The sequence below is a fragment of the Archocentrus centrarchus genome, unplaced genomic scaffold, assembly GCF_007364275.1.
Source record: "Archocentrus centrarchus isolate MPI-CPG fArcCen1 unplaced genomic scaffold, fArcCen1 scaffold_90_ctg1, whole genome shotgun sequence".
In the NCBI taxonomy this organism is placed as follows: domain Eukaryota; kingdom Metazoa; phylum Chordata; class Actinopteri; order Cichliformes; family Cichlidae; genus Archocentrus; species Archocentrus centrarchus.
Genome location: NW_022060299.1, coordinates 291138 through 418961, shown reverse-complemented (window position 1 = coordinate 418961; position 127824 = coordinate 291138). Strand labels below are relative to the sequence as shown.

Below are 127824 nucleotides of genomic sequence, written 5' to 3'. Positions count from 1 at the left end.
TACAATATGAGTATCTCCTCCTTAGAGGAATATTGGCTATAGTGTCTTACACGCATGTATAACCTTTTGCTTTAGTTTTGCTCAGCTGTCTGTCTCTCCTGCCTAGTGAGGGGATAGTGCTTTGTGAAAATAGCACCGTGTAAACAATGGGAGGCCGAGGTAATTGTGGTTCCACTTGATTTCACCTCTATAGAAGTAAGCAAGCAGCTCTGGAGAAACAGTGGAAGAATGGAAGGAGAAAGAGGGGAGGCAGAAAGTGTGAGCTTTCTGTACTTCCCCCTCTCAAAGTTTGTATGCAGCCTACAGCAGTCTGGGATATGTTTACCTGCTGCCTACACATTCAAAATAACATCTGGTGTCCCTATTTTAAGGGTTTTTGATGCAGGAGTGATTATGTGTACATGGTTTGTAAAATAATGTTGGCCTTATCATTGGTGTTTGCATCCATCACCTTAGGGATCACTTGTCAGTCAAACCATGGTTAAAAATAGGTGCTGGACCCACCCTCTTGCATGGAATATGTGCAGTTTTTCTTGCTGCAATAAGAACTGATGCTGGATTTGCTGCATTGTACTGACAGTCACCAAGTTTACCTTCAAAAGTGCCTCAATTCTTCATGGCAACAAGGTGCTGGAAACACTCCTCACAGGTTTTGTTCCAGATGATAGCATCACACAGTTGTTGCAGATTTGTTGGCTGCACATACTGTACATGATGTGAATCTCCCGTTCCCAAAGGTGATCCACAGCATTCAGGTCTGGTGACTGTGGAGGTCATGTGAATACAGTGGACTCACTGTCATGTTCAGGAAATCAGTTTGGAATGATCTGAACTTTGCAACATGGTGCATTCTCCTGATGGAAGCAGCCATCAGAAGATGTGTACATTAAGGTCATAAAGGGATGGACCATCACCAGCAGCCTGAACCACCCATGCTTTCATGTTGTTTGCTGGTAAATTCTGACCCCACTATCCAAATGTTGCAGCAGAAATTGAGACTCATCAGACCAGGCAATGTTTTTCCAATCTTCAAATGTCCAATTTTCAACAGTGTTGTTGAATTCAGAGATGTTTTTCTCTTTTACTTTGGTTCTAACAAGTGGTTATTTGTCAGTCTGGCCGTTCTCCTCAACCTCTGACATCAACAAGACATTTTCACCCAGAGAACTACCACTCACTGGATAGTTCTCTTTTCTCTGTGGACCCTAGACAGGATTATGTGGGAAAATCCCATTAGATCAGCAGGTCCTGAAATACTCAACCTTTCCGTCTTCTCCATAATGATGCTCAGTTTGAACTTCGTGTCACTTGCTGATTAGATATTAGATAAGCAAATTTCTGTTGTACCTGTTCAACTGTGGCCAGTGAGTGTATGTAAAGCCCTGACTTGTGTCCGTCATGTAGCGTATTACCACACAAGTTTTCAGTTCGCTAAAAAAACAAAACAAAAAAACATTAATAAAAAAAACAAAACATAACTGTCCGGAGGTGTTTCCTTGGCCACATTCTTTATTTGCCTTGTTGGCAGCTTTTGTTACACCTTTCAGTCACTTACCAAGCTTACAGGTTTTCTATTACTTAAAACACGACAGATCTAGAAAGAGAAAGTGAGGCTTGATGCTGTTTTTCTTAGTGCAGCTTTGATTGTGAGCTCTCTGCAGGTTCATTCTGTGCTTTTTTATGCTGGTTAGTGTGAACACAAACATAGTAACTGCAGTCAAACAAATCTAAAATGCACCAAGTAAACCCTCAGCAAGGCCACTTGGGTTATTAATGTGTTGTTTCTGTAATGGTGAAAATGAATGACCCTAGCTACACTATTCTGTCTCCTGTGGTTGAGCCAGGCTGTATCTAACACAAAAAATCAAACAAAGAAATTAAAAAAAAATGGAATCAAACACAACAACAAAATGGAGCACTATTGGATTCATTTGTTTGAACTTCACAAGTAAGCGAACAGATGCATGTTGCAGTGCAAGCACAGCTAAAATACTTATAAGGTCGATTACTGATTACTGACTTCATGCGCTGTGTTGTGTTCCACATGTTACTGTGGAAAAGGCAAATGCCCAAATCCCACTAGGTTTTTATCTCAGAAGCTCTGGGTGTTCGATGATTTACTTTCTGCATTAAGCGGGTGCTGATAAAGCAGTTACTAGAAAAATTGGGAGTTTTAACTTTTTCCTTCCATCTTTTAATTAACCTCAAAACCCACTTCAGCTCCCGATTAATGCTTCATCTATGACAAGCTTTAGCTTTGCACACTGTATGACAAATCGACTCAAGAAGCTTAATTATTAAAATGAGTTAGTCAGACTGTTAATATTTACTAATTGCGCCACATACGTAAGAGTATTGGTTGATGGTTGATTTTCAAATTCAAGATTTTTGTAGGTCACATGTTTTTTTCTTTGTTTAATTCAAAAACTATTTCATCTTTGATTACTTCAGGCACAGTTTGGCTACCTTCTTGTGTTCTCATCTGATTTTCATCTAATGTTACTTTAGCTTGTAATAACAAATGGTGCTTTTTCACAGTATTGACAGAAATAACAGATTCAGACTGCAGCTATATAGCATGCTGATGAAGAGATGTATATTTCTCTTCTGTCCTCATCTGCACTCTGCTGATCAATACTTGATTTTTTTTTTTCTTTTTGAAAAATCCTGCCGTTCATAATATGCTCAGTCACTGCTTTATGGCTGACCAAAAGAAGCTGCCATTAATTTCATGCATCACTTGCCACATATATTCTTCTAAAGCCAGCAATGTAAAAGGCTGCAGCCCCCCCCCCAAGATGCATTACATGTTTAATGAAAATTTAATCAAATCGAATTCCAATTATACATCTTATGATTGTGGAGCTCAGGTGTGACGAGCCTGGAAACCTTGGCAACTCTCCCTGTATACGTTAAATGTTCAAAAATAGGGGTCATGCTGTTAAACTGGCCGGGCACCGGACGATTTAATAAGCCCATCAAACACAGTTTGGCAAGGGATGGAAGGGGCCAGAAAAAGTTTCCCTTAGTCCTCACTTTCATCCATTTGTAATTGCCTCTGAGAAAGCTAGTGTTTAAATTTAGCTTCCCCATGAAGGCTGAATGTAAGGAGCATTTCTTCTCGCTCATCACCAGACTGTACAACCATCCAAAGTGATGTCTGTAATCATGTTAGGCTCCTTTTCTGTAAGACTGTCTCTTCTTCTTTGATGCATTGTCTTCCTGTTCCCTTGGCTGAGTACAGATAGAGCTGTGTAGAGTAATATTGGTCTGTGACTATGCATGGGAGGGATGTTTACTGACAGAGCACATTAATGGAACATGCTTTCATTAGTGTGAATTGCAACCTGGATATCTTAATTGCCTTTAGCTGTGTGTTTCATTGGGTTTCAAAGGAATTGTATTACAGTTCTGTGCTGCCACTCACACACACAAATGATTTAAACTCTGTGTACATGAACATGTTATATGAAGTTTAATGTGAGGTTTTAAATGAACAGGTCCTTAGTAATTTATGTAATAATTGTATCTGAATGTAACTATCTAGGTGTATAATACATGATAATATGTTATGAAAATAAATTCACATTCTATTGATTATAATGAAGTCCTCATTAAGATCACCCCTTGGTGGTTTGGAAGGAGGGGTTCAATATTGGCAAAGTACACTATAATTCTTCATTCAGTTTTATTTATATGCAACAAATCACAAGAACAGTCACCTCAAGGCACTTTATATTGTGGGTAAAGACCCTACAATAATACAGAGAAAAACACCAACAATCAGACAACCCCCCATATGAGCAAGCACTTGGTGACAGTGGAAAGGAAAATCTTCCCTTTTAACAGTAAGAAACCTCCAGGAGAACCAGGATCAGGAAGAGGCAGCCATATGGTGCGACCGGGTGGGGCTGAGGGGGGAGAGAGACAGGACAAAAGACAGGCTGTGGAAGAGAGCCAGAGATTAATAACTGCTGATTAACTGCAGAGTGGTGTATAAACACACAGAAAGGGAAAAGAGGTAAATGAAGAAGAAACACTCAGTGCATCATGGGAACCCTGAAAGCTGAAGGCTCTGCCTCCCTTTCTACTCTTAAGTGTCTTAGGAACCACAAGTAAGCCAGCAGTCTGAGAGCGAAGTGCTCTATTGGGGTGATACGGCACTATGAGGTCTCTAAGATAAGATGGGGCCTGATTATTCAAGACCTTGTATGTGAGGAGCACACTGTATGGTGTATTAGTATACTATATGGACAAAGGTATTGGGCCACACCTCTTAATCTATGAATTCAGGTGTTTTCAGTCCCATTCCTGCAGGTTTATAAAATCAAGTGCCTAGCCGTGCAGTCTGCCTTTGTAAACATTTGTGAAAGAATGGGTGATTCTAAAAAGCTCACTGAAGTTGAGTGTGGTACTGCAGTATGATGACTCTATTGCAGAAACTCAGTTTATGAAACTTCTTCCCTCCTGGATATTCTATGATCAGCTGCAAGTGGTATTATTGCAAAGTGTTGCACAGTGCACAAAAGTTGCCAACACTCTGCTGATTCAGTGACTTCAGAGTTTCAAACCTCCTCTGGCATTAACATCAGCACAAAAACCGTGTGCCAGGAGGTTCATGGCATTGGCATAGCTTTCCAGTGGCTGAGGTGTAATGTGTAGGTGTCCCAGTATTTTTCCAGTATTTTGCAGTGATTTTTTTCTAGGTATTTAGACCAGGCTGTGCAGTTTTAAATAACTCCAGACGAGACACAGGGAACTGACCCAATGCATGCCTCCTCTAAAGGGAAACAGCTCTCAGACCCTAAGGAGGGAGCCTGTTTATTAGAGGGGGTCAGTGGTCTACTGACTTTGATACTGATTGTATTTGAGAGGATAGAAACAGTGACCTGGCCTCAAGAGAAAATAAGGAAAAAGGAACAAGAGACAGAAGAAAAGAAATACTTGCATCACAGTAATGTGTGTGTAATACATAATAGTGACTAGGACTACTAATGCTTTATCAGTCTTATATTAATATATAATGTGTAATGTAAATGAAAAAACAAACAGTTAAAAAAAAATGATGGAAAAGGGATATTATTTGTGTAGGAGAATAATGCACAAACTAGTTCATTTAATATTAAAGCAACAAAAATAATATTTCAATTAATCATTAAAAATGATGACTTGCATGCAGTAATAAAACAGCTGTAAAAGCTGTGATTAATTGATTGATATTTTTTTTCCAGGTAGAATACTGCAGGCAAAATCAGAAATGTTTCCCACCAAATTTTTAGGGAATCCATGTCCTTCAGGGCTAAATGCTATGACAGGCAGTCAATACTTTGTTCTGCTGTGACACAGAACAGATCTCTGCTGAGTTTGAATCTTGTCAAGGTGAGCAGCAAGGCTAAGGCTGAAAGTGAGCATGACGACTTTGCATAGCCAGGAAAAGAGGGTAAAAAAAAAAACCTTGAAATTTCTGCCATGCTCTGTTCTATTTTATGGGCCTGTCACTGGTCATTAAATTTCACATTACTGAAGTGTTCGGTGTGACATTATTGAATGAGGCGTCGATTGAAGCTTAAGAGATGAGGACATGTTTTAGAAATTTATTATGCAAAGTAAAAGTGAATCATGAGGTGTTAGTTTTACCCAGAGATGTCCTTATACGTATGGATTCAGGAGTGACATACGTGCAGTCAGGAAAAGTAAAAAAAAAAAACAAAAGTCAAGAATAAATAGGCATCCAGCTAAAGCGTAGAAGAAGTCAAGTGGTGGTATGGAAATTACAGCGGTATTTACTTACTCAAGAATAAATGATCAGAGTGAAAAAAGGGAGCTTTTAAAGGCTCTCCATAGATGTCACTCAGTCAGCTGGTGGTGCCATAGAAAAGGAAATGTAATTATTAAACTGTACGTGAGAATGCAAATATGTCTCAAATGCATCTGGATTACATGTATTAACTTATACTGCATTATATACTGCATTACTTATCCACTTTATCCACATCCACTTTATGGGGGGGGTGGTTCAGTTTTTTTGATTAATCTCCTACTGATGGCTTTTTTGCCATTCATTTACAGGTTGCTCTATGAGTCAGTCATAACACTTTCCCCATTTGAAAAACTTCTTTTTTTTTTTTTTAAGCCTGTCATGTTTGGCATTTCTCACAATCGGAATGATGATCCGAACGCAATGATGTACCAAACATATTTGCTTTTACAAGAACAGCTCTATATGTTTTCTATAGGCTTTTCTTGTTAATGTTTGTATTTTTATTTATTTATCTTTTTATTTAGTTATTTATGCCAAGTCTGACAGGCAACAAGGAAGGGGCAAGAACAAGTGGTGGGGGGGAGAAGGGGGGTGGGGCAAAAGGAAGAAAGGGGGAAAAAAAAATCGAAGAAAAGTAGATATACTCACACACACTCACACATCCATACACACATTTGAAAAACCACGGGGACCACTGTTACCTTCACTTTCCACATCCTCTCTAGCGCTTCTCTCAGCCTTCAGTATTTATCGAGATTCTCGTATTCCTTCCTCTTAATGTTGCCATCACTTGGTATTTCGATAGCTATCACTACGGTTTTCTTCCTTTGTTTGTCCACCACTACTATGTCCAGTTGGTTAGCTCTGTCATTCTCGACCACCCTTGGGGCCATAACCCATTTTGACTTTGGGACTTTAGGTCACACTCGGCACAGATGTTCCTGTATACTGTGCCTGCTAGCATCTTGCACCCTGCTGTTATGTGCTGGATTGTCTCAGGGGCATCTCTGTACAGCCTGTACCTGGGGTCTTGCCTGGTGTGGTAGACCCCAGCCTCTATCGATCTTGTGCTCAGGGTTTGTTCCTGTGCTGCCATGATTAGTGCCTCTGTGCTGTCTGTCAGCCCAGCTTTGTCCAGCCATTGGTAGGATTTTTCAGCCACTTCTTCTGTCTGCCAGTGGTACATGGGGTGGCTGTAGCTCAGGAGGTAGAGCAGGTCACCTGCTGATCGGAAGGTTGGTGGTTTGATTCCGGGCTGCATACCAAAGTTGCAAGTTGCTCTCCAACACAAGCATTGGAATGTGAATGTTAGACAATAAAAGCACTTAGCTTAATTACTCATGGAAGTGCTTGTGTGAATGGGTAAATGTAAAGGTTGTATAAGCGCTTTGAGTGCTCAGAGTAGAAAAGCTCTATATAAGAACTAGTCCATTTGCATGCCGTACAGAGGCCTGTCCTTCTATGATGGTTCCTGTTCTTCTTTTTTCGGGTTTCTGCTGCCTGAGGTACTCACAGAGCACATGATCCTCTGTGGCCATCTTCCTGATGCATTCGTGGATCTTTGTTGTTTCCATCCAGGATAGTGGTTCTGGCACTCACTAGTCCTCGGCCCGTGTACATGTCATCCATGTAGAGAAGGTGGCTGATTTTTGCTCCATTCCTGTAGTCAGTATCCGTAGCCAGTCTTGTTGATGAACTGGCTGAGGGTGTTTCAGGCATATGCAGAAACAGCAGTGGAGACGGAGCACTGTGTGTGTGGTATCTATATCTATCTATCTATCTATCTATCTATCTATCTATCTATCTATCTATCTATCTATCTATCTATCTATCTATCTATTCTATCTATCTATCTATCTATCGATATATATATATATAATATATATATATATATATATATATATATATAAGACACACTTACAGTATTCATTCATATGAATGGGTAAGTGTGGCTCATATGGGACTGGTGTGGGTACTCACCTTGGACTGGTACTGTATATATAAAGGAGGCCAGTACTGCAAAGATTTCAGAGAGATGTTCTGCTATTCTTCAGGGACATTTTGTCAGCTGTACTTTGCTGGAGGGGGTCTAAAATAACACAAAGTATTCTGTTGGATTTATTTCATGAGACTTGTCCCGTGTCAAAGTTTCACTTTTTTCTTTTTCAGAAACTGTTGTGTGATTTTGACAGTGTGCTTTGGATCATTATCATGCTGGAATATTCTTCCTCTGCAAGCCTTTCAAATTGTCAGCCAGCATTTTGGTATATCCACAGTTATTCATGATGCCATCTGTAAATGTCATCGCTCCAAGACCTTTTGTACTCATACTGCACTATTTCATCACTACTCCCACCTCCACTGTCAGGACTATGCATTCACTGAAGTCCTGGCCAGAGTGACAGCAAGCAGGATGGATCCTAGCTGAACAAATGTGTCATGGTCGCACTTGAGTAAAGAATCTGCTGCCAATATTCATTCTCAGACTTTTTAAAGTTTTATCTTGCATATTGTGCTAACGAGCAACTGGGGACAGCAACTGTGGTCCTACTTATAGTTTGTTCTACCTGATTACCAATACTGCACTTCCACTGATTTTTAGTTGGTCAAGGATCTCTGCACATTTTTTCAATCTTTTGAAGTCACATCACATTTTTTAAAATTCTTCTGGCATTTCTTTTGCACATGGCACCATGATGCAGCTAAACTGACAAAGTGCTGCAGTTTACAACTCATTTTATATCCATGCTCTTGAAATTCATCTGATTAGAAATCATAGATGCACTCAGTTTTATTGCAACAAGTTTCAACTTTCACTTTTTTTTTTTTTTTTTTTTTGCTTTTCTGTAAAAGGAAATGCTCGACATGGCCATCTAAAAATAATGTATTGAGTGGTGATCCCCGTTTGAATCATTCACTCTTTTTTTTTCGCTTAGTGTAGCTCTAGTGTTGATGAAAAACATGTTATTTTTCATCAAAATGAGAAAATAACCCCTGCCTCTGATCCTCCTATTAGAGGGTATGTTGACAGTGCAGAAGCCACAGTGAGTGTGGCAGCCACTGTCCATGGCTCTGATGATCAGTCATTATGCATCATTAGCCGAGTGCTTTGGGGTGTCACCTCAGCATGTCCAGGCCTGACACCACATCACTCTATAATCATCACTAATTAGACTGCATCTGATATAGATGGGCAGCATGCTCATATTAAGCTGCTGTTATCTCCTGGAGAATCACTGAGGGTAACTACTGGCAGTGTAATAACTTTCCAGTGAAACATTAATGCAAACACGTTGTATTAGACTTAGATATTAAAACTGATCATTTATAACTGCTGCTATTTACTATATACTGATACTGTAACTGACCACTGATGGTTAATAAACTTAATTATCAGTGAATGAGAGTTGTCACAGTTTGTCACCACATTGCCAGTTGCTGCACAAAGAGAACCGCTTAATTTGAGCCTCCTGCAGCCTAATAAATGAGACCATGTTGATTACAATCACTATGAAAAGTACTTTCTTCAATGTCCATCTGAGTACTTTTGTAGTGTTCAAGATTCTGATGTTCATTTACTGTTGATGTTGATTTTTTTAGCTCATGAAACAAGAATTTAACCCAAGTAAGTCAAGTTGATTTTCTGGTTGCTAGACGAATTAGAATTCTTTTCTCCCAAGTTTATTTGATGACTTTAATTCTTTCTAAAGCTGATTTTTGTCGGTGTGGCATCTAAAGATCTCTGTTCTGTAGTAACTTACAAGGTCCAATACAAGACTTATTTATAGTTGTGAGCCAAAAATTCTTGTGTACTACTTTAACCTTTCCCTTCATTTCTGGCAGAAACAACAAAAAAGTAAGAGTACCAAGTCACAATGAGGTTCAAACCTCCACACCAGCTGCCACAGTGAAAGCAACATCAGCAGCAAAAGTTTGTGTCAGTTAAAAGTCATGATGCACCTGACATGGAACATTCAGCCAAAGACTTGCTGTGCACTCAAGCATTTTTTTGGCAGCACTCACAGCTCAATATGCAATTCATGTAGTTACATGCATGAGTCACAAGAAAATAGACTTGACTCCTGAAGAGGCGCTCCAGGGTATACCTGCAAATAAAGAATAAAAAAAAACTATGTTGTTGAAAAAGACTGGTGAAGAAAGATATACATTATACTGCCAAAAGTATTCATTCATCATCAATGAGTTTTGTGGCCACAAGTGTATAAACCAAGCACCTAGGCATGCAGGACCGCTTCTACAGACATTTATGAAAGAATGGGTCGCTCTCAGGAGCTCAGTGAATTTCAGTGTGGTACCATGATAGGTTGTCACCACCGCAACAAGTCCAGTCCTGAGATTTCCTCACTAATAAATATTCCACAGTCAACTGTTAGTGGTATTATAACAAAGTGGAATTGATTGGGAAGAACAGCAACTTAGCCACAAAGTGGTAGGACACATAAAATGAGCGGGTCAGCAGATGCTGAGGTGCATAGTGCACAGAGGTCGCCAACTTTCTGAGGAGTCAATCACTACAGACTGACTGCAGACAGAGAGCTTCATGGAATGGGTTTACATGGCTGAGCAGCTGCTTCCAAACCTTACATCACCAAGCACAATGCAAAGCGTTGGATGCAGTGGTGTAAAGCACATCACCACTGGACTCCAGAACAGTGGAGACGTGTTCTCTGGAGTGAGGAATCACACTCACTTCTCCAACTTGCAATCTGATGGATGATTCTGGGTTTGGCAGTTCTCAAGAGAACAGTACTATTCTGACTGCACTGTGCCAAGTGTAAAGTGTAAAGTTTGGTGCAGGGGGAATTATGGTGTGGGGCTGTGGAGTTGGCCTCGGCCCCTTAGTTCCACTGAAAGGAACTCTTAATGCTTCAGCATACCAAAACATTTTGGACAATTTCATGCTCCCAACTTTGTGGGAACCCTTTGGGGATGTCCTCTTCCTGTTCCAACATGACTGCGCACCAGTGCACAAAGCAGGTCCATAAAGACATGGATGAGAGAGTTTGGTGTGGAAGAACTTGACTGGCCTGCACAGAGCTCTGACCTCAACCTGATAGAACACCTTTGGGATGAATTAAAGCAGAGACTGTGAGCCAGACCTTCTCGTCCAGCATCAGTGTCTGACCTCACAAATGTGATTCTGCAAGAATGGTCAAAAATTCCCATAAACACTCCAAAACCTTGTAGAAAGCCTTCCCAGAAGAGTTGAAGCTGTTGTAGCTGCAAAAGGTGGGCCGACATCATATTAACCCTATGGATTAAGAATGGAATGTCACCCAAGTTCATACTTTAGCATATACTGTATATTTCAAATGTACCATGATGAAAATGATGATTAAAGCATATACAGTATATTAGAGGACATGCCTTGTATTGACACCTCAGCATGTATATGAGCCTTTCTATACAAAAAGTTTTGGCACTCTTGATCAAATCTTCTTACTGTTACTGTAAATAGATTACATTAGCAAAAACTTCATTAATCCCTTTAGGAAGATTCCATCAGGGAAATTAAAGTTTCAGTAGCAGCTTTCCAGGTAACATAGGCAGACAACGCAGCAGAAATCACAATAAACAAACATATTGAATAAATAAATAATAAAACAGAGAGGTATTCTTTATGTTGTGTTGTGGTAGCTGTATGTGTAAACGATGACCCAGTGTCCAAAGAGCATTAAGTTAAGATCACATATTTAACATTTTGAGCAAAAATAATGATCAGTTTACTGTTGCAAAAGCCATCCTCTATTTATCTTCACTTGCAGATTGCTTTCTTTCTTTTACTGGATTCCATTTTTTCCTCTTCCTGTGAAATGTTCCCAATGTGTCTGATCGTAGCACATTTGGATAGGTGCTCTTGCATGACATTCAGCTTTGTTCTCCAAACACACACTGCTTACTGTACATTAAAAGTGTCATGAACTGGCTGTGGCATGCAGGGTAGAGGACCCCAATGGAGGACTCTCAGCAGACTTAACTTTAGCTTCAGCTTTATTTGAGGGAACTCAGGATAGATCTGGACGGGGCCAGCGCGACAAACTACAATAGTCACTGGATCAGAAAGAAACTCACAGCGGGCAGGAGCCAATGACGATAAGGACGCAACAAAGCACAAGGGAAAAATGCAAACAATATATCCACACTGGCGTTATTAGGGTACATGGAAGACACTGGGGAAACACAGATGAACCTAATCAGGAACAAATAAGACAGAGGAAGCAAACGGAAGGCAATGCACAAGAGGCAAAGGACCAGCAAAATAAAACTGGAAATCACAAACCATGCCAGACAGAGACGCAGACTTCACACATGAGACAAAACACAGGGACTCAAGGAATGCAATAACTGGAGCAGAATTGCTAAAACACTGGGACCATGACAGTAAATCCCTTGGCTGTCTAAATTCTTTTTTTTTGTATTTTGTCCTATAAGGTAAAAAGAAAAAGACCCCAAATTGCTAATCTTTTCCCATATCACCCCTGTTCCATCGTACTTCTTGTTCCATCAGCTGTAAAAATCAACATTAGCCCTGTCCTGTATCTATAAAGAATACGTACTATACAGAATCACACAATAATACCGTATGTCCCCTGTGTCTCTAGAGACCCACAAAAAAGACCATTTCCATACTCTTCCTTTTTTCCAGAATTCATGAAATCATGGATCGGAACGAGCTATTCACTCTTGCGACCTCAGAACAGTGCAAGCACAGCAGCCTCCTGCTGACAAACAGATCCAGCAAATAAGCAGCTGCCACCGTCTGCCAGTTTATTGCACGCTAGAGCTGCTCTGTTAACTCTAAAATGTCTCAGGTATGAGCAGCACATGCCAAATGTTCTGCTGTTAGCTGTAAGCGTGAATACACATGGTCACATTGCCAGAAATTTGGAAATGGAAAATCCAAAACATTGCCAACTGTATAATGAATCTGGAATGCAAGAATGTTGTTTTCATGTTCAACAAAATGTAGTTTTGCTTGTTCACACCCAGCTAAAGGCCAGCTGTAGCTGAGCTGCAGCGGTTTGATCCCCGTCGCTCCAGGTCTGCATGTCTCACTTGGGTATGATGCTGATGCTAGGTAAAGCTTAAGTGCATAGAATTAAAGAACTCTACCGGTCCATAGTAGTAAGAGGCAGTCACAGGTCCACAACCACGTTTCCACTGCACTAGAAATATATAGATGGCATTAATCTTGTACAAGCAGTCCCTGAGGTTTCAGGGGAAAAGCACAGAATAAATCTAAAGAGGAACGGCTCTATTTCAGTTCAGCAAGTGCAGTGACAAGTGTAAAGCAGGTGGGTGCGCAGACTTCTGAAGCATACCAGCTGTTTTAGACACAGACTGCAACAGGACAGCTGATTAAGGATCACAGGTTTCTGTAATTAATACAAGTTGTCATAAACAGCATAGATGAGATATTAAATTAGAATAAAACAAATGCTGTGATCGCTTTTCTGATTTATAGATCAGTACAAAACTGATTCAGATTAAATGACTGTTACCTTTGGTTCAGAGTTAATTGTTTGGTGTTGTTGAAAAAATCGTCAAGATTGGCAGCAGATTGAATTTGCACCGCGGACACAGTTCTTTAATCAGCACAATTTCTGCCACATTTTCCACCAACAGCCTCGTTGACTGAACCTCCCATCTGTTGGGCTCCCCGCCTACCTGTTGTGCCCGTACGACTGGCACGAAAAATACCACACTGACAGACAAAATAGTGACTCTTAAGTGTGTTTTAAGATTTATTACAGCTTGGTAGCAGTTTACTCACTCCTTATCTGTCAGTTCAATGAGTCCTTGTGTTGTTTTTTACTTTATAATTTCAAAGTGGCCAGCAGACATTAAACAGCTTTAATAAGCAGCTGTGTCCATCAGCGTTTGGATTGTGTTGCTCCCACCTCCATTAGATCACAGCTATTAGAACCCTGAATATTTAATCGTGCGACTCTTCATACCATTAATGTCGGCTGCTTTTCATATCCCTTCACATAAACTCTTACACATCCCACAAGCACTGTTAACACTCACCTCCACTTTATAGCTCAACCTAAGGAGGAAATCCTTGGGAGAGAAAAGCAAAATAATTTTAGCGAGCTGCTTCGGGGCTTTATGAGCACCACTCATTAATTAAGGGGAATGTATTAGTCATGACTCCCACCAAAGTGTTTGCATATTAATGAGGAGTGTGTTTGAGGGAGTGTGTATCTTTGGAGTGCTGTGAGCCTCAGGCACTGACTGGCACTTAAAGACACAGTTGATATAAAAAGATATTTTAGCAGTGCAGCTGGGCTGTGAATTCCCACCACAGCACCATCAAAGGCTGCTCTTTAATGTATTGTTTATAATCATCTTAAATCATGTTAGATTCTAATTGAAGATGCATTTACTGAAGCTTAATCAGTGTGATAAGCTCAGCCGTGAGACCTGAATCAATAAACATGTTGGCAAAAAATTAATTAATCTCACATTTATAAATGACAGTCATCACTCCCACAAATCATGATATAAACACAGAAGCTGCTCTGAGTTTTTGTTGGCCAACTTTTAACTGTTGATGTTGGTAATTCTGCTGCCCTCGTGCTTTTGAACTGCTGCATCTAATGCTGGTCGATCCTAGCGTTCTTCTGTCATGTCATATTTGCCAGATAGCTGCCGTACATTTAGGACCATATTCATCATTTGTGTCCTCACTTAGTTGTGGTGTAGCTTGAGGTTCTATATTGGATACTATTCTCATCTCCTTATATATGCTTCCCTTGGGGTCCAGCTTTAAGAAACCGCAAGATCTCCCTTCAAAACTTTGCAGATGATCTTCAAATATATCTGCCTATATAAACCAATAGCAAAGCTTCTGTTCAGATCTCTGGTGAATGGTTTTAGACATAAGCAATCATAAATAGAGATAAACTTCCTTAACAAAACAAAACAGCTATCTTTTAGCTTCTTACTGTCACCCAGTTCCCAGGAACCTGGTGTGATTTTTGACTGTGCTTTTAAATTTTGACATAGAGAGACTTTATTGTCATTCAAATTACACCATACAGTGGGCATTAGAACAAAATTACGCTGCTGCAGGCTCGGATTAGATTTGGAGGAACAGCAGCAGTGATACAGTTTGAAAAACAGATTAGCTCTGCTGTTAAGACAAGCTTGTTTCAGTTAAGGTTCCTCAGTACGGTGAAGTCCTACCTCCATTTACAGGACTTTGGGAAGATAATTACACCTTTATTTACCTCTCAGTTATATGATGTTATATGTTATATGATGGCCTTGGTTAGTCGTTACTTTGCTTGCAGGCTGTACAAAATGCAGCAGCCTTCCTTTTGACAGGAAAGAAATGGCGTGATCGTGTCACACCAGTACTGAGCTCCCTACACTGGCTCCCACTCCATTAAGGATCCAGTTTAAAACTTGATTTAAATCTTCTTAATGGTTTGGCACCGCCCTACTTGTGTGAGCTTTTTGCAGCCCTACATTCCTAGCAAAGCACTCGTCTGTGGTCTATAAACCAACTGCACTTGGAGGTTAAAAGATCCACCCTTGTTGGTGGTTTGTACAGAAGAGCTGCCCAATCTCTCAGTCATTTTAAAACAGTTAAAAAACGACTTTTTCTCATTTGCCTTCAATTCTAGTTGAGCAGGGTATCCTAGCTTTTACTGTGCAAACACAGCTTTATTTATTTTCTGTTGTCGTATTATTTGCTGATGTTTTATTGAGCTTTATTTTGGTGTATTTATTGGTGATTTAGTGATTGTCACTTATTTGTGTATATATTGCATGGTCTGTGCAGCACATTGGTTAGCTCAGGTTGTTGTAAATGTGCTATTGAAATAAACTTTGACTTGACTTGGGATCTGTAATTGTAATTTTCTGTTGCAGTAATTCACTTCCTTTCAACAGTATAGCAGCCTCCGGGTTATGATGGGCCCAAGGTCAAGTGAAACAGCCTCGTCAGTGTGGGTAGTGCAACATGTATGTAACATGTTAATTCTGCTGTGTTTAAAATGCGTCAGCAGGCTGTTGCTGGTGTGGGTTTAAAGAAACTGAAGCTAAGCAGTTGCTCATTCACTTTTAAAAATCAGACACGACAATCAGACGTGTATTTCTTGTCGCAGAAATGTATCTGTCACCTCAGAAGCAGAGATAAAAATATATGCCTTTTTCTCTGTAGGTCTTTTTGACATTTCATAATAAGGAGCTTCTGCTTTCTGGTGCATTTTCCTCCATCTATGCTGTCTCAATATTACGCTGCAATGGCTTACTGTGACAAATGAACATTTCTCAGCCTTACAAGTGTCACCTTTGCCTCCCTTAGATCTAAACAAAAAGAATCTTCTGTAGTGTTTGGAAAAAGAAATGTAACTTCTATGCTGTGACCTTAGGTTCAGTTTGTGGATTTTTTTTTTTTTAGCACATCTATGTGCATAAATGTTACATCAACAGTTTAAATAAACCTCAGTAATATTTTCTGTGTGTGCTAGGCAGATATTTTAGTTATTTGTGGGTAATAAGTAGGTCATGTAAACATCAGGCTTAGCTGTGAGATCCAACTAATACCACCTACAACCATGGGCAGATATAAATCAGAGAGGAATCATGTCCATGTTACTACACTGGTCACTTCATCATGTCCAGCGTCTGGACGTTCATGGTAGGAAACGGGGAAAAAGTGGGAACGTTCCTCCTTTTTATTAGTATTTGAAAGAAGCTCCAGACTCCAAGTGTCGTGGAGGTAACCTGTCAGGTGTGTACGCCTCCACAGGTTTCGATGGAGTTTGAAGGAGGAATTCTCCATTTCAAACTGAAAGAAAAATAGAGGAATTAGTCTCCTTAGCATGCAGTTTGAAATATCCTGCACACGGTTCAGTTAGCCTACTTTTGGAGGACTGAGGCTGAGTTGTTTTAAAAATTCATCAAGAAGCACAAGTTATTACCAAAATTATTTAAGAAATATTCTTTGGTAATTGATCTACAGTAAGAAACTGCCAGGGGGGCTGACTTGTCAGTGGAAAATGGCCAAGACGATTGCATTTAGTTCCTCTGATCATAAAATAACAAATGTAACAGCATAATCAAGTTTGCTGCTGTAGGTTGGTGGAGTCCATGTCCTTAGGGCTCAGTGAACTTTAACCTAAGTAAACACTTTTGTGATGCATTTATGGTCTCAACTGCTAGTTTCACATGCTTTTAATATTCCATGCTGTCCTGTTTTTATTGAATTTTGGAGTCATTTGGAGTCAAAAAGTAGAAAGGTCAGCATTGTAACACACAAAGCACTTCAATATGAGTTGAGTCAGATCCACGCTCACAATTGGTTTCAAAACACCAAGACAATGACGGCCAAAATGCTCAGCTCAGAGCTTAAGAAGAGACCAGTGGGTGATGTCACAGCCACATCACGTCTTTTATATGACTCTACTATTCAGACTTTAATGCAGATTCAGTTAGCTTGTTGTACAGTAGCTGAGTAATAATCTGTACAAAGCACACTCCCTGTAAGCTAGCAAACTGGATGCTTTTCATTTCTAGCAGTAGAAAAGAGGACACAACAGAAGTAGTTTCTTCATTTTCTATAAACATTTGCATTTTTCATGATGAAATTTAACGCATTCATAATTTTTTTAAGTCCAAGTTGCTATTTATTCTTTACTGAGCCACCATATAGGCTACCTGTGTTATTTTCTATCATATAAAAATATTTTTCAGATGTTTAGCAGATGCAGCAAACCATCAAAGTCTGTGTGAAGTCCAAAGTTACACTCCTGCTATGCAGTTACATCTGAGCGTTCTTGACCTGCGCTGTCAGCAGTGAAATGGAATTCCTGTTTAGTGGAAGGTCTCTTAGTGGTGGTTAATCATGCACTGCCTGCAGTACTAAATCCCCCTCCTTTTCCCTCAGACCTTTAGATAACAGCAAGCACGTAAAAGTCAAGAGAGCAGTTCATGGTACCCGGCAGAATATAAAACACTGACCCTGAGACTGTACGTTACATTACAGCACTTACTGTTTTATTAGTAAGTCAGAATTTCACAATTCTAACAAAACTGTCCATATTTTCATGTTGCTGACCTTGCACAGTTTTCTATAAAAAAAATAAAATAGTCTCAGTTTTGTTGTCATAGAAATTATTCTATGCCTTAGGAATAAAATATTTTAAGCAAGGATAGGGAGAAAAACAACAGTTTCACTTTCAAGGGTTCGACATGACTGAAGCCAAACTCGCTTTCATCAACTAGAGAACAACTTCTGCTGTAATGCCATTTTCTCCAATGCGATTGGTCCCCTCACTCATTTGGAGCCATACTTTTAAGCAAATCACTGTCAGGTGTTTTGATAAATAGTTTTTATAAGTCAGAGTACACTGAGAAACTTGTTCCGCTTTGACTTGCACATGCCAAAAAATGTACTCATGAATATATTTTCATGTTGTTTTAGAGGCATACAGTATAATGTTAGAAATCAGGCACTACATTTTTCACCCTGGCTGTAAGCACGAGATCACGCATGTCGAACAGGCAGCAGCCTATCCCAGCTGTCATAGGGCTCCAAACTCCACTAATAATAATCAATAAAATAACAATGCAACAGGCAAAGTAACTAAAATGACACTTTTTCCTAAGACGTGGGTTTGATGGTTCATTTTCAGAATGTACTTGTACTTCTTCACACTTTTAAAAACACGCCGTTATGCACCAGCCCACTTAGGCTCAGACTGGGCACTGTGCGAACTACAATGAGTTTGACACTCCTCCTCGAGACAGCTCACATATGTGCCCCTTTAATTATATTCACCGCATTATCTGTGATAATGTTCTGGTAACTGAATTTGTCATATAATCAGTGGTAGGAACATTCACCTTGTCTCATTACGGGCATGCAGAGCGTTGATTGTAGTGAGCCGGGGGGGGTTGGCAGAGCTTTTACTGGTGGATGAGAAACTATTTTTTTTTTCTTACTGCCTTGTCTTCACAATAATAAAAAGAGTCTCTTCTGGCAATGGCAACTAGAAGAAAACAGAAGCAGTCCATGCTGTTAGCCTGCTGACCAATCAGTCTGCTCATATGTTTTCTCTGTTTTTCTATGTTTTGTTGGGGTGCAAATACTGCGACATTTTTAGCAACTGTTTTCAACTTGTAGAGTCTAGAATTAGTTTCCTTCTGGAGAGCTCGAGCTGTTTATATGTTAATGTAAGATGGTATATTTTCACTGTTGTCTCGATGTCCAAGCCAACATCATTAGGCTAATTAATGCTGATGCTTAGTAATTAGTCAGCATACCTCGCCATGTGTCAGCTGTAAAACCGGGCTTGGAAAGGAACGGCACTTGTGTGTGTGTGTGTGTTTGAAGTCACCTTAGAGAATCCGCTTCAAATCCGTGTTGAGCGTGCCAAGCATAAGTGGTGTTTGGAAAACACGATTGTTCAGAGAGGGGGCTGTTGACAGAAGAAAGGCTCAGCGATGGCTTCTTATTCTCAGCCGAGCAGCTGGTTGACTGTCCTCTCGTAGTGGAGAGATTCGGTGGCCTCTCAGCTCAAAAAAGAAATGACCTCTCCATCTCTTCATACACAACAAAGTCACAAATACACACACTATTCTGTCTGTGAAGTTCCTCTCTGTCGGTTTCTCCCACAGAGCATGATGAGTGCGCCAGTGGCCAGAATTTGTGCGATGAGAACGCCATCTGCACCAACACCATCAGGGGACACCTGTGTACCTGCAAGCCGGGCTATGTGGGCAATGGCACCATCTGCAGAGGTAAGTTCCTGAACCTGGAATATCCCAGCTGACACACACAGGCACTGAAACAAAACCTTTCCCCTCATCCTCTGAAGATAGTTCATGTGCTTCATTACAACATGGTTCATGTGGTTCACTCCCCCTTCTTATCATCTAGCCAGGCAGCAGCTGCCACAGAGGCGGTGAAAATTGAATCTGGACCAGTTGTAGCCTGTTTTTTTGCCCACGTGTGCTTCTTTCCCCTCACTGCTCACCCTGCTCCCTGTTGCAACTGTTGCCCTGCCAGGCACATTTCCTGGTTTGCCCTACACTATCATAGAGATGGAGGGTAGAAATGAGAAATGATTTTTATAGTGTGTGTGTGTGTGTGTTGTTCATGCAATACCAATTGAACAGCATGCAGAGGGGGCGGGGGGGACTTTATTTCTTCATATTCAGGAAATTAAAATGTAACACTACGTTAACATCTGAAAAAAAGAATTGCTGCATTGTCAGAACCATTGCATATCTCTGTATCTATGAAAATTACATTTCTTGCTAATAGACTCCATTAAATCTCCTGAATAGGCCTTTAAAGTGTTAATCGCGCACTTCAGCCAAGAAAACAAAGATTAGACCAAAGTGCCTCAAAAGAAAATGTACTAAAGTGGCAGTTCTAGTATTTTAGTGGTCTGCACTAGTCCATTTTTTTTTTTTTAGCTGTTTGATGCAAAGCACAACAGCTTTTACAAAGGTTGTGTGACTTTATTCAGTTTGTGAATTTCTGTTTTGTAGTCCTGAGTTTTGAATTTTGGTCGAAGCCAGTCCAGACCTTCAAGAACGAGGCGCGAATATTAGTTAAAAAAACAAAACAAAGCTACACATTGCACACTTATTCCTGCTGAAACTGGCAGTTAAGACAATAAACTATTTAGAAAATATTTATTGAATCAAATAAGAAGTTGAGTCTGACTTTTATAGAATACAACTTGCTTTTTGAAATCAGAGCGTTGTTATTGTATAAAACATCAATGTTGTTACAAATGAAGTGACTTTAGCCATTTTGTCATACCAAAACAATCTCCAATTCAGGGCTAGACGCACTTTTAATTGTCCAATAAAATGAAAGAAAAATGAATGTAAATACATTTATTTAATACAGTGATATGATAAAAACATTGTCAGGCAGCAGTGACGCGTGTTTCTCTGTTTATGGAGGGCTGTTTACATGTCCTCTGACATTCTTTTGCGATCGTGGGAATCTGCCGATTCACAAGTGTTTATGGGTCCATTCAGGCAGGCACAGTATGGATTATTCTTAAATTCATATTTTCAGGGCTGATGAAACAGGGCAGTCATTTCTAGTCTATGTAGGGCGCTTGTAGAGTCTGAGGAGACTCGTTAGAGGGTTGACAGCTTTTACAGTACAGAGGAGCACTATGGCCTGAGTCCCTAATATACCACAAACATTGCTAGGGTCCACCATCAGAGCTGCAGAACAGGAGAGTGATCCAGAGTTTCCAGGCTACCTAAGCAAGCACTTCATCCAGTCAGTGAGTGAGAAAGACAGCATACAGAACCTGAGCTATCTGGACATTTTTTCCACATATATTTGATAAGAGACACCTGGTAACACATGCAGAAAGACATAGTTGGCATAGCTTGGATGGATATTAAGGGTTGTATTAAAATAGAATTTTTTTCCCTCTTTTATCAGCAAAGAGAAATGAACAGAGCATTCAGACTGAGCATTTTTTTAGTATATCTAGCTAATAATGAGCTCTATATTGTAATGTGTACTGCTCACAAAAATTAAAGGAACACTTTGAAAACACATCAGATCTCAATGGGTTAAAAATCATGCTGGATATCTATACTGATATGGACTGGGTAATGTGTTAGGAATGAAAGGATGCCACATCGTTTGATGGAAATAAAAAATTGTCAACCTACAGAGGGCTGAATTCAAAGACACTCTGAAAATCAAAGTGAAAAAATGATGCAGCAGGCTAGTATATTTTGCTGAAATGTCATTGCAGCAACTCAAAATGGTACTCAGTAGTACTCAGGGCGTGCTCCTAATGAGAGGACAGATGGTGTCCTGGGGGATCTCCTCCCAGATCTGCACCAGGGCATCAAATGGACCGAAGCATAATGTCCCAGAGGTGTTCTATTGGATTTAGATCAGGTGAATGTTGGGGTCAGACAGTGGTATCAATTCCTTCATCATTCTCGCCACATGAGTCCGGGCATTGTCATGCACCAGGAGGAACCCAGGACCCACTGCACCAGTGTAGGTTCTGACAATTTCATCCTGATAGTTAATAGCAGGGTGCTGTTGCCTAGCCTGTAGAGGTCTTTTAGTCCCTCCATGGATATGCCTCCCCAGACCATCATTTACCCACCACCAAACCTGTCATGCTGAACGATGTTGCAGGCAGCATAACATTCTCCACAGCTTCGTGCCAGTGGATCTGCTGGTTCTGTTATTCTATGGCAAATGGCAGTTGGCCTCCACAGTCAGGCAGTGAGCACAGGGCCCACTAGAGGATGTTGGGCCCTCAGCCCACACTCATGAACTCTGTTTCTGATTGTTTGGTCAGAGACATTCACACCAGTGCCCTCCTGGAGGTCATTTTGTAGCTCTAGCAGTGCTCATCATGTTCCTCCTCGCACAAAGGAGCAGATACCAGTCCTGCTGATGGGTTAGGGAGCTCCTACGCCCCTGTCCAGATCTCCTACAGTAACTGCCTGTCTCCTGGAATCTCCTCCATGCTCTTGAGACTGTGCTCTGAGACACAGCAAACCTTCTGGCAATGGTACACACTGATGTGCCATCCTGGAGGAGTCGAACTACCTGTGCAACCTCTGTAGGGCCCAGGTGTCACCTCATGCTACCAGTAGTGACACTGACCCTAGAAAAGTTGAGGAGGGAAAAAATGTCAGTGGCCTCCACCTGTGAAACCATTCCTGTCTCATCGTTGCCCCTCTAGTTCATCTGTTGTTAATTTCATTAACCAAAGCAACTGAAACTGATTAACAATCCTCTCGGCTACTTAAATGATCAGATCAATATCCCAGAAGTTTAACTGACTTGATGCTAAACTCTGATTAAAAAGTGTTCCTTTAATTAAAATAAAATTTTTTGAACAGTATATTTGAGTGTTTGAGTTTTATTCATCAAAATGTCTTTTGTTGCTTAGATTTGGTCAGCAGGTTGATACCACCTCATCATGATGTACTGCTGAACTCAGATTGTCAATACTGCTCAACTACTAGCCCTGCTCATGTTGGATTTGTAATAAAGAGATCCCATGGGCTTGCAAACAGCGCTTTCATGTAGTTTTCATGGCTGTGTGCATGTGCTTGGATGCTGTCCAAGAGATGGGAGTATCTTTAAACCTAATTAGGCTTTGATATTCTAACCTACCTAAACATGATCTCAACAAAATTCCAGCAGATGTAGTGCAGTTGGACATATTTGTTGCTGCAGAAGCTACATTCCCCCAGAGGCAATAATGTGCTTACTTGTGAGAAAGTAAGCTTCTTTTTTTTTTGTCCTCTGTAATTTTCTTGAAAACTTCTCAATTCAGCATTTAATTTCAAGACCATAATCTACTCCATGGAGGTAATTTGATATTTTTATTTTGCAGAGTTGAAAACCATGCTCCATTTTGACCTTCCCACCGTGTTCCATAGTGAAGCCATGTTCTGCGTCTGCCTCGCTGCTCATCACCGTGAAACTTAATAATGTTGTAATTAGGACAGGACAGAGGAAAGCATGTCAGTAATATAAATGATTAGTGAAAGGAAAGTGTATCATATGCAGCTGCAGGTTGATATCTGCCTGTGTGTGTACGTGATGCACTGACGAAGCAAAAAACCAAAACAAAAACAGCACACGCAAAACAGGAGGTAAATGCAATGGCAGAACCAGAAAATAACAGGACACATAAAAAAGTAAAGAAGTCGTTGTCACCCACACCCACTCACCCGGCCATCTGTAAAACAGGTATTAGGCAGCAGGTAGGAGGCAGGTCCAGGGAAAGATCAATGTAATTTGCAAAGTGCCTTCCACATAGTTGCAGTCTCTGGATTGTTTCCAGCCTCGTGACACACACACACACACACACACACACACACACACACACACACACACACACACACACACACACACACACACACACACACACAGAGGCATGGGCGCTTGAGGACAATATACAAATTAAACTACAGCCTACATATAATTGTCACTCCAGAAGTCACAGAGAGGTGGATATCTCAAACAGTGTTTAGAATATAAATTATGGAATATGAAAAGATTAGTTAACATAGTGGAAATAGTCTTCTTTGTTCCATGCTGGAATTTCAAATGCACTTTATTTTAAATGGGTATCTGCCTCCTTTAGACACATGAAATTGTGCATCTAGCCCCTGAACTTGTGCTTTCATCCATGGATTTCATTCTGCACTTGTAATATGCTCTGTTTTTCTTTGGAGGCTTTTCGCAAAAGATTTCCTGCAAGGATAAACCCAATTTAGCTGCAACAGCAACGGTAAGGTGTGACATTAATGTTAAATGACAGTTTTATGAATTTGAAGTTGTTGACAAGATTTAAAATCAGGATTCTGGGCAAGCTTGTCCAGTCCTCCTTCACCAAACGAGAAAAAAAAATCTTAGTTGTTCTATTGAGATTCCTCTTGCATTAAAGTAGGCTAAGCCTGGGAAATTAACCCCAGAACCCCGCATTGTGTAGGTAATATATGATCAGTCATTATAGTGAGAGCACTTATGACACTCTCAGTCCAGCTGACTAATGACATTTGTTAGAGGCATGTAGGGAAATATGTTTTAATAATGTCATTAAAACTTCCTGCATTTTACCTATATTGTGCTGGCCAATTAGTATATTATGTGAGAGGGGAGTTGGAGGAATCTGTCTCTATTCCCACCCCCCCCCCCCCCCCCCCCCCCCCCCCCCCCCCCCCCTGAGATCTCATTACTGTGTGATGGTGACAGTGTTGGCCAATCGACCTGTGCCTCCCATCTCATTCCCCTCATACATCACCACTGCCCTCTTAGGAATAAGGGAATTAGTCTGAGTGTGACTGCAGCTCCTCAGCTTGTCCCTGCTAATGTTAATAAGGCAAAAAGGTGAGTTTAGCTTGTTTTGAGAAATGAGTTCATACCCGACTGTGCAGAAGTGGATTTCAGAGACTAAAAATGTACCGTTAACTGACAGATGGAAAAGCTGTATCAACATTAGTGTCTTGGTACATATAAAAGACAGAATTCCACTATTGCACTTGGATTTGTTTTCGAGGAGATAGCATTTTCTTTTGCAAAAGTATAATTTAAACTTTACTATTTGTTGGGGCTTGGAGGATGATACAATCTGCTGTAGGTATGCTTCAGTGATGCTGGAATTGAAAATCTCTCATGTTTTTGTTAGACATTAAATTGAAATTCCTCTTACATCCTTTTACTTCACTAGTGATGTTTCATTAATTACTAAAGAGGCAAGACTTAAGTGAATACCTTCTTTTTAAGTCAGTTACATCCCTATACAGTTGTGGTCAGATGTTTATATAAACTCATCATGGGCATGAGTGTCATGGTAATTTTAATGATTTCTTTGAACTGTTCTTTTTTCCAGGGTGGAAAGATTAAACAGCATACTGCACAAGTTTGAATTTATTTTGGATTTTCTCTACTCCACACAGAGTCAAAACTATACTGTACACACAGCATCAAATATAGACATACATCTTAATATTTGGTTAAATGTCCCTCTGCAATTTGGATCTCAACGAGACACTTCTGGTAGCCATCAACAGGTTTCTGGCATAGTTCTGGCTGGATATTTGGCCTCCCTTCTACCAGAATTGGTTGAGTTCATTTAAATTGGTGGGTTTTCTGCCAACAACATGGCTTTTAAGCATAGTGGACACATTTTGGATAGGGTTGAAGTTAGAGCTTTGGGATGGTCATTATAGAAGCTTAATGTTAGTCTGCATTATCCATTCCTAAACTAGTTTTGATACATGTTTGAACACCCAATTGCATCCAAGTTTCAGCCATCTAGCTGCTGATTTGAGGAAAGCTGAAATATTTGCTTGACAGCTGATACAGTGTTCTTAGGTTTGAAAGCCTCACTTTTACTCTAACATACCTCTTGTCATTGTGTCCAAATAGCTCAATTATGTCTCATCTCACCATAAAATGTCTTTCCAGAGGGCATTTGGCTTGTCCATGCAGCAAATTACAGTCGAGCTTGAAGGTGTCGATTTTGGAGCAGGGGCTTATTTCTTGGTGAGCACCCTCTCGGTCCATGGCAGTGTAAAACTGGGGTTCCAGGAGTTTCAGTTCATGGCAGGCTTGAGCCGTGGTGATTTTGGGGTTGTTCCTGGACATCCTAAGTGTTTCCTTTCATCTGAGGGTAACAGTTTGGGTCTTCTTCCAGACCTTGGCAAAGTGGTGACACATCTGAATAACTTGTACTTACATATAATTTTTTAGTTTTCTTTCTTAGATCTTTACCGGTTTCCTTGGACTTTCTCATTGTTCTGAGTATATGTCAGTCCACTGAGAGCTGTCAAACAAATCCTTTTTATGCTGCCAAAGACCAGTTACATGCTATCAGTTGTAGTAAATTAGGGTCACTAAAAAGACATTAATAGACCTTGGGCTTATCAAGTTAAAATACATTGTTGAACCTTCAGCACCACTTGTTAAAATATTTACAGTAAGTGAGTGTATGTATATATTTGAGCCTGTATGAATAATTTTGACCCTGTGTAGATTAGAGAAAATCTAAAATAAATTAAAACTTGTGCAAGTCATTTAAGCTGTGTGCTATACAATCATTCCATCCTGGAAAAAGAATGCTTCAAAGAAATCATTATATCAAATTAAAAGAAAATTATTATGACACTCACGCCCACTCATGTTTATTTTGTATATTCAGCCTAATGCTAGCCTTCACTTTCACCAACATCATGTTGAACCTCATATTGAGAGTTCCAGTGAACAGCTACAAAACACTAAGAAAAAATTCATCATTTGGAATCCAGTCCAAACCTTTTATCTGCTTAATCTGGAATGGAATAATCAGGAAAGACGCTCCTCTGGCCATGAAACTGCTTGTCAGTCAATTTCCTAATTTTCTTCCAGGCCTCTGAAAATGGGGGACTATGTAATCAAATGACTCTAATTCCCAAACAGTTAATGCAATACTTTTGTTAAACCCCTTGAATTAAAGCTGAAAGCCTGCCCTTCAATCACACCTTGATTGTTTGGTTTAAAATCCACTGTGATGGTGTACAGAGGCAAAACTACAAAAACTGTGTCACTGTGAAAATCCTTACAGGCCTGACTGCATGGCTTGTATATGTGAGACACTGTTCTTTGATATTTTTAAGGGATAATATTTCAATGGATGTGAAACATTAAAGGATTAAAGGATTAAACTCAGTGGAAAAGGGCTATTTCAGATGCTGCATTAAAATCAATGTGAATGTGATTCAATATGCCGTTTGTCTAATGGGCACTAATTACAAGCTTTCTGCTGTGTTGAAGTGAATGGAGGAAACATATTGAGATGTGAACTAGCTTCAACCTACTTTCTGGTTACAGTATTTAACTGAATGCTTCATAAGGAAGATTAACCTGAAGTGGGCCCCTGAAAGATTCTATAAAATGTATTTAAGTTTATGACCATAGCAGTTTTTACACATATACTTTTGACAACATTGGGAAAAGTCAGGAAGGTCAGCCCATTACCCAAATTTCCCCTTGCTCACTTGTAGCACGCCACAGGAGACAATGCGTGTTTCCCACTCACTGTAAATTCACTGGATAATTACCTGCTATATTCTAACATAGGTGCAACAGACGTTACATGGACTTTGTACTGGGGAGCTAAGAGGTGAAAGCATGTTCAGAGTCTAATCCAACTAAGCAGACATTTGTGCTCTCACATAATAAAGCTGCACTTATCAGAGCAGGGAGGTGGAAAGATTAAGGAGTTTATATTAAGGAGCTGCAGCTACAGCGAAAGTCTTATTTGTAATTGTTCGCATCAGTGTGCTCTATACCACTCTGCATTACTGACAAGATTCTCTGTTAACCAAAGAGTATACTTTTCATAGATTTAATGTAGCGGAGTATCAGTGGCACAAGACTGATTGAAGACAAAAAAACATCACAGAGTTGATAGAATGAGGACAGCATGCAGGATTTTCGCTTGGTGCATTAAATTACATTACAAGAGTGGATGTGATGGAGCTGAACACGAGAGATTTTTTTCCAGCTCTCTCTCTCTCTTTGCTGCACAGCAGCTACATCTAACAGTGGGGCACAGACTAAAAATAATTGCCTCAAATGATAATTGCTACAAAGCTTCAAAAACAAGTAGCGTTTTTTTTTTTTTTTTTCTTCTTCTTGTTACATTTTTTTTCCCCACATTTGCAATTAATCATAGCTTCAGATACTGTGGTTTTCAGCCAATTAAATGTTGTAAAACACTCTGCCCTCTAGCACAAAACTACACAGCAGAAACTGCTAAATGTGTTGTTCCTATCAAAAAAGGATGAAGGGGAGCAATAATTATGTAAACAGAAAATTAAATGCTTCATACTTGTAGAGGAAATGAAGACTGAATCCACCCCCCCCCGCCCCCTTCCAATTTCTCTTTTCCTCTCCCCCCCACCCCGCCCCGTCCTCTGTCTCCCAGAATACATTAGCCTGAGTTTACAGCTCGCTGTTAGCTGGTTGCAACATGGTTCCTCTGTGATTAGGTCCGATAGCGAAATGAGAAAAGCACGAGTCAGTGCCTTTGTCCTCTGCGCCACTGTTTAGACTCACTACTCAAATCCTCTCTATTTAAAGCCCCTTTGTCTATACAAACCAGTCCTAGGGAATGAAACGGACCATTAACAAGATTAGCTCACTCATTCTGCTGCTGACAAAGGCTCTGCAATAGGCTGCTGATCATTAGGCTGGCAGTGGGAACAATGCTGATCTATAATCTTTTGCCGTGCTTCGATTGAACTATTGTGGCCCATTTATTAGACTCTAAGGGAGATGACATAATGGTAGCCTTTTTTCAACCCAAGAGAATGGCAATACCAGAGCAGTGGGTGTTGGAAAGAAAGCAACGGTAAAAGGAGTCTTAACCCTTCATTTCTTCTTATTTTCAGTCAGTTCGAGCAATCAGTTGAAGTGAAATGGGGCTCTTGGGATGGAGGCCTTTCTTTATGTGTCCCAGCAATCATCCCAGTAACAGTAGGCAGGAAGGTGGGTGGCTGCAGGCAGGCTAGAAGTCTTGTGAGGTACAGATTTAAAACTAAATGTTTGTATGTAAACAGCAGGTGTGCTTAACAGGTGTCTCCCAGTGTAGTGGTATGTAGAATTTTGGATTGGAAAATATTTCAAACAACAGTGAACACAGTCATTTTAAAATCATCATCTAAGCTGCATTCGTAAATTGTGTTTTTGAACTATAAATACATCAAGGCTGAGCAGAATCAGCCTCTACAATAGCAGCAGTAGCAGGACTTCTCCATCTATTGTGTATATTTTCATAATATCAGCAGCAGGCACATTGTGTCGTTAACAGTCACCCGAAGGGGCATAACATTGCTGTAGCAACAATATTAGCCTATAATTACTCTCCTGTAATAGAAACAAGATGTGAGGTACAGTGTAATCACTACTCAGTCAGTGAGCGAGCAGAAGTAGGTCAGCTGTGCTAGACTGAGTGATTGTGGTGGATGTGGCTGGCCTAGCTGAGCTCCCCTGAGATCACTGAGGCAAAGATCCAGTCAGAGAGGGGAAGAATCACCCCGCTGAGAGTCACACTGAGGCCACATTACACATCTGTTACGGGAAACTATAAGGGGAAACCTATGAGGTTCATCGTGGTATTAATCTGCTGGTCTCGAACAAGTCAAATCCATGCAAGTGATTATTGGGAATGCTTTGGAACATGCGGAAGTGCAGTTTCTATAATGGCTACTTGCAGGGGATGTCTCCAAAGCCCATTAACGCCCACGTTAAAGCAATGGAATGAATCGTGTTTACGGCAAGGTATAAAAATAGTTTGGGTCTCTGTAGCTACTCCTCCTCCTTCATAATAACTGTGCAGGGGTGACTCTTCCATAGCTCATCTTTTTGATTTCATTATGATTGACAGGTGCCAACACAGGCAGGTGTAGCTGGCAGTTACTATTACTGCTACTACTAGGCTTTACTGAACAGGACCTCCTTCACAGCACAAAACAAGTTTTTGCTTGTTGGTTTCTGCCAAATGATTAATATGACTTGAGGATCAGTGTTATCTCACTGACTCAGACACCGCTGGTCAAGTAAACAAAACACACAACCATCAATGCCTTCATCGACAACTTGAGAGCATCTTTACCCTGCTGCTCGAGTGACACAGTGACACACTGACAGCAACAGAGCAGCAGATGAAGCAGAACTACAGACGACAGACAGAATTTACCTTCAATAAAGATCAGAATCAGAATCAGAATCAGAATCAGAAGGTTTTATTGCCATATGGGTGAACAGGTTCACAGCATTAGGAAATTGCTGCGGTACTTCGTGCTTACAGAAAAAAACAAATAAGTATAAAAACTATAAGACAATATACAAGTATACAAATTGCAAATATACAGAGATATTAGAGCTATAACTATAGCACAATATTACAAAATTACAAAATATACAGTGCAGAGACTAATTAAAAGATAAAAGAATGTAGACTATATTCCACTAATATGTACATCAGTGCAATCAGACAGGTGCATAGACATAGGGTCATCAGCGTTTGTGGAGGGTGGTGGTAACAGTCTTAGGGTAATTGTTCATGAGTCCAACAGCAGAGGGGAAGAAACTGTTCTTATGGCGGGAGGTTCTGGTCCGTATGGACCGTAGCCTCCTGCCTGAGGGGAGAGGGTCAAAAAGTCTGTGCCCAGGGTGAGAGTGGTCGGCTGTGATCCGACCTGCACGCCCCAGTGTCCTGGAGGTGTACAGGTCCTGGAGAGATGGGAGGTTACAGCCAATCACCTTCTCAGCAGAGTGCACAACGCGCTGTAGTCTCTGTTTGTCCCTAGTGGTGGCTCCAGCGTACCACACAGTGATGGAGGAGGTGAGGATGGACTCAATGATGGCAGTATAGAACTGCACCATGGTCCTTGCTGGCAAGTTGAATTTCTTCAACTGCCGCAGGAAGTACATCCTCTGCTGGGCCTTTTTGACGACAGAGGTGATGGTGGGCTCCCACTTGAGGTCCTGGGTGATGGTAGTTCCCAGGAAGCGAAAAGAGTCCACTGTGGTGATGGGGGTGTCAGTCAGGATGATGGAGGGTAGAGGGGCTGTGTGCTTCCTAAAGTCCACTATAATCTCCACTGTCTTCTGGGCGTTCAGTACCAGGTTATTGTGGCTGCACCAGGACGCCAGACGTTTGACCTCCATCCTGTAGGCCGACTCGTCCCCGTCTGAGATGAGTCCGATGAGAGTCATGTCGTCTGCAAACTTAATAAGCTTGACAGACTGGTGGTCAGAGGTGCAGCAGTTGGTATACAGGGAGAAGAGCAGAGGAGAGAGGACACAGCCCTGAGGAGTGCCAGTGCTGATGGTCCGGGAGTCCGAGACATTCTTCCCCAGCCTCACGTGCTGCTTCCTGTTCATCTGCTTGTAGCAGTTAACGTCACTCTGGACATCCCCCCAAGACTATTTATTAGACGTCCCCTGGAGGTACATTATCCAAGTGCTCTTCCTGAAACTCGTGAAAAGACTTTGATTTGTAAAAGTAAGGTTCTCTTTAACAACTTAAGATCCACCATGCATGTACATTTTATGACCACTAACCCGTGCTTCAAAACAGCGTGATCAAGTTGTTGTCAGTCGGTCTGTATTAGGGAAGTGCCAATCCGATATTTGGATCTGATCGGGGTCTGATACTGATATCCGTGACAACGAGCCGATCCATGGTCCAGTCCATTCAGTATGTTGCTGTGAGTTTATGCCGCCACACGACAGCAGCAGCAGCTATTGTAACATGGAGGAAGTTAATGAATGGAAACCGGTTACACTCAAGGACAAGAAGGCCAGATTAGAACGCAGGAAGACCTACAAAAAAAAGCAGCAACTGAACGTGCCTGCGGTAAAGGCCTGGCAGAGAATCTCAAGGCGGGAAACGCAGCATCTGGTGATGCCATGGGTCAGACTGGATCAGGACTTTAAGCCAGATAACAATCCTTACATTTCAACCCTCTGAATGAAAGGTTAAAGTCTACACTTCAGTCACAGCTTGACTGTTTCATTTAAAGCCCACTGTGGTGCTGTGTCATTGTCCACACATTTATGGACCTGAGTGCAAACACATAAATGTTTTATGGATATTTGGCTGATTTGGTTTCTGATGGTAAGATGAAATAAACACGTTTAACTCCAGTTTGGTGGCAGGTCGCCTTTGTAACATTACACCTGCTGCGTTGTTACTGTCAGCCAGATCCTATCACACATTATTTTTAAGTTACTACTGTATCCAAGATTCACTCCAAAAAAAAAAGTAAATATAAAAAGAGAGAAGTATGTTATTAACCCCCAGTTATGAAGATATCAACACTCCAAAAACATAAAAAAAAAAAAAAAAGAAAAAATCAGACTGCTATATCAGATACAGTACGTGTTTGTTGCCTTTTACAACCTACACTAATAACCTTAAGAAATTTACGGGGTAAGTGGCTTTGACGTTTAAAATAAATAAATAAAATAGACCCTGTTTTAAAACACAGACAGCATTTCATCTGAGACTGAAAAGCACAAAGCTCGGAGGCTCTAGGCTCCAAAACACTTTAGTTCAAATCTGCAGGCCCTGGCTGATTTATGGCAGGCTGCAGGCTTCACTTGCACACACACACACACACACACACACACGCACACACACACACACACACACACACACACACACACACACACACACACACACACACACACACACACACACAAATAACAAATAGACAAGTAGAGGAAGTATTTGACTGTAAAAATGTTGTTTGACTGTAGCTGTGTTGTTGCTTACTCATATCTGTTGCTGTGGATTTTACATTAAACGGGTACTCCAGTTCTAATTACGCGTTGAGAACTGTTGGTTCTCCCCACTTTTAATTGTGCACGGGTGCATTCTGAGAACAAAAGTCAATAAGCCAAACACTTCTTCAATCCCTACAATAAGTTAAATTTATTTACTGAAAAAGTGGTAGTGAATTAAATTCCTGTTACAAGCTGTTGACGTATGTTCTAATTATTCCTACTTTCAGAAAAGAAGTACACTTGAAAACGACACAGTCAGACAAAAGCACATCAGTGCAGATGACAGGATTCACTGTGTACAGATCTATGATGACATGTGGTGAGGTGTTTGTGCGCATGCCTTTGTGTGTCTGTATTTTTCATAATGTGATATCCATGTTTCTTCAGCTAATTAGTCCACTGTTTCTGCCAAACAGGAAATTTGGCAGGCTAAACACACACACACACACACACACACACACACACACACACACACACACACACACACACACACACACACACACACACACACACACACACACACACTAATTCACCTAAAGGAGAATAAAGCAGTCTTTCTGTTATTCATATGATATTGGATGTGATAAATAGCTTACCCTGTGTTGCTTCAAAGAAAAATTGCCTTGGATTCAAACACTGATTATCGGGTGTTTTCTACAGACAGAATCCCCAGGACAAAAGAGGAAAAAAAAAGTTTATAAGCCCAAAGTATAAAAGTTTGTTTCTGAGTTACTGGATTTCCCTGGATTTCAATTAGAAATTTATGGTCTCCTTTCATTATTAGAAGCGATGTGTCCGTCTAGAACAACGTGGGGGCACGCCTAACAATGCTGCATTGATAGCATGTTTAAAAAAGTGTAAACCAGGAGTCACAGTTATGTAGCTGAGACCTCTGTTAACAAACTGACGGAAATAAAGCAGCAGCCATCTCCTGAGAGGACGATACGATCGTTTCTGTTCTCCTCACCCGCTTTTAATAGCAGCTGCTGCTCTACCTGATGTGTCTTTCACTATTGTGGGGTGCACGCACACACACACACACACACACACACACACATACACACAAAATCCAAATCAGTGTCTCAACCACAGTCTGTTTCAGTGCAGATTTCGAAGCTGTCGCTTCAATCATCTTACTTCTCTTTCTTGTCTTATCTTTTTCTCATTGCTAATCCATCATCTGTCTATTCCATGTGCTGTCAGGATGATAGGCCTACGACTCAGTATGACTTTATGCTTGTTATCATTTTCAGTGTATTCATGGAGAGTCGGCATGGAGACACAGATACACTTTAAATTCTGTCTACAGAGCTGCAGTTTATTCATATTTTCCAAACCAGTTTTTAGAGGGTGAAGATAAAAATACAGGAAGTACCAGAAAGTCCCATACATATCAATACTGCATTTACTTTATGAGCGAGTACAGTGGGATGGAGCATTGCTACAAGGTTACAATCGACAGTTTAATAACTGTTTCCCTCATGTTTACTTCCAGATGGGTTATTCAGTGAAAAATCATCAAGTGAGTGCCGCCTGACCCCGTCAGAATTAGCTGACTTTTATTTTTATTTCTTTTTGTAATGATGCCATTCAAAGTTTTACCTTTATACTATGAACATTTTCTGAGTGAAAGGGCCCTTGAAGTACAAAAGCGTGGGTTGAAATTTGATGCTTTTTATGAGATCTTATTTTTTTTTTCCACCATTTTTTAGTCCTCATAACGATTTTCAGTTCTATGCAAAAATCTACAACAGCCAATGAGCCTGTAAGAAATAGGAAAGAAACACCTGAGTGATGCATCTGTCCCTTCAGTTGATACTGTTCAGTGAAACCTCATGAGAAACATGTCATTTTGTATCTTTTTAATGATAGAAAATGGAGAGAAGAGGCTGAAGTCTGCCAAATTACAGTACACAAGAACTGGACTGAAAATTGAAATCAAATTTGAACATTTTGGTTCAGATCGTCGTCAGTAGCTCAGGAGAGAGGCGCGACAGCATCTACAGCCATCTGTAAAACACGGAGGAGGTTTGGGGCTACATTTCAGCCAGTAGTGTTGGGCAAAACATTCCTGGATAGAAAAAGACACAATGAAACACTATCAATCATGAACTGGCCTTAATGAAGCAGTGTGGGATTAGAAGAAGAGAAGAAGAGCTTTGAATATCCTTCAGGAAGCCTGGAGGACTATTCCTGAAGACTGCTTAAAGAAATGACAATGCTGGCTAAGAGAGTTCAGGCTGTGCTGAAGAACTGTTTTTGCCTCTTATGCTGCAGTTCCATTTATATTTGCATATTTCAATAAATCACTGCACCTATTTCCCATTTTCCTAGCAAAATGTGACGGTGGCTCAAGACTTTTGCACAGCACTGTAATTACAGGAGACAGAATTGCATCTTGCAGCTCTCTCTTGCTCTTAAAATCAATAACTGTAATCTATTGTGGATTCTAGAAATACCCCTTTTCTTCTAAGTCTTTCAGTGAGGTGGAGGAAATCTCAAACCTCACACTGAGCAGTTTGTATTAGAGTTTTGATTTGTTGCAATTTTTAATTATTTAAAAAAATATTTAAAAAATTAATGAATTAATAACAAAGGTGAAAAATTCCATCTCTTAAATAAGTGAATTCTTCTAAGCACAGTCCTCTGCGTGAAATCGAATTTGACACTATATGATACGCATCACTCCTCCAGCCTCCAGCACCGTGGGTCATGGGTAATTCCGCCACTACATCTCGCCTCTCAGCAGCAGACGTCATGTTATCAGTGAGCAGAGGCAGCAGCAGAGGTTGGAGAAAACAGTGGTGTCAGCTGCCTACCTGTGTGTGTCAGTAATGGATTCAGATGCAGGGAGTTGCACATCCTGCGCCGCCCTCTGTTATGAAAGCTCCTCACATCCAGCTACCAAGGGCGTCCCTGCTCCCCCCCCACCCCCCACTGTGCTGATAGGTTCATGCCCCCACGACTCTTCAGCAGATGAAAATAGATAAAATCTTCCAGACATGGCGTGAACAGACAGTTAATGTTTGCCACACACTGATTCAGCCGAAACACAGACAGTGAGTTGAATATATTTCTATTTTTATTTACTTCTTATTCACTTTTTATTCAGCATTTGATATTTATTTTATACTTAGAGAACTGTATAACAGACAAAACTCATACACCAAAGAGAAGTACATTAGTACACTAGATTGCCAAAAGTATTCACTCACCCATCCAAATCATTTAATTCAGGTGTTCCAATCACTTCCATGGTCACAGGTGTATAAATCAAGCACCTAGGCATGCAGACTGCTTCTACAACAATTGTTAAAGAGTGGGTCGCTCTCAGGAGCTCAGTGAATTCCTGCGTGGTACCGTGATAGGATGCCACCTGTGCAAAAATTCCAGTTGTGAAATTTCCTCGATACTAAATATTCGATAGTCAACTTGTGGTATTATAACAAAGTGTCATGGCTCAGCCAGTTAAAGACTCCAAAACACAGACTTGAAGAGCAAGAATAACAGGTTTATTTACAACACAAGACTGAGGATAACTCGGGCAGGATCTCCACATAAAGACGGGTCCGCAGTGTTTATGGATTTCTGCAGACTAACGGGGTCCGAAAGCTCCCAAATAAATGGACTCCAGCTTAGTCTCTCACCACTGCTTCTCACTCGGGGATGCCGGGGAGGTCTGTGTGGAGAGAAACACACAAGTAAAAAGACGTACCGCAAAGGTAAGTTTGGAGACAAGGAATGAAGTGAGCCAATATCACTAACGTGCATACTAGACAATCCAACATCGACTGATGGCCATAGCTCTGCATAAATATCAGCTAGATGAGCAGATCATCAACAGGTGTGCTGCAGCAGCCAAGTGGAGACTCAGAAGGACCCACCCACCAAAACACAAAGGGTTAAGCCCACACACACACACACACACACACACTCTGAGGAAAGAGAGAGTCACAGGCCTCTGGAAGGCAAAGTGGAAGTGACTGGGAATGACAGCAACTCAGCCATGAAGTGGTAGGACACATAAAATGACACAGTCGGGTCAGTGGATGCTGAGGTGCACAGAGGTCACCAAATTTCTGCAGAGTCAATCACTACAGACCTCCAAACTTCATGTGGCCTTCAGATTAGCACAAGAACAGCTCATAGAGAGCTTCATGGAATGGGTTTCCATGGCCAAGCCTGCTTCCAAGCCTTACATCAGGGGTCCTCACATCCAGGCCTCGAGGGCCGGTGTCCTGCAGGTTTTAGATGTGTCCCTGATCCAACACACCTGAATCAAATGGCTGAATTACCTCCTCAGTATGCAGTCAAGTTCTCCAGAGTCCTGCTAATGACTTCTATATTTGACTCAGGAGTGTTGAAGCAGAGACACATCTAAAAGTTGCAGGACACCGGCCCTCGAGGCCTGGACTTGAGGATCCCTGCCTTACATCAACAAGCACAATGCAAAGTGTCAGATGCAGTGGTTTAATGCACACTGCCGCTGGACTCTAGAGCAGTGGAGACATGTTCTCTGGAGTGACAAATCACACTTCTGATGGACGAGTCTGGTTTTGGAGGTTGCCAGGAGAACAGTACTGGTCTGACTGCATTGCGCCAAGTGTAAAGTTTGGTGGAGGGGGGATTATGGTGTGGGGGTGTTTTTCAGGAGTTGGGCTCAGCCTCTTAGTTCCAGTGAAAGGAACTTTTAAAGCTTCAGCATACCAAGATATTTTGGACAATTTCATGCTCCCAACTTTGTGGGAACAGTTTGGGGATGGCCCCTTCCTGTTCCAACATGACTGCACACCAGTGCACAAAGCAGGTCCATAAAGACCTGGATGAGTGAGTTTGGTGTGGAAGAACTTGACTGTCCTGCACAGAGTAAATGGTAAATGGACTAGTTCTTATATAGCGCTTTTCTACTCAGATATGAACACTCATCAAGCGCTTACACAACACGTTCACATTTACCCCATGCACACGCATTCATACAAGCACTTCCATGATTAATTAATTAACCCCTTAACTGGCAGCAAAAAAATCACCTGACAAAAACTACATAACACCCTCTGGTTATTATTGGCTCTGAACAACCCATTTCATAGCCTATTAACTGGCTGCGTCTGGTCCGCGGGCCGAATGAAGTGCATTTATATGGCAGGCTAGACCCGCCCATTTTGACTGACACCTCATTCGGCCAATCATGTTAAGAAATGGGTTTCCCAGAGCCAATAATACTCAGAGGGCGTCACGTAGCTTTGTCAGGTGATTTGGTGCAGCCAGTTACATGATTGGCCGAATGACGTGTCAATAAAAATGGGAGGGTCTAGCCTGCCATATAAAAGGGACTACAAACGGCCCGTCACCGGGCCCTTGCCAGTTAAGGGGTTAAGCTAAGTGCTTTAATCATCTAACATTCACTCACATTCATACTCCGACGAAACGGTCGGAGAGCAACTTGGGGTTAAGTATCTTGCCCAAGGATACATTGGCACGCAGCCTGCAGTAGCCAGGAATTGAACCACTGACCTTCCAGTAGGTGACCTGCTCTACCTACTGAGCTACAGTCCTGACCTCAACCTGATAGAACACCTTTGGGATGAATTAGAGTGGAGACTGTGAGCCAGACCTTCTCGTCCAGCATCAGTGTCTGACCTCACAAATGTGCTTCTGGAAGAATGGTCAAAAATTCCCATAAAAACACTCCAAATTTTTGTGGAAGGCCTTCCCAGAAGAGTTGAAAGTGTTATAGCTACAAAGGGCGGGCCGACATCTTATTAAACCCTATGGATTAAGAATGGGATGTCACTCAAGTTCATATGAGTGTGAAGGCAGACGAGCAAATTCTTTTGGCAATATAGTGTATGTTTATTATTTGTATTCCCCAAACTATGTTCGTATTGAACTAAAATTCCTAATAAAAATGAAATTCTAATAATTCAATTCCTAATGCCTGAGCTAAAAATAAAGTGGCTCTACAGTCATTATTACATCCACACTAACATCTTTGCAGAAATACTGCATATTAAGTGTTGACTTTGTTGTCACCTTAAAAAATCTCACACAAGTTTCATAAATTTATGCCAGTACCTAATAAATTTATACACCCACGTAAAATAATGTTAAATTTCCAGCTTTAAACCTGGATCAGTTGTATTTTTGAGCCACTCAAAAGAAGCAGTTCGTCAGTAAATGCTGACTTGTTTAAAAATCCAGCAGAGACAAAAAAAAAAAAAACCACTAACATCCATCTGGAGCTGCGTTTGTGTCCACCTGACAAACTAGGTGCACTATATCCGACTGTCTCACTCTGCTCTATTCACAAATGATCTTCTCTGTGGGATTAACATTCAGATCACATGTCCTGTAACTTTTTTCCTTCAGTTTAATTGACTCTTCCCTGTTAGACATACTATAATCTGTCACCTCCACACTTAAACCAATTACAAGAGCATCACATTTTTATGTTTACTCAATCTGAGTACACGACCCAGCAGATCATCACACATATAAAGCCAATGTAAATATTTTAAGGTGCTCTCTTATTTTTGGACATTATAAAAATGTGACTTTGGATTAGGGTTACTGGACATGCGTCTAAGAGATGATTCAAACTCTTGAGTAAAGGATCCTCTTATTTTAAAGTGGCACCGTGTGGATTTGTGTGATAATGGATATCTGTGTACTTAAAAAAAAATGGAGTTGTATTTCTGTGCCTGAAGTGTAACACCAGGAGAAAAAAACACACAGTGCTCTGAATGCTTTTAAAGTGAAACCAAGACTCCCAGGGGAGCATTTAAATGCTGGCAGAAGTTTTACATCTAGAAAATGTGGCAAAAAAAAAAGAAAAAAAGAAAAGAACTTTGTGAGTTTGCATGTTTTTTGTTTTTTTTAGCCTACCTGTCTGATGAATAAACAAATGGCACCTCTGTGTTGTTGGCTCAGTCCTCTGCTGCCATCTGCTTATGCAGGCAACCTTTCAAACTGTCTTTGCTCAAACACTTTAGCCATGTGTTCACAAGTACGCTTAGTTTAATTAAAGATATGATAGGTAACAAGTCAATCAGGCCCTGCATATAATGTTTTCACCATCCCAACATCTATGATGAAATAACAGTCAGTCCCCCATTATTCCTGAAATTGCTTTTTAATTTCTAAAATATCCAAATGGGTCTCGCTTCTGGCCACTCACCCGTGTCATTCGCACCGTCCTGCCCTGAGCAGTTTGAAATGTGAGGAGGCTCATTCAGGAGCGCAAAATCTCCCAAACCACCTGGCAGAATTAAGTGTCACGTCAGCAGTATTGATCAACCACACCTTCAACCCTCTCCAGATACATTATGGCAGTAAAAATCTCCCTTAATGCGTCTTTAATCCATGCCGACTGCCTGGCCCGAGTCCTTATTGTCTTGTAAGTGCAGTCATTATCTGTGATGTTCAGTAAATGCCCAACAGAGAGTACAGCCAAGGGTGAACTACTGTTTCTCTGATGCATAGTAAAGTGAGGCATTTGTATGAGTAAATGGATTGGCATTAATTCTGTCTTAGCTGCGGTTTTGGCCTGTTCAGCTATTCCTTGCAGGCTGGCAGTGGACTTCTACCTCGGCATTTAAGCCTGCTGCTGTGCATTCATTTAAATGGGGGCTAGATAGATAGTACAGTATACACACACACACACACACACACACACACACACACACACACACACACACTGCAGCAGGAGAAAGAGGGAGGAGGCATCTTTCGTGTTCTGAGATAAGGATGTTGAAGAGAGAGAATATAGCAGAAGATGTTGAGCATCTATTATCTAGACACCCCTGCTTTTCTTCTGTCAGATCTAATAGATGTTGTTTTCAGAAGGGTTCCTTTGTATTGTGCATAATCTCTTTCCCTCCTTGATATCAGCACCTGATGGAAGATTTAAAAAGGATCTCAGACTGCGGCCGAGGTTTATATTTAAAGCCTTCAGGGTCTTGATTGATTGCTGGAGACCAGTGGTGTTCAAAATTTTTGTGTACCAAACACCAGTCTGACATTACAAGGCACACCTGTACTCATATCAGGTTGTTTGCCAGTTCATCGTATCTGAACGCAGCATGACACCTGCATTTTTTCTCCTTTTTTTTTTTCTTTTGTAGAACAGTGTTGCCAGTATTGTAATAAGCACCACCAACATGTAACTGGCCTCTACTGGCTTTCACACAATGCTGCCTCTAATTCAGATGAAACGCTCTTTTGATGTTTCTCCTGGAAGTGTTTGGCTTTCGAGTACCTCTTTAGCTTATCTAGTACCATCTTATCACTTTTCCTACATCTGGAACTGTGCAGATGGACTGGCATTTCCTTCGATAGAAGATATTTAAGCCATTTTTTTGGTGTGTAGATTTTGCCTCTGTATAAGAAATGAGTGCATAATTACAGTAAATTAACAATTTGTTCATACCAGTTTGCACAGTTGTGTATTCCAATAATTATAAATGGCTGTCACAAAATTCTGTGACACACCATTTGGTATTCAGTGCTTCAGATATACCAAATTATGACAGGAGGAAAGAGGAAGACAGAGAAGATTCATGGATGTAGTGAAGGAGGACATGCAGAGGGTTGGTGTGCCAGAGGAGGATGCGAGGGATAGGCTGAGATGGAAGCGGATGATCCGCTGTGGTGAATGTATGTGATGTCAATATTCTGTGCAACTGAAAGTTTTAACTTTTTGAATGATTTGTTGTATTATGGATTGTGTCACAGCTTTTAAAAAAACAATAACAATTCAATTCTGGCAGCATGAGCGCATGGTTGAAATGGACGGGCATTTATGTAGTGCTAATCCGAGTGACTCACGTTCACGCAACATTTTGTGGAGTGAATGCCGTGGTTGTTGGCGCCACACGCGCTGATATGAGGATTTCAGAAACTGCTGATCTACTGGGATTTCCTGCATAAGCATCTCCAGGGTTTACAGAGAATAGTCTAAAAATGATAAAATATCCAGTGAGCAGCAGCTCTCTGGGTGAAAATAGTTTGTTGATGTCAGAAATTAGAGGAGAGTACTCTGCTTGGCCTGTTGGTATCTGTCGGTACCTGTCAGCTTCCTCTAGAGTCCCAAACGCTAATCAAGCCCAATAGGACTCCTTCCTCAGCCTTACGGCTCCCTTCACCTCCAGTGTCCACCATCTGATTTGGGGCTCACCACCATGACAGGCACCAACCACCTTGTGTTTGCAATGTAAATGTAGGATGTCCCTAGCCTCCCTTTGAATGTTGAGCCTCTGTCAGATGCTCCCAGCACACCCTCACTGTACATTTGGGTGCCCCAGGCCTGTCCACCACACTCCCAAAAAAAACCCAAAACCAGGCCCAAAACCCTGCCCGCCACCTCTCACTGAGAGCAACTCCAGATTGGAACAGAGTCCAGCCTCTCTACAGAAGACTGGACCCAGAGCCAAAGCCATGGCTATGGGTCCAGTGACTATAACTAGGTAGTATATTTCTACCTCAGGCACACTAGCTCAGGCTCCTTCCCCATTAGAGAGGTGACGATCCATGTCCTAAGTTTGAACAGCTCTTGGATCCTTAGGGCTTCCAACCCCAACAACTGCCACCTGACACACACTGTAACCTGCCCCTACGGCTCCTCCTGCAGGTGGTGAGCCCACAAGAGGGCAGGCCCTGCAGGCCGTTTTCTACAAATGTTCCAGAAATATATGTATTTTAAATACTGGGTGATTTTCTGTTAGACTGAACCCTGCAGTAAATGTCAAGTAAAAGTAAAAGGAGATTAAAGATTAAAGGCATGGATGGGTTCATTACTAGAAGCTCATCCTTTCTCTTACATGTAGCATTGTGATTAATTGATCAGGCTAAAATTAAAATGACTGAAAATTAGTCAAATTTGGTTTTCAAATTTGGGGGATTTAATTTTGACTTTAGCAACAAGTTCATCATCAAAAGCCTAACAATGCTTGAGTGCAAGAGTTGTGCTCTTTTGTCCTTTCACGCCTTGTTGAATTTGTGGAATATTCAGTATCTTTCTCGATGATATTCCTGCTCTTAATTCAGAGATAGAACCTTAGACACCCAACGACCGTGAATATGGCTGTTAGCCACGGCACAGAGTGGAATGATTTCATTCCTGCCACCCACTGGAAAGCAATCTAGGCCTGTAATGGGAAACTCAAATAGCAAATCTGTGGGTATAAGCATGTCTTGAGAAGTCACGAGTCAGCAACAGGCTCAGTTAAGCAATGAGACAGTTTAGCTGGAGGTCAAGAGACTTACAATTAAAGGAGGGCAGTTTCCTTTTTGCGGCTCTAGGTCAGGCTATTTGTCGCTGTAGTGGGTCCTGATAATGCAATGCAGAGAGGCGTTTAAGGGAAGAACTGGAGAGGTGAAATGGAAAAAAAAAAAGGAGAATTTATACAAGGTTAAAAAAAAATAGGAGAGAAAGATGTGTTGGTGAGATACTTTGTGTGAGCCAGCGGTGAGATTGGAGTTTTAGAGGTTTGAGATCTGAACTTTCAGACAGTAAATATCAGGTTTTGGTGTCAGAAGGGAGGAAACGGGAATCACTTTCCGCAACTGCAAGCTAAGGAGATGGCACAGGGTACAATACAATTCTACTGCTCTTCTTTGTCTTCTACAGTATGTGATACGTGAAGTACTACCCCTCTTCCGTTGGAATGGGATGTCCCCTGCTGTTTGTTGAACAAGACCGACACGTTGTTATTCTTTTCCAATCTTATTCGGAAATGGAAAACCATCAGTGCCATGCTTTATATGTATAGTCTCTGTAGAAAAAAACAAGAGCTGTAAACAACCTGTTTCTCATCTCAAAGAGCGCCTCCAGAGTACCACCACCACAAGATCTGTCAGTACCTCCAGAGAAAACCAAAGAGCCAACTCCTTCGAGTGTCTTTTAGATTGTGTTTTAGACTAAATCGCACCCACCTGTGACTCAAAGCTGCTGTGCCCTTAATTATACATAACTTCAAGCCTCGGTACACTTTAAAAGGGTGAATTGTGTAAAACTTCACTTCCCATGCAGTTGTCATGACCAGGGAAATAATTACAGATAGACTGTAACAGTTTTTTGATACTAGGCTATAAACATGTATGGTTCTGCTGTAAAAATGGCCATTCTAACATGTACTTTATGGTAATTGGCTCACTTTGAGTGCCTCAAGTAGTCATTTGATGAAGTACAGTTTTTAGCAGTTGCATGGTGGCTTAATTTTTTCAGCCTCGAAGGTTTCTCATTTTATTATACTGCTTTTTTCAGATAAGAATTATTGACAGGTGTTGCTTTAATTTTTGCCTTGTAGTGTTTTTCAGTCAAAACAGCAAAGTACCACACTAATCTTACTCTTATTATAATATCAATATATTACAGTGTACTCAGTCTTATCGATTCTGCTTAAAGGCTTTTTTTTTTTAAATAACCCAGCAGCTTTATTCATGCTTTAATTCAACTGTTTTACTACATCCCGTGCATTTGCTCATTAACACACTTTGAAGTAGGCAGCAGCGTTACTATCACTGGTAAGTGTGAGACACCAGTTCTAGTTGGAAGTTTTAGCATTGTCTTAATTTATGCTGCAACTTCTTGACAGGAACAAAATACTAGAGGCAACTGGAAACAGAGGCTCGTGTTCTGGAAAGAAAACGAGTGCCTTCAGTCATACAAGCACGCCCACCCCCAGTGAAGCCCCCTCATCTTTGGAAGTCATTAGTTCGACGTGCAGGCGGCGTTATGCTGATGATGGTGAAATGATAATTAGAGCTGGAGATAGATTGAGTCAATATAAGTGTAATTAATTTTTAAGTGTGAGGTTTATTAGTACAGAGGCGATTAGGCTACTAATGAGGGCCTGATAAAACTTCTTAAATAGTGGAACCAGATTAATAGCTCTAATAGCTCCTGGCATTGGAATCTGCTTTTATTTATATCTGCTGCATTTGTTTGTATATTTAGCCCAAACACTGGGTTGATCATTTGTGCTGACAAATGATCCTTCTTTGGATTCATAAACCAAACGGAGACAAGCTGCTGCACAGATTACACACAGATACTACACTCACACACCCGATGTATATGACTTTAAATAGATTTTTTTTTCTTACCATTAAGGCTCATCTTTTAAATCATGTCATTAATTAAGCTTAGAAATACTTAATGAACTTGCTCAATTAAGTCTGCCCTCTTTTTGGTTTAATCCTCACTTTAAGCATTGACTGACGATTCTCTCTCTCCCCGCACTCGCTCTTCAGTTTTGTGGAGGATATTTCCCCGCCAGCGCTACTCAGCCTCCCTCTTCTCCTTTGTGCTGGTGCATCACAGCCTGCACCCTCACTGAATAAAACACAACCATTTGCACTGCTAGCCCGCTTCTAGGAAAGGGTCCTGAGAGTGCTCCGCACACGTGCTCATAAGATTTTCAAATAACTGCTAAATGAGGAGCAATTATTTTAATATTTTTAAGAGTTCCCTGCTGACATGGTTTGCAGACCAGTGACCTTGGGTGGTGGGAAAAAAAAAAACAGCTCTTCTTTTAACAGTGAAGTTATAAACATCCATTCTCTTCCGCTTATCCTCTTCAGGGTCGAGCCTATCCCAGCTGTCATAGGGCGAGAGGCAGGATACACCCTGTACAGGTCGCCAGCCTGTCGCAGGGCTAACACGGAGAGACAGACAACCATTCACATTTACAGTCACACCTATGGGCAATTTGGAATCACCCAATTAACCTAACCCCACTAACTGCATGTCTTTGGACTTATTTAAGCCACAAACCAAGGGTTAACCCTAACCCTAACCCTTGGCAAGTTTTTCAAGGGTGTAACCCACATACTCAACTCTGCTGCTCAACCCACAAATGCATTTTTCTTAATGTGGCTCCATTTAAGCGGAAATAAACAGGCTTTTCAACAATATTAGATTTATTGGCAAGAAGCATTGTTACAACAAAGCTTGGTGCTGTGGAACATTTACTGTACCAGAATAACCAGGCACAGAAAAAATGTGAGGCAGCAATTCAGTCCACGCCAGGATTTCATCACATTTCTTTCAAGTACAGAACAACAGCAGCTCAGGTGGTGCTGCAGGTTGTCCTTGACACAGATCTCATCCTGATGTGCAGGTTGCACAGTTGCTGTGTGTGTGTGAGTGGTTGAATGAGAGACTCTGCGAAGTGTCTGCTGTTACATGGATAGGTATGCCTCGTGAAATTGGCCCCGTTTGCTAGTTCCACATAACAAGAAGAAATATTTGCCCTGCCGCATTTTGCCCCTTTGCCATTCTATAGTCGGTAATCGTGCACACACACACACACACACACACACACACACTGAACAGTAACGAGGAATTTTCAGTGTTTCAGATTCTTTAAACTTTCTTCATTCATTAACTCGGTCTGGTTTTCTGAACTACACAGTAAACGTGCTGTAAAACTACAAAAATGACAATAATTTTATACATTGTTCATAAAAAAAATTGCAACTTTTTTTTTTTGTCTTTTTAGAAGCAGCACTATATGCAGTGATCCTCCCATGACGTAACGCTGATAATTTTGCGCCTATATAAATTAGCTGTCTTTTAGATGACCACTTGAAAGAAGCCTTTTATATCAGATATAAATTTGAGGACTGGTTACAGTTTTGATCTGTTTTTCTTTAAAATGAACACACACCACAAATAAAACCACCATTTAGAAGCCCATGTGAATGACGAGCGTGAGCGTTCCCTCCCAGAACTGTTAACACGTCTTTTAAAGATAGTCAGGGGGCCACTTTGTACCGTGCAATACCTTTACAACATCACAAACCACAGGAATTCAAAGGCTTTTCTGTGGCTATGCTATCTGGGGCACAGAGAATAATTTCCTTTTTCTCTTTCCTAGCCTTCTGTGAGGAGGGATGCCGGAGCGGAGGGACCTGTGTGTCTCCCAACACGTGTGTCTGTCCCTCGGGATTCACAGGGCGCCGCTGTGAGACAGGTAAGACCCGAGGACGCCGCCTCACCTCTCACCTCTCATCTGTCCGGTTTGTTCAGCTGTCTCTGCCAATTAAAAGCCGTCTCAAGCATCGCATTGTTTTTATTGACTTTCAGGAGTGACATCAGCAGGATGGTCATTAGGTTTTTTTTTCTTCCTTTTCCCCTCTCGCTCTCTCTCACTCACACACACACACACACACACACACACACACACACACACACACACACACACAGACACACTCCAGCTCTAAAGTGTTGTGTTTAAATTGGACACTACAGAGATTGAGGATCCCAAGAGGGCCATAGAAAGGGACAGCTAATTCCTCTCTACCCTCCTCTCCTCCCTTCCTCCCTATTCCTTTCTTCCTCTCCTTTTTCTCTCTCCCCATCATTTACTCCAATTGTCCTTCCCCTTTTCTGCTCTGCACCTTCCTACCTCCTTCCTCCTTTCTAGGGATGCGCCGATCCGATATTCAGTAGCGCTATCGGTCCGATTCTGGCCTAAATTACTGGATCTAATATCAGAAAGAAACAAAAAATGCAATCCAATCCAATCCAAATCACATTAGCTGCATTACAGTTCTCTGCCGTCGTCTTCTTCTTGTGGGTCTGCGGTTGACCAAACCAGTTTAGAGCTGCATTACCACTTAGAAAAAAACCCTCCTCAGATTCTACAAAGTTCTCCGTCGCTGCGACGGATTCCTTTTGACACTGAGCGATCATCACTGACATGTTTTTCCACACCTCCACCGCTCTCTGCTGTCTTTGTGTGTTGTGCTCGCTGTGCTGAGAATTTCAGCTGTTCTCTACTTCAGCTCCCAGACATGCTACTAGCGAGTGCCGCTATTAACACTGGTGACTATCCGGTACCAGAAGGACCCCTTTCCCCTCAAAATATTTTTGATACTTTAATCCCTGATTAGTGACTAAATATAGACCTGCAGTAGAAATGTATTTAGGAGAATGCTTGTGAATATAAAGCATTACAAGATTACGCTCACGCAGCCCCCAGTTTTTCAACATAAACACTGATAACACAACAACAGCAATCAGCTGTTTTTAGTGCAGTCTGTCTGCACAAGCGCAAAGAGGCGGTGAGCTCAGACGGAGTGGACTAAATGTTTTTCTAGCGTCCAGATGAAGCTTTTCCCTCTGTAACCCCCATTAAACCTTTACTGGGAAACAGCTGGAGGTCCTTCATCAACCAACTGATCAGTAAGTGAAGAAAAGAGAACTTTGTAGCTGCTCCATCCACCCTGTTTGTTTCACACAGGGAAAAACCTGCAGTACGGAAGGTAAAATATGCAGATGAACTGTTAATATGAAAAAAAGTATTTCTTATCCAGTTACTCGGGAAATCGATGGAATAATCAATAGAATACTTGATTGTTAAAATAATCAATAGTTGCAGCCCTAATGAAATTTGCAACATACCATAAGCCAATGCATCACCTTCTCACCAATAGGATTCAGGTGATAGAGCGATTGTTATACGTAAGTAAAGTTTATTTATATAGCGCATTACACAGACAAAAAGTCACAAAGTGCTGTACAATAATTAAAACACAATATCAAAAAAATAAATAAAAAAACAGATAAAACACCATGTTAAAACATAACATTACCATATTAAAAGAAAAAGAATAAAAATAAAGTCAAGAGAAAGCCTGGTTAAACAGAAAAGTTTTCATCTGTTTTTTAAAAGATGCCACAGAGGCAGCTAAACAGAGACGGAGTGGTAAACAGTTCCAGAGCTTTGGCGCTACTGCCTGAAAAGCTCTGCCCCCCTAGTCCTTAGTCTTGTATGTGGGACAACTAAAAGATTTCAATTTTGTTGTGTGAGAGACTGTTGACTTATGTAAAATTGATCCAGGCATTTAAAAACAATTTTTAAAAATAATAATACAAAAAAGATCGGATTTGTATCGGTATCGGCAGATATCCAAATGTAAAATATCGGTATCGTATCGGACATAAAATAGTGGTATCGTGCCATCCCTACTCCTTTCCTTTCTCTTGTCTTGTTTTCTCCTCCTTTGTCTTCTACTCTTAACTTCTCTCTTTGTTTCTCCTTTCCTGTGTCCTTCTTGTTTCTTCTTTTGCTCCCTTCATCTTTTGCCCACCTCCCTTGACCTCTTACTTAGTCCTCTGCTCACCCATTTCCCCCTCTCCCCCTCCATGCTTGTCCTTTTCTTCCCTTTATTCCCCTCACCCACTTCCATTTTTCTTCAGATTCTGATCTTATGTTCCCTTCTTTATTTCCTGTTGTCCCTTTATTCTTGTTAGCTTCCTCCCACAGTTTACTCTTCTCCTCCCTTTTCCATTTATCGCTGTCTTCCTCCCTCTCCTGTCCTGTCCTCCCCTTCTGTCTCTGTGGTCTAATTTTACAGAAGTGATCAACCTGCTGTCATAGAGCACAACAGTCACAGGTCAGATACTTGTAGCATGTTGCTGTGGTTTCTCTTTAGAAAGAAAATCAGACAAAACCTTCAAACCTTCGAGACCTCACGTGTTGCTGTCAGTCATAAAAGCCTCCTAATATGTGCCTGTAATGCAGGGGAAGATTGAAGAGCCTGTTTGCTGTTTTATGGATTATATTTCTTATCTTCATGACGCATTTTGGACCAGCACCAGACACCGGTGTAATAAAATTGCCCTTATTTTGTGAAAGTCTTGAGATTAAATCCACACTGTGCATATTAAATTGATCAGACTGAAATAGGTTATATAGCACATCTTAATTAGGAAGGGAAAATGTATGGGCATGAGAATTTATCTAATTTTAAATCTAATTTAAGAAAGCAGCCTGAAGCTCTAAAGGGTAGTTAGCTACTCACAAGGATAAACAATCAAGGTTTCAAGACCAGACGAGTAAGAAATGTATTGAGAGAAACACTATCGGTTTGAGTTCAGATGTTCATTTTATCTATTGAAAAATGATTTAATTTGTTTCTGGGGCTCCCCTGGTGATGACTGGTCTGTTGTTTCCACCTTAGAAATCGATTCCATGTTCTTTTAGGAGACTCTCTCCCAGTGCTGCTCTTACCCGGAGTATAGCCTCACTATGTGGTCACAACATCATTCTCAGAAACTCCCTGAAGATTTTGAATCAAATGAAAAAAATGCTTTATGGGCCAAATGTCTCAATACACGCCTCTCTAGCATCCAGTCACTTGTTCGACACAGCTCTGAAGGAAGAGGAAAGGGGACCGTGCTGCATTATAAATCTTTACATGTATATTAAAGTTATTATATTACTACAGGTTATGGCTTGGACCACCTGAACTCCATTAAACACATGAAGCAGGCTTAAATTTCTACACAGCAGACAAAAGCTATAAATGTAAGAAGAACTTCATCTTCTCAAGTTCAACGCAAACTGTGCAAAACTCCTGAAATCCAAATAACATTTTTTATCAGAGATGGCCTGACCCTTATTTCTGCAGCAAATAAAATATAAATTTCTGCATTTGATCCATCATCTACCGTGTGACTACATAATGGCTTTAAGAGCATGTGGACGTCAGATGAAGAAGTTCCTCACACACTGCATTATGTGCTCTACTGTAAAGGACATTTCTCTTTTAAGGAGACATTTTTGGTATAGAAATGGACGACTGAAAGTGTTACCAGGACTTCTACTCTCTCTGTCCTCTTTGCAGGTCCTAAATGCAGAAAGACCCTAAAGCATTCGCACTGGAAGGCTCTCTGTGCTGGTGCACGGCTAACCTGCACCTGAATGGCTGTGCTAGTGCATGTTAATTACATTTCCCAACATTCAACAACGTTTTAGAACCCAGCTAATGTTTTAAGAGTAATAGCTTGTCAGAGTTTAATGATTTCTTTTCACTACATTGCTGTGAATTGACCATGAATAATTAGGTCTCTGTAATACTGGACTTTGCTCAGTTTCTATATATAGAGTGTGTTGTATTCTACGCTTAATCAAATCATTATTTTTAGCTTTAGTTCATTTATCAGTGGTATGGAATATCAGTTTGATGGTTAAGGTGTATCATGATGAATTAATAGTGTCTGAAATAATGCGTAATAGTCATTTTCAGTCTGTGGTCCTGAACTTTTCTAGAAAACACCCAAAGGAGATGAATGTGTGTTAAGTCCTCCCCCATAAAGATGGTGTTTGACAGCAACTCTAATAGACGTCTGAGGGAGAAAGAGTTAAACAGTCTTTAATCTGCCAGCTGCCCAGTACAAAGTCTGTGTGATGTCTAATTGTGCTGATTTGCACCTATGTGAGAATAGTGCAGGTAATTTGCAGCTCACGTGTGGTCATTCTGTGTCCTGCTTCCTGCATGCTATACCCAAGTGGGTACCAAAGCCGAGCAAAGTGTTTGTAGAAGTGAGAACGTGCTCAAAGTGGCCGTTCTTCTGTTGTGTGCTGTGTGTGAGAAAGGGAACAGCTTTGAGATCATGTGTGAAAACAGCTTCTTTTATATGTTGAGGATACACTGTAAAATGTAGAAAGTTAGATTTGGAAACCTCTTGCTTTTATTGACTTAGGTGGCAGCTGGAGTGATTACCTTTGTATTATTATATTAACTCTTGCTACACTGTAAACCAGGATAAGTTGAATCTACTTAAAAAAACCAAGGTAACTCATTGCCTTAAATTTTTTAAGTAATGAAACAGTTCATTTAACTCAGCCTGTTAAGTAAGCACTACTCCATTTCCAATTGAATTAAATTGTATGTTCTAATTGACCAAACTTAACTTTTATAGTTCATGAAAAAATAAAATGTCTTTTGATCAATCAATTCCCCCATCCTTTTCATGGTGTGTGTGTGTGTGTGTGTGGGTGCGGGGGGGGGAGGGGGGGGGGGGCTGGAGCCTATCCCAGCTGCCAAGGCAGTAAGATGCAGGGCACACCCTGTACAGGTCACCAGCCTGTTGCAGGGCTGACACAGACAACCATTCACACCTGTGAGCAATTTAGAGAGACCAATTAACCTAACCCCAGTAACTGCATGTCTTCAGATTGTGGGAGGAAACCCACACAGACACAGGGAGAACATACAAACTCCACACAGCAAGAGTCCCAGGCTAAGGTGGAATTGAACCCAGACTACCAGATAACTATTCTAGCTGTGAGGCAGCAGTGCTAACCACCATGCCACCATGCTGCCCAGTAACACAAATATTTTTTACAGTGTTGAACTGTGTCTGTTTAAATTTGGTAAACAAACATGATAAAACTCAGCCCTGCTGAATGCTGGTACATTAACATTTACAAATAACATTTGTCCATGGAACAAAAAAACCTATACGAGAGAGCGTTGTGAACAAAAATACCAAATGTCTTCTATTCCAAACAGCGAGAGGCCTGGGCCAAGCCGGAATTGAACCCAGACCTTCTAGATGGTATTCTACCTGTGAGGCAGCACCGCTAACCAGCATGCCACCATGCAGCTGCGCATCAATCCAGTCTGTTAAAACTGGTATAAACTAGATTTTTAGCAGGTGCAAAACTTAATGATATTAAGTTGTTTGAACTCAAACACATGATTACAATAAGATAGATCATCACAAAGTACAGTCTACTCAGCATTAACAAGTAATGTTCACATTCTAGGCAATTTTAAGTAATATGAACTCAATATTTTTAAGTGGAATCAAAATCTGGGTTTACAGTGTACCTTTACGTCAGGAGGAATATCCCAGATTTTACAATCAGATCAAAGAGTCACATTTTATTTTTATAATTTACTCCTTTCACAGCTGAATTCTGAAAATTGGATCTTCAGCTTCAGTGAGTTAACAGCAAATAAAGGCACTGCTCATCTCATTTAAATTATTAGCTTGTTTTCCAACCCCTTGAATTTGGAGCAGAGGAAAAAAAACTGCAAAATGTGTCTAATTCTTGGCTCTGAAGATTTGAATCATTGGTTTGGTAATCAGCAGGCTTTAGCATGCAGCACGTTTTAAAAAGGCAATCAACCAAGAACTAACTCCCCTAATAACAGCATCAAATATCTATCAGATAATTAACGTGGCAGTGAAGTTTCTCAGTGGTGTTCTCCAAGAATACAATATTTAAAATTTTATGCCCAAACATAACATTTAGCCGTTGCAACTTGGCATACAACGTGCACATTATGGAAGCAGGCATCATCCCAGTAATGAGGCCCCTTCCTGTAGCCCTGTAGCTGCTGCCTCAGGCTGCCGCAAATGTAATTGTCTGCAAATCATTCTTCTCTCAGTGTCACAGTATGTGTCAATCACAGAAGGCAAAGAGGCACAGGGTTTGAAAAGCAAAGCTACCTATAATGCTACAGCTTGCTCTCCAAATATGGTGAGATCATAAAGTTTGCTGCAAATGTAATCCAGTTTCCAAAACAAATTGGAGGGGAAAAGCTGAATTTAGAGAAAATGTATTATCCTGTAATATATGTTCCAGTTAAATCACAGTAAGATACTGCAACAGTTTTACTGCGAACCTACTGTAATACACAGCAAAAATACTACAGCACTGTATTTTTGCAGTATAATACGATCAGATGTCAGTTTTTCCTACTTTAATATATCAAAAAACAGTTTATTACAGTAAAATGTGTTAAAATATTAGAAATTTTTATTTACTTACTCATATCAAACTGAGTCTCGACATGTATGTCCTGACCTACCTCAATGAAACATTGTATTACACCTCAAACAACCGATTACTGTTAATGGTTTCTTATGGGGAAGGCATCTGCCTGCACAGTATTCAGCTTTCAAGAACAGCATATTACTTTACAAAATCTCCTGTTCTGACGCAGCGTTTGCAGTGTCAGAAGCTCATTATTGGCTCTGAGTGTATTTTGTGTGAGAGAAATAAAATGAATGCTCGGGCTGAAGTTGAATCAGTCAAAGGTTGAAGATGCTCTTAAAGTCTAAGTGCTGGAAGGAGGTGGAGGGAATCTTCCCTCTGAAAACAGCTTAAATGTGAATGTCAACAGGAGCCAGAAGTGTTGGAATCTCACAGTTAAGATTAAGAGTCAAGAATTTTCTGATCTGTAGCATTTCATTGTCCTTTCAGATTTATTTGTTCATTTAATTGTTATCCCCATTACCCTCTGCCCCAACAGTTATAATCCTCCTGGAGTTCACAGCCTCAAAATACTGTACCTCACAAAAGCATACATGTGTTATTATAAATGATTTTTTTTTTTTTGGCGAGAGGGGAATCAATGCATGAAGGAAAGCTGGAGATAAAATGCTTCCATGTCCTTAAAGTGCTGTCTGGGTTGCTGGAGTTTCCCTAGAAGACTTGCCGTAGGCAACGCCAATGAGGAGTGCAGAGGGTTCTTGTTTTAACTCTGTGCATGACATATTCTCTGTCGCTGCATTTCATTCTCAATCTGTCTACCCATCTGTTGAACTCTCTTAGTATCTGTCTCTGTTTCTCATGTACATCTGTCTCTATCTTCTGACTCCACTTCCATCTCTCTGTAACACTGCTCCACGGACCCTCCTCTGTACAGTATACTGTAACTCAATGAGAGGTTGAAATGATCGAAAGCCGGTGGGAGGAAAAAAAGCTGATCTTACTGCTGATCTTTTCATCTTCTCCTACGTTGATCTGTTCTTCAGGGCTGCCTGTCTTCTTTTTTTTTGGGGGGGGGGGGGGGGGGGGGGGGGGGGGCTTACATAGCTGTCACTGATCCACATTTGGACTGCTATGATTTTATTTTCTGAATGTTTTTACACCAAAGGAATCAAAAACTCTACAGCTGACCCAGCAATGAACTCCCACTGCAAATAGATTCCACTTCTTTGTGAAATCCGCCAATTCTGAGTGCATAATATATTTACAGATTGTTTCGTTGGGACGGCGCTGACAACTTCTGTTGTCTATTGTGTGACTTTTCAAGAGAAACAGTCGTGTTTGGCAAGGTATCACCCAAGTGAGTGTGACTTAATCTATTCTAGGTTTAAGTTCCAACAAAACTGTAACTTTAACTCTTCAGTGGTGAGTCCAAAGTGTAAAACTGACAAGATTAAAAAAAATGTTGAATCCACCTCTAAGCAACTGTTACGGTTAGCTCAATTTTTTTTCTAAGCTATTGCGGTATGTATGCTGGAAGTGTTTCTGTTTGCTGCTGAACTGTGTTGTAGTAAAGCATGTATAAATGTGTTTGAGTAACTCCGACAGCTTTATCCCACAAAATCAGCATCAACTAAAACTGAGCCCAGTCATCCAGGCTGGAGCCTCATTTTGAATAAATCACTTTAATGATTACATGATGTGGATGAGTGTGGCCACATCAGATATTTTATGTTTTCACAAAACTATTGATTCAGACTTAAATGTTAATTTAGAAACAACTCTGCTGTATTGTATTTCCCTTCCCTGCATGATGGCTTCATGATTGCCAGACATCGCTGAGCAATCAAACTTGGCCTTTAGCAGCTTTAAGGTCAGAAGATGCTGACATCTAAGTTAGGCACAAAGAACAAAGTTTGTAGACACCCACATGATTTATAACTGCAGTGATTTTTATTTAAATGTGGCTTCTGGATCTGCTTCAAATTAAGCACTTTAAATGCTGGTTGCACAAGTGTTACATCTTAAATGAAACTCTTCCCAAAATGCCAACCTTTTGACAGTTACAAGAGGTATTAGTATAAGTTGTAGTGTAGAACATTTTAAAGTTACTATACTATTTTAGAGCTGCACACATGGACAGCTGAGAGCACCAAAGTCGAACAGTTGTTTTTATTACAGTATTTCCTACCTCACCTGGAGTTCCCCTGAAGGGTGGATGTGTAGTTGGTGCCATTGTAGCGCAGTGTCTGCACGGACACTCCCATGCAGAGCCTCATAGTCACACTGCATTCACATAATTTATATTACTTGACCCTGCATACTTGCAGAAGTGTAGACTATAACGCAGGAGTTCTGCAGATGATAGGCTGAGCTCCTCCGTGGTCAGTTCACCGCTTCCTTAATCCAATATGCCGTTAGGTTTAAACTCCATTACGGTTCACAGACCATCAGGTAGCAATGAACACACTCTGGTTGTCGTCTCTGTCTAAGGACACATTAATGTTAATGCGTCATGTCACATTTTCCATGATGCTGTGTTAGTAGGTTAGTGGGGCTGGAATAGCTGTAGTTGTGTAAAGCTCAGGAGGCCAGAGGATTCTCTCAAGTGCTTTGGGATTATTTTAACCACAGTGTGTGTGGATTAACTCCCAAGTTTTCTATCTGAGCTAAAACTCACAGCTCTTCACAATCTGTGTTGTCATAAAGTCCTCATTACTCATGGGGGGAAAAAAAAACAGACTGGGCACTGAAGTGAAGCCTTGTGAAAAGTATCAAGTGGTCTTGTTTGCTTTGTAATAGAAGAAAACAGGAGGAAATGTGAAATGCAGCCTGACTTCCTTTCCTTTCTGTGGCTGTAACAAAGATTGATGGAGTATATTTATGCGTGTACTCCAGCATATTGCAACTCATACAAGGTCATCTGTCCACTTCACTTCCACAGACAAAGAGAATGGCAGATTTTCCCACATTAAAGCATACTTGCAAACACATTTCAGCTTCAAAATAGCTTTGCAAACTATTGAGCATCAGGAAATATTGACTATGTGCAAATTCAATCAGTTTTTTATTATAGTTAAATAAAAAGATCTTGCTAGGCAGATGATGGATGGCGTGTTAAATAATATGTGCTTTCGATAAAAGCAAAAACAGAATCTTTCTACTTCTTTGTCTGCAATTGCTGCTGTGAATGAGGTCAACATAAAAAGGAGAAGAGAGTCAAAACTGCATGCAAAGTATAAGTGAAGCTGGTAGGGTGGAGGCTGTCCAGGAGTGTGGGAGTCAAAAAGCATCTCTTGTTCTGGTGCAAGAAAGGCATCCGCTGGCCCAGGAGCAGATGTGGCCGGCAGGGCCTAGGAGCAGGAATGTCATCAGAGGACCCAAGAGCGTGCTTGGAAACAGGAGAGTTACCCTTGCTTAGGGAAATTAAGGGAAATGGTTGACTGTGCAGCAGCAGTGTCGGTGCGAATGAGGTGCGATGGGGCGAGGCTGGGGTGAATCCTGAGATCTGAGGCTGGGTAAAGCAAGAAGCAGTCTGGACGTAGTCTGACCTCATTGGAAATTGGCAGGAGGGTAGCTAACACTGGAAGTGAAACTTTCATGAAGTTAGCTGGCTGACGACGGGATGTCTAGCAGACTGGAGGCTAGCCATCATAAGAGCTAGGGCTAGTGTAAAGTAGTTAAAAGGGTTCAGGTTAAGTCCCGCTAAATAGGACAATTCCACCACCTACTGTCTCAAATGTCACCTTGCACTGACTAGTAATAGCAAAGGATTTGGGCAAGTCCTCTGGGTAACAGAGGATATGTTCAATAAACTGTAATCCAGGATGAGCTGGCTATATTTGGTTAAATATGATCTGTTGTGGATTATTTTCGCTATGCTTTTGTGAAGTGAAATGTTCATTTTCTATGTGATTGCTGGTAAAGGGCCTCTCGAGTATAGCTAGCTAACTTTGAGGTGTTGCTGTCTTTTCAGAGAGCATTCACACCTTTACCTGCTCCAGAACATTCGTTTAAAATGACAGAAGACATCACACCGAGGTTACACTAGCTGGGACTTCGAGCTGTCAGAAAGTCCTTCAGCCACTTTGGCGGAGTTCATTAGCCAGACCGCTCAAAGCTGCCTCTGTGTGCTGCCTATTAGGGCTTCTTTTCTATTCACCATATAAGCGAACTAGGGCGTGAAACATGATAAAGAATGATCCAAAGACTGGCAAAATCAAAACAAGAGCAAACCAAAGGCAGGGCAGCCAGGGGGATGAAAAAACACAGATTACATATACACACTGGGGAGAGGGATAATGAGACATGGGTGAACTGAGTAAAAACAATAACACAGATGGGAAAATGAACAAAGGGAAATAACGAAACAGAAAGCTACAGGATGAAATGAACTTTAAATTAAAGAAGGAAAAAAGGACATGTAAATACTAAGAATTTAGAAAAGGATCATTACAAAAACTAACATCATCATAAACTTAAGCCTTGATATTAGACAGGGAATGTCAGTTGGAATTTCATCAACACTAAAGTGAATGGTCAATATATCCAGTAGATGAATATTTATGTCTGGTTAGTTTGGCCTGTCCTCTAGTGTTGTCATCAGGCCAAACTTTTACACTCATCAAGGACAATAAAAAACTGGTCTGCCAGCTCATTTATGCATCCCAGAGAATGAAGCTTTTCCAATGAGACATAAACGATGATTCCTCGAGGGGGGATAAAAGTAAGGGTTAAGATTCTCCCATGCTCCAAAACGGGAAAGTCATTTCTTCAGCATCTGAAAAAACTGAAGATGTAGAAAACAGTTAATTATAAATCTGATAACAAGATAAGAAATAAAGGAAATTTCAATCAATTTCAATTATCTGGGTCTTTTGATCATTTTGTTTATCATAAATTTGTCATTTGGAATAATTTAATAAACCATGATCATCAGGGAGAATTCACAAGAACCAGAAAACAGGGATGACCTAAAAACCAATATGCATTAACTGCACTCTAGATGGGTAGTGGTAGTGGGTGAACAATTTGTTCATGTCTCCTGTTTCCTGATATTAAAAAAGAAAAAAAAAAATCAAATTAGTAGCACTAAAAAATAAGGCCAGCAGAGCTGACAACACGTAAACAGAATAATGTCTGAACACACAGATGCTTTTGAATAGGTGATCATGGCAGTGAAGCTTTTGTTCTGTTGTTGCTGTTCTTCTTGTGTCCTCCTCATTCTTCACACCTTGATGTAGACAGCAATGCTGAATGTGGAAATAATGAGCTGATCGTGAAAATCAAAGCTGTACAAAACTGAGGAGTGCACGTGTGTTGGGTGGCGTGGGGGAGCCAGAAATGGACCAATGAGGAATTTAATAGCTGGATCTTGAAAGACTGAGAATTAAAATGAATTATTCACTTTTGACAAGTCTAGTAATTTTATGCCAGTGTGTGTGTGTATATATATATATATATATATATATATATATATATATATATATATATATATATATATATATATATATATATATATATATATATATATATATGCATAGTATACAGTAAAGAAGTAGACAGAGTCGAAATACACCTGAAAAGTATAAAAATTTTAGATTTTTAGATAACATTAAAAAAAGTGGGGAGACAAAACTTATTCCATCATGTAATTGAAAATAAGCTTGTTCCTTTGTCACATCAGTGATTTTGAGTTGGTCTGTTGACAGAGAGAGAGCTGAACTAATCATTACAGAGAGAAGGAGAAACAATGCATAAAATATTCAAGAGAAAGATTCAGTCTCAAACATTTGTTATTTCACAGAATAAGTGATGTGAGTGGCAGGCAGAGGGTGGTACAGTATGTGCAGTGTAACTGTTATTGTAGCAAGGTAACTGTAGGAACAAGCCACACCAAGAAATGTGTTCAGGAGGCGATGTTTTAATGCTCAGCCAAAAACATGAATTTAAAACGTATCAAGCACTCGATCATTCCTGATGGTCTGCAAAGAAATAGTGATGAAACCAACATCCTTTCTCTCAGGCACGGTGATAAACTGGGAAACCTCAGCTGTAACCTGCTTCCTTTTTTTAGTAAAACCAATCGTATTTTGACCTCGTTTGATGCAGTTTGCCTGACTCTGACTTTGTCATGTGACTGAAGCCTTTTGTGGTCAGTACCCTTGTTCTTGCACATTACTTCAATCAGGAGTTGAGAGCGTGTGATATGACATAGTTTAATACTTTTATTATGCAGTACACCATGAAGGCCTGATGAAAGCCAATCAATTCAGCGCTGCCATGTGTGCACTGCAAATCCTGACTCTAGACTTCTCAGAGAGAAGGGCCACTGCAGGTTGCCTCTAATAGAATCTTTTAAAAGAGTAGAAATGTTTGCTCCCATTGTGTGCTGGCAGTGATAATGCCTGTGTCAGGTTTTCATGAAACTCATTTTAACCAAAGTGAATTGGTCATCTTGTTAAATTGCAGTATTCTCAGGGAAAACCTTGAGGTTTGGCATTGATATGGTAAATTTGCTTCACACTGACCAAACAGCAGGACAGTGCACTCTGCCACATCGCAATAACAAGGCAACTCACAGGACCCAAGAGATTCTCTGTCAGTGCATCAGTACTAGACACCACAAGGCAATCCAATAGGTCTTGGCTGTTTTGGTGACAGTGGGCCGGCTCCACTATGTGATGCAGGTGGTTTATTGTTATGGCCGATCAGTGAATATGGCATACAGATGAGGAGTATTGCTTTAGCGTCTAAATTACACTGCATACTGTACCAAAGGAAACACTCAGCCTTTTGCATGTCATCAGTTCTCTCAGTAATATTGCTATCAGTGAAGAATATTTTTAAAACTTTTCTTACTTCTATTTTTTTCTGCCTTGCAGCAGATGTCAGTTTTTTATCAAATAACACATTTGCCCTGTAACCTGCAAAGACCACTACCATATCGTGGTCTGCCCATTGAAAATCACTGACCTATTCAGTGCATAGCTCACTGATGCAGCACAGCCAGAAATGACACTTTTTCTGTGTCACTTCTGACTGTGTTCCCTTTGTGCTGCAGCACTTTGAATTCCAAATGAAACACTGAGGTAACTCTCAGCTTTATAGCCAGAGCTGATGAACATCACAGGGAACAAAGCAGATACAGCAGATGAGGTTGTAGAGGCACAAAATCCATGTCGGGAGGATGTGAGGGTGAACAGATTCACTCTCTGATTCAAGATGGCCTCTAAGGCAGTGGTCCCCAACCTTTTTTGAGCCGCGGACCGGTTTAGTGTTAGATAATATTTCCACGGACCGGCTTTTAAGGTGTGGCGAATAAATACGTCAAAATAAATGATACGACCATAACCAAGTGTGATATTTTCTACGTATAATAATAAAAAACGGGAATCCACTTTGTATTCGTATGCAACTCTATCGGCAGCGTTCTCGTAACATCCCGCCTCAACATGAATAACAGGCTCTCTGCCCACAGCGCTCCCTGGTCAGCTGTTAGAGCCATGGTAAAACATGCCTTCAAAATAAGATACACCGCAAAAACAAATACAGTAGAAATCACCTCAGTCGGATTCAAATGGCCCAGTTTGGGGTCTATTATCGAATTTCGCTGCAATGGCTTCTGCTTCATCTATGAATTTGCTTCTGCAAATTTTATAATCTGAAATTTTACTCGTAAGTGCAAGTTTGTAGCTTACACTTGCCACGATTGTCCCCGGTGAAATGAACTGATATAAACACTAAAATAATTTCCAGGCGTTGTTAGTGTGTGTGTAGTTGTGCATGAACGAGCCGATGCATGGAAGTGGGCGGACAGGAGCTGAGGAGGGTTTTAGCGCTAAACTCATCCAGTTTATGCGATCACATTTACCTGGAAATTTATTACAATGGGACCAGATTTTTCATCCGAGGTAGGTGAATATCCGACGGATTTATGTGATGATTTTATTGGAATTAATGTTAGGAAAAATCAGGACCTGCAGATGCCATCCAACTAGAGCGAAAACCCGATTTGTGCGACTTCGACTTAGGTGATTTTTACTGTATAAAGCGCATGAAAAATACAACTCACCATAACACTGAATCAGTGTAAGCCCCCTGAGCTTGTTTCTCTGATACTCATTTTTGCTGGCTTCTGGTTTGACTGGGTTCGGCCGATTTCACATGGAGCGTGGCTGCAGAGCCGCGGTGTCAAGCGCTGGAGTCAGTTTGATGGCTGGGTCTACCTCACTGCTATCCCCGGTGTTGATAAATAAAAATGGTAAATGGACTAGTTCTTACATAGCGCTTTTCTACTCTTGTTGAGCACTCAAAATTTAAAGAAGCGTTATGTAGGTCAACCAACCGATTTCGTTAGACAGGCCTGAAGCTTCTGGGTTTAATTTTAGCGGTGACGTATCATGTGAGCAGAAACGTCTTGACACGTCAAGAGGAAGTCATGGAGGGAAGTAACGGAGCGAATCCGCCCATTTTTCAAAATAAAATATAGTTTAGGCGCAGATAATAAGTAAAACGGAAATAATTTAAGTTATTTATTCTTTATGTGCAGCCCGGTACCAAATGTCCCACGGCCCGGTACCGGTCCACGGCCCGGGGGTTGGGGACCTCTGCTCTAAGGGACCGAAGTGAGCCATGGCATCCATGAGATAGAAACACCACTATAGCAATTTACTGCATTACCAAATTTAAAGCACAAACTACACTGATCAAGAATAACATTAGGACCACTGATAGATGAGGTGGATACTACTTATCTCTTCATCGTGGCACCTGTTAGTGGGTGGGTTATATTAGGGAGTAAGTGAACAGTTGTTTCTCAAAGTTGATGTCTTAGTAGCAGGAAAAATGTGCAAACGTACAGATTTGAATGAGTTTGATGAGGGCCAAGCTGTGATGGTTAGACAACTGGGTCAGAGCATCTCCAAAGCTCCCGCTCTCGTGGGGGTGTTCCCGGTCTGCAGTATCAATCAAAAGTGCTCCAAGGAAGGAATTGTGGTGAACCAGCGACAGGGTCATGTATGGCCAGGGCTCACTGATGCACATGGGGGAACAAAGGCTGGCCCATGGGGTCTCAACCAACAGACAAGCTACTGCAGCTCACACTGCCATTACTGGTTCTGATAGAAAGGCGTCAAAATGCACAGTTGTGGCGGCGGGGTGTGGTTTGGGGCATGGCTGCAGGGGAGAGGTGGGGCAATGGATTCTGAGTGGGGTGTCAGGAGACAGGCAACGCGCAGCTGCCTGTCAGGGGATTGATTGTGTGTTTTGGGGGGTTTTTTTGCAGTAGCTGGCAGGAGGAGAGAGGACGTGCTGAGCCAAGCTGAGGTGGATCCCTACCACGCGTGTAAAAATAACAGAAAGAGAACACAATAAGAGTATTGTAGTGTGTGTGTGTGTGTGTGTGTGTGTGTTTCGGGACTGACCGTAGACTTTAGTGCGCATCACAGTCTGTTGTGTATGGGGCTGCACAGCTGCAGACCAGTCAGGGTGCTCATGCTGACCCTTGTTCAACACTGAAAGTGTAAACAATGGGCACCAATGGACAGAGCATCAGAACTGGACCACAGAGCAATGGAAGAAGGTCGCCTGGTCTGATGAATCATATTTTCTTCTACTTCACGTGGGAGGCCGGGTGTGTGTGTGTGCATCGCTTATCTTGGGAACACCTGGCACCAGGATGCACTATGGGAAGAAGGCAAGCAGGCAGACACAGTGTGATGCTTTGAGCAATGTTCTGCTGGGAGACTTTGGGTCCTGCCATCCATGTGGATGTTATTTTGACACGTACCACCTACCTAAGCGTTGTTGCAGAGCATGAACACCCTTTCATGGAAACAGTATTCCCTCTTTCAGCAGGATAAAGCGCCCTGCCTCAAAGTGAAAATGGTTCAGGAACGGTTTGAGGACCACAGCACTGAGTTTGATGTGTTGACTTGGACTCCAAATTCCCCAGATCTCAATCCAATCGCACATCTGTGGGATGTGCTGGACAAACAAGTTTGACCCATGGAGCCCCCACCGTGCAGCTTACAGGACTTAAAGGATCTGTTGCTGACATCTTGGTGCAGATACCACAGCACACCTTCAGGGGTTTAGTGGAGTCCACGCCTCAGTGGGACAGGGCTGTTTTGACAGCAAAAGCAGGACCAACACAATATTAGGCAGGTAGTCATAATGTTATGCTTGATAGATGTAAATTATAATGATGTACAGACTACTTGTCTTGCCTGTGTTGGGGTAAGTTGACTTATTGCATTAATCAAGAACATTTTGACTGATTGGCCCCTTGTAAATGTTTCTTAGTTACCATGTTTGTATTGTTGCTGTATTGTCATCAGTGTTAAACTCATCATTCAATGTACATATAAATACTTACACGTTAGAGAAACTGAAACTAGATGGTGTAATACTGTTTCAGCCTCAGACATGTTGCCATCCTCTGCTTCCAAAACAAGAAGAAAAAAAATACAGAGTTAGATAAACAGTTTAGCTTTTCAAATTTAAAAACATTTTTAAATGTAAGTAGACAATAAAGAAGGAATTAGGAACATTACAAGTGAAAGATGTGATGTGAAAAAGACCCCACAAAACTCAAAATTTAACTGGACGTATTTTTTTTTTTTCCACATAAAAACATTTTGGGATGTGTCCCTTGTCATCAATTATGGATAAATATGTTGGCAAGCAATGCTGGATTATTCTTATTAAGAAGGCAGGCAACACTCTTGCCTCTTATTTGTATACTGTGGATTTTTCGTGGAGGATATTATCCCCTCCCATCTTTTCAAATCCTTTTCCACAAGGAAGATAACTAACACTAACACAAAGGCTGTTGCATGAGATTCAGTACTAAAGATATAGAATATGGAGTATTAAATTATATATGCAGGTATTTAGAATAAATTGACTTTATGATTTTAATTCACACTTTTTCTTTCCAGAGCTAGAATAATAGCATCTTAAATTATATCTCTTAAATAATCATATAATAACCAAAGCCAGATTTTAAACTACTATTTGTATAACGTAAATATGACATTTGAAAATATCAATTTCAAGACTGACTAATTAAATGACTTTATTTCTTTGAAGAATTTCTCTCCTGATGCAAAATGTGTGTATAATCCTGTTGCAGTTACGTAAGATTTGACAACACATAGTTGTTGAGCATATGCCCTCTCATGCGCCGGCACAGTGCTGCTCTCTTGTTGAAGGAGTCTGCTTCTCTCAGCCACCAGTCACTTCTAATCTTGGGTTGTTTAAGTGAAATGTCAGAGAGGGAATCCTTTGGTGTAACTTTGCCCAGATCTCTGACCTGAGAGTCAGACAGAGGGCAGCTCTCCCAGCAACTGTCACGTCTTATTACCTACAGCGCACCAGGCCATCCAAACAGTGTGGAGACACCCTTGTATTTGTATACCAATAAATGTGTGTAGTAGACATGGACTTTCACAACAGGGCTGGATCAGTACAAACATGCTCATTGCTCAAGTACCAAAGCCCATTTTTTATCTCCTTTTTTTAATTACAGTATATTAACTATTGTGTTGACCTTAAATAGGGATTGTTGGGATTTCGGTGCACGCATCGTGCCATCATCATAGGCAAGATGTCACTTCACAATATAAGTGCGTTTTCTGTGGTATCCTTTAAAAATGCCTGGACCCTACAGAGGTCGCACGGGTAGTCCGACGCCTCAAGAATGGCACATCAGTGCGTTCGATTGCCAGAAGATTTACTGTGTCTCCCAGCAGTCTCCAGAGCATGGAGGAGATTCCAGGAGAGCTGGACAGGGCCGTAGAAAGTCTTTAACCCATGAGGAGGACCAGAATCTGCTCATTTGTGGAAGGAGGAAGAGGATGAGCACTTTTTTCCCAGTGAGAGCTGATGTGTTTTCAAAGTGTTTAATTTTTTGAGCAGTATATAATGAAATGATCTGTAGGCCTCAAACATGGAAGACATTCTTTTTTTTTTTTTTTACTTTCTTGATCAAAGATACTTTATCCTGTTACAAAGGTTCATACACTGTTAATATAATTTCTGTATGTCACCTGAAACTCACCTGCTGTCTCGGTGTTGAAGTTCATATATGAACAACTAATTGCGTTGTCATTTTTGCTCCTATATGGAGCAAAAATGTTTGCACCTTAAATCGTGTCATTAAGGAGAGCAGCAGTCTGCGACACTATCAGGCTGAGAGGGACAAAACCCAGCAAAGTTCAGAAAAGTATCAATATTATTTTATCTTAACTTACACCAACAAACCATGCATGGAGCAGCACTGATACATCAACATGCAAGAAATAAAACCCTGGTGAATTTAAATTACAGTTAAAGAGAGTGTCTTGCTGCTTTACTTTTTGTTTTTAGGTTTTTAGTTGAATGAATAAAAAATTAGATGAATTACATCAGGAGTTTCTGTAATTTAGTTATTGATGAGCACAGAGGAAATCTGTGGGAGCCAGAATTCTGGCTGGGTTGTAGGGGATCAAATATGTATATCACTCAATGATATGCAAATCAATTTATAACTTTTATGTAATATGTATTTTTTTTCTGGATTTTTGGTTGTATTCTGTCTCTCTCCATTAAAACGAAACTACCATATAAATTAGAGACTGTTAATTTCTTTGTAAGTGAGCAAACTTACAAATTCAGCAGGGGACCAAAAAAAATTATTTCCCCCACTGTATAGATGGTGCAGCAGTGGCTAAGGTACTAGAGTGGTAGCTTGATCCCTTTCTCCTCCTCATGCAGGGCCTCCGGGTCATTTCTAAAGACACACTATACTGCCAAAAGTATTCACTCACTCATCCAAATCATTGAATTCAGGTGTTCCAATTACTTCCATGGTCACAGGTGTGTAAACCAAGCACCGAGGCATGCAGACTGTTCCTACAAAGATTTGTGAAAGAATGGGTCGCTCTGAGGAACTCAGAATCATATCTGTGCAATAAGTATAGTTATGAAATTTCCTCAATACTAAGTATGCCACAGTCAACTGTTTGCGGCATTATAACAAAGTGGAAGTGACTGGGAATGACAGCAACTCACCCGCGATGTGGTAGACAGACAAAGTCACAGAGTGGGTCAGCAGATGTTGAGGTGGACAGAGGTTGCCAACTTCCTGCAGAGTCAGTCACTACAGACTTCCAAACTTCATGTGTCCTTCAGATCAGCTCAAGAACAGCTCATAGAGAGCATCATAGACTGGGTTTCCATGGCCGAGCAGCTGCATCCAAGCCTTAATCACCAAGAGCAATGTAAAGGATGCAGTGGTGTAAAACACTCCGCCACTGGACTCCTGGTTGCCAGGAGAACAGTAATTGTCTGACTGCACTGTGCCAAGTGTAAAGTTTGGTGGAGGGGGGATTATGGTGTGGTGTTGTTTTTCTGGAGTTGGCCTCGGCCCCTTAGTTCCAGTGAAAGAAACTCTTAATTCATCAGCATACCAAGACATTTTGGATAATTTCATGCTTCCAACTTTGTGGGAACAGTTTGGGGATGGCCCCTTCCTGTTCCAACATGACTGCACACCAGTGCATGAAGCAGTGGTTCTCAAATCCAGGCCTCGTGGCCCAGTGTCCTGCAACTTTTAGATGTGTCTCTGCTTCAACACTCCTGAGTCAAATATAGAAGTCATTAGCAGGACTCTGGAGAACTTGACTGCATACTGAGGAGGTAATTCAGCCATTTGATTCAGGTGTGTTGGATCAGGGACACATCTAAAACCTGCAGGACACTGGGCCACGAGGCCTGGATTTGAGAACCACTGGCATAAAGTAAGGTCCACAAAGACATGGATGAGTGAGTCTGGTGTGGACGGACTTGACTGGCCTGCGCAGTCCTGACCTCAACCCGACAGAGCACCTTTGGGATGAATTAGAGTGGAGACTGTGAGGCAGGCCTTCTCGTCCAACATCAGTGTCTGACCTCACAAATGTTCTTCTGGAAGAATGGTCAAAAATTCCCATAAACACTCCTAATCTTTGTGGAAAGCCTTCCCAGAAGAGTTGAAGCTGTAATACCTGCAAATGGAGGGCCCACATCATATTAAACCCCATGGATTAAGAATGCAACGTTACCCAAGTTCATATGCGTATGAAGGCAGGCGAGCAAATACTTTCAGTGTATATTACTGCTGGACTTGGGAAGATATTTAGATTGTTAATTTTTGCAGTGCAGCGCTCACACCATACATAATGGATCAGAGAGCTGTACTCTCCCAGGAAGGTGCAAAGACCTAACACCTCTGGGCTAAGCCTGTGTATGCATGCTGCACACCAGAGACAAAGTGTGAATGAGCAAGGAGAAGACATTAAAAAAAAAAAAAAAAAAGTGCACAACTGAAAACAACTCTGCAGCCAAATGTTGTGATTTCTAAGAGACTTTGATCCCTGCTGTGGGAGACAGGCTGCAGATATGTTGGCTGTCTAATGTGGGCATCCGCTGACCCAGCTCCGCTGTTGCGGCAGCGGTTTTGTTCTGATTGGATGAACCGCCGCTGTTGCACAGCACAGATCAAAGAACAGGCAGAGCATCAAATGACAGAAATGAGCTGAAGTTTCAGGTTCGTGTTTGTTGCCAGGAAAATATTTTGACTGACAGCAATGTTCCTGTGTGTGTTTGTGTCCTCAGATATTGACGAATGTGCAGAGGGCCTGATTGAGTGCCACAACCACTCCCGCTGTGTCAACCTGCCTGGCTGGTACCACTGTGAATGCAGAAGTGGTTTCCATGACAATGGCTCCTACCTACTCGACGGGAGCTCCTGCATTGGTGAGCATACATTCAATTGAAACTTATCACTGCTGGAAATACCACCTCCTCAGCTTCTGTGTGCCGACCACCTAGTAGTTATAGACTCGTCTCCCTCGCTCTCTTTTTCTATGTCCAATTATTCAGGGACTCGGCATACTGTTAGTGCCTGTCTTCCGTCTCTAAACCTAAGCACAGACTGCGATGTTACGAATGGGGAAGGTACGTGTGCGTTTGCTTCAGCATCCCCTCTAACAGACAAGGGGACTAATTAAAGGTCTCTTCACCTTTAAAGCGCAGTATCCAACCACATGGTGTGAGATATTTATGGGAGCACATGTCAGCCTTGTGCCACTATTAGATGTTTGCATCTTGTGCTGTTTCCCATGTGCTAGCCCACAAACACAGAGAGAGAGGCTGACTTGCAGATATATGGAGAAACACCAGGCTCACTAGGAGCAAATTTACAGTGCTAGTAATACAGTGCTAGTTAGAGATTGCATGTTTACAGTCTTATGCAGCAAGTTTTAAACCATCCATCAGTTTTTTCCTTCTGTATCGTGCTATGGTTTTGATGATTTACCATCAAGGAGCTCACACGGACGCACACATTTATTTTACAGCACCCTGCTACTTTCACTCCTACACGTTCTGCTGTTTACATCAAGATCATGTTCTTTTCAAATTCTTTTCTTTTTTTTAAAGTGCTAAAATTGTAGAAAACAAGAAGAATGATCTTTGGGGTGGATTAAGGTGATTTTGGGGTCAAACATCTAATTGTCACGCTGAGCGTGAGCAGTTTTGAGGCAGTAAGCCTACCTGCTGATACATCCCACCCGTAAGTCATATTAGGCATCCAGTGTAGCGTTAGCATTGGCTGAATTTACACCCAGCAGGGTGTGTACCTTCTGCAGTCAAAATTTGCACCTCAGCTGGCCAAGCTGACAAGCAAAGCATGAAATTAGACAGTGCAGCGCAAATATGCTGTTGCTTTTTGTTAGCAGAAAAGCGGGCAGCATTACGTTATCTTCACAAGTTATTCGCTATTCTGATTTCTTTAAGGTAAAACCTGTGGCCACACATCCAGGGAGTCAGAGTAGGTAGACATGCAAATGTCATGTAACTAGTTTCTATAAAACTCTAGAGGACAGAGAGGAATGTGAGCTGTAAGGAAATCTAAAAATCTTTGGTGTCACAAATATGATGAAAGTATTATTTATCATAAACTTTCACTGTCACACGCACTGATTTGTTGATATTTATGCTCGTGGTATGAAGACTTGATCTTCTATCCCAGAACTTTAACTGACTTGATGCTATACTCTGATTAAAAAGTGTTCATTTAATTTTTGAGTATTTACTGGATTTGGATGGGCCGTTTCTATATTACTCTGCACAACCTTTCTCGTAGTTACGGTAAAGTCATTTTATTTGCACCTTTGTTTGAGGACATTTTTTTTTAACCGGACCTGCTTAAATTTTAATTGAATACCTCTGCAGTAAGTCATAACAAAGAAATGTCTTCAAACATGTTGTGCTTTACTGTGGAGAATAAAAACACTGTGAACTATGAGTTAGAGCGGGCCCATGTGTGTGCATTACCTATTGCCTTGCCCTGATTTCACAAATGAACACCTCTGCACACTCCAAGAGACAAGGAAGTCTGCTTACCACCTGTGGGTTTGTACCACGCATTATGTAAGGCGATCAGTGGTGTGCTGTGGGCCAATTTGACCAGCCAATAACAAGTTAGAAACAGTACTGGTGTTTTTTTGTTTTTTTTTTCTATTTTTTTTCCCATGGCTGAACAAAAGCAAACTTTTCTGTTTCTTAAGTTTTGATTGGGTGGGGTGAGACTCGACCCAATGGACGCCTGTTCATTGCTGCCGCTGGTCTAGATTAGGACAGGGATCAAAAGTAGTGTATGCCCACACCAGCAGGCAGGAAACCCTATGTAACAAAAAAATGTTAGTTCACCAGCTTTTAAATGGCTGTTCTTGGAAGTGTAACCTGCTTCACAGCAAGATGGAATCATTTAACTTAGATGTAACCAAGGTACAGGTCGCATAATACACGGCTGAGTCTGTATCTATATTAGATTCTCTGTGAGGCCGTATTCATGTAAAGTGGGGCTTTGAGTTTAGTGTTTAGCAGACGTAGCTGATGTTTCATATGACCATGATCACATTTGCTAATAGCAACAAAACATTAGTATACAGTAGCTGCTCACTGATTCCCTGACAGAAGCTGAAAATCAGTGCTGCTGTTTATTTCACAGAACAGGAGCTCAAATATTCCCTAAAAAAAAAAAAAAAAAAACAAGGTACTGCCTTCATTTTTGCCTATGCACCATTACAGAGTTTAATAGATGTGGCGAACAGGATCTCTTGGCTGAGTGAAACGCTTTTTGCCTTGACTTAACCTTTAAATCATATTGCAACATCAGCAGTCTGGTTTGATTTATTTGCTTGGAGAAGAGAGGCACGATTTCAGAAGATTCCCCCAGAGAGTGGTTTCACTTAAACTCAATTCTGAAGGAAAGCGATAAGACAGATGTACCAGAAATGTCAGACTTCAACCGACAGCAGCCTCGCATCCCGTTACCACACAGATTGAACACCACCTCACGTTGTCACACCACAAATGTTTTGCCGTTGTGATTTCCTATTCTCTCTCAAACTGAGCCGAGCTTTTTGTTCCACATCCAATTAGTGATTTAAATCTTTTCATTCAGACTGACCTCTACTTGCAAATGTAATTCATGTTTTTATGAACAAACCTCTTCCACGCTTAGTTTAGATGAACCGATCTGGGTTCAGAGTAAAATCTTTTAAACATATCTGAGAGGTTGTGTCATTTGGTAAATCTACTGCCTGCTACCTTAGACTGTATCTAAGTCACATTGCTGCTAATAAAAACTAGAAATAGGTCTTCAAGTTTTTAGAGTTCTGTATGTTTTTGCCAGATATTTAGAAGATGGAGAGGAAGTGTTATTTCCCTCAGTGGTAATATTAAAGAAAAACTTGTACTGCAGCTATCTGCTTGGTATCAGAAATGCAGCCCATATAATCTTGCAAATGCAGCTCTGAAATGATTGTGGCTTCCTCCTACATGGATGATGCAGCTGTAGAGAGCTTGGATTCACATCAGCTCCTACAGCATGGATTCCAGTGGTTTCAGAGTTGTGGTGAATAAAGCATCAGAACTTCTGTGGAAAATCCTTCTTGCGGTATGATCCAATTCTCCACGGTGGTCCTTATTTTCAGCACATTCCACAAAGCTCCTTCTCTAATTATACCACTTTTTTTGTGCTACACCATTTTGTCCCATGCCCCCACCAGAAGCAGGAGTAGTCGTACTTATCTGAGGAAGTGCCTGGTGGTTCAATAAGAAAACACCATGTAAGAAGATATCTTTAGCTCAAAAGTTGACCTCAAACAAGTGAAAATATGATATATAAATATATATTTCATTAGCTTAATTTAACGGTTTGTTCCCTCTGTTCACCACTTTAGCCAGAATTCAGGGTTTGTTTTTTTTTTTAACTAATTCACACCATGTCCCTGTGCAAAATAAAATTCTGTGTAACACAGTGACGGAAAAAATGACTGACCGTCTGAATTTAAACGATAGCGCAGTCTTATAAACAACACTGGCCACAGCAAATGACTCTGATGTGTACATTCAGCCATGAGTCTTCAAGCGAGTCTAATTGGACATTAGCTCGCTTGTGTTCTGCGATCAGAGGGTTTACGACTTGAAATATGGCTTATGCAGTGTGATTAGTGAAAGCGCTTGCGCTGCTTTCTAGACTTCACAAATGTGGATGGTATGTGTGCCATGCGTATGTGTGCATGCTGGTGAGACAGTATATCCGCCACCTTTTCTCCACCCACTTTACAGTATTAGGCTGGAAGCCAGCAGGGGAAATAAGTACAAATGACATTTTAACAGGATTTTCCCCCTCCACAATATCCTTCCAACAGCCCTTCATGAGTCAACCAAACATAAAGTAGCATTTTGTAATAAGAAAGCCAGCTCAAAGCAGGGAGCAGCAGCACTAGTCAGTTAACCGCGCCGTCGGCCGCGTGTTTGCCAAGCGCGTGTGCAGGGACCAAAGTTCAGTCAGACGCTAAATACAGTTAACACCTTCTAACTGGTGAGATTCAGCTAGGTGGGTTGGAGAGGAAGGAGTAAGCAGATCCGTTTAATGAACCGGCACCGTCCCTAAATGAATAATTATGAGACATGATTTGTCAAATATTTTCATGCACAGAACTGATGTGGATGGCGTCTCCCTCACTTAGCTTCACTTAATCATCTGGTTGACTGTGTGTGTGTGTGTGTGTGTGTGTGTGTGTGTGTGTGTAACCATGAAATGGTGAAGCCGGTCCTTTTAGCGATGTTGGTTTGGGAAGTGGGAGTCCAGATAGATATATAAAACTGTTAAATGATGGAGGAGACAGGTCAGGGTTAGGACTGAGAACATTTTTGCTTTAATTCTTTGAGCACAAAGCACCCCCACCCTACAGCCTTGCAGCCATGCAGGAGACTGGTAAGGACAAGACTTAGTGGCACAGAAGTGTTTAAAGCAGAGTCTTTTTGTGCATGTGTAGCAGTAATTCTGACATGATTGCATCTCGCAAAGAGGTTAGGACACACAAATCTAAAAGTCAAATAGCTTCACTCTGACATTATTTCAGAAAAAGCAGCTTGATTTGAAAATAGGGTCTGGTTATGCACTGAAAAAATAATGTAGCTTAGAAAAAAATCCAGTGGTAAACAATTGGTAATAGTCTGTGTTTTGGCACAATGGGAAATTGGGGAATTATACAGTGGTGGTGGTTGCGTGGTGTGAAAAGCGCTTGTATGAAAAGGATGTGTTGCTTTTTCAAATGAACAAATGAGTGTTTTGTTGTAATGTTGGCGCTCATTTGTGTTTGGCACGTAGCGCAAATGCCTGAGCGGCTCTGAGGGCATCCTGCTGTGTGACACATGGATCTATAAGAGTGTTTTATCTGTGAAGATGGATGCAGTCTCCCAGTTTGGGCGTGAGAGAGCTATTCATCAGTTGTCACTCAGACACTTCGCACACGTCCGCGCAGTGCGCTCCACTCTGTGTTGCATTTTCTCACGATGGATTTCAGTGTATTCTTAGTCCTGTGTGCTGGGTTGGCTGCACTATGGTGCGATACGCCATGCAAAACACTATATTGTGTTGCATTGTGCCACACTGCATATTGTTGTGGTGAGGAGCAGAGCATCTGCAAACAGCGGCCCTTTTTTATAGCTGTGACTGAAAGCTGCATGGGCTGCGTCTCAACAGCCGTTTATTATGCCAAATGCTTTAGGGGGAGACAGGTGGCTTTAATAAACAGATTGTGAATAAAGATGAGGATAATACAGCATAAACCCGCACTGTCTCCCTACAAGACAGGGTTTCTGCATCATTTTCTCTCTCTCTGTGGCGTGCATGACCTTTCCATATGGGCTGCCTGGAGACATACCAAAGAAAAATAGTGTAAATACTCAAATACCAAGCTTTCTGATGCTTTCTAATTACCAGCATCTGTCAGAGGGATTTAGTAATTTTGTGCGCCTGTGTAAATGTGTGTTATCATGTACGTACACAGGATTAGCGCTTCCATGTGTAACAGCACACTTAGGTGTGAGTGCAAGTTCTGCATATGATTGGCTGTGCTCAGATGGTTACTCCAAAAGGCTTTTTTTGTATTTTGGTCGTAACACTCGTCTTTCACGGGCCCACGTGTAAGAGTAGGCTTCATCTGTGAGCAGCAGCTTGTGGCTGAATGTGGTGAATGTAGCATGAAGAGCATTAATCCTTCACCAGCAGAGGTACAGTGAGCCTGGCTGGCTGATGGGGATTTCATTTAGCGTATGCAAATAGTCTGTTGCTGGTACAAGAAATTCCCGACTGAGCTGCTTTCTGCTCTCTGCGCTCTCTTTACCGAGCAAACCTGATACTGCAACCAATTAGAGCGCTATACATTAAGCAGTGTCACGGCATATTGTTGTGGACGATGTGGCGACAGTGTTGGCCAAGATTCAATTTTTCACACAAAGAAGGTCTGCCCGCGGGGTACCACTCATCCTTCTCCGCGAACAGAAACATAAATATATGTTGCATGGTGTTAACAGTCTGAGCAGCTTGGGCCAGAGGTGCTAAAAATGTCAGTGTAACCCTCCAAAGGTACAAGTCATGTGTTTTTGTTGCCTTAGTGTGCCCTTTGATAACATTACACTGTTATAGCAAGTTAATATTAGCTTGTAAGCACTGATTGAGGTAGCAGTAAATCGCCTTGCTTTGGTTTGCCTGTGTTTTTCAGTCACAAGTGACAAAAGAGTATAAACTTTAGCACTGCTCCTGAGCAGCTGTGTGATTTAGGAGCCATTCTGGTGCCCACTACAAACACATTTTAACATTTAAACAAACACTTTTGTGAGCATGCATGAAGCTGTTGTTCTATAAAGGGAATTTGTGTTTACTGCAGTCAACTTCTTAAATTTTTCTTAATTTCTAAAAACTCAGTCATGTGTGTCTTGTTATTAAAAACATCTAAGACTGAGCGCATGCCTCCTTGGTTGAGCCATGATGCTCAGCCCTTGTTGTCCAGGGCTTTTGGAAAAAGAGAATTGTTAAAGGGCTTATTAAGTCATGCATAGTCAGCCATGTGGAATATTAAAAAAGGTGTTTTTTTTTTCTTAAATAGATATATTATGCTTTTCCTTATGTACAAGCAATTCCTGTGGCGCAAATGTTTGGTTTCACACAGTTTTTTTCTCTGTGCTTGCGATGTTGGTGAGAGCAAATATTCCTAATGTGGTCATCTCAGGCATACAGTTCTGGCTATGGGACAGAGGCCCCTGTTATTCAAGCCTTCTGTTTGACACACAGAAAGAGTTGCAGTGCAGTTGATAAGATGCAACATTCTGGGGAATCCAATTTGCATATTTCCAAACTATTTAAAATGGACTGGTACTCATAAAAGTGTGATTGTTACTCTAGTTGAGCAGTCAAAATACTTTTTACTACAAGCCACATTTATCTGATGCATTCATGCAGAACTTTGTTCTGTGTTTTTCTAATGATCACACTTTTGTAGATGCATCTGGGGAAATTTGGGGCTCAGCATGTCACCTAAGGACACTTCAGATCAAACCACTGACCTTCTGATTGGTAAACAGCCTGCTCTGTGGCATGTTGGATGTTGTACATGAGGGCAAGATTTCCTACCACTGATGAGTCACTTTAAGTAGAAAGTAATAGTTTTGCCTTTAAGCATGTTAACTTCCTACACATACACCTGAAAGTGAATAAGTTCAGCTTAGACACGTGATGATGGCAGCATGGGGCAAGCACTGTTACCCCACAGCAAGAGGGTCCTTCTGTATGAACTTTGCCTGCTCTCCCCATGCTTGGGCAGAGTTTCTCAGGGACATCCATTAGCTACCTAATTTTTGTATATTTGTCACACTTAAATGTTTCAGATCATCAAACAAATTTTAATATTAAACAAAGATAACAAGAGTAAATACAAAATGCAGTTTTTAAATTATGATTTCATTTATTAAGGGAAAAAGGCTATTCAAACCTACCATCCCACTGGTTGGCAGCAAGAACTGCAATCAAGTTGCAGTAACTGGCAATGAGTCACTGTGAGGGAATTTTTTACCCACTCTTTGCAGAATTGTTTTAATTCATCTACATAGGAGGGTTTTTGATTATGAACAGCCTGTTTAAGGTCATACCAAAGCATCTCAATTGGATTAAAGTCCAGACTTTGACTTGGCCACTCCAAAACCTCTCTGTTTTTTTGAGCCATTCAGAGGTGGACTTGCTGGTGTGCTTTGGATCGTTGTCCTGCTGCATAACCCAACTGCGCTTGAGCTTCAGGGCACAAACTGATGGCCGGACATTGTCCTTTATGATTTTCTGGTACAGAGCAGAATTCATAGATCCATCAATTACAGCAAGTCATCCAAGTCCTGAAGCAACAAAGCAGCCCCAGACCATCACACTACCAGATGTAACGGGACTCAAACCTTCCAAAATGTTCGCCTTCTGTCTCGTCAGTCCACAGAATATTTTCTCAAAAGTCTGAGGGATCATCAAGATGTTTTTTGGCAAATGTGAGACGAGCCTCTGTGTTGTTTTTGGTCAGCAGTGGTTTTTCTCCTTGGAGCTCTCCCACGGAGGCCATTTTTGCCCAGTCTCTTTCTTATTGTTGAATCATGAACTCTGACCTTAACTTAGATGAGTGAGGCCTTCAGTTCTTTAGATGATGTTCTGGGTTCTGTTGTGATCTCCTGGATGAGTGCTTGATGCTCTCTTAAAAGCTTGATGCTGACTTTATTTCTCATCTGTTCTTGAGATTTGTTAGATTGCGGCATGATGTGGTGCTTTTTGAGATTTTTTAGCCTGCTAGTTTGATTCAGCAGGTCTGGCAGTAATCAGGCCAGAGTGTGGAAGTGAAATTGAACTCAGCTTTGTAAAAAAAGGTGGTTAATCACAGTTAATTCATGATTTAACAAGGGGGCAATTTTTTTTTGACAAAGGTCCGGGTAGGTTTGGATAGCTTTTTTTCCTTAATAAATGAAATAATTAGTTAAAAGCTGCATTTTGTATTTAGTCAAGTTTTCTTTGTGTAATATTAAAATTTGTTTGATGATCTGAAACATGTGTGACAAACATGCAAAAAAAAAAGAAAAAAAAGAAAGAAAACAGTTGGGGGACATTGTATGTCAACTTTGACTTCCTTTTTATGGGCAAGTTTAAAAAAAAAAAAAACACTGAAGCAGTGTTGTCATGTGGAGCTCAGTCTGACATGTCCAAAAAGAAAGCAAGGAAACTCTGAGATGTGGAAATCAGACTTCTTAAACAAGCTGACAATCATCAGTCATCACATGTAGAAAGTAAATGGACCTGTTGACTATTGTCCTCCCAGTGGGAGAACACAGTTCCAGTATGCAGCAACAAAACACAGATTTAACTGTTTATAATGTAGTTTCAGGTTTTCTACTTTGGCAATTTGCTCATGCAACACTGCTAGCATGCAGTCAGTGTCCAATGAGTGTGATCGATGGCTTCTAGTAGGGGAGAGAGAGAGAGAGACAATTTTCTCTGAACAGTTCACATTTATTTAGGAATAAAGGCACTTAAATCCCAGGGCTTGATGAAAGTTAGAGACAGACATTTGGCACCAGGTTTCCTATGTTGATAAAGAAAAGCAGACAAAAATGCCACTCACTCTCTCTGCTAACATTAGTTTATTTTATATCTGGGGGGTAAAAGTGAGCAAAAAGCTGGCCGAGCAGGTCCTTTGATAATTCTGTGGAATCTACTAAGTGAATATAAATAAGGTGGCTGAAGTTATGATTCCAGTATGTATGCAAAGTATAATCTGCCTGATGCCAGCACTCTGGCTGCTCCTCCCTGGCTGACCACAACAAATTGTGAGTTCAGTTTCTGCTGCTAAAATAACTAAATGCTGTAATTTGAGGGAGTTATTGAAGAACTTTGATTATTTTTCAGGATCCACAGTAATGTGAGAAAAAAAATCTAACATGAATGTACCCCATATCCAACACACTGTTATTAAAGTCTAGGTGTGAGAAAAGGTACATCTTGTGCCGTAATACATGTTCTTTATTCAGTATTGTGGACTGAGAAAGGAGCGTCACTGTTCTGGGGAGAAAAAAAAAGGTTAATAGTGAGCATAATCCATTAATTGTAATTAATCAAAAATAGATGTGAATTTCTGATGAACATGCCCTTCATTTACATTCATACAACTATACAGCACCCAATCACAACAAGTCACCTCAAGACTCTTTATATTATAAGGTAAGAATAACAGAGCGAAAACCCCCTATGAGCAAGCACTTGGCAGCCGTGGGAAGGAAAAACTCCCTTTTAACAGGAAGAAACCTCTGGCAGGACCAGGCTCAGGGAGGGGCAGCCATCTGCCGCGACCGGTTGGGGGTGAGGGGAGGGAGCCAGGAACAGAAGACAAGTATTTATTTACTTTGGCTTGCTCTTTGTTTTCCAGACATCGATGAGTGCAGTTTGCAGACACACACCTGCTGGAATGACAGTGTGTGTGTGAACCTCCCAGGAGGCTACGACTGTGTATGCACATCTGGTCCAGGCTGCAGTGGTGACTGCCCACAGGAAGAAGGAATCAGGCGCAATGGAGAAGACTGGAAAGCCAGCTTTGATCGCTGTGCTATATGCTCCTGCAAGGTAGAGATGCAGTCCAAGATGATTGCACGCATAAAAATTTACCACAGTACTGCTGTTCAATTCAGTTTTGTTTATATAGCACCAAATCTTAACAACAGTCACCTCAAGGCACTTTATATTGTAAGGTAAAGACCCGACAATAATTACAGAGAAAACCCAAACAATCAGATGAGCAAGCACTTGGTGACAGTGGAAAGGAAAAAATTCCCTTTTAACAGGAAGAAACCTCTGGCAGAACCAGGCTGCCAGAGGGGAGGAAGTCAGGACAAAAGACATGCTGTGGAAGAGAGCCATAGATGAATAATTAACTAATGGTTAAGTGCAGAGTGGTGTATTAACACATAGACACTGAAAAAAGGTGAGTGAGGAAGAAACACTCAGTCCATGATGGGAACCAAGGCCTATTGCAGCATAATTAAGGAAGGGTTCAGGGTCACCTGATCTGACCCCAACTATAAGCTTTTAACAACAAGTGGAGAATTTAAACTGGATGTTTTTGGGTTTGTTGTTTGTTTTTGTTTTTTTTACTTTATCCAAGACCTGAAACTGATCCATAATCTTGTCTGTGACTACATGTAAGTATGGCAGTAATACTAAAAACAGAGCACAGGTTTCAGATGCTTCCATTTTCTGGGTGTATTGTTATGTAACATACTTCTCAAATCAGTGATGGTCCATTCAGTTTTACTCAAATTGCTTCAATTCAGTTAAGTTTAACTCTATGGAATACATTTGATATTCCAGAAAAGATATCCAGCTGGCTTTATGGTAATGGTAACAACACATTAACAACACAACGCATGCAGTGGCATCAAAGGAGAAAAATGGCAGACAGACACAGTAAACTGGATATATAAACACTGAAGGAGGAGTCGGGCTGGTCGAAGATGTAGAGCACACAAGAATATTTCTCCCTTTAACCTCTTTCTTAATTTTAGCAACTTTATTTTGCAGTTTTTGTTGCCTCTATCCCATCATACAGTTGCCTCCTCTGCTTCCATTGTTTTCACTCTGAGCGCTCCTACCACAACTGTGCCCCTCAGGTCAAAGTTAGCGAGGAGAGAGAGAGGAGGGCAGAAGCCAGTCTCATTAATGCATGCTGGCTTTGTCTCTGCTTTCAGAGTTCATGACAGCTCACCTTTTTCAGCTCCTCTCTGTCGCTCTCTACAGCAAGGCAACTGACTGGAGAAATTTTACTGTATCTGAGTTCATTGAGTAATAAACCCCTTCATCAGCAGAGACTAAACAGATCAATAAACAGAGGCTTAAAACATCAGCATCAAGTCTGTTACTGTAACCCGTCAGGATCTATACTAAGCAAGGTACATGTTAATTATATCTCTATGCTCAGTTCCTCTATTCAAAGCTATAACCTGCTCTATTTAACAGCATGAGAAGTAGTAGTTTGACAGCAGCAGCCTGTGTTTTATAGGCTGGTAGAACAGGAAGTAGCCAGGAGTTCCCATGCCAGAGTTGCATCCTGCTGATTCCAACAGTAATCGCTCAGTGTCTGAAAGAACCTTTATTTGTAACAAAACCCTGCACTTAAGGTAAAAGCTGGGACTGGGGAACAAAGCTACATTGTTACCAACAGTTTATCGACATCCTCTAAACAACTCTATTTGGAATGAAAACCAAAGATGGGCAAAGCTGTAAAAGTTAGATCACAGCTATAAACTTAGTGGCTACAATGCTATAACAACTGATAATAAGGATGGACAGAATTATAAAAATAAGATTTTAAAAATTCCCTTTAACATCCCCACACACACTGTGCCTTCTACACACCTCAGCTTAGCTGAATATTTAGCACACAAAGTAATTAAGGCTGTAGCATTCATTTAGCTAATATGCGTATGGGAAGTTATGAAAAACACACAGAAGTGTGAAACATTTCTGACCATTCAGGGGAAAAAACAACACTCTTCGCTCCCATCTGTTTGCGATTAGCGTGCAAATATGTGGCAAATATTTTTGGCATCTTAATGACTTTTTTCTGTGCTCAGGAGCCAGAGTGAGATGGTGCACCGTGGAAGGAAGGAAGTGGAATATTGATCAGAGTTGTCTTTTTGAAGAAAAGGCTCAGATTGTGGGATTGCTATGAAGCAGCAGAGTTGAGTATGTGGGTTGCACCCATGAAAAACTTGCCAGTTCTTCTCTACCAATGCCAAACAGCTTATTCTGCTATTGGCTCTTGTTTTGAGCTTGTGGTACCCCAGGTGCTGAAAATCAGGGTTGTCATCATTGGTCCAGTCTCAATGCAGATATCAAGATGAGATTCTGCAACCAGTGGCAATCCCATATCTCCACAGTCTGGGACTGAACTCTATCCTCCAAGATGACCATGCTCGCTCCCACAGAGTGGGGCTTATCATAGAGGACAGGTACCAGGACTGCAGCCACTTACACTCTGTTACCATCTTCAAAGCCACTTTGATGCATTAAGGCACTGATGAAGCAGTAAGACAGAGTTGGTCTGCTATCAGTTTGTGATTGAATGAGGTCAAGTTGGCAATTACACGCAGTCTGTGATAATCCAGATTACCTGTGATAAACTGGTGAAATTTTCAAATCTTTAATTATCTGGAAACAGGTTGCCTCCCACCAGACAGCCTGTGGAAATACCTTACAAATGAAAGTAGTCGCGCAGAGGTTGAAGCTTGCTCAGCCTCTGGGTGATCGGATGGTTACAGCAGCTTCTTGCAATCAGTCACCATATGTGAAAAAATCCAGTGCAGTCACAGGACAATCACTGATTTTACCAAGTTGTAAGGAGGTTGCTGTCTTAGTTTTACTCTAGTGTGACTGAGCCATAAGTGACATAAACAAACAAACAATAAAAGCTTTACTACAAGTTTCAAACATAGCAAATGAATATTCATTTTTAAGTCACAAAGAGACTTAACATACTAAAGAGACTTCAGATTATTTATGGATCCACAGGCCTACTGGTTTGTATTCCAACTGTTGAAGGGGCAGTCAAGTCAGATGTGCGAGGCACACTGAATGTAAACAGGCAGTGATCTGGTGTTTGGGGGCCAGCAATGAAAATCACTTGTGACTGTGAGGGAGCCACAAAGTTACTGTAGTTTGTAAAAAGTGAAGAAATTAGAGGTGAACGCATCAGAAATGACAGACTGAAAATGACAGATGTAAGGAAGATGGCAGTGAGAAAGAATACATTTGTACAAACGCACTGCCACATGAAATAAAAGCCAGACACTCCAGAGAAAAGAGCTCCCTTGTACAGAGTTATCCAAAGTCAAAAGAAAAAAGAAAATCTAGTTAAGCAGAAAACCAGATTATCGAGTTCGACAAATGTTTCCCCACAAACACCAAAAGGCTCCTTAAGTAAACGACTTAAGTAAATTAGGTAAATTCTAACTAATTTCTCTACGACTGCACTGAAAACAAATCAGACCTGCATGAAAGAAATGTTGTGTGCAGTCATCAAATTCATCATAACAGCGTCGTCAGCAGACTTGTTATTAAAAAAACAGTAATGTTGTTTTTGTTGGCACAAATGCATACCATTGACATGCAGACCTGGTCTTATTCCTTGCACTAAAAAAAGAACAGCATGCCTTCATATATCCTGCCAGCGCGATACAATTGGCAGTTATTTCCACAGCAAGTCCAGGGTTGTAACTGTAAAGACCAAGGCCATCAGTGCCGGCACCCCGGGACTCACAAGTTACTGTAGCAGGACAATATGCATCGATAAAACATTGGCTCTGTATTGCCCTTTTAATGGTATGCAGAATGATTTTATGGCCCTCATACATTTTCTAACAGCCTTTTTATGTAACATTTTTACATCTCCATTACACTGTCGTCCTGGGGCCAGACAGTGCTGGCTGTGCCGAGTAAAATGGACCATAAAGTTTTCTCCAGGTACAGACAGGGAGCCAATGACACAGCGGCTGCAAAGGAAGATCAGCCGGATTTCACTTTGCCACCCAACACATTTTTATCTCATTTACAGCACTATTACATTGCTTTTTCAGAATGGAAATGTTTAAATTTGTTACAAGTTAATGAAATCACCCATCAGTATGCTGTACGCTTTTTCCAACATCTTTAGTGTCTTTTAGGCATTTCTTGTTCTCTTGATGCGTTTGTTGGATTAAAAATACTTAGGTTGGGCAAAGGAGAGAGAGCGAGAGAGAGAATAGACTAACATTACCAGAGCATTTTATTATACATGTTTTCAATTATTAATCAGGGTGTTAAAAGGCCCTTTGTTGTGCTCTTTGTTCTTCAGCCTCTTTGTTATGACACACACTATTGAGCTCTGATACATCACACTTCTATCAGTGGGACTTGAGATGCTTTTACAGCTTGACTGGAATCCATCTGTGTCCAACTGCAATAACTGGATATAATTAGCAAAGCTGCACCCCTGTCTATAATTACACAGTGCGGTGCATGCCAGTATGAACCCCAAGCCATGATGTCCAGTGAATTATCGGTGGAGATGGAAAGACGGTTTTGTGTGAAGGCACAGATCTGGGGAAGGATTGAAAACATTTAATAATAGTGCCCAAGATCACATTAGCATCTAACTTTCACGAATGGAAGGAGCCACCACCATCCAGCCAACGTTATAACAGACAGGCAATCAAGAACCATCTGGTGACTTTGACTGAAATCCAGAGTTCCTTTGTGGATCTAGGAGAACCTTAGAGAAGGACAGTTTGGCCACATTTCCAAATACGGTGTACGGAGTAATCCAGGCACTGATCAGCACCTCATCAGTAAAATCCCTGCAGCCAAACATGATGGTGGAAGCATTATGCTGTGGGAGGATTTTCTGAGACAGGCACTGAGATAAGTCAAACAGATGCAGATAAAGACCATACACAGTAAAAAAGATGAAAGAAGCTACTGTGACACCGCCCACTGAAGTCAAGTCAGATGTGCGATGCACACTGAATGTAAACGGGCAGTGTTCTGGTGTTTGGGGGCCATTAATGAAAATCTCCTGTAACTGTGAGGGAGCCACAAAGTTACTGTAGTTTGTGGAAAGTGTTTACACTTCTGTGTCATGGTGCTGTGTGGCTGGAACGGGTAGACCCCAAAATTGCAGGACTCAGGAGCCAAAACTGAACTGAAAGGGTGTTTATTGAATACTGACAAAAATAAGAAAGCTACACTGGGGTGGACAGCTTCCAAACTAAATACAAAAGTACAGAGAAACACACAGCGAGGGAGCACTGAAGACAACGCGACAAAGAACAGATAAAAACTGAGGGCTTAAATACACAATAGGTAATCAGGGCAAGAGGAAACAGCAGGGCACAGCAGGTGAAGCAAATGAGACTAATAACATAGGGGAAGCAAAACTAAACACAAAGCACAGGGAACACAAGACTGGCAAAATAGAACAGGAAGTGACTAACCAAGGTACACGCAGACTAAATACGGGGGACTGGCACACAGACACGGGACAGAGACGCAGACTAGTCACAACAATAGGAATAAGACTCAATATGAAAACACAGGAGGTCAGGGTCAAGACAAAATGACAAACAGACAAGACCGTGGAAGCAGGGGAGACAGGGACAAAGGGAACAAGAGCATCAAAACAAACTGGGAAATAACAAAACTCAGGGAAAATAAAACTAAACACAAAACGCTGGGCAGACGGCCCAGGACCATGACCAAAAGTCTTTTTGCCATCTGGTGGCTTTCAGATAGAATGCAGGTTTCCACATTGGATTCGCTTTTCAGACCCGTTTTGTACCGTCTGTGGTCCCAACCTGATCTCATTAGAGAACGCTCCCCATCCAGCTTGGTTGGCTTTGAACAAGCTTGGCTTGGTGAGCCATTTTCAAGAAGACTTGAAGTTGTCACTGTTGTCAGAAGTGCTTAACAAGTTACTAAATGCAGACCAGGAATATTTATATGAATTGGGAGATTAAAGTCTAATTAAAAAAAAAATTTAACAAAGCACTTTAAAAACCTGCTCTGTTATCATATTATTGTTTTGTAAATTGATGAGAAAACAATGAAGTGTATTCACAAAGTTTGAAAAAAAAAATCATTGTAAGGCTGTGCTTTGGCACTGCCACCTGAATTTGTTCCTATTTGACAAAGACAATGATGGATAGTTTACACAAAAGTCAAATTTGCCTCAGGAAAGTGCTCAAGCTATGTTTGTTCATAGCAATATTTCATGTTTATAGGTGCATTATTTTATTTTTATATAAATCAAAGCGAGTTGGAAGCCCTTTGTTTTACTGAGGGACCCCTTTGGATACTGGGATGTATTTTATAGCCCAGAAAATACAGTGATGATAGGCTGTGTACGTTGTTTAAGCCAGTTTGCACCCTGATGTGTGTGACCTTTGTTGTGTAGGATGGGCAGACGTATTGCAGAAGGAGACCTTGTGACTGTGGAGACCCAGATGAAGATCTGTTTTGCTGTCCTGGCTGTGACAACAGGCCCAGCAGCCAGTGTTTGGACCAGAGCGGACGCACACTTTACCGCAGCGGAGCATCATGGCTGTATGGCTGCCAGCAGTGCCGCTGCATGGTGTGTACATATAGAGACACACACATTCACACAGCAGCTATTGTACATTTTTAATGAAAACAGGCTCTCATGCTGAGTGTGGTAAAAGAGCATTGTTGGAAGAGGAAGATAACTTCAGAAAGACAGAATCTCCTCTTCAACATGAATCTCAAAGCAGGGCTTTATTTAACAGCACTTTCTGATCTGCTCTGTGTGTGTGTGTGTGTGTGTGTGTGTGTGTGTGTGTGTGTGTGTGTGTGTGTGTGTGTGCGTGTGTGTGTGTGTGCGTGTGTGTGTGTGTGAGGGCTGAGAAAAGTACCACCACTCCAATTTTAAATGTGGCAACAGATCAGCATGAGAGTTGTAACTGCATTCGCACACATGCACCCACACACACACACACACACACACACACACACACACTAAATAAAATGCACACAGTAGCAATTTTGGTTCCTTTTTTCATCTTTGTGTCTCTGCAGGAGGGGGAGGTAGACTGCTGGCCTCTAGTTTGCCCCACGTTGATGTGCGAGTACACGGCAGTGGCGGAGGGCGAATGTTGCCCGCGCTGCGTCACAGACCCCTGCCTGGCTGACAACCTGTCGTATGACATTCGGCAGACATGCAAGGACCCCGCAGGCATCGCCCGCCTCAGCGGAGACACATGGCATATGCCCAAATCACCCTGCACCACCTGCAAGTGTAAGGTAGGTCAAAGAAACACCAACGTCCTTTTTTACTGTAAATAATTTGTGGAATTGAGTGTTGAAAATGCCGGTTTCTTAAATGACTTATTTCAGCCTGTCATCTTTTCCATTATCAAGGCTATTGAGGGGTGATGGGTATTGCTAACTTTGTAAGGACCATCTCTGTTGTAGAGATACGGGTCAAAAGGAGGAGTTATACAAACAGCTTATGTCAGGCACCCTGCTGCTCTTCAGAAAAAAAAGATTTCACATAAATCATTGTTTTCATGTCTGACTAAGAGTGTACCCAGAAATTAGCCAATTCCTCAAATGACCTAAAAAAAATGAAATGCTATTACAACATGTAGAAAGTAATTTTATGTGCTGCACATGCTGTTTGCAACACGTGCCAGCTGGACGCAACATAAACCAGCACGATCATAGCAGGCAATAGCCGCCATGATGGGAAATGCGCTAGGCTGAAGTATACCAGAGATAGTTAACTTGAATGCACTTTGCCTAAACCTTTGTTTGATATTCTTCTGAGGTCTGCAAATGGAATAAGTCTTGCGGGTTTTGGATGTAAAAATGTCAGACAGTTCCAAAAGATCACAATTTTACCAGTAATGACAGCCATTACAGGCAAATGTGGTATAATCAGTTTAGCTAATGTGTGCTAGAGGGTATGCAGTGTCTATTTATATGTGTTCTAAGATGAATATATAAAAGAAAAATGACTGTCACAGATGATGTAAGGAACATTTTACCTTAAAGAAGTAAATATGCAGATCGCTGTGTCAGGAACATGTCACACGTTTAGTGAAAATAAGCTGCTGCCCCCTCAGTTCTGCTTCTTTTCTTTTTTTCCCCACAGTCGTAATACATAAAAGAACAAAATGAGCACATCAAATATATGGACCTAAAACATCATCTACATTGTATTTGATTATTTTTGTATAGTTCTTACATAAACTGAATCACCTTTGAGCTTTCCGCTCAGCAGAACGGCACGAGCTGCAACCAGCTAACAGCAGCTGATGTGCTCCTTTGTACGTGGCTGTGGTTTCTTCAAGCACTAACCTGGTTTCGCTTTGCAGCTCTGTGGCACGATTTGAGGCCATGTGCCATTGTTGCAGACATACTTCACCTCTGACCAGTTGGGACCTTGCTTTCTTCATGGTCATAAAAACACAGGGTCTGGGACCCTCGGCGATCATACATAACATCTATTTGAGATATTAGCCTCAGGAAACCTCTTCGTAGGGACGGTTCACTCCGAAACACAGTCCGTATGACAGCGAGAGCTGTTGACTGTCGGGTGTAACGTGAAACTTTTGCCAGGAAAGATATATCGCTCTTCGGTTTCTCAGGCGTGCCATTGCTTGCCACCACAAATTCAAAATTCATTCCAACTCCTGTGTCCTAGAGTGACAGCGTAAATCTCATGATATCAGCCAGAGATCTAAAAGTATAGCAGATAATGCTGAAACTGAAATACTAGGTACCACTTTTATGACACTAAAGGCATCAGGTTAACATCCCCAGATCCCGCTGGAAGTCACATAGATAAAAGTGGTCTTTGCCTGTGAACTGAGTTATTAAATTCACCATGCACAGTATAGAACTGTATATTACATTTCGCTTTATTTAATGCTCTCTCTCCTTCCCTGTCTTGTCTCGCTTCTTTCTTCAGAATGGAAATGTTTGCTGCTCGGTGGATCTCGACTGCCTTCAGAACAACTAAAACCCTCCTCCCCTCCTCCTCCCCCTCCTCCTCCCGCCCTCTCCTTTCACTATAAGACTGCCACATCCCCTCCAACCATCTGACGACTCTCCCCTCAGATTCACAAGACAGATTCTCGCATGCACACGTGCATGCCAGTGTGTGCACAAAAAATTGCAAACACACACTGGGCGGACTGGGGCGTCGAGGCTGCGCTTTCAGTGCTGAACCTCTGTCGACAAAGAGTGACTGAGCGCAGGTTTGTGGCTCAGGAGGAGACAGAGGCCATAGTTGCTCTCACCACGGTCGCTGTGTTGTGTACGTGTCTTTGTGTTGGATTCCATTTCACTAAACGTCTTGAAACCTTTTTAATATCTCAAACCTTAAAGCAGAGACAAACAGCTGGACAGATGCTGAGGGGCTCCGTCTGTCCGCGTTGCCTGAACACAGGCTCTTTATTGCTCCGTCACAAACAGTAAACCATCACTAAACATGCAAAAGGAACGCATTCACCTACAGTGTTTTGTGTTACTGAATCAGGAGGTAGTTTAATGTCATGTTATGATGTTATGATGAAGTGGGGTCAGTTTTCAGTTCAGTACCAAGTTTTTTGTGGGTAGCTTTTTTCTTTTTCTATCACCGATATTGTTCATATTGTACTATAAAAAAAAAAAAACCTTTCCAGTAGCTTTCCAAATTCATTTATAATATGTTGACCTTGCGTCCTGGTGTCGGCATGATTTCCATCACTGATATTTTTCAAATAGTTGTGGACTACATTCTTCTTTGACATTACAAAAGTAAAGTCAAGGGGAAAGATTGAACCTTAATCTTGACATTTTTTTGAATGCATCTACAGGTTTATGGTTCTTTGGTGAAACATGAAGAGGTATAAACCATGGCAGTGGTGTGCTTTACATCCATTGCAAATGTTGAATCAAAACACGTCCCAATCAGAACCCATATCAGAAAGTGAAGCCTGCAGTATCCATGTTTCAGGAGTAGACTGATATTTCACAGTTTGAAAACCCATCAGAGAATCTGCTGACTTACCCTCGGGGAGTAACACCCAACGGATGGGACTTTGCCAGACATTGTTTATTCATATCTACATTCATGTAGATACATAAAAAAAGAAAATGGTCAGATGATAGTCACTAGTTTTGATTCTTAACCTGGGTGCAAGTAAAACCTGCCAAAACACACCTGGTCAATAAAAATCTGTGAGCTACAAACTGAAGACAGAAAAACTGCCCCGTGCCTACAGACTGATGCTGATTGATATGCAGATGTTTGTTTACAGAGATTATGTATTTATTTATACCTTTCTGACATCATCAGTCTCATTTTAAAGGATTTTCCAGAAATAGACATTAAATGCAGCCTTTTCTCTCTTAAAAAAAATAAAAAGAAGTGCATCACTAATAATGTTGACTCGCTTTTGAATGTGGCTGCTCAGAACAGGTGTATATTAGTGCTGGTAGACGCCAACACTCCTGCCTTCAGTCATCAAGTCCTTAAAATGCCAGATCTATATTAAACCGCATCCCTCAGGCTCTGAACTGGGACATAGGTGTTTTTCTGTCCTTCTGAGCCACTTTGGTTTGTAACACTCCCTCAGCCTCGGCGTCTTGTCGTTTAATGAGGATGACTGCCAGATGCCTACACTTAACAACAACAGTCAGGGAATGAAAAGCGTCTGAAAGGGGTGTGATGATGATGCACAGCAGATTCCTGCAGGCCAGAGTGAGCACCAGCCATAGCTGTTGATTAAATCAGATCTCGCGGAGGGTCAGATTTCTCCGGCGTCTCCCCGGGCTCCTCATCTCTGCACCATATGGCACACCCAGGGTGGCAGAGACACAAAAAGAGAGCACTGAAGAGGGTGCAGATAATTAAAGCATTGTCACGCAGGCCTGGATTTGATTATGCCAGAAGGTCACCAAGTGTTGAATCTGTTTACAGACAGCCAGGCTCATTAAGGCAGGAGAGTCCGGTGCTTTTCCTGCTGCAGTTCACACGTTCGTAGCTGTGAGGCCGCTCTATTCTCCTGTTCTCCTACCCTGTCCCTCACCCCTCATCCACACTTGTCTGCACTGTCCTCTAGCTTGTCTCAAGAGTGTTAATGTTTTCCCTCAAGTGTCACTGTTATCAGCCTCTGTCAGTTTCCCCTCCCACACGAGGAAATATCTGATGGTGTTTTGCAGTTTTAAAAATAAAAAAACGAGCACTGACAGCAAACTAGGTGTCAAGGCCATGACTTATGCTTTGATCACAACATGATTGTAAAGTAACCGCAGAAATCTGACATGCCGTGTTCACCCTCTGGTCAAATCTTTTAAAAAATTATTATGTAAACGTCTGTTACACAACAACTTACCACAACTGTTCATTTTTGGCAGCTATGATAATAACTGGTGTTTGTTTTTGAAGCTGGTTCTAGCAGTAAATATCAGGACTCGATCCAGATAATCCTTCACAGTGAAAATTAAACTTTCATTTGTTTTTGTTTGTTTGTTTTTAATGTGAAGACATGGAAATTAGTTGGTGACCTGAAAAAAATATATTGTATTGCCTAAGAGCCAAGCTGCAGCTGAGAAGCCCAGGCCAGACTGCATAACATTTCCTGCAGTTGTCCTATCAAGACAATAACCCTTTAAGTCTTTATCATGAGTAATACGCTCGCCGCAACGTTTTTCTGCCACAGCAGCAAACGAGATGCTATCAAGGAGCAAACACGTCTGAGACTGAGATGAACAAAATCCAGTGAGGCTAAAGGGCACCAAGGCAAGAAATTGGAGAGGTACATAGCCCACAGAATTGCTGAATTGGCTCTGTTCCCCCGACGGAATAACCTGGCCATTTTTTAATTTGCGAATCTAAAAATAAGAGCAAACGACTGCCCATCTAGCCAAATAAATAAATCAGTCAAATGTAAATCTGCACATTATTTGGCTTCGGTGTAATAATTTCGTTTTTAACAGATTCTTGCAAAGGCTTCATTTCACTCCATAAGATCTTCTTTAGGCAAGTGAATAAAGAGGCTGATATGATATAGTCTTAGACAATATGATATAAAAGATGGATGCTCATATGGCAACTTTTCAATGACAAAGCACACCCACTGTTATCATATGGTATTGTACTGGAACCCAGCTGTTTAACTCATCAAGTGTTTAATGTAATTTATCTGGTGGTCAAACAGGTTTTAGTGTGACCTTGCTTTTTGGAGTTGAGAGTAATTATTACAGCATGCCCTTCTCAGCCACGCTGTCCTTGTGTCACCTTCGGTCAGTTTCTCCTTGCACTCTTGACACATTATCACATTGACTCTGAAATTGTCAACTGTGGACAAAGTACACACGCAAAGAGAAAAAAAAGAAGGTGATGTAAATGGGATCTGTACCCATCAAAAAATAATCGCAATCAAAAGCAGATAATTGTACAAAGTTTGATTGATATGAAATATGACTACTATAAAAACACTGTTTGCAAGTCTGTGTGTAAATGCTTTTACATACTGACAAGATGATAAAATTCTACAGTTTTTTTAAATTATCATTGTGTTCATGGATAACGTGTTAATTTTAGTGGACTTCTTTTTCTCTTTTTTGTGGGATAGACTCTGTTTCGCTGTAAATACTGTGTAAAGGGAAGGTTACTGTAAAGAGAGTAAGACTAAGACTAATTTTCACTACCACAGTTTCTCTGGAACTGAGCGTTGCAAGCTGAATATGAGAGAAGCAACATTTCTATTGTTTTTACTATTTATTTTTCTATTCTTGCCCTAAGCTGGTTAGTATCTGTCATAGATTAATGTCTGTTCACTGTTTTAGGATAACATGGTTTTGATTAGCCTGTGTGTATATATTCTGATCTGTAATCAGTGTCCTTTACTAAGAGTCAGCAGAAGTGGACTTTTGGAAATCTGAACCCGCAGGGACGAGGAACCCGGACAGGCTATTCACTGCATCGACAAGCCCCGCTTTTTTTTCTCCAACATGTTTGTATGATCTGAACTGAAACATGTCATCATGGGAACCAGAAAACATAGAACTATGTACACATGTAAAGAAAATCTAATCTTAAAAATGAAAATGTTCTTGTTTCAGTTTCTGCTAAAAAAAAAAAAAAAAAAAAAAACAGAAACAAGAAAGAAAGAGAAAGAAAGGCTTTGTGTTTCTCCTTTAATGTCTGACTTTTTAAATAAAATAAAATTAAAAAACACAGGTTTAGGACCTTCGAGCTTCTGATGTGCCACTTCATGTTTTATAGTGGACTCTGGCAGAGGAACCCCCTGGTCTGTTCACCGTTTACTCTTCAGATCAGAGTGGCTGACCTAATTGTACTCAAAGGGTTAAGTGTCATTTGAAGACTGTGTTGTGATAAGAGTTTGCTGTAAAAAAAAAAAAAATCAGTTCAGTTAATAAACATTTTAGTTGTTTACATTATTACTTGTGTGTGTTTGGCTTTAAAGTGCAATGATGACTGGCAGTTAAACTCTCAGGTTGATGAGCCAAGCTTCCAGAGTAACAGCAAAAAATAAATGCGCCTTTCGTATTTGGGGCAATCGCGACAGATGGCCGAGCGGCTCACCCACCACGTCATTCACCGGCACCTTAAATGAAAGCGACATTTCTGAGCCTCAAAAATGAAAGCCAACCCAGCATCGGGATACAGTCCTGGAAAAGTCTTTCATGTTCCTACTTTTATCAGCACTGCTGTTTTCTATTTCCTTCAGGAAAGGTATGAAAGGCTGCGTGGCAGTAAAGATAAGTACATCCTTTTGATGCTTTAATGGAGCACTGCTGCGCCACTAGGAGCGGGTACACCGATGCTTTTGAAGCAATGCTGGTGGGGGGGGGGGGCAATCTGAAAGTTGAACAACATACCTAATGTTTTATATTTTGCTACAACACCACAATCAATACAAAACATAGACAGGTGACTTGAAAGTGTACAAAATTCAAAAAGTCCCTAAAAGGCAGCTATTCCCCCAAACAGCTGGAAATTTATTTCAGCATAAAATATGATTTTCTGCCACTATTTGATAACTCAGCCAGTGTTAGGAACCTGATTTTTACAAACACTCAAATCCTCCCTTTAAAAGCCACCTTTGCTCGGTTCTAAACATTGAAAGCTTTGCCAGCATAAACTGTTTTCACGCAGTCCTAAACTTCACCCAACAGAGGTGCGTCTGACGAAGGTCTGTAACCCGCCAGCTCCCAAGTGCAAAGCTCAGGTGATGCTGGCGTGTGTACAGAGCAGCAAAGTGTCCTGTGCATCCACTGCTAATAAGAGGGTGTTATGTGGGCTACCTGTACACTATCCAGACAGCCCTCTCACAACACCATTTATATAAGTGGAAGCACCACTGAAAATAGACCATTTCTTGCTGTGTAAACTATACAACAGACTGTTAATTTTATTTTTTCTAATACTATGGTTGAAAACTCACCTTCCATCCTCCTAATGGATGGAAGGTGTAGATAAACATTCATTAAGGCAAAGTTCCTGCCGTTTAGCCAATTCAGTGTCACATGGGGGGCTGGAGTGTAGCCAGACGCATCTCTCCGGTCCGTCTCAGGTCTTTGATGAATTTTTTCACTATTTCTTAAGGACATGACTTTCAGATAGTGTTCACCTGCTGCAGGTGGTTTTATTTTTTTAGGCCTGCCACTTCTTCTTTTGTCCTCCATTTGTCCAGTTTTTTCCTGGTTTTTTATAAGGACACACTGCACACCATACTGAGATAAGCCAGGTTTTCAGTTAAATAGGGAATCACCTTGTTGGCGCAATAATACAATTTTATGCCTGTCAAAATGTGTTATTGTGGGCATTTTTCGACATTTCACCCAAAACCCGGCAAGAACTCGTGCAGACGTGCGGAGAAGATGTAAACTCTGCATAGAAAAACCGGGCTGGCTGATGGATTCAAACCCAGGACGTTCTTACGGTGAGGTGACAGTGCTAACCACGGCACCACTGCGCCATAATTATTAGTTGAGTAATTGCACAAAATGATGTGTGTTGGGCCATCTGAGCATTACATTACAGACGTTATTGAAAGTTTTGTTGTCTTTTTCAGTGTAAAATAATATCGCAAAGATAGAAGAGAGTCTCATTTCTGCTACAGGTTGGTTGTCACTGAGATGTTGGAAGCAATCTTAGCACAAAGACACTCAGTATTATAGAAATAATATCTTGTCATTCGTCTGTGTGATTTTCCATTTGCATCTGTTCAGTCTGAACATCTTCGTCTTAGATGATGAATTCACTCGGCTCTTGGTGAGGAAGGTTCTATCTGAACTAGAGAGGATTCAGTCAATTAAGCCACTGTCAGTCAGCTGTAAAGCAAGTGCTTTGTTTTCTATCATCTGTCTGCCATGGCTGGGGTGAGTGGTGACAACGATGGGCCTATCCATCCCGGCCCTGGGTTGCATCGGCAGAGGACAGTCCACCTAAAGGGGCTTACCGTTCATAGACTGTAACCCTGGAAGTAACCACATAGATGACGGAGGGCCTCCTTCAGCTACAGCTATTCCTTCAGACAGACCAAGCATTTAGGCATGAGTGCACTGACTCTAACAGTGCACAAGTGAAAATTGCTTTTTCAATAGTCTCTAATCTAATTGTAAGTCTTTAATGTGTTACTCTTTCTGATAGATTTGCCGGTTTCAAGCGAGAGAGAATGAGATCGGAGTTTGGCTTCAGTTTAGCAACTTCAGCAGCCACGACACCACCACCACCGCTGCCTCCTCCCACTCCTTCCACTGGCAGTCAAATCAATGCGTTTTCTCCTCTTTCCATTGACATTTCATGAAAACCTGGGGCAGCTGAATTGAAATGCAAGAGGCAAAAAATACAAGTAGACCACCTCGGGCAGAGAATTAATACATAAACTATGTGCATGTTGCTCATGTTAATACAACAACAAGGATTAAGCTGCTTAAATGCCTTATCGACATCCTGACCAATCAATGTGTGTATAATTAAAGAGTGCAGCTGAGCTAGTGACAAGTCGAGCCACGCTGTCACTACTGACCCACGGAAAGATGTGGAGTTAAGTGTTTATTTAAACCACATATATGTGTGTGCATATTTAATGTTTTATGTATAGGACCTGCTGACCCTTCCTGCGTGTCTACTTTGCAATTTTATAAAATCCATGCATACATTTTATGAAGCACCACATTTAAGGCAAAAACTCTACACCGGATCAATAATAATTGTTACAAATACAAATGATCTTTTCTGCGCTCAGGCAAGCGTGATTTTAGAAATCAAGTGCAGCGAATTAAAGGTAAGAAAACATGTTTTCTACTTCTAGTAAAAGACTAGTTAGCATGGTGAAGGGCTTCAAATGTATTAGCGTTCACGGTCTGCTGTGGGAGAAGCCTGCACCGGCATACAAATGAAATGCCTACTTGAGCTGTTCATTTCCTCACCGAGAGAACTTTTTCCTCCTCTTTATGCTGTGCAGATTTTGATCTAAAGAGGTAGTCTGAGTATACCAACAGATGTGAAAATGAATCGTTTCTTTTAAATAAGAGCGGGCAGTCCACCATCCCCAAGTATGAATTTTTCATCGTGCTCCTGAAAAGATGAATAAGTTGGGGAAAAATGAAACGGAGCTCCGAAAGATCTAATAAAGATACAGCGAACTGTAAAGCAAGAGGCTGTGAGGATGTTTGAGCGCGTCACGCATCACTTCTTTGTTCCTCCGTCTTGTAGATGTATTTTCAATGGTGCTTGTTTGTCTGTCTTTCAGCAACATTATGTGAAAAACTACAAGGCTGAAAATTGTGAGATGGTGTGTTGGCCTTGATGGATGATGAACTTTCCAAGTGTCTTAATTCCACCAAGGATTTAAGGCACTTGAGTGACATTTTCACTGTGTTATGGCAGGTCCAAATACTTCCTGAATAATACCCAGTTACAAACACTTTACTGCATTAAAGTGTGTCAAAGACAAACCTTGAGTATTAAAACTACACAAAGTAAAAGTAAAATATAAAGGAGGCAGTACTATAAAATCTAAGGTGCATTTCAGGGTTCAGATGCATAAAAAAATTGTTAATTCACAACTCAAACTGTGGTATATATACAGAAATGTTTATTTGTTGCCGTTTATAAACACAAAAAGAAAACATAAAATGATAATAAGAGGCCCAAAAGAATTAATTATTTGCAGTCCAGTTTGTGATAAAGTTATACATACCAGTCTAAATGTGTGTGGACAGAAAAAAAAATGCATTTGCATAACAAGAATGAAAGTGGTTTAAGACTTCAAGCAATCATTGACTGCAAGGGATTTTCATCCAAGTATTAAAAATCAGTCCTGATATTTAAAATAATGCAGAGGCCGCCAACTTCGGCAGTCAGTTAATATAGAACTCCAAACTTCATGTGGCCTTCAGATTGGCTCAACAACAGTTCATAGAGAGCTTCATGGAGCACACTGCCACTGGAAACATGTTCTCTGGAGTGGCGAATCACACTTCTCCTCCTGGCAATCCAATGGGTGAGTCTGGGTTTGGGGTTGCCAGGAGAATGGTACCTGTCTGACTGCATTGTGCCAAGTGTAAAGTTTGGTGGAGGGGGGGGTTATGGTGTGGGGTTGTTTTTCAGGAGTTACTTAGTTCTAATGAAAGGAACTCTTAGCACACTAAGACATTTTGAAGGGGATGGCCCCTTCCTGTTCCAGCATGACTGCGCACCAGTGCACAAAGCAGGTCCATAAAGATACGGATGAGTGAATTTGGTGTAGAAGAACTTGACTGACCTGCACAGACTTTAACCCTATTTCACCTTTGGGATGAATTAAAGTGGAGACTGTGAGCCAGGCCTTCTTGTCCAGCATCAGTGTCTGACCTCACAAATGTGCTTCTGGAAGAATGGTCAAAAATTCTCATAAACACACTCCTAAACCTTGTGTTAAGCCCTCAAAGAAGAGTTGAAGCTGTTATAGCTGCAAAGGGTGGGCCGACATCATATTAAACCCTATGGATTAAGAATGGGATGTTACTCAAATTCATATGCGTGTGAAGGCAGATGAGCAAATATTTTTGGCAACATAGTGTAAATGGGTGTGTGAATGGGTGATGCACTGAAATAACTGTTAGTAAGTGGATAGTGCTAGTGGCAATTTGGACAATGCAGCTACCAGCAGTACTGCTGAAAGTAGCAAACACGTAAATCTGAGGAATTTTTTAAAGGCACAGAAAAAAAGTGTTTTAATGCAAATTGTTGAGTCAAACACAGTCTCAGAAATATCTGCAAGGGACAAAAAAAAAATCATTAGCAAAGTATATAAATCAACAGCTTTGTTTAAAACACTATAAGAAGCCAAGCTGAACTGGCTCCTTTTTGGGACTGCAAGCTAGTTTATTTTTATTTGCATGAATGGAACTTTGAGCAAGCTCACTGGTTAACATGGTACAGCAAATACAATAGTTATTGTTAGAATGCAGATATTATTAGTAATGTGGGAAACCAATAAATTTGACAGAATTCACGACAACATCTTTTAACATCAGATTACTGATCTTGTATCCTGTATATCACACTACACGAGTATCCAGGGAAGGCTTTTCTGTTTAACAAAGTAAATCTGAAGGCTGCATATTAGTCCTTTGAATAATTTGGTGGATTTAAAATATAATAAAGTGTGCCAGAATTGACCACAGGGGTGGTTTTAGGATGTGATGTGTGATAGAAACAACTTGAGAGCTGAGTAAAAACCAATTAAGCCATCAACCATCAGCCTTTACCACGACCTTCATACACCTGCCCGGACCAGCCACATTAATTTTTCTGTCACAATTTATTAAGTGATAACATTCATCAATTAAGCAAACAGATTTAAATCGGAGAGGGCACACAGCCCAGAAGTACGGCCCTCCAAGTGTGCCTGGTCTGTTTAGAAAAAAAACCTCAGCATAAATGATTTCTTGAAAAGGCCGTGTATATCAGAAGGTGTCAGCAGATGTGCTTGTCTCTAATGTGCTTGTTTATCACTGTGTTTAGAGAATGCAGATAATATGTTGAGCAGGCAGCTGGTCTTTATTTTAAAAAAAGAACATGAATTCAAAATCAGCCATTCAACCGCTCCATTAACCAGTGGCAGGTTTTGAGAAAAAACAGATTACAAGCGAGAAATGCCCCCCTTAATCAGTTTTGTTGTACTTTATCACATGCAAACAGAAAGAGTTGCTTCATTGCTCCAATCCATAAACACTCATAGGTTATTACCTACTTGAGTACTCACCAATTTCTATATTGCCAAAAGTATTCACTCACCCATCCAAATCACTCAGTTTAGGTGTTCCAATCACTTCCGTGGCCACAGGTGTATAAAACCAAGCACCTAGGTATGCAGACTGCGTCCACAAACGTAGCTCAGTGAATTCCAGCATGGTACTGTGATAGGATGCCACCTGTGCAACAAGTCCAGTCGTGAAATTTCCTCGCTACTAAATCCACAGTCAGTTGTTAGTGGTATCATAGCAAAGTGGAAGCCAATGGGAATGACAGCAACTCAGCCACAAAGTGGTAGACCACGTAAAAGGACAGAGTGGGGTCAGCAGATGCTGAGGTGCATATGCACAGATGTCAATCACTACAGACCTCCAAACTTCATGTGGCCTTCAGACTGGCTCAAGAACAGTTCATAGAGAGCTTCATGGAATGGGTTTTCATGGCCAAGCAGCTGCATTCAAGCCTTACATCACTAAGCTCAATGTAAAGCGTCGGAGGCAGTGGTGTAAAGCACACTGCCACTGGACTCTAGAGAAGTGGAGACGTGTTCTCTGGAGTGGCAAATCACACTTCTCCATCTGGTAATCCAATGGATGATACTGGGTTTGGTGGTAGTCAGGAGAACGGTGCTTGTCTGACTGCACTGTTTTCAAGTGTAAAGTTTGGTGGGCGGGGGGATTATGGTGTGGGGTTGTGGAGTTGGGCTCAGCCCCTTTGTTCCAGTGAAAGGAACTCTTAATGCTTCAGCATACCAAGACATTTTGGACAATTTTATGTTCCCAACCTTGTGGGAACATTTTGGGGATGATCCCTTCCTGTTCAAACATGTCTGCCAGGCTTTCTCATCCAACATGAGTGTGTGACCTCACAAATGTGCTTCTGGAAGAATGGTCAAAAATTCCCATAAACACTCCTAAACCTTGTGGAAAGCCTTCCCAGAAGAGTTGAAGCTGTTATAGCTGCAAAGGGTGGGCCGACATCAAATTAAACCCTATGGATTAAGAATGGGATGTTACTCAAGTTCACATACGTGTGAAGGCAGACAAGTGAATACTTTTGGCAATATAGTGTGCATGTATGCTCCAGCTTGACTTTAATTTTGAAAACAACTACACATCCATAGAGGTGACAGTTTATTGCATGGTTGTAATGATACTGTGTTGGCTAATCTTTCCAGAAATATAAACACCCACCAATGGACATAAAAACTCTGATGTGATGCTTTCTAATACAATAAGTTTCTTGAGGACCACAGAAACTCACAAGGTGAAAACAGACACACAACCCATCTTTGAACTTAGTCTTCATTTTAATGTCAACAAGACATTTTGTGGCTGCATCTTGCAAGGCTTGAATACTGCTGTGTGATCAAATCTGCCCACAGATAAACAAAATATAGATAAGTCCATAATTAGAAACATCAGTGGAAGAGCCCAGATTCTTTAAGTATTTGTTCATCTACATGACATGTGCTGCTGGTTAAATGATGAGAAGTAGCAAGGAATATGGCCTGTGCATGAAGTGGGTCCACTGTAGGAACAATTCCAGTGTGTGCAAGGTTACAGTTACAGTGATACATCCTGACCATGGGAGTTGCACGGTTGACAGGGAGTGACTATCAGCCATAAAGTGTCTAGATAGGAGTACTTTTTGTGTAACAGCTATCCAAAGTTGTTCTTTCTAACAAGGAACTCTCTTGAGAATAAAGTCTCTGCTTTGAGGGAGAAATGTTACTTATGCCTATGCTAGTTAGTAAAGCTAACACACACACACACACACACACACACACACACACACACACACACACACACACACACACACACACACACACACACACACACACACACACACAGGCAGATTAAGAGGGTGGAAATAATACCAGCTACTGTGGATAACAACACATCCACCATATTTACTGTGTATAAAATCTATGATCTTTAAATTTCTAGTTGCTGACCTGAAGAGTGAAAATCTGGTTAAAATATTCAGCATTATGTAACTACATAATGATGCTAAACTGATGCTGTTTCTCATTTAAACATTAAGCATGTTTTACACCAGCATGACACACAGCTCCTTGAAATGACCCAATAAAACCGTAATTACATAACGCTGAATATTTACATCTAATTATACATTCCCCCAACTCCCTGTGTCCCATGATTCTCTGTGTTTTTATTCATCTTCCATCGTGTGCAGTGAATTCCTTAATGTGGGTTGAAGCGAGAAACTGGGCCAGATATGGATGATCAATACACCTTCTATGATAACCTGACTGAGTCTTATTAGACATGATGGGATGTAGCCTCCAGGCCTGCCTTCATATTCATCTGCGCTCGCTCTGACTTACTTTGAATATTTGTGCTTGAAGAAAGCAGACTGTGACAGAATCCAGGCTAAACCACCTTACCGCTGAAGTCTTCATTTCCTGAATGTGTCAGTAGTAGTAAGAGAAACTTCTATTAAATGCAGTGCATGATATTTGAGACCAGATGCATATGTATTTGCATACACTGTAGAAGGATGTAGGATTGGTTACATCACCACAGCACTCCAACCTCCGCCTTGACATAAAGGGTAGGTAACGTCATTTGAGGAGCTTACAGCTCTGTAAAATATTATTTGGAAAAACTCAAGTAGCATGATCAACTAGAGACAATGGCCAGGTTTTCTTCAGATTTTCATTTTGAGAAATAAAATTCCTTTTATTCCCACTGCATAAGGGTGGGGAAATTTTTTTTTAATTTGTTAAAACTGTCGTGTAAATATATTAAATACCAAAAATAGCTTCTTTTTTTTTTCTAATTTCCTTTGCATGTGTAAACATTTCTATAGTAACTATATTTTAACAGTGGGTGAATTTGAAAAAAAGAGACAAAAGAATTATTCACACCAATGGCTAATTTAGAATCACCAGTTTACCTAACCCCACTAACTACATGTCTTTGGACTGTGGGAGGAAGCCAAAGTACCCGGTGAGAACCCACACAGACACAGGGAGAACATGCAGACTCCACACAGAAAGGGCCGGGCCAGATGGTGGATTCAAACCCAGGACTTTCTTGCTGTGAGGCAACAGTGCTAACCACCGTGCCACAGTGCTGCCCGACTAGTTGATATTTATGCAAAAATAAATAAAAAAATAAGTCCACTACTCTGGACTTTTTTTTTTTTTAAATACAACACAGTATCCATAAATTATAAATAAAAAACATCAAGACAGTATTGTGCTTTAAGGTACTGCACATTTAGGTCGACAGTTGTTATGAGGCGTTTCTGTTGATGTGCTGTGTTTGGTTTCCCCAGATGTGGCACTATGCATTATGGCCACATCCCCACTTTGGTCTCATCTGTCCGAAATAGTTTTAGTTTTAGTCGATTTTTAGTCAACTAATTAGCGTAAGAATACAGTAGATTAAATCTACAGTCGATTCAGTCGACTAAAATATAAAGAGTGTAAAATGTAAATGCCTATACACACTTACAAGAAATTAAACATTTATTAAAAGTTATGGAACATTATTAATGCTTGAAAGACTAATACACACACAAACGTATTGAACAAACAACATCTTTACTTACCTGACCTTGTTTATTAAGCATAACAATAAAATATTGATGAGTAGGCCTGCTCTGCCTGAAAAATTCACAGGCTAGTTTGTCCTTCCCGGGTTTAGATCAAATTTGTGCAACTGTGCGTTTGATTGGATGTTTTCCCAACTTGTCCCACCCTGTCACAAAATTAAATCAGTTCTAACTGGATGTTTTCCTAAGTTGTCCCTGCATTTCACAAAATTAAGTAAGTTCTGATTGGATGTCGTCCCCGGAAAGCATTTTTGTCTCATTTTCATTCGTTGACAAAAGTGTCAGTTAATTTCGTCATCATTTTTATTCTTTTAGGTAGTTTTTATTTCGTTATTGTCTCGTTTTCGTCATGAAAAAAAGGGTCGTTGATGAAAACTATGACGAAAATAGTTCGTCAATGAAAATAACACTGCCTGGCAACCCTTCCAAAAGAGCCATACTTGTACAGTATTTTTGTAATTATACTATCATGAACTTTAACATTTAACATGCTAGCCTGTAGAGTCTGAGATGTAGCTCTTGGGGGTTTTTTGCAATTCCTCTGAGCACTGCACAGTCTGACATTTTGGTAAAGCTGCTGGGACATCCACTCCTGGGAAGATCCTGAATGCTCCAGACCAATAAACTGCCAAATCTTCTGCTTTAACTGAAGCAGTTACACTTGCAGATGATCAGTAAAGAATGGCAGAACTTGATTAGCAGGACTTGGCTACTAACCCTGTTAATTAGCACATACTTACTTCTGTACAGGACTGCATATTTTAAAGTAGTTTACTTTAGTAGTAGTTTAAAAACTCATTCTAAAGAATGCACTGAATTTGAGCACGTACTGTAGCAGGATGTCAGATGGTGAAATTTCTTCCCTACTAGATTTTCTAGTGACAGACCACATTAAGTTACAGAGCAGGGCTGCTGAGTGTGTAAAAGTAGCCAATGCTCTGCTGACTGCTATCAGCACTGTGTGTTGGGAGCTTCATGGCATGGGTTACTATGGCTGAGCACGTACTGTAGATTTAATGTGTGGGGGGTCCAGTACCTTTGTCCATAGGTACTGGGCCACCCAGTACCTATGGACAGTATCTTCAGTTTAAATTTAGTGACAAACCTTTTCTCAGTACCGTATTTCTGTATTGTCTCATGTGCACATACATACCAACTAAACAAGTATTTCACAATTATACTGCTAACAAACATGACAGCTTTCTGTGCATACACTTTCTTAGAAGGCAAAGGTCTGCTCTGTAAATATGACTGGAACAGATAACGCGGCTCACGCTGGGTAATGAGACAAGAAGAAATGTTCAGGGAGCCCTGGGAGAGACATGTAATGAAGCATTGTTTGCAGGATGAAAATGCACACACGCACACACAGGTAATGAAGCATTGTAGGAGCGTGAGCCTGGCTGAGGCTGATAACATCCCGTTGTGCCTGATGGAGGACAATGGGCCGTAGAAATGGAACCACCCCATCTGCACCCAACCTACCATCATCTTCCCAACAACCACACTAACACACACACACAAACCCACACACACATGCGTGCGAGCGATGGATGGATGTACCTGAGAGTAGGGATGATAGATAACAGGGAGCCAGGAAGTGGAAAAGAGGTCTGAAAACAACACTCTGTCTCGTTGTGCCTTAGCTCTGCTTCTCGGCCAACATTGATCATTGCCAGCATCGACCCCTGATTCCAATTTGTTCCACTAGCTACTTTAATTAAAAGACACATTTTCATAAGAGTAGACCTGGCAGGCCACGGTGGGAACTCCAGCATATGGACAGCTTCTGGAAAGGAAGGTTATGGAAGCTTAGAAAGGCTCCCATGGCAGAAATGCTGAGAGGCCGGAGTGATTTGTCTTCCTCTACATTATCCTCTGATCTGAATTTTGTTTGCCAAAAGATTAACAAATCCCCTCCCGAATATTTGCCAGAGCGCATTCACTTTATTTTCGTGCAGAGATGAAGTAGATGCAAGTGGTTTAGCGAAGGCTGAGTGCTGAAACACTCTTTGAACTTTTGTTTCCAACAACCTAGTCTTGTCTTTCTTAGTGGATCACCAACATTGCAAGATGTGAGCGTGACTCTAATTGCAAAACAAATGAAACTGAATGCTTTATCTGAATGAGCAGATGCAGAACCCACCCCAGAAACTGATGACACCTCAACGTGACATGGACAGAGCTCTTATAAGCAGCGAGAGTTCAAAAATGATTATACGGTTTGTTATGTTTGGAAAGGCTGGTTTGTTTGCTGGAATAATGAAATGATATTTATACGGCTCAGGCAACAGAGAAATCCGAGTACTGGAAATGGATTCTAAGAGTCAATTAACCTTGTATAGATGAGGGTTGCAATGCACTTGCTTCCAGACATCAACTGGTCTTGAATTTTGGATCTCACGCAAGGGAAGCCTGAGGAATAATGTCTGCTTTCCATTATAAAAAGGTTGGCATCAATTTCCCTGAGATAATTTCACTTATATGAAATAAGCATGAATTTTTTTTGAATTAAAAATGTGTCCTGGATGTGGGGGAGTTAATACAATTTGCAGCAGGAGGAAAAGAATAGAACATACATCGCACATTTCAGCCTGTTTACTTTACAGCAGACAGCTTTACCCCAACAAATAACCTCTCCCATTTGAAAGAGATTCTCCAGCTTTAACTCATACCTGTGCTGTTTCTCATCAACTACGAAGCCTCACCTTTATGTCGTGTTATTCTTCCTGTTCCCAGCTCTCTTCTGCTCCTAATGAGATGTGTAACTCGAAGCTCGAATTTTTTCAGTCAGCCCCGCGCTGTTCAGCAACCCATCTGCATCGATATTTCTGGCATCAATCGTGCAAACCCATCACAGCCTGGGAGTGTGCTCCCCCACCCCACCCCATCCCCGCCTTTGCCAAATGGTGTGGTCTGATTCACAGACAATCTACCGCCCAGCAGGAGACGGTGTAAAGAGTGCGGTAGAATCCCTCAGAGGCTCGCATACGGACAGCAAACTTTCTTCACTCTTCAGATTGAACTCTAGTCCACTCTCGTTTCTACATGGCTGTCATAGTTAGGTGGGGTAATATTTCATATTTTACAAACCAGTTATAGCAGAACATGGATCTGCCATTTCCCAACAGCTGTTATTTTGATCTGCTGTTGGTGCCAGATAACCAAATTTGATGGTATTCTATCCTATATTTGTTCAAATACTTCCAGGAAAAAACAAACAAGCAATGCAACAGCAAACTGCTCACTACAAAAGGCCACGTCATGGCCAAATCCATGAAGTAGCCTTTTTGGCATCACGGGGAGGTTTACAAGGAAGCAGAAACATGAGACAGACTGTTGTGAAGCCTGATAAACCTGAGCAGATGTAAAACACAAATCTCCATCCACAGAAGTGAGAAGGGCTAAGACACTGTTGCTGCTTGGTATTTTGTCCCACTTTGTGTTACGTGAGTTTACCCTCTCACTGTGCAACACAGGTTGGATGTGGCAGGATGAGTGCACGACTTCAGTCGGCATGAAGCCTTCAGAGCCCACTGCAGCAAAGGAGGATATGTGAAGAAAGAGGAGAGGGAGTTAGACCACAGTATTTGACATTTACTGGCCTTTGGCTGCATTATCAGGCACTCTGCAGGAGAGACCACTGAAGAAAGAACCTGCCAGAAATCCCACACACACATTTAAAAGAGCATTTTCTTACCCTTGAGTTGAAGCTCAACATGTGGTAGGCCTGGAACATTCTGCATTCTACTTCTCCCTTAAAAAGAGCTGACCAAAAAGAAAGTAGCAGAAAAATGAATGAAATGATCTGCTTGTAGAGTCAAAATAAAACAAATAAAATGCTGCTGCATGTTCCCACTGATTTTGTCATTTTCCCATGTTACATTTAAAATTTCGAGATGGTAGTACAGATTTCTGAAAGCAGCTAGCAAAGCAGGGCATGCTCGTGTGGTCTCGTGCTACCCTCTACCCAATGGTAGCACAGCCTAAAGGCTAAAGTTGTTTTCACACATTAATTCGAGGGCATCAAGTGGGCATATTTTCCACAGTTGTTCTTTTTGACATGCACACACCAGGAAATAGTCCTCATCCAATATGTTTCCACTACTTAATGTGGTTTAGCTGAAGTCGCTGCCTGAAGGCAGCTAACAACCCCACATTCTCACACCATATAGACAATGGCCAATGTTTTGGACATTTGTGTTCTGATATGCTTCAGGGATACAAGTTTGGAAATAGCCCATCACACCATGGAGCCACTTCCAAATGAAAATGCTGTCCACACATTTATGATTTCTGCCATATTTTTTGCTTTGTTCTCCCATTTGTTCACTTTCATTTTGTGCATTCAGTACACAGTATTAATGCTGCAGGGGGGCGTTACAGTAATTCATTAATGGCCATGCATTTGTCAGTTGTATAATTGTGAACACAAAGCAAAATTTAGCCTTGTGTTTTTATGCAAATTTAAAGTGGTTGGTATTGTTTTCATCCTGAGAATCTGTGTGGGTGCATGGAGAAAAGAGAGAAGACAAAATGGGGACATCAGCAGGACCTACCACAAAGGCAGTTTTGAATACTGTTGCATGTGTTTCTGTGCCTCTCTGTGGACAGTTTGTCCACTGTGAATGTATTTTCTCTTTAGCTATTTCCATTTTTAGATTTTGTTTCTATTTATGACCATTGTTATGATCATATTATTGTATTTTATTTTTTTTAATCATTATTGTAACTTTTGTTTGGGCTTCACTTTTATCATGTTTGTCCATGTGAAACAATCTTTAGGGGTCAGGGGGCTGCAAAGCCCTCCAACACTCAGTGATGCAGGCTTAGTAACCACTCGAGTGCTGTCGAGTGGCTGAAAGTGAAGTGAAATTAAAGATTTTAGTAGTGGTATGTGTTTCAGGGTAGTGTAAATGGAGGAACACCTTGTTATAATCAATGCAACTAACTATAAATGCATGTTTTATTTCTTCAGTTATTATTGTAACAATATTCATTAATACAGGACGTACTGTTTTACCTGTAGGTCTTCATGAGTCAAACACAGCAGAAACAGAGAAAAAATTAAGAAGGAAAATTTCAGAAAACACTTCATTGTTTTATGGATGTGGTGGATGTGAATGACTGATTGGATTTTGGGCCAATGTTTCATTCACTAGACATGTGGGTCACAATTTGGTCTACATGTGCACAAAGACACACAGTATACCCTGCTTTAAGGCACTGGCTGTTGTGTCCTGTTGGTGTGTGGTTCAGATTTTCAGCTGGTCCATCTCTGCCCTCTGTGCTCACTTAGTAAATACCATGGCCCCTTCTGTGGGCTGAATCCCTCTTAATACCCTGCAATCCTTAACAGCACTGGACAGTGAAGCACAGACAGAAGCTTGACCTTCTATTTGGAAGGAAATGAGGCTTCATAGGGTGCCAGAGCAGCTTCAGATTATGCTGCCATCTTAGAAATTCAGAGATGCAGTGATGTGACTGTCACATCCTCATGCTGTAAGTACAGTGAGAAAAAAGGGGAGTCAGTCTTTGCCTTTCTGTTTTGTTTTTCATTGTAAAGCATATATGACACAAATGGAATGAAACATCAAACAGTGGAGGCTGTGTTTAATAGATTTTATACTATTAGTATTTAACTAGCCTGATACATTACCTGCAGTAATGATGGTAAGAAATTCTGCAGTACTCAATTTATTGGAAGACAATCTTCTAACTTCCATTCACTTTATCCTCATTTATTTGATAAGCAATATCATGAGGAGACACAGGGTAGTGACAGTTGGTCAGTTTGGTGAGGGAATGTTTCAAAAGCAGGTATGCATTTATGTTTAAATTTTAAAAAATGAAAAATAAAAAAATCAATATTTTGTGCCAGCAGGGAAGAATCAGACTCTGAATACTTTTTTAATCCCAGGAGAGAAATTGCTTTGTTACAGACAACAAGAGAAAAACGTGAACTCTGTATATAAAAATAAGTAAAAAATAAATGTACAACATATTAAAATGAATACCCCAATATTAAACAATCTTATGTACAATATAAAGAAGATATGGTAAGCGAAAAAGATCCCGCTGTCAGGGAGGTGTTATAAAGTTTGATGGCCAGAGGCGTTGTGTGGTGCATTGTGGTGGAATGAGTCTGGAGCTGGACATGCTCCTGTGACTGCCCAGCATGTCATGGAAAGGGTGTTTAACTCAGACAGCATGCTCCTTTCTGACACCACCTTCAGAGGGTTGAGGGTGGCACTGGCTGCCTCAAACTCATAAAAACTCATCAGTCACATATTAAAGGACCTCAGTCATCTCAGAAAATAGAGATGTGCTTGCAGAGAGTCTTTTGTGAAGCACAGTTTATTTTTACACCGAGGTCTGTGTGACTCTCCACCGTCTCCGCACAGACCCCACGGATGCAATCAGTTCTGGTCCTCCTCATGTTCACGACCAGTTTCTTAATCTTTGCCACATTAAGCTGCAGGTGGTTTTTCTCACACCACGTAGTCATCCTATAGTCATCCTTATCACCCTCTCTCATACATCTCACTACTGCAGCTTATCATTAGAGCCAGCCTGATGCTGTTGAAGGCACTGGGAATTCAAAAAACAGGACTATAACTAAATTACAACAGAAAGCAGTACAGCATATTGTGATCTGGCCCACCTTTAATATAAAAATGTGCCACTCTGCTATGTTAATCAGGCTCAGTGTTCACTTATCTAAGTAACATAATGAAAAGAATAAGAATGTGGTGACAGCAGGTATTCAAAAATATGTATTATCTGACAAAATGAAATGGAAGAAAAATACTTTTATATTAAAATGAAAAAAAAATTATGCTTCACTGTAGAGTGAAGAATTTATGCAACGTGTTAGCGACTAATGAGAGAAATTTGTGCAGGGATGTAATGTTAAAAGTGAATTTGTCATTTAAAATCCACAGGCAAACAGAACAGATACAATAACAATTTATTTCTCTGAAATTACCAAAACTTCTCACATTGTTCATGTGCAGTTCAGCTTCTACTTTTAATATTCCAACAGCACTTTTAGTGTAAAGTCTTTATCTCAGACAGCCAGGCCTTTCTGGTTGGGGTCAACACTTTATACAGAGTCAGTGCAAACATCAATCAACAAGCCGTGCGACGTGGTCTTCATTTTCATTTCCATTTCTGTGATTCAGTCTGCCCATCATATCTGCCAACTAAATAAATTACAGACAATCCGAGTCATGATTACAGAGAAAGGAGACAGAATAATGCAGGTGGGAAGTGTTAAGACGGAAGGCATCAACAATCAATACCTGACACTTTCACACCAAATCGAGATAAAAGCCACACAGAGGCCACTGTGTGCCCAGAAATTCTTTGTAAATTAATCTAAATCTCTTCACCTGCAGAACTTTCGGTGCTACCTTTTGTTTTAACCCTATGACAAAAAGGAACGTGTTGCAGCAACACTGAAAGAACAATAAAATGTACACCTAGCAGTTTCTCACAGAGGGGAGCCAGTTAGTGATGTCTGACACTATAATTATAGGTTACTTTACTGCCTATTTAATGGGTATTTTAAATCAGCCCAGTTACTGTGGATAAGTGAAAACAAGCACCAATGATTCTTGATTAAACTGTACTCTTTATTTAACACTAGCATGATTTTAAGTAGCAAAATGACATTTTACTGCCAGTTACCAAAATAACTCCAAGGTTTTTGAATTGTTTTGAGGTTGGCACTTTTATTCTACAGCTCTCATTTAATTAACAACCTCAGTAAAACTTGAATAATTTTGTCTGCCACCACCTTTGAGCTCACATCTTCAATAAATGTTCACTTTAGCTGTTTTTAGAAATAAACAGTAACTGGAACTCATTTGAAACAACTTCTGCAGCAAAAGGAAAATAGCAGACTAACATTAACTCGTTTAGAGCAATTCTATTAATCAAGCTTTGTCAGTCCTTTTAATGAGGTGGATGTCAAACATATGGCCCCTGGGCCAAAACTGGGCCGTCAAAAAAATCCAAACTGTTTCACTGAGCGGGTTTGTGAAGTGTGAAAATTGCACAGAACAAAGGTATAGTTGTCATTGTGTTTTAGCACTGTGTAACAAGACTGAATGTAGAAAAAGTGGCGTGTTGTTGCACGTTTCCTTTTCTTACGACATCTCAAGTCTGTTTTTGTAAATGGAGAGGTCACTCAAGGTGAATGTTTTCAGAAAGTTTGGCTCACTTGAGATCAAACTGGACTGAATGCGCCTCATTAATTAAAATACATTTCACAGCCCCGGGGTCAAAAGCAAGATCAATTTTAAATTTAATAAAAGACTGCTTCCTCCAACCCCATCACTTCAGAATTATGTTTTCAACAATATTTTCATGTTGTCACCGTATAACGTATCGCAGGACAGCACATGCTTCGTCATCGCTCAGACGTCGTAAGACAAAAGCAATGACGACGCGGATCACTTCTGATTTGCAATGGGAAGAACAGAAAGGGAGCAAGAAATAACTCATAGAGAGATGTTTCAGCTCTGTGATTGGTGAGTGCATATGGTGAAAAATAAGAAGTAAGAGGGAGCAGGAAATGAGGCAGGGGAAAGGCAATCTCATGAAAAACTGAAAATGGCCTGCACACCGACAAGTCATTGCTAAATCTGCCTGGGGGTGAGGGCATGAAACAAATCCACCCCATTTGAGTGAAATCTGGAAAATATCCATATTCATAATGGGAGAGAAAAAAAAAAGGTTGTCTGACTGTGTGCAACAATGTGTGTAAGACATGCGATACGACTCTCCTCCTGATGCAAGGGTGACATTTGAGCCATCACCAGGAGGGAGGATTCATGCAAGCAGAGGGCAGCGCAGCCTTGGATACTACACACAGCTTTCTGCTTGAGTGCAGAGCTTTGCATAATTACAGAACAACAGGCGTGTATTTTTGTGTCTGATAGCGCCGCACAGAGTCGTGTGGTTTCCTTTAACGAAGGTAAAAATCACATTTCCTAATGTCTGCAGGCTCAGCTCACCACCAGGCAGGTCCATTTATGCATTTAAATGCCAAGTGACTGGCCTAGTGTGCAACTTAAGCAGTACAAACACACTCCTTCCTGTGTTTAAAATGACACAGTCTTTGAACAGAACCATTTAACATTTTAGGTAATATGACTTTTATGTTTTATTGCTGAAAGTTAACTGAGAAGTCAGAACTCTGTAAATAACCCTTGAAGCAAACACGATGAAGCCTTTAAATGTTAAATGCCCCATTACTTTTTATTTCATAAACTTAAAATTTAAAAGGTATCATTTAAAAAAGAGAAAGAGCTTTTACTGTGGCGTTGTTCACTGGGCCTTCAGCGGGCCTTCAATGATCTATTAGGACAAGATCTAGATCATTAATTCGTGCGAGTGTGAGCTGGTGGTAATTCCAGAGCTTTATAACTCTTTAAAACTTGTAGTGACACTTAACAATTGGCTCCTCTAAACAACGGACTGACTTTTAAAGCAAGAAAAAAGACTTGTCAACCATCTCAAACTATGAAGCATCACAAGCTCTGTAAAACTCTGTCATCGAAAGCTTGACTAAGATGCTGGCTTACAACTGGGGTTAGTGACCACACGATGACTGCCAGTTCTCCTTGTACATTATAAAATGCAGATCATTCATACAAAAAAAAGTAGTGTGAATGACATGCAGCTGTGAAATACACCTAGAGCCAGCTTGCACCCAGCTGGACCTTTATCTCCCACACTGAAACTGCACCCAGCGTGCGTTTCTTTGCTGGAGGCATCGGTCATAGCTGGTCCGAGCAAACTGTGTTTTCTGAGCATGAGTGCAATGTGACTTGCCCTTTTAAAGACTAGAGTACTTGCCTGAGATAAATAACAAACTGCCCTGTTGTGCTGCTAAGAGACGGAAGAAAGAAGCAGAAGCAGTCTGACACAAAGACAGATCTGATGGTTGACACAAAAAAGAACACAAAAAAAAGAAAAAACTAGAGAAAGAGCGATCAATCTGTGAGGTGTCTAACAGGACGTTATTGGTAAAATATCCAAAGCCCTTTCACACCAAGACAAGAGTAATAGAGGCAGCCAAAGCCAACATCTTCTTTTCAGATCAATGATTCCTAATCCGAGACGCATGCACGCATTAATGATCTCTTCATCTCTCACACCCTTTCTTCTTCCCCCCTCCTCTCAAGCCTCTGACCTATCCATTACCTCAATGCTGTTTACTCAACACCTCAGGTCAAATGGCTCCATTGAAGTGAACAAAGACAAGTTGGCAACCAGTGTTTTAAAAACAGCCGCCCCCTGAAAAGTTGGCCGCCCTCTCCACAGGGACACTCTCCACTTGATAAATACCTCACAGTTTAATGATGCAATTTCGCTGAGAAGTTCAAGATCATTACCAGCTCAAAAGTGAGAGGTGCATATGTTACCGGCAACTAAAAACAATGGGACTGCCAATTCGGCAATGACAAATACGGCCAAGCCCGGTGCACAGGCTGTTGTATATTTACGGAAATGCATTTGCTGCAGCTGATATTTGTAACTAGGAACGGGCTGGCATGCTGTTTTGTATCTAAAATGAAATATGAAACCAGTAAAGCAGAAACAGTGAGTATTTCAAGGAAGCTGGCCAGAAATATCTCAGGCAGGAAATCAGCAAGAAAGCCGAAGTCTCCTCATCCGGTGCAGTGGGCAGAGTAAAAAGTCTGTTACAAAAAGACTTATCAGCTTCTCTGTTAGCTCAACGCAAACATGTATTTAAGATAAAAAGAAATATTTTATTTGTCTCAAAGGTTGGCAAATTACTGTGAAATGGCAAGAACTTAGCCCAATAAAATAAATACAATATCACAACAAAAAAGCTCAGAAAGATTAGAGGAAAGAAAGACTAAAGAAGGAGCTCAGTTAAATAGAAAATACAGAAAAGTTAAGAGCTCAATAAATCAGAATCAAATTTTTTTTTTTTTTTTTAAAAGAGCTTGAATCTAAAATGAATGCAGGTATTGTGGTATGAGGTGGGAATGATTTTCTGTATCTGTCCTTGAGGCAGCAGAGCTGAAACAGAGGAGCTTTTACTGGACGTGCAGTTCAGCTACACGTCCACAGCCACCACATGGAATAACTATGGATGACCTCTGCATCAGCTGATGGAGGAATCCAAGAGTGTTGATTCAAGCTGGATTCAAACAATGACAGCAATGACAAATTCCCTCTGCAAGAAAGATGAACACATCCCAGCAGCTTTCAGTTCAATTTTCTGGATACAGGAAGGTTGCTTTGCAGTAACATCTCGGGGATTACACCACTTTTCAGTGCATTAAGTGCAATTCTGCCATATTTCTTGTTACCAGTAAGCGTAAAATCAGAATAATGCAAAGAAAAAGCACTAGTAAACTTGCTAGACTTGCCTTCACAAGACATGCAAAACAAAACGTAGGCACTTCCCCTTTGCATAAATGTATTATTGTCAACATGAATATCATCAGCTGGTGAAGCTGAAAATAACGGTGAGCTTCTGTTACTAGAGAACTGTCAGTAGGGCTTCATGTTTTTTTTTTATTCCTTTATTTTACATATATCAACATATTTTCAAAACAAATCTAGAAATATTACAATTATAGTACATTGTTTACAACAATATAGTTTGATGTTGCACTACACACTGTGTTTCAATAAAGCTTCAGTAATGCTGTAGCAGTGTTTACGGCTCTCCTGTCAAGGGACTCTGACTCATGCAACCCTGCACTGATTCCTGCAACAAGGAAAGAGACAAATACACTACATTGCCCAAGTTTTCACTCATCTGCCTTCACAAGCATATGAACTTGCATAACATCCCCTTCTTAATCCATGGGGTTTAATTTGGTCCACCCTTTGCAGCTATAACAGCTTCAAATATTCTGCGAAGGCCTTCCACAAGGTTTAGGAGTGTTTATGGGAATTTTTGATCGTTCTTCCAGAAGCACGTTTGTGAGGTCAGACACTGGTGTTGGATGAGAAAGCCTGGCTCACAGTCTCCACTCTAATTCATCCCAAAGATGTTCTATTGGGTTGAGGTCAGTTCCACACAAATTGGCTCATCAATGTCTTTATGGACCCTGCTTTGTGCGTGTTGGAACAGGAAGCTGCTGTCATTCCTGATCACTTACACTTTGTTATAATACCACTGTGGAATATTTAGCAGCGAGGGAATTGAGAGCGACCCATTCTTTCACAAATGTTTGCAGAAAGCAGTCCGCATGCCTAGAAGTGATGGAAACACCTGAATGAATACTTTTGGCAATATAGTGCAGTTATTTGAAGTGTAAAGGTATAAAATTAGTGTTAAAAAAATGCACGTGGCTTTATTTGAAAGTGAATCTCTGGTCATTTTGTGTGACATTTTTGCTTTAAGTAATAATTTGAATCCAAACAAACCTGTTAAAATACCATGTCACACAATAATGCAAACTGACTAAGCAATCAGTGCAACAGTACACAAACAACTGTGTTTTGCAAGGTAAAATTACTTGTGGTGTGTAAAAGCTACACTTGCTTGTTGCCAAGAGTTGTCTGAGGGCAGGAAAAGTGGTCAAAATTTAGCTGTACGTGGCCAGAATTTGTTTGCTTTCTGTTCAGTGGGTCAATAGCTTTTGCAACCTCACTTTAAAAACTATTTCCAGTCTACTAGTCTATTAATACAGAGGCATGTCAACAACGGGAAAGTAAACCTTCAGTAAGATTTCATTTTCTCTCACTTAGATTAAATTCATTTTTTCTTATATTCCACGACCAACAACCGCATTCTCAAGTCAATACTTGTAAGGTAACGACCCTACAGTATCTGAGACAAAACCTCAGTGACCAAGGAATTGAACTCCAGCAGAACCATGTTCAAATCTAGGCAGCTATCGTCCATGTATGGTTTGGGGTTGAGGGAAAAGAAAACAGGAAAAAGGAGAGCATAGAGACAAGGATCAATTACAAACAACAGGCGAGAGAAGACAAAGGTTAATGGCATGCAGCAGTGGCATGTAAACAACATGTCATGGTCCTCCTGGCTGACTCACTCAGTTTTCCTCTCTAGCTCCCCCCCCTCTTTCTCTCTCTTTGTGGGTGTGAGTGTGTCAACCACACCTTGTGTTTCAGGGGTGGGCCTTTGTCTTTCCAGCTTCATGCAACCAGGATCCGAGGTGGGAAATGACGAAGTACAAATACTTTGTCACTGTACTTAAGTAGAATTTTCAGGTATCAGTCCTTTACTTGAGTATTTATTTTTCGGTCCACAGTTAGCTTTGCACAGAAATAGCTGGTAAAAAACATCCTCCAAAAAGCTACTTTTCGTACTTTCATACTTTCAGAGTCTGTAATTTTTCATTTTTACTTGAGTAAAGAAGTTGAATCACCCAGAGTTGAGACCAGGAAGCAGAGTTGCAGTCTTACACGCCTCTCTGCAGCTTCTCTCCTCCTGTCATCCCCCCAAAACACCATCCCCACAGAGACAGTGCCTGCTCCCAGACCACCAAAAAACAAAGCTAAAATCAGCAAAAACTATTTAAGCATAAAAATTCAAAAAGAAAAAAATAATATAGCATCCTCAACTGTAAAATAAATAAATGTGGATAAAATAGACAGTTTGACAAACACTAGTATACACTAGTGGACCCCCTCGGCCCCAAGCTCCCCTGCCTCTGCTTCGACATCCAGCAAGGTGCCATCACTGGTAAGAAACAACAAACAACTGTCATACTGCATTGTTTTTTTGCAGTGGTGGAGGAGATACTCAATTTATACTGTATGTACGCAAAGTATCACAATTTCCACTTAAGAAAAAGTATTAAAGTACTCATTTTTGAATGTACTAAAAGTATAATGGTAGAAGTACTTTACACAGATTCAGCTCAGCTGAATGTATTAACTCATTCTGAGTTAAATATAAAAACAAAGCAGTCTCAGTGAGGCAAGGGAGTAAGAAGCTGCCTTGCTCAGGGTGCTGCCTTTAAGCAAGCATTCCACGGTGTGCTGGGCGAGCTTGTGAGTGATCTGCCAACCTCTGTAATTTTCTCATATTTTGTCACCTCACAAAACAAACTTGGTATCTACAATATATTAACACTCACAGCTGCATGTTCTGTAATTAAATATACAGTGATACAGTTGAGACAGTGGGATATTTGTTTGTGGTGCCACATCAAAAAGAAGGGTTCAGATAGTCGCATCCTTTTGATCAACAGATAACAGATTCACTTTTGCTTCTATTGATTAATATTCAAGTGTGTTACTATAAAAATCTAATTTTGAAGTGTGATGCTGTAAACGTAGGCCATACCACAACCTTTTGATGGCTATTGTTTCTAATATTTACACAATCATATTTCTGGGAAGATCAATGGGATGCTGCTACAAAATTGCTTTCCTCAATTCCATTTTAATTACAAATATAATACAAAATGATACATCTGTCCAGTTTCCTCCAATTATCCATTCAGGTGTATGTGTGTGTGTGTGTGTGTGTGTGTGTGTGTGTGTGTGTGTGTGTGTGTGTGTGTGTGTGTGTGTGTGTGTGTGTGTGTGTGAGTGAGTGTGTGTGTGTGAGAAGCATGGGGACACCCTGGACAGATAGCCCAGAAATAGAAGTGGTCTACTGTGTTCAATATTACTATAATACAATATGCCTTATCTCAAATAGGTTCGGTATTTATTTAATGCAATAAACAGATGCAATATAACAATTTATTTTGTAACATGATCTTCATATTGTCCCAACACATAACCCTATCCCAGGGAGGGTAAACAGTTCCCTTGGTGATGCTTCTTTAGGGGTCTTCTGAATCACTCTTGGGTGCAATGTGTGTCTGGCGGTGGCCAAGGGTGGAGGCCCTGGCAGACTGATCCCCAGCTATCGAGCTGCAGGGGTTGCTTCCCTTTGCCTTTGGACCAGGGAACAGGTCCTGGCTGTTGTTTGTGCTTATGAATGACAATTCAGAGTACCCACCCTTCTTGGAGTTGCTGGGCAGGGTGCTCGAGGGTGCTCCATCCGGTGACTCCATCATCCTGCTGGGAGACTTCAACGCTCACGTGGGCAATGACAGTGAGACCTGGAGGGCTGTGACTGGGAGAAACGGCCTGCCCAATCCAAACCCGAATGGTGTTTTGTTATTGGACTGCTGTGCAAACCACAGTTTGTCCATAACGAACACCATGAAGCAAAAACTCAGATGTGGGAGGAGTTCAGTGAGGCCATGGAAAAAGACTTTCGGATGGCCTTGAAGCAATTCTGGCACACCGTCAGGCAACTCAGGAGGGGAAAGCAGTGCTCTACTCACACTATAGTCTATAGTATGGGTGGGGCACTGCTGACTTCAACTGAGGCTATAGTCAGGCAGTGGTGGTACTTCGAGGAAGTCGAGTGGCAGCGCCAGTGAAAAACGGCAGCGGCTGCGGACACCCATCTCCCCTTCTGGATGGCTGTTCCGAACGGAATTTCGTTATACTGTGATGGAATGTCGTTATATAACTTGTTGTATAATGATTAATTTCATTGTATGTATAATGACAATAAAGTTCTATTCTATTTAATCCCACTGACATGCTGTGGTGTCTGATCGATCTGTGTGTTAAAATTGTGTGTTAAACTGCATTTATGTTTAGGTTTTCTTCTTTAGGATTAAGGCCTTGAGTCAGGGCTGCTTTGATCAGTGAATGGTATGAGAGAGTGTAATCTCTTGTTGCTTTCTCTCTCTAAAAAAGGAATGACCTCACATACATGCAGGAAATAAGCTATACCTGGTTATTCAGAAAATACTTTATGTAGTGTCTGTATTGTTCTGTTAAACTTTCTATGTGTATGCATATATGGTCTCTTTCTTTTAGGCCTTATTGTTTGTGCAGAAGGGTAACCTGAGCTTTAAGGTCTGGCCTCAAGACAGAAGGAATGTATAGAATGTCCTTGTAGGATCTCTGGCTTTCCATATAAGGGATTGTCCAGATGTTTAGCTATAGGTTAGGAGGCTGGAGCTGTTTTTATAACCATGTATGGAAGGCAGGATGTGGGGGTTGCCAACACTACACTATATAACCTTTGTCTCTTCTTATGTTCTGGGAGCTAGGGCGATTAGAGACATACCCTCTCCCAGGTCGTAAAGGAAAGCGCCTGTTTTGACATTGTCTTTTTTGTAAATAAACTTTATGTTATACATTAAGACTGTCGGCGAAGGATTTCTTCAACCACATCATGAAACTACAATTTTGGCATCGTGAACTACAATGCCTTCTGTAGTGGAAGCAGAGTCTGGGGATGAGGGGGATGACTCACCAATCACTATGGGTGAGGCCACTGAGGTTGTGGCCTCACCCACTGAGGCCATGGCACAATGTATTTCAAAAGTGCTGCCGTTCACGGACTTCTGGCAACAAATACCATAATACCCCTATATGGCTGTGAAGTGCAATTTCTGAGCTTTCAGGAACCATTTGAATTTTTCCGATAGGAGAAACGATCACAGAGTTATGGTAAAAAGACAGCGGATGAAAGTTCCTTTGATCAGCTGACTCAATGGTGATACGGTACATCTTAACCAGCTGTTCGTTGCTAGTAAGGGCAGGAAACCGGTGCTTCAGCGATGATCGCCCAGCATTAAAGGGTCAAACAACTCCTTGGTGACAGGGCCCCTGGGGTGGACAAGGTTCATCCTGAGTTCCTGAAGGCTCTGGATGTTGTAGAGCTGTCTTGGTTGACATGCCTCTGCAACATCACGTGGAGATCTAGGGTGGTGCCACTGGATTGGCAGACCAGGGTGGCAGTCCCTATCTTTATGAACAAAGGATGTGCTCCAGCTATTGGAGGATCACACTCCTCAGCCTCCCTGGTAAGGTCTATGCCAGGGTGCTGGAAAGGAGGGTCCTTTCATTAGTCAAACCTCGAATTCAATAGGAACAATGCAGTTTTCGTCTTGGTAGTGGAACGCTGGACCAACTCTTTATCCTCTCAAGGGTGTTCGACCAGTGTTTTGCCCAAGCAGTCTATGTGTGCTTCGTGGACTTAGAGAAGGCATTTGACCACGTCCCTTGGGGTATCCTGTGTGAGGTTCTGTGGGAGTATGGGGTGTCTGGCCCGTTGTTGTGGGTCATTCAGTCCCTGTACAACCGCAGTGAGAGCTTGGTCCGTATTGCTGGCAGTAAGTGTTTCCTGTGGGGGTTGGACTTCACCAGGGCTGCCCTTTGTTACTGATTTTGTTCATAATTTTTATGGACAGAATTTCTAGGTATAGCTAAGTGGTGGAAGGCTTCCACCTTGGTGGCCTCAGAATCTCATCGCTGAGATCTTGCATCGGATGATGCGGTCCTGTTGGCATTGGGGCCTCCAGCTCACAGTGGAATGGTTCACAGCTGAGTGTGAAGCAGCTGGCATGAGAATCAGTACCTCTAATTCTGAGGCCAATGTCCTCGGCTGAAAAAGGGTGCAGTGCCTACTCCAGCTCAGGGAGGAGTTACTGCCCCAGGTGGAGGAGTTCAAGTATCTTTGGGGCTTGTTCAAGAGTGACAGGAGAAGGGAACGGGAGATTGACAGACGGATCGGATCAGCGTCTGCATCACTGCAGACGCTGCACCAGTCTGTTGTGGTGAAGAGGGAGCTGAGCGTGAAAGCGAAGCTGTCGATTTACTGGTCAATCTACGGCCCTACCCTCACCTATGGTTATGTGCTTTGGGTAGTGACCGAAAGAATGAGATGGTGAATACAAGCTGCAGAAATGAGCTTCCTTCAAAGGGTGGCTGGCCTCTCCCTTACAGGGTGAGGAGCGCTGCCATTCAGTAGGGGCTCGAAGTAGAGCCGCTGCTCCTCCACATCGAAAGGAGGCAGTTTATATTTTCATTTATTTTTTATTTTACCTCTCATACTTTTTTATTTTATTGCATTCAAGTGACTGTTTGTCCTCTCTACAATACCGTTGCAGCTGCTACAATGAATTTCCCCATCGTGGGACTAATAAAGGGATTTCTTATCTATCTTCTTATCTTATCTAACACAAAAACACAGACAGCCATGCATGCTACATTACATACACCTACAGCTAATTAGCCTTGAATGTGAGAAAATGTTTTGTTTTCAATCAGTCAATAGATGTTTTAATTTTCCTTTTTCCTTTATTTTTTACATTCTCTTCCAGGAACCATCTGTGTCAGTCAGTTCTTCAGATATTTTAGACATAACCAAAGTAGTGATTGGACTGATCTTGCCTCAGACTTTAATTGCACTGAACAAACAATTAATCTGGAAGCTCAGTCTCACCAAACAATGAAAAGTCAATATATTTAATTTGTCACAAATCCAGGGCATTTCTAGTTCTCTTGATAAGAGTGCACTCATTTTCATTGCTGATGAAATGTGCTTCAGCACAACTGGAACCAGTTTCTGGAGCCAGTTTCATTGCCCATGGGTGTGAGTGTGACCATAGTAAATGTCCACCTCTACTGTTAACTCTTCTGGACTTGCCAGGGGAGTATCCCCACCTCTCATCCAATACTTGACAGTAAAGTATTGGATGAGAGTAAAGAGAGTAAAGTTCAGTTACTTCCAGCTCTGAGCGACACGAGCAGTGTGGAAAATGGATGGATAGGTGGATCTCTCCAATATATCTTCTCACTGTGCAATCTGCCTTCCAATGTGATGTCACACCTCACCAGTGTTCAAAGGAATGCTTTTCCAATTCAGAGCCAATCAGGGAGAAAATGGAAATCTCACTGGGCTGTATTATTTATACACAGAACCCTGCTTTCTTCATGCTGTGATCAGCATTTTGCCCTGATTATGCACACACAGGCTAAGACAAAGAAATATATTTTGTATGGATATGACGTTGGATATATAGCAGATGGGATACCCTTTTATTTTTGTATTTTTGTATTTCTCAATAATATTATTGCTTACCTGTGAGCTGTGCATTACCTACTGAACACTCAGGTGAGCCACTGCCATGTTTTAAAGCTCTGTGACAGTGTTTTTAGAAATATTTTAAACAGGCATTTGAACTGATTAATTGAGCAGAAAATACCAACAGAAACACCAATGAAATGTGTGTTGCAGTCAGTGATGAGAATAAGATCTGACAAAATTTCTTTAAGATGCCTGCTGTGATGTAGTAACCGTACCCTTTAGACAAACCACTCAATCAATGACAGTTTGTCTAAAGACATATATTATTATTATTATTATTAATAAACACTTAGTAAACTGTCAGATTGTAAAATTTATGCTAAAGCGTTCTCATAGTGACCATTTCAAGAAAACAAACTGTATAAACTGTTGGTTGTGAGGTCTGACAGTTTTCTACAAAAAAGGAATCATGGTTTCAGACAAGACATGTTGCTCCTGATTTTTTTTATTAACAGTTTCTTTTTTATCTTATGAGAACTTTAAATGACATTATATTTAGAAAACTGATAAGCATTCTAAAGCTAAAGCTATCTGCACGAATCTATTCACTCTGGAGGCTCCACGATATGGGAATTGTTATTCTGGAGTTCTGAGGAGCAACCAAAATATTTGATGGCTCTATCCAGTTGGGGAATAAAAACCTTACTTGATTTAAATTTGGCCACTGTCGCCTTCAGTATCTTCTCCTTATGCATTTCTGTGCCACTTATGCTCCTGCTACATTTGGATAGCTATTTGAAGTCATCTTATGACCGCTTGCTCATCCCAATCTCCTCCACAGTGTCAAAACCGCAACTCTTCCAACTTGAATTTCTATTTGGAGGAAAGAAAGAGTTGTCAGACAAGCTGCTAAGAATGGCAGGTCATTGGCAACAGCTGTGTTTGTGCGATCCAAAAACACCCGACAGCGTAGGATGAAACATGCCACAGTTCAGGTAGCTTGCACAGACATCTCAGGGTGTTATAGTAGAAACCCCCACAATGACGTTTTGACCCTCCATTCACCCGTTTACTTAATCGCTGGAGCTGCATGCTACAGGTCTATCATAGATTGATCCTGAAATTCACTTTAAAACACACACACACACACACACCAAACATGCACCTGATTGTATAGCCCACCTTCAGGATTGGACACTGTGGGTTCTTCTACTGAAGACTCCTGTTTAGTGTCGACAGTGATGATCCTCATCATGAAGATTGGTATAGTTTGACACAGTAGTGGATATTTGGATCCCGATCACATGGATGATTGAGATCCAAAGTGGTCAAAACAGGATTGCTAGGGAACAACTCAAGCAAGATTGCTCGAAGAAGTCCAGAGGTGCACAGTGACGCTACCTTGAAATGCCTAAATTTAAATCAGGCAAGGCTTTTGGTTTTTCCTGTAGTCTGGGACCAAAGAAAAAAGGGCTTTAATGGCACATCATAACATGGAACTATGTACGTAGCCAGAAATCCCCTCTGAACCCTGAGACCTGACGCAGAAATCTAGATCTGATAATTAGGAGGCTGAACTGAATCAGGACACAAGACAAAGGAAGTAAACATTTATACTGAGGAAGACACACACACACTAAAGATACTGTAACTAAAGAACAAAACTATGCTAAAGAGTAAAATGCATGATACAATATAAACTTTAAATAAACCAAGGGATCACAAAGACTAACCACTAAACTAAACTTCAAAAGTCTGAAAAATCAAAGACACTGGGTCACAGAACCAGGACCATAAGAACAGAGGGCGGAATTCAACGACACCCCGAAAATCAAAGTGAAAAAATGATGCAGCACAGTGCTCCCCAACCTTTTTTGAGCCATGGACCGGTTTAGTGTCAGAAAATATTTCCACGGACCGGCCTTTAAGGTGTGGCAGATAAATTTGTCAAAATTGATGATACGACCATAATCAAAAGTACAATATTTTCTAAGTGTAATAATAAACGTGAATCCACTGTGTGTTCGTATGCAACTCTATCAGCAGCGTCCTCGTAACATCGCGCCACAGCATGAATAACATCTTCTGTACATGAGGCCGGGTATTGTGGTGCACCAGGAGGAACCCTGAACCCACTGCATCAGCTTTGGGTCTGACAATGAGTCCAAGGATTTCATCCTGATACCTAAAGGCAGTCAGAGTGCTGTTGCCCAGCCTGTAGAGGTCTGCATGTCCCTTCATGGCTATGTCTCACTGACTCACCCCAAACTGGTCATGCTGAGCAGGGTGCCAGTGGTGGAACTGCCAATTCTGGTATTCTGGTTCCTTTAAATTTTTTTTGATCAGTGTATATCCCACCTTACAGTTTTGGGTTTTGTTTGTTTGTTTGTTTGCTTGTTTCTGCACTATGTCAGACAATGTACGAGCAGCACTGTCACTGATGTTGTTTGTATTATTCTAATCTTTATTTTAAAAAAGAATGTTTCTTAATTTTTTAAAATATTTTTCAACCCTTGATATCAAGTATATTTCAGGGTATCACTATCAAGTTTGAAATTCTAGTACTGTGACAGCTCTACTCATTATTCATTTTAAAATGTTAAGACAATGTTGCTCAGCGTTGTTATTTTAGTGTTATTTATTTAAACTCTTGTTATAAATCATATCGTTTATTGGTCCACATGATTTCATTGCTGAGCTGCATTTAATGCCAGCTCATCTGCCCAGAAATGTTTCTGCATTTTCCTTTTTTTTAACCTAAATGTTTCCAGCTGTCATCATGACATACTGTTACTAATACACTACAGAAGTTCGGCAATAAAAGAGCTTCAAAGGCAACTCCTACATTTAGCCAGTGCTACTTATGTAAATCACTGAATGTGTCACAGCTAGAATCCCAGCAGAATCCCAGCCATGGCTATACTCATTATCTCACTGACTGCTATGTCATCCCAAAGCTGAAAACCATGTCTAATCTATAGTTTAACTTGCCAGACATGGCGATACAATATAATATGATACAATACAATATACTCAATTGTCCCCTTAGGGAAATTTGCTGTGGACTCAAGTCCTGTCACAGAAGTTGCCTTCACAAAGAAAAAAAAAGATTAAAAAAAAAAAAAAACAGTAGTCTCTCTGTAATCACAAACAAACTAGTCAACTTAGTAGCAACACTCCACAATACCCATATTGCACAAATAACTTAAAAGCCCAATGCATGTGGGGACAAATTAACTTTTAAAGCAATTCAGCCTGCAGAAGGCAAGAGCTCATAGTCAGGATGGAGGATATGTGACGGGTCTAACAGAACCCTTCGTGGCCGTCTGATTACAGACTGCCGATAAACAGACTGGAGGAAGAGGCCTTCGGTTCTTCCCATCACGTTCATGGTGGGCTGAACCAGACCCAACAGCTCAGATTTTGCCTGCACAGGGAGACTGCCATACCACAACAATATCCCATACCTAATGATGCTCTCCACAATGGCTCGGTGGAACAGAAACATTATTTTCTGGTCGATGACAAAGACAAAAAGTATTTTTGGAAGGCATTACAAAACTTACTCTGCGAGGTTAAAAAAAAAAAAGGGTCCTTCCATGAACTTTCAGGGGCTCCACAGGCAAGTAAGAAGTGTTTCATTTGGATGAATTGATGCTTTAAGAGGAAATCAGTTCAGCTCATTCATTCAGCGAAGGACATGAATCTTTGCTTGCTGCCTTCTGGGCCTGATATGTAGTCAACTGGCACATAAAAACTAGTTAATAATTGGTCAGCTAATTTGTTGCCCTTGAGTGCACACCATTTCTAATAAGTACCACTGATGGAAAAGTTTTGCGAAAAGTTACACTAACTCTGACACTTTGGCCCATTGCGAGGTGAAACACAGCAATTAATTTCATGAATCTGTGTTTCTGCCACATCAACTGGGGATTAAAGAACAAAGGGTGGAATAAAGAAAAACGAGTGCAGGGTTTAGAGGACGACATGTCACTGCAGCGGGGTCTTAAATTCTGACGAGGAACACAAGATGACAGGCGCCATCTCCCTGACACTAGAGAGTTTTAATCATCCCTCATGGTTTCACACATCATCGCACCTTGCTCCAGATTAGATAAATCACTCCTTTTAATAAAGCCTTTCTGGGAGTTCACAGACTCCGAGTAGAAATTGTGATCTATAGTGTCTCAGACTGTGGCAGTGTCAAATATGTACATAAGCTTCTTACCAATAGTACACTCATGTACTGTTATTATCTTATCTGTGACAGGAGGTCACAGCACTGATGACTGTTAGCATTTTCTGTGAAAATTAAGGTAGAACAGGACTGGCAGATTGTGTGTAGTCATCAAACCCAATCTGCTCACATTTAGGCAAAAACACTGGTGGAGTTATTAGTTCACAAACTCCTTATAATGAGTGAGGTGATAAGATCCTGACAGGTGCATTCAATAAGTGGTCCGGCGTAAGTTCCTATTAATTGCATTTGAACCCCCCCCCCCCAATCCCATCATGATTCCAACAATGCAACGGGACTGGTGTTTAGATGTGTTGTCAGGTAAAGGATATCAGTGTAAGCTCTCATTTTGCTCAAGCTCATGCCCTCCCTCCTCACTCTGTCTCTGACAATCAGTCATATTCAGGTTAAAGAAACCCTGCTATTGAGTTACAATTCATCCATCCATTGTTTTATCACAGCATAGATAAATAGTTTTGGCAACAGCTTCAGCAAAGTTCAGATGTCCTTTATTTAAGCTGCAACCTCCAGGATGCCCCAGGAGATCCTGAGGCATTCCCATCTGGGATTTTCATACATTATCCCACTGTTTTTGGTTCTAGCCTCCTGTCTCTTACTAGATACCAAATCACCACATTCAGATCCATTCTGTACAGATAAGCTGCACAGACACTCAGAGCTCCCCATGGGTGCGAGCGAACGACCTACAAGGAAAACAAATTTTGTCCTTTTACATTTTATAATTTCACTGCCTTCATTTGAAGCCAGAGTTTCTGAAGTATTTATATTGATAAATTGAGGCAAAGCTCTCCGCTCAAAAACACAGTTTGGTACGATACATTCATCACTGCAGACACAGGTTTGTTCCATGAGAGTAATTTATTCAACAGAATGTCAAAACAAGGGCAAGTGCAGGGCAGCTAAGCTACAAGAAGTTCAACAGTTTGAACGCTGGTGTGAAAGTTTCTCTCTGTCTCTGCAACAACGGCTCTTCCAGGCAATATCCTTCCCCTTTGGATTTGGAACAGAGATCAACTGTCTTGCAAAGTTCAGGTTCAAATGAAGTCAAAAAGTCTTTCATAGTTTTTGGAGACTCAGATCTGCCCACAGGCAAAATCTGATTGCCTCCAATTTTATATGTGACATTTGTGCCTTCTCTACAGTTTGCACTGCATTCAGTTCTGAATACACAATTAAATAAGAACGGATGTCATTAAACATGTGAAAATGCACATTATGATGTATGTACTATTCAAACCATCTAAAAACACAGTGCACACGGGGGGATAAGGTTTCATTAAAAGTAACAAGAAACAACCTTGGACTGCATTATAATGACGGTAGAGATCTTCTGTGACTTGCTCTAATTTTGAAGGATTGGTCGTGAAGCTCAGGCTGTCGTTAAAAATGCTTATTACAAACAAGAGAGATTGAAAATATCATGGTCCTGGGCTGGTGGCCCAGTGTTTTGTGTTCTCTTGGTTCTGTTTCAGTTATTTCTCTGATTATGTTTATTAGTTTTCTTTTGTATTCCTCAGTTTATTTCTAGTCCCTTGTGTTTCCCTGTGTCAAGTCTGCGTGTACCTTGTTTAGTCACTTCCTGTTTTATTTTAACAGTCTTGTGTTCCCCGTGCTTTGTGTTTAGTTTTACTTCCCCTGTTATTTCATTTGCTTCACCTGCTGTGTCCTGCTGTTTTTTCTTGCCCTGATTACCTAATGTGTATTTAAGCCCTCAGTTTTCTTCTGTTCTTTGACGTGTCGTTGTCTATTTTCCTGCTGTGTGCTTCTCTGCTCCTTGTATCCCTTAGTTTTAGTTCTGGGCCACAGTCCAGCCCAGTTTATTTGTTTGTATGGTTCTTATTTTAAATAAAGTCCTTTAAGTTCATTTTTCACCTTTTCTGAGTCCTGCTTTTGGGGTCTGCCTTTCCTGCCTGCCACAGCAACCATGACAGAAAATATTTTTGTTATGCGTTTCTTATCATATTATCAGCTACCAGCGACCTAATACATAAGAAAAATCTGCTACTTAATAACTGAAAGTACAGCTAACTCTTTCCTGTCAGTTCTTTCCAGCTGTGAGAAAATGTACTGTCACTTAAGCACTATCTCACTGCGAGAGAATCTGCGCAGCCAAAGAAGCAAGATGTACGGCTAATCATGTCCAACACATGGAATCTGTCTCGCTTGTCCCTGGGGAGAGGTTGGACAAGATGAAGGGAAATATGTGAAGCAAACTGCACTCTACTGTGGCAGTTTGAGAGACGGCGCACATTTGACAGCAGGTCAGAATAATTCATGTTTTCTCATGGCTAGACAAGGAAAGAATAATAGATGAGAGCATTGGCCACTCTCCACAAATATACTTTTTTTTTTTCTCTCCAAGGTTATCAAGACAAACAAGACTCTTAATGCTCGGCTGGAATTCCGTGCCAAGTAATTTCACTCCCATGGACCCAGTGGGGTAAGTAAAATGTAGATTTTAAGAGCTGAAGCTGCGGTTTTTCTGTGGTCTTCAAATTATCTGGACTAGACCGTCCTTTATTCATTTAGCAGAGTCTAAATAGTCAAATATTTTTACTTTAGCCTTTTTTTTTTTTTTTTTTGCTGCAAGAAACAATATTTTATAGTAACAATAAGTGGCTACAGGCAGTTGAATCAACTAAGAGTTATCACAGCTCTAATGAGAACATGTCTGCATAGCTTCAAGATAAAATATTCAACTTTTAAGCTGGTGCTGCGGGACTAAAACAAGATCAAACTTTACCTCAAGGCAACAAGATGGGAGATAATTGAAGTTTTGCAGTGGCAGACTGCGCACAGGTTTACAATGCACATATTAAAATTCCCAGGGACATAAACTGCAGTGTGATTATTTGTGAAACAATCGTGTTGACAGCTTCATTGGTAATTTCAAGTTTGCAACTGTGGAAAGAGTGCCGGGGCTCAGCCGCCGTGCCCGCAGCACTGCCAGCACAAGCAGTTCAAGAAACAACCTTCAAACAATGGTTCACTCTCTGCAGTCAAAACAACCTCGTTTCTAGTAAAAACTGACAGTTAACAACCAGCTGGCAAAGAAAATGGAACAGCCAGATATTTCCTGCAAGGCAAAAACGCAACCAAGTAAAGCAAACCAAATATTGGAAATGCTGTTGGGGCTCAAAATCTCAAATGACCGGCCACATCCAAAGAAACAGTATAAATCCCAGGACTCAGAACTAAACTTTGTGAAGGAGGAGGATGATGGAGGAGAAGCTAAGCCATGGCCTGCAGCCAACCTTACTGTCTTTATAGATGAAGGTGACGCTGCCCTTCGGTCTGAGATCCAGATGAAAGAAGCGTTCAGGCGCTGAGAAAGCTCAGCTGGGAAAAATAATATCTTCACATTAACTGTCACAGCTATCAGAGCTGTCAGCCATCATAATTATCACAGAGGCCTTGAACCAATTGCCATAAGGTGAAATAAGGTTCTCTGTGACAGGCCTATTCAATGTGAGGGAGGGGTGGGCAGCTATAAAAAACACTCACCGAGCTGTAGTTCTCTCAGTGTTTGCACTGTAGCTGACATCTCCACGTATATCATTTTCTCTCCCACTCAAAAGTGTTTTACATTTTTACTTATATAAGGACAACAAAGCTGACTGCAGTACAAGCTGTGGAGCTGATTTACAGGTAGCCATAAACCTGCCCGCCTTATATCATTGTTGGCTCATTCCTTACAAAACAACTGTTGGGTCATCCAACTTTGATTTGTGCCATAATTATACATTTATACTTTGCTAAAATCAACACCCTTATGATAACACATAAG

At 41.0% G+C, this 127824-nt stretch overlaps 1 protein-coding gene across 1 annotated transcript; it reads left to right on the top strand.

Moving 5' to 3' along the window:
* Positions 1 to 19391: 19391 nt before the first annotated feature.
* LOC115777972 (protein kinase C-binding protein NELL1-like) lies at positions 19392 to 87128 on the top strand (the record flags this gene model as incomplete). Its single annotated transcript, XM_030725995.1, has 7 exons — positions 19392 to 19540; positions 46487 to 46582; positions 67766 to 67906; positions 77956 to 78149; positions 84511 to 84687; positions 85149 to 85373; positions 87046 to 87128. Coding segments are annotated over 7 exons (1033 nt in total), but the record flags the coding sequence as incomplete, so codon positions are not given.
* Between the last annotated feature and the right edge of the window lie 40696 nt (positions 87129 to 127824).